Source organism: Solanum verrucosum, unplaced genomic scaffold, assembly GCF_900185275.1.
Source record: "Solanum verrucosum unplaced genomic scaffold, falcon-dt-bn FXZP01000218.1, whole genome shotgun sequence".
NCBI classification, from domain to species: Eukaryota; Viridiplantae; Streptophyta; class Magnoliopsida; order Solanales; family Solanaceae; genus Solanum; species Solanum verrucosum.
In genome coordinates, this window is record NW_026020464.1 from 280,119 (window position 1) to 401,658 (window position 121,540).

The 121,540-nt window shown below is 33.0% G+C and overlaps 7 protein-coding genes and 4 pseudogenes across 8 annotated transcripts; 5 read left to right on the forward strand and 6 right to left on the reverse strand.

Moving 5' to 3' along the window:
• The first annotated feature begins 15,685 nt into the window (after positions 1 to 15,685).
• LOC125808843 (sesquiterpene synthase 14-like) lies at positions 15,686 to 18,250 on the forward strand (annotated as a pseudogene).
• Positions 18,251 to 22,159: 3,909 nt separating this feature from the next.
• On the reverse strand, positions 22,160 to 23,601 carry LOC125808838 (UDP-glycosyltransferase 75C1-like; annotated as a pseudogene).
• A 689-nt stretch (positions 23,602 to 24,290) lies between these two features.
• On the reverse strand, positions 24,291 to 25,723 carry LOC125808678 (UDP-glycosyltransferase 75C1-like; annotated as a pseudogene).
• Positions 25,724 to 35,962: 10,239 nt separating this feature from the next.
• Positions 35,963 to 47,529, forward strand: LOC125808679 (sesquiterpene synthase 14b-like). Its single transcript, XM_049488337.1, is given in 9 exon segments — positions 35,963 to 36,206; positions 36,294 to 36,383; positions 44,850 to 44,962; positions 45,365 to 45,644; positions 45,864 to 46,236; positions 46,326 to 46,544; positions 46,633 to 46,771; positions 46,893 to 47,141; positions 47,230 to 47,529. Coding segments are annotated over 9 exon segments (2,007 nt in total).
• A 2,676-nt stretch (positions 47,530 to 50,205) lies between these two features.
• LOC125808680 (sesquiterpene synthase 14b-like) lies at positions 50,206 to 55,431 on the forward strand (annotated as a pseudogene).
• Positions 55,432 to 58,650: 3,219 nt separating this feature from the next.
• Positions 58,651 to 62,100, forward strand: LOC125808825 (receptor-like kinase TMK4). The gene is made up of 2 exons (XM_049488488.1): positions 58,651 to 60,944; positions 61,291 to 62,100. Exons 1-2 carry the CDS (start codon positions 58,664 to 58,666, stop codon positions 61,806 to 61,808), a joined length of 2,799 nt encoding a protein of 932 aa, XP_049344445.1. The 5' UTR covers positions 58,651 to 58,663; the 3' UTR covers positions 61,809 to 62,100.
• Positions 62,101 to 66,757: 4,657 nt separating this feature from the next.
• LOC125808828 (probable acyl-activating enzyme 16, chloroplastic) lies at positions 66,758 to 82,015 on the forward strand. Of its 2 annotated transcripts, none has more exons than XM_049488491.1 (18): positions 66,758 to 67,122; positions 68,489 to 68,680; positions 68,844 to 68,958; positions 69,287 to 69,374; positions 70,319 to 70,530; positions 71,398 to 71,516; positions 72,690 to 72,839; positions 73,024 to 73,091; positions 73,236 to 73,341; positions 74,196 to 74,354; positions 74,958 to 75,011; positions 75,096 to 75,176; positions 75,464 to 75,601; positions 76,276 to 76,435; positions 76,678 to 76,757; positions 76,832 to 76,977; positions 77,100 to 77,157; positions 77,249 to 77,559. In XM_049488491.1, the coding sequence occupies exons 1-18, from the start codon at positions 66,970 to 66,972 to the stop codon at positions 77,339 to 77,341; spliced, it is 2,172 nt and encodes a 723-aa protein (XP_049344448.1). In that variant the 5' UTR covers positions 66,758 to 66,969; the 3' UTR covers positions 77,342 to 77,559. The 2 variants fall into 2 exon arrangements, with proteins under 2 accessions (XP_049344448.1, XP_049344449.1); XM_049488492.1 differs by lacking the exon at positions 77,249 to 77,559 and adding an exon at positions 81,877 to 82,015 and having other exon boundaries at positions 66,847 to 67,122.
• Positions 78,688 to 81,291, reverse strand: LOC125808827 (toMV resistance protein Tm-2(GCR236)-like). Its single transcript, XM_049488490.1, has one exon. The coding sequence runs from the start codon at positions 81,289 to 81,291 to the stop codon at positions 78,688 to 78,690; it is 2,604 nt and encodes an 867-aa protein (XP_049344447.1).
• A 202-nt stretch (positions 82,016 to 82,217) lies between the features above and the next one.
• On the reverse strand, positions 82,218 to 84,136 carry LOC125808829 (pentatricopeptide repeat-containing protein At4g14050, mitochondrial). Its single transcript, XM_049488493.1, has one exon. It carries the CDS (start codon positions 84,122 to 84,124, stop codon positions 82,292 to 82,294), a length of 1,833 nt encoding a protein of 610 aa, XP_049344450.1. The 5' UTR covers positions 84,125 to 84,136; the 3' UTR covers positions 82,218 to 82,291.
• A 1,362-nt stretch (positions 84,137 to 85,498) lies between these two features.
• On the reverse strand, positions 85,499 to 89,588 carry LOC125808832 (selenium-binding protein 2-like). The gene is made up of 7 exons (XM_049488495.1): positions 89,216 to 89,588; positions 87,963 to 88,158; positions 87,616 to 87,843; positions 86,856 to 87,087; positions 86,658 to 86,765; positions 86,301 to 86,573; positions 85,499 to 85,999 (listed from the first exon to the last, which is right to left on the reverse strand). Exons 1-7 carry the CDS (start codon positions 89,361 to 89,363, stop codon positions 85,718 to 85,720), a joined length of 1,467 nt encoding a protein of 488 aa, XP_049344452.1. The 5' UTR covers positions 89,364 to 89,588; the 3' UTR covers positions 85,499 to 85,717.
• A 7,751-nt stretch (positions 89,589 to 97,339) lies between these two features.
• Positions 97,340 to 120,316, reverse strand: LOC125808681 (disease resistance protein RUN1-like). Its single transcript, XM_049488339.1, has 5 exons — positions 120,306 to 120,316; positions 118,949 to 120,050; positions 118,246 to 118,521; positions 98,170 to 99,021; positions 97,340 to 98,087 (listed from the first exon to the last, which is right to left on the reverse strand). The coding sequence occupies exons 1-5, from the start codon at positions 120,314 to 120,316 to the stop codon at positions 97,518 to 97,520; spliced, it is 2,811 nt and encodes a 936-aa protein (XP_049344296.1). The 3' UTR covers positions 97,340 to 97,517.
• Positions 120,317 to 121,540: the final 1,224 nt, after the last annotated feature.

Here is a 121,540-nt window from a genome sequence, read left to right on the forward strand (position 1 = left end):
TGCCATTCCTAGCTCCTCTTCCTCCATTTCCGACTTCCAAGTAACCTTAGGGGGGAATACTTTTTATGCGTCTCAAGCCCCACCCCTAAACCCAATACCGCACTCGTGGATGGAAATGGGACTGTACAACCATGCTCTCTCATTCACAGCCACAGTGGAGGGGCAACATGGGGTCATTGTAGTACGGAACCCAACATCATAGTCCAGGTAGTCTCAGAGGGAATAAGAATGAGACTAGGAATGGAGGCTTATAACAACTACCTTTGGATGTCCTCGGTTCTCCAGCCACCGATGACATTCTCATTCCCTTAAATCTCATTCTATTACTTCCCGACCTGGGAAATGCCACTGTTCAACCCCTTGAGCCAAGCAACAGCTCAGGAACAACTATTTTCCCCAATGAACTTTTTCCCACAACAGATTATGGAACCACCAATAGCACCATGGCAAGCCTATGCAGCGACTATGGATATGACTCAGCCCACCCCTTCAATGGTCCACACCAGCTTGGAGGAGACCCCCCATGGTTGTCTCGAACCATGTAGCATCATCATCTCAGGTATTACCACAAACTCATCTCCCTATGATAATAGACAGGCTAGTACAGAACCTAAAAGTGGACCAAAATACAGAAAAACTAGGAGTGACCTTAGCACTAATTAGGGAGACAAGAATAGACATAGTGGTACTAAGAGAAATAAAAGTATTGCTTTTCAAAGAGATTTGCAAAAAAAATGTATTCTCATCTGCCCACCGAACCTACGAAAAAGTTCAATAGACATAAGGGTTCCGAGCAACCTAGAAATAGGGAACTTCATAGTCATTATGAACCTAACTCTAATGAATGGAGCCCTGTCGGAGACGGACCAGATATTGGAAGAAACCTCACCACACTTGAATAGCTCCATGAATTTCATCATATGGAACTGTAAAGGGGGTAACAGGGCTGACTTTAGGAGGAACTTTAAGTCCTTGACTGATTGGCATAGGCCTTCACTGGTAACACTCCTTGAAACAAAAATGCAAGACCACCAAGCTTTGCTAGATGATTTCCCCTTTAACAACATGATCCAAGTCCCTGCTATTGGAAATTCTGGAGGCTTAGTCATGCTATGGGATGATACCCAGCTAGAGGTGGATGAAGTCACAACGTCGACTCAAGAAATCCATGTAATGATTAAGGTACATTCCACAAATAATAATTGGCTTTTTAGTTGTATTTATGCTAGTGTATATAGACATAAGCGTAGGAATCTATGGCAAAATTTGAAAAGATTAAAAGATAATTATAATGGTAAATGGTTGATAAGTGGAGATCTTAACGATTTGATGAATAGTATGGAAAAATACGGAGGAAGGCCTATTAATAAACCTCTTACTAGCGATTTTTGGGATGTAGTTAATTATTGTGAAGTTATAGATATGGGATTTAAAGGTGGTAAGTACACGTGGTTAAATAAGCGCTTCAAAAATAGGACAAAACTTATTTTTGAGAGACTTGACCGCTTTCTGGCAAATGACGAATGGATACAATTATTTCCAAATGCGCAAGTACAACACCTTCCACGTACCCATTCGGACCACTGTCCACTATTACTATCACTATTTCAAAAAAGTCACACCAAACACGAAAATATATTTCACTTTGAATCAATGAGAACCACCCACCCGAATTTTTAAAACATCATACTACAAAGCTGGAATGAAGAAAAAGACATCCTAAAAGCAATACCAAACTTCACTAATAAAGCTACAATATGGAATAATATCACTTTTGGTAACATCTTCTGGAAAAAAAAAAGAATCATAAGAAGACTAGAAGGGATCCAGAAGTCGCCCCAATACACTTCCAGCTATTTTCTACAAAAACTCGAAGAAGACCTAATGAAGGACTTTAACCACATTCTTCGTCTAGAATTAGACTTCTGGAAACTTAAATCGAGGGTAACATGGTTGAATGACGGGGACTCCAATACTAGGTTCTTCCACACAACAACTTTAAATAGAAGAAGAAGGAATAAAATTGTCTCATTACAAAATTCAAAGGGAGAATGGGTATACGAACAACAGGACATCGAAAACATCACTACTACTTACTTTACCAACTTATTCTGCACAACCCAAAACTTCTCGACCAGAGGCAATGGGATCCCCAAAAAACTTCATACCAACCCTGACCTAGAAGGCTTAGGTAGCGTCCTACAACAAATTTGATTATTTGAGACGAAATATTTTGTCACTTTAAGTTCATATTTCGTCACAAAAGGAATTTTGTGACAAAAAAATTTTTGTCAAGCATTCGTCTCTAAAGCATGGGTCACTAAATGTATATTGAGACGAATTAGTGTTTTGTCACAAATTAGACATGAGTTGACTACGAAAGTATTTTTCGCCCCCAAATGAATAGTATTCAGGACAAACTTGATTGTCATAGAATTATATTTTTTTTGTAGGTAATAGCTTATTTTCATCACTAAAGAAGTTATAATGGTGACGTGAATGATGGCATCACTAACTATTTATTTGAATTAGTGATGATTTGTTTTGTCTCCAATCATCTATCTATTTCGTCATTGAACAAATATTATTTCGTCACTAAAAACTACCTTTCACATATGCATTATCTTTTTGTCACTAAAGTATAAATTAGTGACAACGCTACTTTCTTGCCATTTTGTAGCTAAAAATTATCACATCGTCACTAAAAAACTACTTTTACCAACGAAAAATGTTTTGTCACTAATAACAAATATTTGATGACACTTTAATTTGTAGCTATAGTATTTACGATTCGATTTAGTTATTTAGGTTTCTGTTAATTTGAAAATTACCAAATCATATATAAATTATATACGTAACTTCAATGGAAAGAGCATTTATACAAACTAAAACTAACTAATAACATACTAAAAGAAGTAAGATACAATAAAAAAACTTTTAAAAACACTGTCATATATTAATTAGGAACAACCAAAATAACATTCATGAGATGATATCTCATTACATACGCCTTAAAGAAAAATTAACATCAACAAAATTTGGTCCAACTTGAAAAATGTAACTCAGATATACTAAACATTAAAAAGAAATGAAGTAATAAAATTGAGGTTGCTTCTCAAAATATCATTGCAAAAGCACTTCTTTAATAGTTGGTCCTGATTTCCATCTTACACAACCTGTGTAAACAAATAATTTATATTTTATTTCATATATAGAGTAATTTAAGCATCAAAGAAACATATACAATTAGATCACTCATACAACCTGTGTTGAATTTTAAATGTGTAATTGAGGGAATATGATCACCCATACACTTTCCGCGTAAATTAGATTCAAGAGTACATACATAATGTTTTTCCTTGAAGGGGAAAGATAACCAATTGAAACACAATTATTCTAGAACAAGAAAGCTAACAGTACTCATGAATTGAACTAACAGTAAACAACAAATTACATGTTCAGGAAGAGGAAAGCTAATATGAAAACAGAGCAAACAAACACAATTGAAGAGGAAAGCTAACATAACACAATTCAACTAACAGATGATTCCACAATTATTCTTGAACAAGAAAGCTAACAGTACATGAATTGAACTAACAGTAAACAACAAATTACATAATTCAAGAAGAGGAAAATTAATATGAAAACAGAGTAAACAAACACAATTGAAATATCTCATGCGTAGAACATAGGTTCGGTTCGACAATTCGTTTTTTGGTGATTTACGTCCAACCTCTACTCTAACAGGCTAAATAAATAGCAGAGGTTCTAAATTAAATTAACGAGAACAAAGTAATGTAGTTATTATTGTACCTGAAGGGATAACTTGATAAGGTTCATTGATCACTGTATCATGAAAATGAAACATAGTTATATATTAGGTGTTAAATGCTACAAACTATTTCTGTTTAATTAAACAAGCTGTAATGAAATTATTATAGTTTAAAGTATACTATGGCTAACCTTGATCTGGATGAGCTCATAAACTGCTGCACTTGTTTCAAAATATCATCTTGACGTGCCAATAGAGTTTTCAAGATTACAATTAGGAGCAGTATGGTTAAAGTTTAACATAAATGAAAGCTTTGATCTTTTAAACTTTCACTTCAATAAAAAATCAAAATTGTGGCAATTTACCATAACCAGAAACACAACATCTGACAAAATTCAGTCAAGGTAAGGAAATAAATTAATACAGGTCAATATATAATAGTATTGTAGAGAATCAGGCGAACCAAATAAATTCAAAGAAAGAAGTAAAATCAGTTCAAATCAAGTAGCAACATAAATGGACAATTTGTGGTTCAAATAAATTAAGGCGAAAGTAACCACAAAGAATGATCAATTAAATTAAGCAAAGCAATCCATTGACATATCAAATCTTACTCAAATACACTCAAAAATCAGTAGCTCTATTTGTGATTGAATCTAAGTGGTGCTACTGCAAAATGCTAGAGCCAATGAACAAATTTAGGCTATCATAAATCACAACAGTTCATGCTTAAGACGATATTCACAAATTACATGACTTTAACAATCTAAACATGCAATAAGACTTCTAATCGGAAAGCAAAAGGCCATTTGAGAAATGAAATAACTATTAAAGAAACTAACCCACGAATCTGTTAAGATCCGTCTCGAAATCTCAAATAGTGTGTTGACCAGACTCTATTGGTGTTCGTATTTGCAGTCCTCACTGTAAAATGTGCGGAACGGCGCTAGGGTTTGCTGGTTAGAGCAGCGCTCCGGTTGCTGATGTTGTTGGTCCAATTTGCCAGCGACTGGTGGCTACTTTTGCCAAAGCAAAGGAGAGGAGAAGGGTCTCGCTGGTGACTCGGGGCTGTTCTTGCCGGAGCAAAGGAGATGAGGAGCTCACTTGGTCCTCGCTTGCTTCCATCTTCGCTGGAGAAGAGAGAAAGGAGGGGAAGAAGAGAGACTTGGGGTTTCGAGGAGAGGCGGCGAGCAGGCGGCGCGGGGTTTCGAGGAGAAGCGGCGAGCAGGCGGCTCGGGGTTTCTCAGGAGCCTGCTGGACGAAGATGGAGGAGGTGGCAATTTTCGACGGAAAATGAAAACGACCCAAGGGGTCTGCGGCGCTGTTCTCATGACAAAGAGGAGAATGAATTAGCGTTGGGTCTTTTAGGGGTCGTTTGGTTTGAAAATGAGTTATGATGGGATAAGTTATGTTGGGATAAGTTATGTTGGGATTAGTTAAGATGGGATAAGTTGTGTTGGAATTATTTTTTATTGAGTGTTTGGTTTGTTGTATTCAAAATAATAAATTTTAAGAACAATTTATTTGTTTACAAAAATGCCCTTCATTAATGTAAAAAGTGATATAACAAAAGGGTTGAAAAAGACATTTTTGTCATTTACCTATTTTATCCCGGGATAAGTTATCCCGGGATTACTATACCACCCAAGGAGAGGGATAACTTATCCCGGTACTAATTATTAATCCCGGGATAAGTTACCCCGAACTTGCCAACCAAACAACAAAATAAGCGGTACTATAATTTAATCCCGGGACTATTTGTTATTATACCTCACACCAAACGAGCCCTTAGGGTTAAAAAAGAAAGGTATGGGTTAATGAATTTGGACTGCTGATATGATATTGTATTTTGTATGATGTATCAAATATATTTGTATTTCATATCAATCGTATTTGTATTATTTATCAATTGTATATGTATTATGTTCTAATTGTGTTATGTCAATTTATATTTTGACAATTGTCTTTGTCGATACTAATTGTGTTTGTTAATACAATTGATAAAATATAATTGTATTAATTGTATTTGTGATAAAACTTGATACAACGAATACACTATACATTCATCTTCTCTGTCAAATGTATTATATATATATCAATTGTATTTGATCAAAATATAAAATATTACTTCTTAATAATAATAAAAAATTAGAAATTGTAGTAGATTAATATTTCCTAATAAAAAAATCACAATTAGAAAAATAATGTGTTTAAAAATAAAAGAAATAATATATTTATTTGAAAAATGATATTTTTGATCCATTAAGTAACAATAAAAGCATTTTTGAATCAAATTATTGACGGTAGGGGCTATTGGACCAAATTATCAACTGAAGACATTTTTGTTCTTAGTAGTCATACGTGCAAAAAATGCAGGGGGGAAACATATCTATACTAAATAAGTGTTGTTATTACAAGCATTACTATATATTAGAAGAGTCTAGGAATTACTACCATTGTTCCAATAAAATCACTACAAATGTCCAATACTTACTATATAAAATATATAAGTGGGCCCCACCACCTTCCACTTAAATACTACATATTATATATTATTAATTACTATACTATAAATCACTACTACTATCCAATATATTTATCAAACTATATAAATGGGCCCCATCACCTTCCACTTAAATACTACATATTATATATTAATTACTATACTATAAATGACTTAAATACTCCATATTATCTATTACAATAATTAACAATTATTTGACACTTTAAATTCTATCAATGCCATATAAATTAGGATAAAAAACCTAACATATAATATTTAAATATATTTAAAAATAATAAGTAATACTATACATTACAATAATTAACAGCTTAATTATTTAAAACTTATATAAAAAATTTAATTGACTTTCTAAATTCTATTCGTACAACATAAAATGGATTATATAATAAACATATATTGTTTGAAATTGACGAAAAAGAAACAATAAATTACAATAATTAATAAAAAAATAGTCCACTCCAAAAAATCTATCAATTAACAACATGCATTGTTTAAAATTGACGAAAAAGAAACTATAAATTACAATAATTAACAAAATAAATCTCTCGACTCCAACAAATCTATCAATTAATGCCACATAAATTGGGACATGGCAAATAACATATATTATTAAAAAATTAGGTTTAAAATGTACTACAAAATACAATAATTAACAACTTAATATATTAAAGAGACATATAAAAAAAGGGTTAATATTTGAAATTCTGCATCTGCCACATATATTAGAACAAAGAGAGTAATAAATATTATTTTCAAAATTATGTTAAAAAAAAGTACTACAAATCACAATAGCTAACAATTTAAAATATTTTTAAAATCATATAAAAATTTCAATAACTTCTCAAATTCCATAATATGACATAAATTTTAAAAAAAAAGTGTTATAAATCATAATAAATAGTACAATATTTAAACTACTTTAAAAGCATTATAAATTGTAATAAATAATACAACAATTTAAATTACTTAAAATTTAATGACTTAAAAATTTATTTTAAAATGTATTAAAATTTTGGTTAATTGTCAAAACTTTACATGTGCCACATAAATTGGGACATGGACAGTCACACATATTTTTTAAAAAAAATTACATTAAAAGTATTCTATCAATTAACAACATATATTGTTTGAAATTGACGAAAAAGAAACTATAAATTACAATAATTAACAAAATAAATCTCTCGACTCCAACAAATCTATCAATTAATGCCACATAAATTGGGACATGGCAAATAACATATATTATTAAAAAATTAGGTTCAAAATGTACTATAAAATACAATAATTAACAACTTAATATATTAAAGAGACATATAAAAAATGGTTAATATTTGAAATTCTGCGTGTGCCACATAAATTAAAACAAATAGAGTAATAAATATTATTTTCAAAATTATGTAAACAAAAAGGTACTGCAAATCACAATAGCTAACAATTTAAAATATTTTTAAAATCATATAAAAATTTCAATAACTTCTCAAATTCCATAATATAACACTTAAATACTACATATTATATATTAATTACTATGCTATAAATGACTTAAATACTCCATATTATCTATTACAATAATTAACAATTATTTGACACTTTAAATTCTATCAATGCCATATAAATTAGGATAAAAAACCTAACATATAATATTGAAATATATTTAAAAATAATATAAGTAATACTATACATTACAATAATTAACAGCTTAATTATTTAAAACTTATATAAAAAATTTAATTGACTCTCTAAATTCTATTGGTACCACATAAAATGGATTAGATGATAAACATATATTGTTTGAAATTGACGAAAAAGAAACAATAAATTACAATAATTAATAAAAAAAATAGTCGACGAAATTGACGAAAAACAAATTATAAATTACAATAATTAACAAAATAAATCTCTCGACTACAACAAATCTATCAATTAATGCCACATAAATTGTGACATGGCAAACAACATATATTATTAAAAAATTAGGTTAAAAATGTACTATAAAATACAATAATTAACAACTTAATATATTAAAGAGACATATAAAAAATGGTTAATATTTGAAATTATGCGTGTGCCACATAAATTAGAACAAACAAAGTAATAAATATTATTTTCAAAATTATGTTAAAAAAAAGTACTACAAATCACAATAGCTAAAAATTTAAAATATTTTTTAAATCATATAAAAATTTCAATAACTTCTCAAATTCCATAATATGACGTAAATTAAAATTAAAAAATAATATATATTGGGCCCCATGCTAGCACGGGGTCCTATATCTAGTCTAACATAAGTTTTCACTTTTAAAAATATAGCAGTAGAATATTATCAAAATCTAAAAAAGAGGTAGAGAATAAAATGTACGGTCATTAATTTTTTTTCTTCAAACACGAAATCAATATTTTATCTTGACATTCATTCCATAAAATTTTCGTAGGTTTTTTTGTTCCTCAATTTGGATTTTATTTTATTTTATAGAAGGAATGATAAGGTTATTCCTTAAAATATATCAATTTATATTTTGCGACAAAGTTTTTCATATAAAAAATCTAACTAATTTTAGGACAAAAAATGGTTTGTCACAAATGTATCGATCTATATTCCGCGACAAAAAAAAATTGTGTCCAAAATTTAACTAATTTTAGGACAAAAATAATTTGTCACTAATGTTTCAATATACTTTTGCGACAAAAAAAATTGTATCCAAAATTTAACTAATTTTAGGACAAAAATAATTTGTCAGTAATGTTTCAATATATTTTTTGTTACAAAAAAATTTCGTGTCCAAAATTTAACTCATTTAGGACAAAAAAAAAATTGTCACGAATGTATCAAAATACTTTTGTGACAAAAAAAAAATTTGTATCCAAAATTTAACTAATTTTAAGACAAAAATAGTTTGTCACTGATGTTCCAATATATTTTTTGTGACAAAAAAATTTCGTATAAAAAATTTAACTAAATTTAGGACAAAAAATAATTTGTCGCTAATTGAGAACATCATTAGTGACAAAATAATTTGTCATTGAGAACTCTAAATTCGTAGCTAGTAGTACTCAATAAATGGCGCCAATTCATTTTTTGGTGGGAAACTATAGTGGACAAAACTTTGCTACGAATTTTTATTTTTCGTCACTAAAAGTATGTGCCTCGTGTATTTAAGCACGAAATCTATTTTTGGTCACTAAAAGTGAGAAATTAGTGACGAATACATCACATTTGTTGTAGGGCCTTCTGATAAAGAGATTCTCCAAGCAGTAAACTCCTTTCAACCTTACAAAGCTCCTGGTCCGGATGGACTCCACCCTTATTTCTATCAAAATGATTAGAGTATAGTAGGGGAATCAGTCATAGAACTATGTGTTAACGCCTTTAAGAATGAACGAATACCTAAGGAAATCACTAGAGCTCATGTTTGCCTTGTACCAAAAAAGAAAGGGGCCAATAATCTCCGAGATTTTAGACCTATAAGCCCGTGTGACACAAATTATAAAATAATCACTAAAATTATTTCTAACAGGTTAAGACCTATTATGAATAAGTTGATAGGTCCATGCCAAGCGAGCTTCCTAAAAAATAGGCAAGCCACGGACAACGCAATAATAGTGCAAGAAATTATCTCTCATTTCCAGAAAATAAAGGGGGAAAAGGGTAAGATGATGCTAAAAATCGATCTTGAAAAAGCTTTCGATAGGATCGAGTGGTATTTTATACGAAATACCCTTATCTACTTTGGGTTCTCACACAACCTCATTAATCTAATTATGTCTTGTATCACCACGAGCAATATAGCCATTCTAGTTAATGGTAAACGCACAGAAATCTTCGAACCATCTCGGGGCATAAGACAAGGGGACCCATATCTCCCTACATATCATATTATGTATGGAAATGTTGTCGCAAATAATAGAAAGTGAAGTGTCAAAGAAATATTGGACACCCATAAAAATTACTAGAAAAGGGCCATATCTATCTCATCTATTCTTCGCTGACGACCTTATCCTAATGGGTAGAGCTGATGATAGGAATTGCAACATAATCAATCAAGTCTTAGACGTTTTTTGCTCTGAATTGGGTCATAAAATTAACCATAACAAATCAAAACTGATCTGCTCAAGAAAGTGCAGCAAATATATTAGGAACCTAACAGCTAGGACTATGAACATTAAATTTGGGACATCTTTTGGAAAATATTTAGGATTCCCTATCTTTTATAAAAAAAAAAAAAACCGGTAGGAAACGACTACCAAGTTGGTAGGCTGGAAAACGAAATTCTTAAACATCGCAGGTAGAGGTACTCTTGCTAAAGCATGTCTAAATAACATACCCACACATAATATGCAATATATACACCTTCCAAAGGAAATTACTAAAAAAAATAGACCAAATCCAAAGGAACTTCATATGGGGCACCACTAGCGCTAAACGGAAATTACACCTAATAAAGTGGGACACCTTAACGAAAGGAAAAAATAACGGAGGACTAGGATTGCAACAATCAGAACCTAAAAACAGAGTTTTACTAACCAAACTAGCTTGGAGGGCTTTTACCAACCCTACCTCCCTATGGGCTTCTATGCTAATCAATAAATATACCAGTGAAAGCGAAATATCTACACTATCACATCTAAAAGCTCCCATGGGAAACCTTGGAAGAACCTAATAATATGATGGAACATTTGCAAAGAAGGTCTCAAATGGTCAATAGGAAATGGCTCCAAAATATCTATATGGTATGATAAATGGTTATTGAACAACCAAACAATGCGAGAACAAATCTTTGGCCCCCTAACAAGTGAAGATGAAAACATGAGAGTTAGTGACATCCTAACGAACTCACGAGAATGGAATTATAGTCGCATCTCCTTTATTCTTCCAATAGGGATCGGAAATCTCATTGAATGTATCTATCTAACCTCTTCACCCCACGCACGGGACAGAGCGACATGGAGTCATAGCCCCAAGGGGATCCTAACAACGAACTTAGTATACCATTACCTTAAAAAAATAAAAAAATAACGACCATCATAACAATGATTCCGACTTCAAATGGATATGAAAGCTTCAATGCCCAAATAAAATCAAACACTTCATTTGGTTATGTCAACACGGCAGACAACCAACACGTTCTTATCTTAATGCTCTAGGAATAGACGTCAGTAAGTTGTGCCATATATGTAGCAAACCAGAGACAATACAACATATTTTTCTGGAATGCCCAATAGTTCTTAAGTTCTGGAAAGAGCTGGGAATTACCAACATCAACAATATAATAAACAACCAAAAAGAAGCACACTGGTCAAAACTTATATACTCTATGAATCCAAAAATAAAAAACATGAAATGGGAAGAAGCTTTTCCCTTCTACTTATAGAGCATTTGGTTAACAAGAAATGACAACCATCATAACAACAAAAAGAGGAGGATTAATCTGCAATCAACATACTTTTACGCTATAGAATTCCTATCCCTTACAAATTCAAAGAGGGGTAGAGCTAAACCAAAAGTAAGCTTCGTGAAATGGAGGCCCCCTACAACTGGTTATAAACTAAACACGGATGGATCATCTTTTGGGAACTTGGGGGGAAATGGAATAGGGGAAGTTATACGGACATACATGGGAATTGGGTCCTAGGATTTATGGGAAACACTTATATAGCCTCAAACATAACATCCGAACTTTACGCTTTCCATAAAGGCTTAACAACAGCCCTGCAACATAACCTCACTCCAATTGAGATAAGCATAGATTGCACAGACATTATCCAAATGTTACTTAATGATCATCCATTTTATTCTATTCTACTGTATGATTACAGGGAACTACTCTGGCAACTTGGGAACCCCCCGGTACAGCACAACTTTAGAGAACAAAACCAGGTGGCAGATTGCTTGGCAAGAGAAGGGGCTAAGTTAACGAAGGCTAACTCTTTTGTGCTATGGTCAGTTCCTCCTTTGTGTATCAAGAAGAAGTTGGATGCAGATAAGGAAGGAACTCTTTTTGTAAGGCTTAAAAAGCCACATATCAAATAGGATTATTATAGTACTTACTATGTAGTTCCACCCCCTTCTCCTAGTAGGAGTAACAGTGGCAGCATGCATATTAATATATAATATATTATCTCCTTTTTCTACCAAAAAAAAAAAAAAACACTCCCAATAATTTTAGTATGAAGTTAAAAAAATAATAGTTTAAATGTATTTTTGACATTTAACTTTTTTTTTAAAAGTCATGTGAATGAAAATTTTGAGCTAGATGCGCCAAAATGTGTATGTATACACATATTTAATCTAGTCAACTTTAAAGTGTGTTTTTCACACTCCTAATTATTTAAGTATGAAACTAAAATAAATAATAATTTAAATCTATTTTTGAGACTTAATTATATATTAAATATAAGATAGTTGCATTCACATAATCATTGACCTCTTGCCCATTAGTTGTGAATAGCTTTATCGAAAATAAATTGTGCAAAGGCTTTTAATTCTGCGAATTTGACATTTAATAATTGAAAAACTTACATAATTGTACACTTCGATCAGTCATCTAACTTATCATTCTGGCTGAAATAATTGACGCTAAACCTTACTCTTTACATTTCTTTTTAGTTGTCTTATATACAAGAAAAAAACAACTTATTGTAAAATAGTTATTAATTAATTAAACAATAAAGAGATAATTAATTAATTTTTTCCAACTTTGCCTTTAGAATTATTCTAGAATTAAGAAGCACATAAATAAATAAAAATCAAAGAATTAATAAAGGATATATTAATCAAACTAGACTCATAATTAATTTTTTTTCTTTAAAATGGAGCAAAACCTTATAACAACTAAATAAGAAACAGGAAATGACCTTTTAACCAATAAAATTTAAGTTTTTGTCATGTACAATGAGAACATAGATCTATGAATAATTGTTAATCCCTTGTCCAACGTCGAGACAATTGGAAAGAGAGTTCATTGTATTTCTATGATCGTAATTATATGATCCTAGAAAATCAATCATTACGCTTGACACAAAACTTTTGCTCCATGGGACACACAAATAATCGATTCATGAATAGGGACAAAGTCAAAAGTTTTACTAAAATTCTAAATATGGAAAAAGTAAACGCACGAAAAAATAATAATTAATATCTTCTCAATATAACATATATAAACAGTATGATTTTTCAACGAATGAATCTTCTTGACCTACCTGACTCCGACCCAATTCACTGGGTGTACACATTATGGAAAGAGATATGAGTGTGAAGACAACACAGCCATCTTCAGTATACAATTCTTGTAATCCAAAATACTGATTGAGGAGCATATAATTTAATTTTGTGATAATTATTTTAGATGATATGTAGTAGGTCATGAAATGACAAAATTAATATTTTAAAATCCAAGACCTATAAAATTAAAATATAATTAGATTATGAAATATTAATCGTTACGGAGATACCCCTCCACTTTTGTTTCCATTTAAAAGATGACAAATTAAATTAGGAACTAATTAGTTATAAATTATCTCTTAATTTTTTAAAATGGACAAGAAAAAATGGATATATTTTTTTAATATAATAGACAAATAAAAGTGGACGGAGGAAGTACAATTTATTACAAGTGATCTTGTAATTTTGAATTCTTATTTACTATCCTCTTCATTCACTTTTACTTATCCATTTTGAACTTTGTACTTCCTTTAAAATAAATGATTTATACGAACAACAAGGATTGTGATGGAGTAGTAAGTACTCTTTCATCCTTAATAAAAAAAACTCTTGAGTTCGAGTTCCAATTTTTTTAGCAAATTCAGAAAGGTTTTGGTAATACTCCTATTATGTTATTTTGTTTTAATCGAGTGGAGCTTGTATATAACTTCTGTTATGTGTTTCTGAAAAGAAATAAGGAGAAAGGTCTAGACTATTGTATTGAATGATTATTTATTTTTAATAGTATTGAATTCTCAAGAAACATCTAATAAATAGAAATAATTTAGTAAATTATATCTTTTATTTATAGTTTTTCTTAATGAATGTAAAATGAGCTAAAGTAACACTAACTTTGGAAGAAAGAAGCTAATTAAGTGTAAAATAAGAGAGAAAATAATTCATGTTTCTTAAACATTTAAAATAATACGCTCTCCGTTTCTTTTTATATGTTATCCCACTACATAAAAAATGATCTTTAGCAGCAATTAATTAATGGCAATAATTCAATTGCCGCTAAATATGTATTTTTAGCGGCAATTAGCACTCTTTGTATATGTTCATAAAGACTTTAGCGGCACTGGGGATCTAATGACACTTAATTAATGCCGGTAAAGACTTCAGCACTCTTTATTAATGTTTCTATTTATTGCCGCTAAGAGTTGTTTTTGTTGTAGTGTCCTTACTATAAATAATTGGTTCATAATACTTGTCATTTCATAAAATCAATGCATAAATTACAATATTCTTCCTATTATAACCTTGATATTTAATTAGTCTTGAAAATAGATATTTGACCAACCTAGGAAAATTAATAAGTAATTAATATTCATTGCAACTACTTCATACATTGATTAATTACTCTCACCATTGCACTACTCTATAAAATCTTATTTGAAAAAGAAATTTCAACAAACAAATAAAAATAAAAGATGGAGAAAAAATAAAAAATAATCCTAAAAGTTGAAGCTTCAATAAATTTTGTCAAGGAAGATTACATTTCAAAAGGATTAAAGGATGTAAAAATAGAAGACTCAACCAAAATATATGAAGGCCAATTTGAGAAAAATCAAGATCCAAATAAAGGAGTTCTTGTCTAATTTCATTATAAATAACATAAAATTCAGAAGGAATATTTAGATCAATTTGAAGTAATGGAATTTGAATATTTTGTGATGTTGTCATGTTTGCTTTAAGAATTTATTAAAACAAAAATCATTTTTACACAAAATATAGAACAAATGAGGTGAGAAAATTTTATTATTTTTCAAATTTTTGATCAATTCATACTGAAAAAATTTGGCTCCAAAAACAAACTCAAAATTTTAAATAGTCATCTAAATGCATTTCAATTTTTGAAATCTAGCATGTTTATAATTTATTGAAAAGTTGACTTCAAGAAAAACATTAAATAAGAGTAAAATTGTACACTTACTTAATATTTTAATACAAGTAAAATTTAAAAATGTGACATATAAAAAAATAATAAAATACTAACTATTTTTAAAATCACGATATATAATTCGAAAACGAAAGAATATTGAATTTGTCAAGTCATCTGGATAACTATTATCACTTCACACTTTGTCCGTTTGTCGTCCTAAGTTCATTATAAAATGCCTCACCAAATATGAAATATAGCTAACAAATCTCACATTGTAGTATTAAAAGCATTTTTGAGAGAGAAGAAAAAAAAAGTATGAATCAATTAGCAATGGTTGATACTACTATTACACGTCCATTGGCAAATTATCACTCAAGTGTTTGGGATGACTATTTCCTCTCCTACACTCCTCAACTCACAGTATGTCTAGTTTTTCTGTGAGATAGACTTGATCGATGTATCGTATTTGTTCTTTATTTATATTAGCAATTATAGTAGTTAGCATTATTTTTGTAGTTTTTGGTCCTACGATTTTTGTTACCTTCCATTTGTTTTCTATTTTTCTCTATATTATTTTAACTTTTGTATAGATATTTTTCAAACTTTTTTTTAGAGGGTTTTTGATAAACAATCTATTTATCTTTATTGGGTAGAGATAAGTGTACTTTATCCTTCTCAGATCTCACCTATAAAATTACATTGACTATATTATTATTATTTTATTTTGCTATTTGATGTTATTTTATATAAAGGTGGTAGAACAATAATAACATTTAACATTTGGTGCAGGAAATTAGTAGCCAAGAAACACTTGAACTTGAAGAGTTGAAAGAAAAAGTAAGGCAAATGTTAGTGGAAGCTCCTGATAAAAGTACACAAAAACTTTTCTTGATTGACACAATCCAAAGATTGGGAGTGGCATATCATTTTGATAACGAGATCAAAACATCTATTCAGAATATTTTTGATGAGTTTGAGCAGAATAAAAATGAAGATGATAACAATCTTTACGGTGTTGCTCTTCGTTTTCGACTAGTGAGAGGACAAAGGCATTACATGTCTTCTGGTATCGTATCTATTCTCTAAGCCCTTTCTAGTCAAAAGTAAAATATTGACCAAGTGAATTTAAAATTTAATCTTTATAAATACAAAATTTTCACTAAAAATTGACATTATTGGGAAACTGCATAAGTATCCCCCAGCCTATGCCCAAAATCCTTGAGACAAATCTAACCTTTACTAAGGTCCTATTACCCCCCCAACTTATTTTATATATAATTTTCTACCCCTTTTCGGCCTACGTGGCACTAATTTATGGGCCCATCGCGTGTTGACAATTTTTTCAAGGATAGTGCCACGTAGACCGAAAAGGGGTAGAAAATTATATATAAAATAAGTTCGGGGGGGGGGGGGGGTAATAGGACCTTAGTAAAGGTTAGGTGTGTCTCAGGGATTTGGGGCATAGGCTGGGGGGTACTTGTGCATTTTCCCCAATATAATATTTGATCATCAATAATTAAACGATAGGATTATTAACACACACACGATGATTGGGTTCTGTACGTCTTCTTAACTAGTTTAATATCTAACTATGATGATAATTAATCAGATGTGTTTAAAAAATTCACAAACGATGACGGAAAGTTCAAGAAATCTTACTATCGATGTGCTGGGATTATTAAGCTTATACGAAGCAGCACATTTAAGAGAACACAAAGAAGAAATTCTTGAACAAGCTTTATGTTTTACTGTCACTCATCTCGAGTCAGTGGACCCTAAATTGGAAAACTCACTCAAGGCCCAAGTTAATGAAGCCTTGATCCAGCCCATTCACACAAATGTACCAAGAGTAGTAGCTCGTAAATACATACGTATTTACGAAAACATTGAATCACACGATGATTTGCTTTTGAAATTTGCAAAATTGGATTTCCACATTTTGCAAAAGATGCCCCAAAGAGAGCTTAGTGAACTTACAAGGTATGTATACATGTATCCACTTTAATTAATCACATGAATATGGTATATATCTACATCGTGTAATATGTTATAGATATTATATGTAAATAAATATATAGGCGGTGGAAAGATCTGGATTATGAAAACAAATATCCATATGCAAGAGACAAATTGGTGGAATGTTATTTTTGGGCAACATGGGTGTATTTTGGGCCACAATACAAGCGTGCAAGAAGAACGTTAACAAAATTAATCGTTATCATTACAATTAGTGATGATCTATATGATGCTTATGCAACTTATGATGAACTTGTGCCTTACACCGACGCAATTGAGAGGTAAAACTTATATAAACTTAATTATTAATTAAATGTGCAACGTTGTTACGTTGAGTAAGAAATATATATGTTATTTATGTAGGTACAGATGAGACATTAGTGCAATGGATTCGTTATCGTCCTATATGAGACCTCTTTATCAAGTCTTTTTAGGTTATTTTGATGAAATGGAAGAAGAAACTACCAAAGATGGTAAAGCAGACTATGTCTACTATGCAAAAATTGAGGTAAGCTAAGTTTGCTATGAATATAACTTGGCTCCATTAATTAGTTAAATAAAAAATCGGTATAATTTATTTTACAAACAACGCTTTTGATATATTTATTTATTTTAGACGAATAAGTGGATCAAAAGCTATCTTAAGGAAGCAGAATGGTTAAAAGATGACATTATTCCAAAATGTGAGGAATATAAGAGAAACACTACCATAACTGTTTCCAATCAAATGATTTTGATTACTTGTTTGATTGTTGCGGAGAATTTATATCCAATGAGACTTTCGAATGGATGATAAATGAGTCTTTGGTCACTCCAGCTTCATCACTAATCAATCGATTAAAGGATGATATTATATAAATGTACGCTAGCATATTATATAGTTTGAACTTATAAAAAACAGATTTTGTGTGTAGACTCCTGTTATTTTTAATACTCTATTTTATTTTTATTTTTAATTAATTTTTATTTGGCCCACGGGCCGGCCCTATCCATATTTCTCTAGCCCCACAAATCAACAAGCTTATTCAGGCCGGGCTAAAAAACCCTTTTCTTAAATGGGCTCCAAAAATCGTAGCCCACCCCTATCAAATCACGGGTTAGGCCAGGGTGGCCCAACGGGCCTAGCCCATATTGACGGCTCTAACTATAGTGTAAATGTAAATGTAAAAAATGTAATAATGTACTATAAATTGAACCCTCTTATGAAAGGAAGTGTACAATTGATGTACTTTCCTTGTCATATTAGAAGTTAAAAAATAAGACACATAACTTATAAAAATTAATGAGAATAGTATTAACTTCATACTATTCGCTTCAATGATATTTATTTCTCATTATCTTTAATGCTAAAGGATAATTAGGTCGAAACAGTTTTCGATCGGTTAATATTATTATTAATTAAAATATATTCTCAAAAAAATTATATTTTTGCTCACCAATTTTTATTTTTATCATATCAAACACATAAAAAGTATTGAACACACCCTGAATGCGACGCAAATTATTAATTTCGTTCCTAAATTATTGATAGCCTTAAAAATACTCCTCTACTTGACTAACTAAACTTAGATACACCTCCGATCACTCCCGATCTGTCACATGACATAACAGGTCTCACACTCTTGTAGGAGCTTGTGACTCTTGATAAAAAGCCGAGAGGAGTATGTCACGCCCCGAGCCTACACCCTGGGCGGGACTGGCACTCGGAGACCATTGCTGGCCCCAAGCAAACCCTTGGCCTGACTTACTTACTCAGCAGAAGACAATACTCGCATCTATATTGATACATGAACTTAACTGAAATGAATAAAAATATCTGAGAATGTTTTAAAATATTAAACATTCAACTAGGACAAAAGTGGCAACCCAAGTCTCAACCATCAAAACAAGAAACAAAAGACTCAAGGACTAACATCTGACTGTCTATCTATGAAGCCTGTAAAACAACTGAGATGGATGTTAGGACAGACCCCACAACATCCTAATGAACTAAACTAGAAAGCAATGAAATGGATCCTTCGGAATGCAATGAGGCTCACCAACTGACTCTAAGTGCTGAACCTGATCAACGAGGCGCTGGATGCTGATCCTGGTTACCTGTGTCTGCTTCATAATACGATGCAGGCCAACTGGCATCAGTACATTGAATGTACGAGTATGCAAGTTGGAATGCTAAAAAAACATAGGCTAGAAAGAATCTGAGAGAAACTGAAGAACTTAGTTGGCTCAACTCAACTCAACCTGATTGAACTCATTTCAATATAAAGCAGTTTAAAAACAACTGCAATATAAAGAAAAGCTATTTGAAAACATAATATCAACTCTATGTGTATGCAAATATACAAATAACTTTGAGATGTATGTAAAAATACAAATAAACTAATGTATATAAAAATACAATACTTCTGTGGAAGTTTTTCTAACCGACAATCATCACTTAAGAGCTATAGTGATGATACAACGATCTTCCTCACACTGCCAGCACATCCTATACCCGGCCAAAGGTATAAGACATGAACTGGCTAATGGATCCACTAGTCTATTTCGAAAAGGGTTCATCTAAAAATTATGACCCTTTTCTACCCATGATGACTACATGGTTTAAGAGGGCTGATAGTTATATGAACTCTTCCCCATCGGTACTCAATAGTACTTCCGAAAATATACTAGCTCTTTATGTTTAAAATCATACTTATTTTGTGATTTGAGATTAGTGCTCAAAAACATAGCTCAAAGGCTATCTTGGAAATCTCAGTTTCCTTGCTTGCTTCATTTAGAAAGCTATTACTCTTTTCTGAAAACTAGCCCGAAAGCTCTTTGGAAATCTCAGTTTCCATTCTTATTTAAATGTGAAAAAACATTTAAAATCTCTTTGGGAAAATACTTAGTCCCCATATGCTTCTTTGAAGAAAAGAACTTCAACTTTACTCTTTACTGAACTCAAAACTCAAGTCTTAAAACAAAGTTAAAACATTTGTGAAAGCCTTTTTGAAAACTTTAAGAACTTATCTTAATTTGACTCTTGACTTCTCTTGACTTTGATCGTAACTGCTCTTGACTTGACTCTTAACTAATCTTTGAATTGAATTATGGGTTCAAGGATTAAGATTTGTGATTGGAAAGATCTCATATTGTTTAGGAATGATTTTAGATAGCTAAACATGAGAAAAGACCAAAAATCAATATTCGGAAGTGGGTCCGCGACGCGGAGGCATAATTTAATTTTGGTTCTGAAAATGTCTTTTTGAGGCAGAACACCTCGTGTCAGCTCCGCGACGCGAAGCTGAAAATTCAAATATGGGCACTAGGCGCGTGACGCACGGCCACCCTCTTATTTCGTCCGATGAAATTTCTTCTTCGATTTCCAGCCCCAATTCACCCAAACTCGGTTCTTTTTCTTAAATTAATTTTAGATACAGATACCCATCAATTGTACCTAAGAACCTAACTCGAAACGACTCTATAATGCGACGTAACGAACTCAGAGACTTCCCAACTCAGGCAAATTCAAGAACAATATATGAATTCAAGAATAGGCATCAAGATCATCAACATTCAAACACTTTTAGGATGAATCCAAACTGAAATTAATATGCTTGGCACGTGGGAGAACAATCCCAACGTTATGAGAGCCTCACATACCTGATTCGAAGCAAATCCTTAGCGAGAACACCAACGTTCTTGATGAATTTGCTCCTTTCTTCTTCCTCTTTTCTCTTCTCCTTTCTTCTTCCTCTTTTCTCTTCTCCTTTCTCCTTAGCCCTAGCGTGAAAATTCTGATTTTCTCCCAACTGACTAAGTTCATTCTTGACCCTTATTAAACTCCTAAAATCGGATTAAAATAATAGGGTAGTGAAAAGACTAAAATACCCTTTAAAATCCCGGTTTTGGACATTTCCTTAATCCAACAGCCTAACTTCCAAAGGGAATAACTTGCTCAAACAAACTTGGAATTGCGCATACTAGGCAGCGTTGGAAAGATCATTCCAAGAGCTTTCCAAGCATATCTGGAATTACACCTAACTCATTCTGAGATAGGAGTTATGGTCATTTGAAGTTGACCAAAAACTCACTTTTCCTAACTTAACAAATTTCCAGATTTTAATCCTTTCCAAAAAAAATGGCTATTTCCAATTATAAGCTTCTTCTTAGTTATTTCAAATTGTGAGATGTTACAGAGTATTGAAAACACTGTTATACTTGGCGAGAATTTAGGAATGTATTTCACTTATGATGCAAGATTGGGAGTATATTTAAGTTCAGTTAGTCGAGTAAAGAGATATTTTTTAGGTTGTCAATAGTTCGAAGATAAAACTAATAATTCACGCCTAGTTTAGGAGTGTTTTCAATACATCTTTCAAGGTAATTGGTATTACTTTGGGCATTGGAAAATCTGCTAAAGTGACAAAGAGTAGGTGTGACCATATGAATAAAGATGAATATATTAAACCAATGTAAAAACCAAAAAATGTTACACCAACAACACACATACAGTAACACATTATTCACGTGAGCGAAGTTAAAATTTTGATTTTTTAAATTCCCACCTCCTTCAATGAATAGATAAATGCTCTTAATTTTGTGTTAATTTAACTAACGAGTAGGATATTTTTTAATTATGTTTCAACTATAAAAATATTTTTGTACAAAAAATAAAACGGACTATAAAGTACGTTATCCCTTACTTCTCAATCTTTACCTTCAAAATCACCATTTTCTTAAAAAAATATAATAACGCCATCGATTGAATGACATTTTCACTCTCTAGATGAAAATAGACCATTCTATTATATAAACGAGAAAAATAAAACACTTGATTTTATTTATTTTATTTGTTTTACCAACTACCATCAAGTAAAAATTCATTAGCATAAGTCTTGAGATTCACAATTGATGAACCATTTTTCTTCATAGCTTCCTTAGCTAAGTCGCTCCATTTCTTGGTATTCTTTCTCAATTTTCCCCCTTCTTCGCCGCTTCCCATCACGATCTCTATACACCTCTCAAACTCATCTCTTTCAACAATACCTCCATCACCAGTATTTACCCTAGCGCCATTCTTCCAAACATCTTGAACAAGCTACGCGTTACAAAGTTGATCGTTCCAAATTGGACATGCCACGATGGGCACTCCAGAAGCTATGCTCTCCAGAGTGGAAATCCACAATGAGTCAGAAAGCAACCAACAAAAGGGTGTTTCAAAACTTCCACTTCCGAGCACCAACTCACTAACTTTCCCTGCTTTTTCAATTTATCTTTGCAAGTCAACTTTTCCTCATTTTGTCCTTCTCTAGTCACCCACAAAAATGGTCTTCCACATTTCAACAACCCTTGACCAATCTCCTCCATCAATTGACTTGATGTCCTCAGTGTAACTACCAATTAAATGCTACATAAATAACTGATCCTTTTGTCATTATATCCAACCAATTCATATAATTCTTTGAACTAATCTCAAGCATATCAGCTCGAAAAGAATTATCATCAAGAAAAATGGATGGAATTGAAAGCCCAATTCCAATCATAGTCACATTCTTCAAAATCCACAAAGCATCAAATTCCAAATCATCAAAAGTATTCACCAGAATTTTTGGATTTTCTTTACTATTGAATATATCAATTTGCTCTGCCCAATTGTTACACTCCACATCATCAAACACAAAAGAAGGAAAATCAATTGGACTAAGTGGGCGCAATCATGGTAACTCTACTATTTTATCCTTAGAATCACAATTCTTGAAATAATCAGAATAATCGGTATATCTATAATAAAAAATATAAAAAATTGTGGCTGGTTGGATCCAAAATAATGTAGATGGAATATTTAATTCTTTTGCTACTAAACCAGCCCATTCCATAATAACAGTGTAGATAATATGTGTAAAAGGAGTACAATTTTTTGCATTTGATTTAATTAAACTGAAAATAAATTCTGACCCATGAGACTTTATAGAATAATAATATGAATGAAACTCATTAAATGAGCCTTTGAAATTACCATCATAGCCATCAGAGAAAGGAGCAAAGCTTAATCCTTCAATATTTGAAAGTATTTTTATTTTATTGAAAGCTGATAGACTTGTAGATAAAATAACTTTAATGCCTAAACTAATTAATCGTTTGGATAGTTGAAGAGATGGATTAATATGACCTTGACCTGGAAATACTACAATAAAAACATGAGATTTTTCATTCTTCAGATTTTCCATTTTTTGGTAGGGAAAAGAGAGAATTTTTCTATTGATGCTAATGAAGTGTTTTGCATTTGGTATGTGTTTGGTTTTGGAGTTTATATATAAGATAAAAATATTTGGAGATAGTAATTGATGAGATTTGTGATGACAACATACATATTGTACTAATTCAATTTATATATTGTTTTTTCATAAATAAATAAAAAAGGTTGCCCCTCAATTTGTATAAGATAAGAATTCAGGTATATGGATTGAAATTGGAAGAATTTTAATATTTTTTTATTACTCCTTAGGAGTTTTCACCTTTTTTGTGTTTTTAGTGATTCGAAATTCACAATTTTAGGATTGAAGGCAAATAATATTTACCATCCGAGTCATTTATCTTGTTTCAGGAGAATTCTAAGCCTTTACTTTTTGTCACTAATTATTTATCAATGTGTATTTTATTTATTTTTTTGATTAAAATTTACTTGAATCTGGCATTATACCTAACACATTTCTACGGACTTTATCACGTGTCCATAATTCTCAACGTACTAACAATTCAAATATAAACAAAAGCTAAAACTTAACTAATGTCATTGACCAAAATATGATGCTTAATTACTCTTTAATTTGCACAATTGTTTAAATAATTATGCGTTTGCACAATTGTTTAAATAATTATGCGTACGTGATACGTGTAACATATATAGGCTAAGGTATTACAAGAAAAGAACGATACATATTTTTATATTTGTATATTTTTTTATAATGATTCGGATTTTGCATGAATGGGGATTTTTGCACTTTTGTGCATCGAAATATATTTTATGACCGAGTAAAATCTCATTAACATAAGCTTTGAGATTTACATTTGATGAACCATTTTCCTTCATAGCTTCCTTAGCCAAATCCTTCCATTTCTTGGCATTCTTCTTAAGCTCCTCCCTTTTCTATCCATCTTCCATCACGATATCTTTACACCCTTGAACTCATCTCTTTCGACGACACCTTTTTCACTGGCATTCACTCTGACGCCAATCTTCCAAACATCTTGAACGAGCTTAGCGTTGCAACCTTGATCGGTCCACAATGGACACGCCACGATTGGCATGCCAGAAGATAGGCTCTCTAAAGTCTAATTCCTATTTACAAGTCAATTTTTCCTCCGGATATCCCCTTTTTTTCTTCCCTAATCACCCACAAAAATGGTCTTCCACATTTTATCAATCCTTGACCTATTTCCTCCATCAATTGACTTGATATCTCAGAGTAACTACCAAATGCTATGTAAATAATAGATTCTTTAGTCATTGTATCCAACCAATCCATGTAATTTTCCGAACTCTGTCTTAAATCAGCTCCAAATGACTTATCTAAAGGATCATTTCCATCAAGAAAAGCTGAAGGAATTGAAGGACCAATTCCAACCATAGTTAAATTCTTCAATGCCCTCAAAGCAACAAATTCTAAATCATCAAAAGCGTTCACGAGTACTCTTGGATTTTCTTCACTATTCAATAACGTACTCAATTTGGTCTATGATAGACTTAACTCCCCAACCATACTTAGAACTCACATCGGTGAACACAAACGAGGGAAAATCACGAGGACTTAGTCGAGGTAATCCTGGAAGATCTACAACTTGATCCTGAGAACAATTCTTAAAACAATCAGCATAGTCAGTGAAGCAATAATAATAAATGTTCAAGACCGTGGCGGGTTGGATCCAAAAAAATGTAGATGGGACATTAATGCCCTTAGCCACTATACCAACCCATGCCATAAGGGTTGTGTAAATGACACATTTGAAAGGGCGGCCCTCAGCCGCCCTAGATTCTATGATTTCAGTCACGAATTCAGAACCATGACTCACTAGGGAAGAATAAAATGACTCGAACTCATCTAGTGATCCTTTAAATTTTCCATCATAGCCATCAGAAAAAGGAGTAAAGCTTAATCCTTCGATATTTGGAAGCTTGGAAATACGATTAAAAGCTGTTAGGCTAGTGGAAAAAGTGACTTTTATTCCTAAATTAACTAATTTTTTGGCAAATTGAAGAGATGGATTAATATGACCTTGACCTGGAAATGTTACAAGAAGAACATGACAATCATTCTTCAAGTTCTCCATAATTCTTTGGTGTAAGATAGAATTTTACTAATTAATTTATGGTAGAACGTAAGGTTTTAACTAATGAGAGCTTATATAAGAGAAAATTATTGAAATGTGACCATTGATGACGTTTGTGGTGACAAAATGCATTATATAATAAAATTAATTCATCGATTATTTCTAAGAAATGTAGCCAATAATTCATATAGGATAAGAATTCTTGTAGAATTAAACAACAAGAAGTTACCAAGAAATATGTTAAAACATTTTATATCCTTTTAGACAGTGATAGCCATGAAAAAGTTGTATAGATTATGCTCAATGTTTCGAATTTAAAATTTTTAAAAAAAATAGCAAAAGAGGGAGAAGGGAAGTACCCACTATCAATTAATATGTAGACACGGATAGTGAAAGATAATAATATATTTTGTATAATTTTACAAATGCGTTTAAAAGGGGTAGATTATTGTATACAATCATTATTCCTATCGATAAAACTATTAAACTAGGAGAACATTTTAAAATAATAACAAACTTCTACCTAAAATTAGCTTAACAAAAATAAGAGGAAAATTGGCAAATTTAATTTTGCACCAAAAACCCATGTTACTTCATCTCATATTTGGGCTTATATATAGTGCTGTGATTTTCAGCCCTTGTTGGTTGAGAATTCAACACACTTTGGACTGAAATTTCGGTCCTCTTCTTGGTCTTCACGTGACCCTAACTTTTGGCTCTTGGATTCAAATTTGGATCTTGAAATATATATATATATATATATGAACCCCATATATTTGGGGCTAATTATATCTTATATCAAAAGTTTTTTCAATTACAAAAATCTCGGATTTTTCATTGCTCTCGGATACATTCCTTGGATATTCGATACCTTGCAAATGATAGGGATGTATCCGTGCTAACTGTTAACGAATGACAAAAGTCCCACATTGATGGTTAATGAGATGGGTGGACTCCTTATAAGACTTGAACAATCTTCCTTTCTTTGAGATAGCTTTTGGGGTGTGAGTTAGTCATAAGACCTAATTTAAGATGGTATCAGAGAAGAGACCTTGTGTACTAATATAAAAATATATATCACTATACTAGATATTTTCCAAGGGTATGAGTAAACAGATTCAATAAAGTTCTTTAAAGACATGAAAGGGTGTTGTGTATCGATAAATTACACGGTATATATAGGATTAAATTTTGTTTTAGATACATATATTAAATGTAAAATAGTTGCATATTAGGAAAATTATGAGGTGTACTGCTATTTGTGGAAATTTGTAAACATTTTGTTGAATTTTTTCACTCGTTTTTGAACACGCCTATGCCTCTGTTATTGGTTGGTATGATTATGTGAGCAGATTTGACATTTAGATACTTGCCGGCCTATGAACTCATTAGAGTCAATAATATACTCATTCATAAGTCATGCCATTCAATAATGGCTATCCCATCGGTGGCCCCATAAAGTTGGCACGATGTTTCACTTAGACACCTTAACTAAGAGATGTTCATTATAGACACCTCATGTAGAATCTCACTGTATCATTTTAACATTTTTTGCTTACATGGCATAATGAGTGTGATACACTCATTGATAGGCGCGTGAAAGGGTAATTTAGTTAATTTTTAATTATTTTTTTCATCTTCTTTTCCATTTTCAGCCACCATTTTGACAAGTTAAACTTCATCAATTTGTGAATGAAGTTTTTTCAACAAAAATGACAGAAAATATTTTTAAAATTTAAGAATAAATCCATTCATAAGATTCTTTCATGGAAGAATTTAATATTCCCGGCAAATTGAATTTAAGAAGATTGATAAAAGTTTATTTCGATAATTTGCGGGGTGTGAATTCAATGAAGCGCATCATGCATACATCGGGGGGGGGGGGGGGGGGGGAGGATTTTCTGCAAAAAAGGATAGAGATTTGGAGAGAGCAAAGCAAGGGGAGCCAGGGGGTATTTTGCAGTCCCCAAAAAAGAAATTCAAATCAGCAGGGGGATTTGTTTGTTTGGGGGTTTTGGGGAAGAAAATCGGGGGTCGGGAGGAAGTTTATTTGGAGAAGGCGATCGGGGTTGTGGGCAGCTTGGAGAAGACGATCGGAAGTGGGGGATGGTGGTGTTTGGAGAAGACGATCGGGGGGCTTTAGAGAAGACGGTCAGGGGTGGGGATTCTTTTAATTTGCTTAAATTTTATTTTATTTGGGGAAAAATATTATGTGTCATTAATTCATTGGTCAGTTTCTATTTTTACTTAATATTAATTATTTAAAAATTATTTTTGACACAAATGACAAATGTCATCATTTAATTTGTCACTTTACACGTCATTCGCGAGTGTAATCCACACATTATATTTTTTTTGCTGATATTAAAAAAGGTGTCAAAATGACACAATGGAATCTTATCTGAGATGTCTAAAATAAACATCGTCCAGTTAAGGTGTCTAAGTGAAACATTATGCCAACTTTAGGGGGCTACCGATGGGTTAGGCCTTCAATAATATACTCATTCATGAATCATGCCATTCAATAATATATTCATTCATTAATTGTTTCATTCAATAATGGGAAAGACGCATGTTATTTTGTTTCGGAAAGTCAGTTACATACTTAAATTCTTATGGTGATTTGTTATACATCTTTAATACAATTGACGTGGCAAGAAAATAAAAATAAGTCCGTCAGATAAAAATTAAAGTTAAAAAAAAATAAAAAACCAAAATCCTCCTTACGCCCCACCCAACCCCGCATTTCTTCTTCTTCACACCTCACCCATTATCCTCTTCTTGTTCATCCTTTATTTTTCATCCAATTCTTTATTTTTCATCACAAACCTCAAAGTGTGAGACAACGAAACAACATCGGAAAACCTCCCTCCGGTAAAATGTAGTTAATAAAAATAGAGTTAATTAATAAAGAAAAGAAAACACTAAAGATATTAAAATATAATTTATCACATAACGATAGTGATGATATGACGACGAGTGTAATACACCACATACTGTGAGAGTGACGTTACACGTCTCAGAATAATATTAAATTAACTTTTAAATAGTAAAGATATGTGATAAATCGTAATGATAATTTAAATATATGACTGAGTTTTCGATACAAGTTCATAGAGAATTTATGCCTTTATCCTTCAATAATATATTCATTCATGAGTCATGTTATTCAATATTAATGTAACACCCCAGAAAATTTTTGAGCTAAGACTTGAACCATCCTTCGTTGTGAGTAGGATTTTACTAAGGGATTTAAAATTTCTTAAGTATTAACGTCAGGTCAATAGATGTAGCACCTTGAGTTTCAAAAAGAACTAAATTGGATATAGTAATATCTGAAATTTTGGGAGTTATTCTTAAGTTATGAGTTTTGGGTCAACTTGAAATGATCATAACTCCTAGAACATGATGAGTTAGATGTGCTAGAAGATACCGTAGGAAATACCTTTGAATTATCTTTCCAACGCCGCCGAGTTTTCTAAGATTCAAGGTCGGATGAGTGAGATATGGCCTTTTGATGTTAGGCTATCCAGTTAAGGAAAGTTAGCCGAAAATAGTAAGGGGTAGTTTGGTCTTTTCCTTACCAAATCAGATTTAACTCATTTTTTAGTAAGGTTTTAAGGTTCTAATCCTATTAGGTTCAATTTTATAATCCTAAAATACGCCTAGGGTTTTAGTTGAGAGTTCAAGAAGAGAAAAGAAGAGAAAAGAGGAGAGGTGCAAGCGTTCGTCGAGATTCTTGCCTGTTGTAGCGGATTTTTGCCATGGGTTTGATCCCTAAGTGGTATGTAAGCTTTCATAGTGTTGGGTTTGGTCACCCACACGCCAAACATATTATTTTCAGCGAAGTTTCATTCTCAACAAGTTGAAGGATTTAAGTTCTTGATAGGTGTTTTTGAAGTTCATTCTAAATTTTGTTTCGTTAGGGTTTTGATGATTTCTTGAGATGAAAGTGATTGTTTTGAGTGGATTAGTGTGTACTTAGGTTGGGTGATTGAATCTAAGGAAAATTTGAGAAAAGAAATCGATTTAAGATCAGAAAATGAGACCAAAAGTTCGTCAGATTTTTGCCTAAGGAACAGGTCGCGCGATGCGCCCCCATAGTGCTAGGAAGGCTGGGGCGGTGAGCCAGATTTGAGCCCCAGTAAGTTGGGGCTGGCGCGGCCCGCCCGGGATGCGCCTTGATCGTCGTTTTTTACCAGTTTTTCGTCATTTTGTCCATTTAAGTCTTTCTAAAGTGTTTTAGCACTTCCTATTGATTCTAACTACTCTAAATGACTTCTAAACATCTAGAAATCATCCAGAAACATGAATCATAACCTTGAATTCATAATTCATAATTCAAATTTAAAGTAGAGTTGAGAGTTAAGTTTTGAGAATTCTTTCGAACATGCTAAGAAAGTCCCTTTGAGTCATTTTGTCGAGTCTTCTACAACTTCTAGTAACTTGTTTCAAGACTCGAGTAAGTGAGCATGAGAGTGGGGAGAATGTATTCATGAGTCTATTTTGTCATTATGAGATCTTTCATATCATGAACCATAACTCTTGAATTCATAATTCACATTCAAGAGAGAGTTAAAAGTAAAGTTCAAGAAAGTCTTTGAGTTCAATTGTGAATCCTTTGAGATCAACTATCAATTTGAACTAAGTTTTGAGGTAGTAAGTATGAGAATGATAAGAGTTGTATCATGAGTTCCATAATGTTATGTAGACCTACAAGTCAAGTCGTTCATGCCTATAAATTCCGCATGAACTTCATAAGTTGAGTAGCTATGAGAGGAGTAATATCTCCATGTCCTAAGTCTTAAGTATTGAGTTTCTAACCCAAGAAGTCTATGAGTTGAGCTGTTCATGGCAATAATTCTGCACGAACATTATAAGTCGAACAATCTTGAGATGAGAAGTATCTTTGAGTCCTTGAGTTGAGTAGTTCATGCTCATAATTCCGCATGAACCCTCTGAGTTGAGCATTCTTGAAATGAGTAGTATCATTGAAGTAATTTGAGTTCTATCTATAGTTATTGAAAAGCTTGCATTGAGTCGTTGATGTCCATAATTCGGCGTGAACCATATTTTAAGAAGTTTTTACAAATGTTTATACATTGTTTTTAAGACTTAAGCTTCAAAGTTGAGTAAAGAGTAAGAGTAAAGTTCATTTTCTTTAAAATGATATATGGGAACTAAGTATTCCCAAGAGTAAATGCTTTCACATTTAAAATGAGAGGAAACTGAGATTTCCAAAAGAGTTTTGAGCAAGAAAGGGAACATTGTTTCCAAGAGAGCTTTTAAGTTAAGTTTTGAGTAATTATCTCAAACCAAAGAAAGAAATTGTTTTAAAACATATGAGCTAAGTATATTTTTGGGAGTAGTATTGAGCACCGATATGGGGATGCGAGTTCATATTAAATCAAGTCTCCATAAACCATGTAGCCATCATGGATATTAATGGGTCATACTTTTTAGATGATCACATAAGTTAAGCTAGTGGATCCACTAAGTTAAGTAGTTTAATATGACGGCAAAGTATAAGACAGTATGACAGCGTGATGGTAAGAACGTTGTATCACCACTTAGGCTCATCGTGGTGGTTGTCGGTTAGAGAATCTCCCACAGAAACTATATTACTTTAATATATAAGTAAAGTTGATTTTGTTATTGCATTCCTAAGAAAGAAAGTTTTAAGTATCTTGGGTCTGTAATACAAGGAAGTGGCGACATCGATGATGATGTCACACATCGTATTAGGGTTGCTTGGATGAAATGGAGGCTTGCCTGTGGAGTCTTGTGTGATAAGAAAATTCCACTTAGACTTAAAGGTAAGTTCTACAGAGTGGTAGTTAGACCGGCCTTGTTGTATGGAGCGGAGTGTTGGCTAGTCAAGAACTCACATGTTCAGAAAATGCAGGTTGCGGAGATGAGGATGTTGAGATGGATGTGTGGGCACACTAGGAGTGATAAGATTAGGAATGAAGTTATTCGGGAGAAGTTGGGAGTGGCCTCTGTGGTGGACAAGCTGAGGGAAGCGAGACTGAGATAGTTTGGTCATGTGAAGAGACGGTGCGCAGACGCCCCAGTGAGGAGGTGTGAGGGGCTGGTTGTAGAGGGTACGCGGAGGGGTAGAGGTAGGCCTAAGAAGTATTGGGGAGAGGTGATTAGACAGGACTTGGCTCAGCTTCACATTACCGAAGACATGACTCTAGATAGGAAGGAGTGGAAGTCGCATATTAAGGTTGAAGGTTAGTAGGGCTAGCGTGTTGTCTCTCCTTGCAAGGGTAGGGGTTGTTAGCGTGTGTAGTAGTCCTAGTCTTGCACTTGCAGTTCTTGTCTGTGATATCGATAGCCTTATGTTGTTTAATGCGTTTCACTTCTCTCATTGTTTATTGATGTTACTGTCTTCCTTTGTTGATTGTATACTATCTTTCGTATTGGATGGTATGTATATACACTGTTTTTCTCGCCTTTTACTTGGATTTGATGTACCTAAGCTGAGGGTCTTTCGGAAACAGTCTCTCTACCTCGCATGAGGTAGTGGCAAGGTCTGCGTACACTCTACCCTCCCCAGACCCCACCTAGTGGGATTTCACTGGGTATGTTGTTGTTGTTGTTGTATAAAGCTTTCCATATTTTGCCTGTGTATTGTTGCTTTATATTGAGTTGAGTATCCAGAGTTGAGTACCCAGAGTCGAATATCATATCTCTGAGTTGAGTATCTTATCCTTGAATACTTCTGTGTTGAGTAAGTTTGAGTAGTTTTGAGTATTTCTTGAGTTGAGTAAGTTTGAAAAGAGGTAAGTATGTCTCATTTTTATCAAGTTTCAAGTTTATGTTTATGTTTTAGAATTCCCCTTACATGCTCGTACATTCCACATACTGAGCCATTTGGCATGCAATTCGATTGATCGATTCAGAGTCCCGAACCGAAGCCCAAGCCCATACTCTGACTAAGAAGAGTGGAAGTTCCTACCCTGGGAACATTGACATACGATCTTTCCGGATTAGGGAGCAGAGTATGAACCTGGATATCTTTTCATGATGCAGACACAAGTATTCAGGATCATCAACATGAGATTTGTTGATACATCCGGGAGTTCGAGTTAGCTATGGTGAGTCTCCTTATTTTCGAAGGATTTCATTTACTTTTTAGTTTAGTCAGGATGTTATGGGCCTTGTCCCGACTTCCATCTTTATCAGTTAGAGGCTTCATAGATAGTCAGTATAGTTGAGAAGTCTGTATTATTCATTTATTTTATTAAATGTTTTAAAGACTTAAGGTGCCTATTTTATGGCGAGTCGAATATATTATTTTTATTCTAAGTTGTTCATTTGAGTTAATGTTTTACAAAGTTGAGTTTATTGAATTTTATTTCAGTTTTAAGCTTTTGCATGCTTAAGTTAGTCTTCCGCATGTAGTCAGTCAGGATGAGGGTTCTTTTGGGGACCAGCAATGGTCTTTGAGTGCCGGCCACATCCAGGGTGTAGACTCGGGTCGTGACAATTAATATACTCATTCATGAGTGTCATTCAATAATATACTCAATATTCATGATTCATGTCCAATGTTTCACATAAGAAAGTCAAAATGTTTGGATAAAAGGTTTGTACCACATTTCTATGATTGTAATTATATGATTGTAACATCTCGCAATTTGAAATAACTAAGAAGAAGATTATAATTGGAAATAGTCATTTTTTTTAAAGAATTAAAATCTGGAAATTTGTTAAGTGAGGAAAAGTGAGTTTTTGGTCAACTTCAAATGATCATAACTCCTAACTCAGGACGAGTTAGGTGTAATTCCAGATCTGGTTGGAAATCCCTTGGAATGATCTTTCCAACGCTGCCAAGTTTACGCGATTCCGAGTTTGTATGAGCAAGTTATGCCCTTTGGAAATTAGGCTGTTGGATTAAGAAAATGTCCGAAACCAAGATTTTAAAGGGTATTTTAGTCTTTTCACTACCCTATTATTTTAATCCGATTTTAGGAGATTAATATGGGTCAATTCAGAACTTAGGCAGTTTTAGAATTTGGGATTTCACCCTAGGGCTAAGGAGAAGGAGAAGAGAAAAGAAGAAGAAGAAAAGAGCAAGATTCGCCAAGATCGCTCTAGTTTGATCGTGGTTTCGCCAAAGATTTACTTTGATCAGGTATGTGAGGCTCTCATAACGTTGGGATCGTTCTCCCATGTGCCAAGCATATAAATTTCAGTTTGGATTCGTCCTAAAAGTGTTTGAATGTTGATGATCTTGAAACCTATTCTTGAATTCATATATTATTCTTGAATTTGATTGAGTTGGGAAGTTTCTGAGTTCGTTACGTCACATTATAGAGTCGTTTTGAGTTAGGTTCTTAGGTACGTTTGTTGGGTATCCGTTTATAAAATTAATTTAAGAAAAAGAATCGAGTTTGGGCGAATTGGGGCTGGAAAATGAAGAAGAGTGCTTGCGCGTCACGCTCCTGGTCCCAAATTTTGAAAATTTTTGCTTCACGTCGCAGAGCTGACACGAGGTGTTCTGCCTCAAAAGATGATTTTCGCGTCGCAAACTCTCCTTCGTATTTTGATGTTCGGTCTTTTCTCATGTTTAGTTATCTAAAACCATTCCTAAACAACATGAGATTTTTCCAATCACAAATCTTAATCCTTGAATCCATAATTCAATTCAAGGATCAGTTAAGAGCCAAGTCAAGATCAGTTAAGAGTCAAAGTCAAGAGAAGTCAAGAGTCAAGTTAAGATAAGTTCTTAAAGTTTTCAAAAAGTCTTTCACAAATGTTTTAACTTTGTTTTAAGACTTAAGTTTTGAGTTCAGTAAAGAGTAAAGTTGAAGTTCTTTTCTTCAAAAAAACATATAGGGACTAAGTATTTCCCAAAAAGATTTAAAATGTTTTACACATTTAATAAGAGCGGAAACTGAGATTTCCAAAGGGCCTTCGGGCTAGTTTTTAGAAAAGAGTAATAGCTTTCTAAATGAAGCAAGCAGGGAAACTGAGAGTTCCAAGATAGCCTTCGAGCTAAGTTTTGAGCACTAATCTCAAATCACAGAAGAAGTATGTTTTTAAACATAAAGAGCTAGTATATTTTTGGGAGTAGTATTGAGCACCGATGGGGAAGAGTTCATACAACTATCATCCCCCTTAAACCATTTAGCCATCATGAGTAGAAAAGGGTCATACTTTTTGGATGAACCCTTTTAGAAGTAGACTAGTGGATCAATTAGGCAGTTCAGGTCTTATACCTTTGGCCGGGTATCGGATGCGCTGGCAGCATGAGGAAGATGGGTGTATCATCACTATAGCTCTTAAGTGATAGTTGTCGGTTAGAGAAACTACCACTGAAGTATTGTATTTTTATATACATCAATTTATTTGTATTTTTACATACATCTCAGAGTTATTTGTATATTTGCATACATACAGAGTTGATAGCATTTTTTCAAACAGCTTTTCTTTATATTGCACTTTCTTTTAAACTACTTTATATTGAAATGAGTTCAGTCAGGTTGAGTTGAGTTGAGCCAGGTAAGTTCTTCAGTTTCTCTTATATTCTTTCTAGCCTATGTTGTTTTAGCATTCCAACTCGCATACTCGTACATTCAATGTACTGATACCAGTTTTCCTGCATCGTATTATGATGCAGATACAGGTAACTAGGATCAGCATCCAACGCCTCGTTGATCAGGTTCAGCACTCAGAGTCAGTTGGCGAGCCTTCTTGCATTCCGGATGATCCATTTCATTGCTTTCTAGTTTAGTTCATTAGGATGTTATGGGGCCTGTCCCGACATCCATCTCAGTTGTTTAGAGGCTTCATAGACAGATAGACAGTCATTTAGTCATTTCAGTTGTCTTTACTTTTCATTTCATATGTTAAAGACTTGAGTTTGCTTGTATTGCCAGTTGAATGTTCTTTTATAACATTCTAGTTACTTCATGAATGTATGTGATGAATTAAGTCTTCTGTTGAGTTAAGTAAGCCAGGCTAAGGGTTCGCTCGGGGTCAGCAATGATCTTCGAGTGCCAGTCCCGCCCAGGGCGTAGGATCGGGGCGTGACAAATTTGGTATCAGTGCCCAGAGTTCAAGAGTCCTAGAGAGTCTATGAAGCCGTGTCTGTAGAGTCCTAGTTATCTGTGTGAAGCGCGCCATATCTATAATTAGAAGGCTGCAACATTTAGGAACTATCTCACTTCTTTCAAACCCATTTTATGCATAGAGCTTGATCTCTAAAAGTTTCCCTCTAATTCGTGCTTGCACGTGTTTCAGATAATCATGCCTCTACAAAGAGCAGTCAGAGGTCGTCCAGCTAGGAGGAATGTTGAGGAGCAAGAACTACCCAATGCACTTGAAGTGCAACCGCAAGGAGAAGTCTCTAATGCTGAGTTCAGAGAGGCTATTAGAATGCTCAGTCAGGTTGTGACCAATCAAGTTGGACAGCAGAGAGGAGCTCGACAAGTAGAGGCTGACACTTCGAGGATTCGTGAGTTCCTGAGAATGAACCCCCCAAGTTTTACCGGTTCGAGCACTGCAGAGGACCTAGAGAACTTCATTGAGGAACTGAAAAATGTGTTTGATGTGATGCATGTTACTGATACTGTGAAAGTTGAGCTAGCTGCATATCAGATAAAGAATATTGCTAGGACTTGGTTTGATCAGTGGAAAGGGGATAAAGCTGAGAATGCACCACCTGCGAGTTAGGCATGTTTTGAAGAGGCTTTCTTGGGGAGTTTCTTTCCCCGGGAACTGAAAGAGGCCAAGGTACGTGTGTTCTTTACACTTAAGCAAGATTATTTAAGTGTGCATGAGTATGGGTGGAATTTCACCCAACTATCTCGCTATGCTCCTGAAATGGTTGCGGACATGAGGGGTACGATGAGATTGTTTGTTTCTGGTTTGGACCTTCTATCAAGCAAAGAGGGCCGGGCAGAAATGCTTATTGGGGACATGAACATTTAGAGGTTGATGGTTTATGTGCAGTAGGTAGAGGAAGATAAGCTGAGAGATAGAGGGGAGTTCAAGAACCAAGAGGTCTAAGAAAGTGAATGAGTCTGGGCAGCAGAAGAGTAATGCCAACCGGTTGACTTTCCAGCAGAAGCAAAAGGGACCTGCTCCATCATCTACTAGTGCACATGCACCTAAGAGTAAGGGTGAGTACTATGGTCAGAATTCTAGAGCTAAGCCTGCTTATTCTCAGGCAGTGTGGCGCAAGGGGGTAGTAAGCCTCCTGCCTGCGCCAAGTGTGGTAGGAACCATTCAGGTGTTTGTTGTGAGGGCTCCAGTGGTTGTTTCAAGTGTGGTCAGAGTAGGTATTTCATACGAAAGTGTCCAAAGAATAAGCAGGGTAATGGGGGCAATAGAGCCAAGTCTTCTTCAATCGCTCCACCAGATAGGACTGTACATAGATGAGCTACTTTTGATACTGGCGGAGGAATAAACCGATTGTATGCTCTCAATAATCGCCAGGAGCAAGAGGAATCGCCAGATGTTGTCACTGGTATGATTTAAGTCTTTGATTTTACTGTTTATGTTTTGCTAGACCCAGGAGCAAGTTTGTCTTTTGTAAATCCTTATGTTGCTATGAATTTTGATGTTATTCCTGAGCTACTTAGTGAACCATTCAGTGTTTCCACACCTGTTGGTGAGTCTATTCTAGCAGAGAGAGTCTATCGTGATTGTTCCGTTTTCGTCAATCACAAGAGTACCATGGCTGATTTAATTGAGTTAGACATGGTAGTCTTTGATGTCATTCTTGGTATGGACTGGCTTCATGTATGTTATGCCTCAGTTGATTGTAGAACGCGAGTTGTCAAGTTTCAGTTTCCAAATGAACCAGTCTTAGAGTGGAAAAACAGTTCAGCAGTGCCTAAGGGTCATTTCAATTCGTACCTTAAGGCAAGGAAGTTAGTTTCTAAGGGGTGTGTCTATCACTTAGTCCAAGTTAATGACTCAAGTGTTAAGGTACCTCTTATTCAGTCAGTTTCAGTAGTGAATGAGTTTCCAGAAGTCTTTCCAGATGATCTTCCCGGAGTCCCTCCTGAGAGAGATCTAGATTGACTTTGGTATAAATCTTGTTCCAGATACTCGTCATATATCTATTTCACCATATAAAATGGCACCAGCATAGTTGAAAGAGCTTAAGAAACAGTTGAAAGACCTTTTAGAGAAAGGCTTTATTCGACCAAGTGTCTCACCTTGGGGCGCTCCGATCTTGTTTGTGAGAAAGAAAGATGGTTCCCTTAGAATGTGTATAGATTACCGTCAGTTGAATAAGGTTACCATCAAGAATAAGTATCCTCTTCCAAGAATTGATAATTTTTTCGATCAGCTTCAGGTGTTTCCTGTTTCTCGAAAATTGACCTCAGATCAGGCTATCTTCAGTTAAGAGTAAGGGATTGTGATATTCCAAAGACAACTTTCAGAACTAGATATGGTCATTATGAGTTTTTGGTCATGTCCTTTGGGTTAACTAATGCACCAGCAGCGTTCATGGATCTTATGAATAGAGTCTTCAAGCCTTATTTAGATATGTTTGTTATCGTCTTCATTGATGACATACTAATCTATTCAAGGAATAAAGAAGATCATGTTAGTCATCTCAGAATAGTTCTTCAGACTTTGAAAGATAAGGAATTATATGTCAAGTTCTCTAAGTGTGAGTTTTGGCTTGAGTTTGTGGCGTTCTTGGGCCACATAGTTTTCGGTGATGGGATTAGAGTTTATACTCAAAAAATCGAGGCAGTGCAGAATTGACCTAGATCCACATCTCCAACTGATATTAGGAGTTCCTTGGATTTGGCTGGCTATTATAAAAGGTTTGTAGAGGGGTTCTCATCCATTTCGTCACCTTTGACGAAGTTGACTCAGAAAACATTGAAATTTCAATGGTCTGAAGATTATGAGAAAAGCTTTCAGGAATTGAAGAAGAGGTTGACAACTGCTTCAGTTTTGACCTTACCGAAAGGTACTCAAGGTTTTGTGGTGTATTGTGATGCATCTAGAGTTGGCTTGGGTTGTGTTTTAATGCAGAATGGCAAAGTTATAGCTTATGCCTCCAGACAGTTAAAAGTTCATGAGAAGAACTACCCAACCCATGACTTAGAGTTGACTGTTGTAGTATTTACTTTGAAGATATGGCATCATTATTTGTATGGTGTTCATGTTGATGTATTCATTGATCACAAGAGCTTACAATAGGTGTTCACGCAGAGAGAGCTCAATCTCAGACAAAGGAGGTAGTTAGAATTACTCAAGGCCTACGACATGAGTATTCTTTACCACCCAGGTAAGGCTAATGTTGTTGATCATGCCTTAAGCAGGTTGTCTATGGGTAGTACCACCCATCTTGAGGAAGAGAAGAAATAACTAGCCAAAGATGTGCACAGACTTGCATGCTTGGGAGTTAGACTTATGGATTCCACAAAAGGAGGAATAGTGGTGACGAATGGGGCTGAGTCATCACTAGTGTCAAAAGTGAAAGAGAAGTAAGAACAAGACCCAATTTTGCTAGACTTAAAAGCAAATGTTCATTAGCAAAGAGTTTTAGCTTTTGAACAAGAGGGAGATGGTGTATTGAGATATCAAGGTAGATTGTGCGTACCTATGATGGATGGACTCCATGAGAGGATTATGGAGGAAGCTCATAGCTCCAGATATTCCATTTATCCGGGTTCCACAAAGATGTATCGTGACAATTAATATACTCATTCATGAGTGTCATTCAATAATATACTCGATATTCATGATTCATGTCCAATGCTTCACATAAGAAAGTCAAGATGCTTGGATAAAAGGTTTGTACCACATTTCTATGATTGTAATTATATGATCCTATAAATTCAATTTTTATGTTTGACACAAAACTCTAATTTTATGGGATCACATCGAGTAATTCACAGGCAGATTCAATGTTAAATTTTCACTAAAGAGATTTAAAGTATGTATCATCTCTCCATAATTTCGATATTTGTAAATTTCAAAAATATTACTAAGGTAAAATGAGAGAGAAAATAATTAATTTTGTTTAAACTTCTAAAATAAACGACTACTTTTAAAATTCACGACATATAACTTGAGACAGAAAGATCACTAAAGTCTGGAAAAAAAGGTAAGGTCTCGCTTTCCTTTGCCACTCAAGTGTACGATATCTGTTGTGCTTAGGCCCCTTCTTCCCTTACCTAATGAAAGAGTCCACCACCTGCAAGAGGTAGGACATGTATTTCTGGAGAGTCATTTGGATAACTATGGGTATTTATGACTTGACCCTTCATAATCCCAAGAGTTTTTTGGATAACTATTAGGGTATTTATGACTTGACCCTTCATAATCCCAAGAAACCAAAAAGGATTTTGCTCCTCTCCATTTTTTTTTCTTCATTTTTTTCAAGTATTTATTTGGATAAGATACACATGTTATAAATTTAAATCAAGAATTGAGATTTAATAAAGAGTTTAACTTGTATTCATCGTCGGTGTATACTTTTTTTACACTGACACATACTTTTAAGGTAAGTTTCTTTTTTATTATTAATATTTTTGTTTTATAAAATATAAATATCAAATATAGTAATATAAGGTAATTAGGATTCTAATTCTATTTTACCCATTAGTTTAGGATTCTCTTTCCTTACTAAACGAAAGTACCATGTTTGTTTTACCCATATACTTTTACAGAATTTCCTTTAACCATACTGTTGCTTCTCTTCTTTAATAGCAGTGAACCAAATTATAAGCATCCACCATTAAAACAGTTTAAAGAGAAACTATTATCAACAGAATTCATAAGAGATAATTTGTGCCGTAGATAAGAGATAATGTAATACAATTTCAGATTTTGTTAACTTGTGAATTATTTTTGGACTTTAAGTCTAAACTAGCAACAAGAACTATGACGCCACAATTTCAATCAAGTTGGGATTAGCTATATGAATCTTTATTGACCATATTGCTCCATTTAAGACATCTCAGGCTGTTCTTTTAAACTCTTGAAAGTTATGTTGTATTGTTGTGCACTCTTTGTAGACATAGAACTGATCTTGGGAATTCAGTTAAGTTTATGGATCTCTTGTGGTTTGTGGCATGGAGGGATAGAATTTGTGAATGTGATTTATTTAGGTTTTTTTTAGCAAAATATGATAGAATAAGTTTTTATAACAAGCAGTTCTCCCTTTTGTTGATAATTATGTTGCCCAAGCCTCAGATCCTATGTGGCTTTATGTATCATTAAAGTTAAACTCTAGAATAATCTCACATTGTTAACGAGCCTAATGTAGAGTAGTGTGGCTTCACTTAGCAGTGAACCAGCAACTGCCTTATCAACAACAACAACTTGGACCCCAATAACTCATCTTTTATAGAAGGTACAAGTTTTGCTACTAATAAATGCCCATACAATTTTATATTCACTACAATTATTGTGTATGTTTCCTGTTACCACTGTGAGACTCATTAAGATATACAAATTTAATTATTGTGAACCTTATCACTAAATATTCTAAAGCATTAAACTTGAATGGGTGGTCTAATATGTTAAAAAATAGAAACTGAAGTTCAAGAGGAGATATTAGATTAATCAAGAGGAGGAGTTCTTTAAGAACAATTTTTAGAAACAATGCTATTAAGTTCAAGTATTTTTCAAATTGTAGTATATTAAATATAATAAACAATGAAAATTATGCATTCATAAGTTGAATAGTGTTCATTGTACATATATTTGTGACATGGAAGAATTCCAAAAGAGAAGGGCAAAAAAAAAAAATCCACCAAACTCCATTAAGAAAGAAAACAGAGGAATCTTGATAATTGGTGAAGTGACGAACAAAATGTTAAATAACGGCAACGAACCTGATTACACGTATTTTGTAAATTTGAAATAGATAAAAATAACGAATAAATAATTACCATGAATTATGTTGATAATAGTTTCTCTTTAAACTGTTTTAATGGTGGATGCTTGAAACTTGCTTCACTGCTATTGAAGAAGAGAAGCAACAATACGGTTAAAGGAAATTCTGTAAAAATACACGGGTAAAACAAACATGGTAATTTCGTTTAGTAAGGAAAGAGAATCCTAAACTAATGGGTAAAATAAAATTAGAATCCTAATTACCTTATATTACTATATTTGATATTTGTATTTTATAAAATAAAATTAATAATAATAAAAAAGAAACTTGCCTTAAAAGTATGTGTTAGTGTAAAAAAAGTATACACCGACGGTGGATACAAGTTAAAAGTTTAACTTGTATCCACCGTCGGTGTATACTTTTTTTACACTGATACATACTTTTAAGGCAAGTTTCTTTTTTATTATTATACACCGACAGTGGATACAAGTTAAACTCTTTATGAAATCTCAATCCTTGATTTAAATCTATAACATGTTTATCTTATCCAAATAAATATTTGAAAAAAATGAAGAAAAAGAAAATGGAGAGGAGCAAAATCCTTTTTTGGATTCTTGGGATTATGAAGGGTCAAGTCATAAATATCCCAATAGTTATCCAAATGACTCTCCGACTTTAGTGGTCTTTCCGTCTCAAGTTATATGTCGTGAATTTTTAAAAGTAGTCGTTTATTTTAGAAGTTTAAATAAAATTAATTACTTTCTCTCTCATTTTACCCTTAGTAATAGTTTTGAAATTTATAAAATAAAAATATTAATAAAAAAAAAAAAAAACTTGCCTGAAAAGTATGTGTTAGTGTAAAAAAAGTATACACCGACAGTGAATACAAGTTAAACTCCTTGATTTAAATCTTTAACATGTGTATCTTATCCAAATAAATACTTGGAAAAAATGAAGAAAAAGAAAATGGAGAGGGGCAAAATCCTTTTTGGATTCTTGGGATTATGAAGGGTCTAGTCATAAATACTGTGGTGGTCTATCGTTTGGTAGAGTGTATAAGAATAATGCAAAACATAATCCATTAGTAATGTTTGCATTAGTAGTGCTTGCATTAGTAATACTTGCATTAGTTATGCAAGCATTATTTCTTATACGATACATTGTTTGGTTTGATGTATTAAAAATAACAAATCTTGCATAATTTCTATTAAAAAATATATGTTTACAAATATACCCTTCACACTTTATTTATTTGTACACTTCCTTTGCAACAAAGTTCTTTGCTAAAACATCAAAAAAAAATCTTTGCTAAAACATCATTAACTCTTCTTCTTCTTCTTCTTCTTCTTCTTCTTCTTTTAAATAATATTAAATAGTTGTACTATTGCGTCAAAATATTTTTGTGGAAAGTTGGCAAATATTTTTTTTTATCAAATTTATCGTCACAATAGTAAAAATTTTGATTAAATTATATTGAAATTGAATATTATTTTTTTTACAAAAAAAAGATACTTAAGAGGTCATAAAGCCTATTAAGACACCAAAAAATTAAAAGACACCGAAAAGCAAATCAAAATAAAAACAAAAACTTATGACAACAAAGAAAATGAAAAAGCTTTAAGGGTAGTTTTGTAAATATTTAATTTAATGCAAGTGTTAAAATGTTATGTACTACTAATACCTAGAATTCCTTGGTATTAGCAATACACAAGTTAATACACAATAGAGTGTATAACTGTCACGCCCCAAGTCTACACCCTGGACGTGGCCGGCACTCGAAGATCATTGATGACCTCAAGCGAACCCTTGGCCTGGCTTACTGACTTAGTGGAAGACTATAAGCAATAAGAAAGGAATTCAAATGCTAAACAACTTAACTGCCTCAAACTGAACTCATAACGTTTTGAAAATAAACATTTAACTTAGCCAAAATGGCAATTAAAATCTTAACATATGAAATGAATGTAAAGACATCTGACTACTAATTGTCTATGAAGCCTCTAAAACAAAGAGGGATGTCGGGACAGGACCCCCGATCATCCCTACATCTGTAAGACTAGAAAGCAAATAAAGGAGTCCTTCGGAATGCAAGAAGGCTCACCAACAGACTCTGAATGCTGAAGCTGGATCAACGAGGCACTAGATGTTAATCCTGGTTACCTGTGTCAGCATCATGATACGATGCAGGCCAACTGGCATCAGCACATTGAATGAACGAGTATGCGAGTTGGAATGCTAAAACAACAAAGGTTTGAAAGAGATTATGAAAGAAACACTTACCTTGGCTCTACTCAACTCCTGAATACTTAACTAAACTCATTTCATTGTAAAGTAGTTTTAAAACAAGTGCAATATAAAGAAAAAGGAAAATTGTTTAAAACATGTTGTCAATTCATAATCATAACATCATAAAAGACAAACCATGCTTCCTCTCAAAGTCTACTTGTGCAATGCATGAATGAAGTCTCATACCCCCACTCACACTAAGAAGAACCCCTTGAGGAACCATGCAACTATATATTATTGTGGGAGTTTCTCTAACCGACAACCATCACTTAAGAACTATAATGATGATACAGCGTTATTAGCCCCACGCTGCCCGAGCCATCCTATACCTTGTCGTGGTATAGGACCTGAACTACCTAATGGATCCACTAGTCTTTTGTGAAAAGGATTCATCTAAAAAGTATGACCCTTTTCTACCCATGATGGCTACATGGTTTATGGAGACTTGAGTTAATATACTTAGCTCATATGTTTTAAAAACAACTTCTTCTATGATTTGAGATTAGTGCTCAAAAACTTAGCTCAAAGGCTATCTTGGAAATCTCAGTTTCCCTGCTTGCTTCATTTAGAAAGCTATTTCTCTTTTCTAAAAACTAGCCCGAAGGCTCTTTGGAAATCTCAGTTTCAGTACAAATTATTCTTTATTAGATTAATATTTATTTTTTCAAATATTCAAGTATTTGATTGTTACATTATTTACCTTACCTGTTCGACTGAAGAGAAAATTACTCTAAATTTTGGAAGGATGATATTTTTTTTCACTAAAGGCAAGTAAGAAAAGTTATTAATATATTTATGGAAAGTATCACGTGCAACTAAAATTGTGGGCTTAAAATATATTTTAAAAATAAGTATATGGAAGTAATTTATTATCTTAGTCGTAGTTGAAACGTACCTTTATTTTATCAAAATAAATCTCAATTACTGATTTAACTTTATAACATGCCTCCGTCCAATTAAAAACATGAAAAAAATAAAGAGAACGATAATGATGTTGAGCCAAATCCCTATAAAATACCTCACCAAATATAGCAACATATCTCAAATTGTAAGCAATGGCTGATCCTACTATCACACGTCCCTTGGCAAATTATCATTCAAGTGTTTGGGGAGATTATTTCCTTTCCTACACTCTTCAACTCACAGTATGTTTCGTTTTTTTTTTTGTGAGATAGGCTTGGTGATAAATTTGATATGTCGTATTTGTTTTTTTGTTCATATCATGATCAGTAGTAGCTAGTAGCTAGCATTATTTTCATAATTTCTCGTCCTACGATTTCTATTACCTCTCATTATTTTATGTGCTTTGGTTATCGTATTGTTTAATTATTGTTGTTGTTCCATGTTCCTATTATATGATATGTCATTTTTACTACTGAAATAGTACATGTATGGTTGTACCTCCACGAGGTAGAGGTAAGATGCACTCTACCTTCTTTTAATCCCACCTATAGAGTTATACTGATTATATTATTATTATTGTATTGCATTTGTTGCTATTTATAGGTAGTAGAACAATATATAATAACATTAAACGTTTGGTGCAGGAAATTAGTAGCCAAGAAAGAGTTGAACTTGAAGAATTGAAAGAAAAAGTCAGGCAAATGTTAGTGGAAACTCCTGATAATAGTACACAAAAACTTGTCTTGATTGACACAATCCAACAATTGGGAGTGGCATATCATTTCGAAAACGAAATCAAAACATTCATTCAGAATATTTTTGATGAATCCGAACAAAATAAAAATGAAGATAACGACGATGGTCTTTCCGTTGTTGCTCTTCGTTTTAGACTAGTGAGACGACAAAGGCATTATATGTCTTCTGGTATCGTATTTATCTAATTATCCTATGAAGCTTATTAATGTTGATTACTAATTCCTTTATGGTCAAAAGTAAAATGTTTAACGAGATGAATTTAGAATTTAATCTTTACGAATTCAAAATATAATATTTATTGTTCTTAGATGAGGCTTATAAGTTAAAACTTTAGTATATATCTCGAAAAAAGTTGTTGAATATCTAACTATGACGATAATTAATCAGATGTGTTCAAAAAATTCACCAACGACAACGGAAAATTCAAGGAAATTCTTACTAAAGATATTCAAGGCTTATTAAGTTTATACGAAGCAACACATCTAAGAGTGCACAGAGAAGAAATTCTTGAAGAAGCTCTATCTTTTACCGTTACTCATCTCAAGTCCATGAGCCCTAAATTGGACAATTCACTCAAGGTCCAAGTTAGTGAAGCCTTGTTCCAGCCCATTCATACAAATGTACCAAGAGTGGTAGCTCGTAAATACATACGTATTTACGAAAATATTGAATCGCATGACGATTTACTTTTGAAATTTGCAAAATTGGATTTCCACATTTTGCAAAAGATGCACCAAAGAGAGCTTAGTGAACTAACAAGGTAAATATATGTATCCTCTTTAATTAATCACATGTATATGTATATATATTCTCCTTATGATATATTATCCGTATAATATACATATATAGGTGGTGGAAAGATCTAGATTATTCAAACAAATATCCATATGCAAGAGACAAACTAGTGGAATGTTATTTTTGGGCAACAGGGGTGTATTTTGGGCCACAATACAAACGTGCAAGAAGAACGTTAACAAAATTAATCGTTATCATTACAATTACTGATGATCTATATGATGCTTATGCAACTTATGATGAACTTGTGCCTTACACTGATGCAGTCGAAAGGTAAAACTTATATAAACTTAATTATTAATTAAATGTGTAATGTTGTTACATTGAGTAAGAAATATATGTGTTATTTATGTATGTACAGATGTGACATTAGTGCTATGGATTTGATATCGTCCTATATGAGACCTCTTTATCAAGTCCTTTTAGATTATTTTGATGAAATGGAAGAAGAATTCACAAAAGATGGTAAAGCACACTATGTCTACTATGCCAAAATTGAGGTAAGCTAAGTTTGCTATGAATATAACTTGGCTCCATTAATCAGTTAAATCATAAATCGATATCATTTATTTTACAAACAATGCTTCTAATATATATATATTTATTTATTATTTATTTTAGATGAATAAGTGGATCAAAAGCTATCTTAAGGAAGCAGAATGGTTGAAAGATGACATTATTCCAAAATGTGAGGAATATAAGAGAAACGCTACTATAACTATTTCCAATCAAATGATTTTGATTAATTGCTTGATTGTTGCGGAGGAATTTATATCCAACACGACTTTCGAATGGATGATAAATGAGTCTTTGGTCGCTCCAGCTTCATCCCTAATCAATCGATTAAAGGACGATATTATTGGACATGAAGTAAGTATATAAATATGCTAACATATTATATAGTTTGAACTTATAAAAATAGATATTTAATTTAAATGTTATATTGTATTTGATGTAGCATGAACAACAAAGAGAACATGGAGCTTCATTCATTGAATGTTACATGAAAGAATATAAAGCTTCGAAACAAGAGGCATATGTTGAGGCTCGAAGGCAAATTGCAAATGCATGGAAAGATATTAACACTGATTATTTACATGCTACTCAAATACCAACATTTGTCCTCGAACCTGCCTTAAATCTTTCACGCCTCATAGATATTCTCCAAGAGGATGATTTTACTGATTCAAAAAACTTCCTTAAAGACACAATCACATTGTTGTTTGTTGACTCTGTCAATAGTACATCACGTGGATAATCCTATCAATCATCAAATACTGATTAATGGTTCCAAAACTTCTAAGTGGTTGTTGAAATAGTGTGTGTGGGGTGGGGTGGGGTGGAGGGGTGCTGCTTTATAATTAGTCTATTAATGTTGGCATGAGATTTTTACTTCTTGTGTGTTGTCTTTTCACTCAAATTGTAGTTGTATTGAAACTAGGATATGTCACTCCTAGTAGTTGGATTGTTGTATCAATCATTTAGAGTTTTTATGTGCTATTATCTATTGTTATTGTTAAGTGTTTGTTTTCAGAAAAAATTATCATATTTGATTTTATTTTTCTTGAAGGAAGGGCGACATATTTACCATAAATTTGGTTTTCCTTTTTTCTCAAAAGGAAATTTAAAATCTCCCAAATATGCTAATCCTTCGAGGAAAATCCTTTGGGCTTCTTGAAGATATACATAGTAACAAATAGAGGCGAAGTCTCTGAAGCTTATGAATTCAGGATTTTGGTCTTTAAAAGTTAATAAATTATAAATTAAAAAAGTGTATATATTTAATATTTTTTAAGTACAAATACAAAATTTAGACGAAAGCTATTGAGTTCGATTCCTATAGCTACAACTAACACTCCATCCCTGAATGGCAAAAATTGAAATCAAAGAAAGAGGGTTTAATACGACTTCGTTTCTATATTTTATTAAAAGAAAAATATGATCGAGTGAAAGACTCAAGCAACTTTTTTTCTTGATACTAGCTGAATCTTGCATGTATCAACACGAGCTCAATACTTTAGACAGTAATATCTATATGAGATATATAACCGAAACTATCAAATGCTAATTATTGCTTAGTATAATTTCAATAATTTTACAAACATATAACTGAAGATAATCCTATCGGAAATCTAACAAATTAGCACAATAAAACATGGATTTTTAATACAAAAATACAAAATGGAACCCCTCCATTTCCCCTTAGTTGGGGGCTTGGGGCTTCATGCAGGATATAGACTATGACATGAATGAAATCATTCCCAGTGAGAAGTTAATTCATGAATATTTCATGACACGAATTTAAATTAATGAAAATACAAAAGCTATGAAAAAGATAAAGTGGTATTAATATATTAGCTATCATTATATTAATATATTAGTTTATATGTAAATGACTAAACAACCCTTAACTTCAATTTTATTGACAAATAACTAACATATTGGTACCTCCTTTAAACCGGCCACTCTTTTAATATAGTAAAAAAATATATATGTTCCGCGAAGTATACATCTAGATTTAGATGAACCCGCTAACTAATCACTCATCACCATTGAGGATACTAACACGTACGCGTGCCATAAATCTCATTTCGATCACAAAATAGGCCATATGCAACCTATGATTATGTGTCACTTTCATGACTTTTTTATTTTGGAGATTAATTTCTTGTTGCAATTCAAAGAAGATAAGTGGTTTAAAGAAAAGGTAGAGGGACCGAAGTTAACATGTAGCATAAAAGTTGATTCGAGTGATATGTGGGGTTGATCTAGAGTACTGTCCACGAAGTAATGTAAACTCATTAATTTTTATTTTTAGACTATGTATATGATATAAATGTAGACCTAAAATAGAGTTGAATTCTTATTTATTATTATTAACTTGTTTTTTTTCTCTTTCCATGCTAATTAGTAATTACATGTTCTCACCTTCAAAATTTAAGAAAAAAATAAATAATTTTCAACTATTCTAATTCCTTTTCCATAACAATTACCTCTCTCTTTTTCTTTAAAGAAAAAACATCTATAAATATAAAACAAAATGGTCCAGGTTATTAACATTTGTTTTTCGGCTATATGTCTATATAAAAAATAAAAGAAAAACATATCCCTGTTTAGAAAGCCGCTCTGATAATTTGATGTAATTGAGTCTATATGTTTGGTTGATCATGTAATTACTTAATCAGTGGGTAATTAGGTAAAGTGGCAGAGGATAATTACATGAATCATTGATAAATTATATGACGTAATTACAAGTTGGCTATTTTTTAATTCTTCATTTTATTTCTATTTTTATTTTTTTTGTTTTAATTTATTTTTTATTTCTATTATGTTGAAATTTTTTTATTTTAGTATTTTCTAAAAATATACTTTTATTTTGTATTATTTATATCTCATTTTCCTCTTATTCTCGACATTTACTTGACGTGATTCCATGCAATTTTTCGTATTATGTATTTATATTTTTATTCTATGTTTATTTTTTTTCATTACCATAATTTTGTTAATATTCTAATTTTTAAATTAAAGTAGAATTCATTGTTGAATAAGGTTATAGACTTACGTTATTTTTCTTTTCTTTTAAATCATATTTATGTACACTATGTTGAAATTGACATAAGAGTATTATGTTAAAGAAAACTTTTATTATGAATATAATTTCGAACTTATGTTATATTTTAAATTTGTCCAGTGAGTTTTAATTAATCTATTTATCTATCATCTCTTCATAATTTAGGATTTGTAAGTTTCAAAAACATTATTAAAGCTAGAATGAGAGAAAATAATTAATTTTATCATAAATTTTTAAGTTAACTACGTACTATACTATTTATGACTTGACACTTAACGTCCCAAGAGCACTATAAAATACCTCACCAAGAATAGCAGCAAATCTCACATTGTAGTAATTAAAGCATTTGAGAGAAAGAAAAGTATGAATCAATTAGCAATGGTTGATACTATCACACGTCCATTGGCAAATTATCACTCAAGTGTTTGGGGAAACTATTTTCTCTCCTTCACTCAACTCACAGTATGCTATGTACACATGAATATTGCACTCATATATATATCTAGTTTGTTTTTTTTTCTGTGAGATAGGTTTGGTGATAGTTTGGTGTATCGTACGTATATGTTTCTTTGTTCATATGATCAGTAGTCGTAGTAGCTAGCATTATTCTCATACTGCAGTGCTGATATAAAAAAATTTCGTTAAAGGTGTTCAAATTGATATATATGTATGAAAAATAATTTTTGACCAATATATTTCATACAGTTTTATATATATATATATATAATTTTTTGATGAAGGGTGTCCGATTGGCCACCCTAGGCTATATGTGGCTACAGCACTGTCTCGTAGTCTATTATTCTAAGATTTGTGTACAATACTTGATCTGATGATTTTTCGAAAACAGTGTCTCTACCTCCATGAGGTAGGGATACGATGCACGTTGCCCACTCCAGATCCCATCTATGAAAGTAGAACAATAACCCTTAACATTTGGTGCATGCAGGAAATTAGTAGCCAAGAAAAAATTGAACTTGAAGATGTCACGCCCCGAGCCTACACCCTAGGCGGGACCGGCACCCGGAGACCATTTCTGGCCCCAAGCGAACCCTTGGCCTGGCTTTCTTAACTCAGCCGAAACCTAACCCAACAGAATAACTCAATGCAAATGCAAGGTTACAAAACAACTTAACTTATAAAATTTGGCCATAAAGGCAACTCGAATCTCAAAATAGAATATTTACATATATGCATAGATGAGAGACTCAAAACTAACTGACTAACTATCTATGAAGCCTCTAAAATACTGAGATAGATGTTGGGACAGACCCCGCAACATCCTAATAAAACAAAACTAAGAACACAAAATAATTGAGTCCTCCGGAATGCAAGGAGGCTCACCACTGACTCTGGAGTGCTCAGCTGGATCAACGGCGTACTGGATGTTGATCCTGGGTACCTGCATCTGCATCATAATAAGATGCAGGCCAACTGGCATCAGTACATGGAATGTACGAGTATGTGAGCTGGAAAGCTAAACCACAACTTAAGCTTGAAAGGAATACAAGAAAACACTTACCTTGGCTCTGTTCGACTCATGAATAACTGAACTCAATATATAAAGCAATAAGACACATGCAATATATATATATATATATATATATATATATATATATATATATAGCTTGTAGAACAATGTAAACAACTTAGCTCGTTAATGATAAAACAATAACAAACTCAACTTTACTTATATAAAAGTAATATAACTTTAGTGGGAGATCCTTTAACCGACAACCACCACTATGAGCCCTAGTGGTGGTACAACGTTTTACCTCACGTTGCCCAAGGACCATCCTATACTTGGCCGTGATATAGGAAGCTATCTTTACTAAGTGGATCCACTAGCTTAACTTACGGGATCATCTAAAAAGTATGACCTGTTAAATCCCATGTTGGCCGCATAGTTCTTATGGAGAGTTGAGTTAATATGAACTTGTGTCCCCAACTCGGTGCTCAAGACTACTCCCAAAAATATACTTTAGCTCATAAGTGTTTTAAACACATCTTTCTTTAGTTTGAGATAATTACTCAAAATCTAGCCCAAAGGCTCTCTTAGAATCGATGTTCCTTTCTTACTTAAATGTAAAAACATTTAGAAACTTCTTTGGGAAATACATAGTTCCCTATTAACTTTTGAGAAATGGACTCGACTTTATGCTCTTGACTTAACTTGAAACTTGAGACTCTTCACTTGGCTTGGAACTCTATACTCTTCACTTGACTTGAAACTTGAACCTTAAAACGAAGTTAAAACGTTCGATAAAGGCTCTTGAACAACTTTGAAAACTTGTTTTGACTTACTTAACTTCAAAGCTTAACTCTTGACTTCACTTGACTTAGAAACTAACTCTCCTTGAATTAGATTTATGGATTCAAGGTGTTTGATCACATGTTATGGATGAGTTTGGGATGTTAAGATGTACCTTAAAGTATTGGAAACAACTATAAAACATAGGTACTTTACCAAGGAACATGTATGAAATAGCGGGAAATGAAAGGTAAAGGGAAGGATTGGCGCTCTAAGAGGCGCGGGGCGCCAGCCCTCAAACTTCAGAGGGACTGCTGGGTGTTCTACCAGGTGCTCTGCCCCAAGGGGAAAGTTCAGCATCCCTTTTTGGGGTGCGCTGGCTGGCACGACACCCCAGCCCTTTTCCCCCAAAAATCTGACTTTTTTCCCCTTGTTTTTCCAACTCTAAACCCCTTAACTTCAAAGGTTCCAGCAGCAAACACTTAGAATCATAAAGACCCTTAACATACAATAGATTCAACTCAAAATCACAACCAGAAACATGTCCCAAATCAACAAGGAACTTCAACAACACAATCAACAACATCAACAACACAACCCAATAATTTCAACAACATAACCAATCTTTTCTCAAAAATAAAACGAGTTTGGCTTGTGGGGGAAAGGATCAACCCAACACTATGAACTCACATACTTAGTAGGGATCACCCCCGACGATATCCACGACGGAATCTTGCTTGATCTCCTCTTTCTTCTCTTCTTCTCCTCTTCTTCTCTTCACTGAAAAGCCCTAACTCTCACTCTCACTCTTTTAAAATGAGACAAAACTGATCTAAAATCAGTCTAACACAACAATATAACCAAAAGAATTGGTTAGGGAAAAGACAAAAATGCCCTTAAAATTTCCGGACGGATTTCCCTGCCACTCCCCAACTTTCAAAAGGGCATAACTCACTCATACGAACTCGGAATGGAGTAAAATTGGTGGCGTTCAAAAGATTATTCCACGAGCTTTGTAAACATAACTGGAACTACTCCTAAATCCTCCTGAGCCAGGAGTTATGACTGCTCAAAGTTGGCCAAAAACTCATCCTTTTTACATACTTAGCCAAATTTCCAGATTCTGAATTCCTTCCAAAAAAAATAGTTAATTCCAATTCTAAGCCTCTTCATAGCTATTTCAAATTGTCGGATGTTACAGAAGAGTTGAAAGAAAAAGTCAGGCAAATGTTAGTGGATACTCCTGATAATAGTATGCAAAAACTTGTCTTGATTGATGCAATCCAACGATTGGGAGTGGCATATCAATTCGACAATGAGATCAAAATATCCATTCAGAATATTTTTGATAAGTCTGAACAGAATAAAAATGAAGATGAAGACGATGGTGTTTGCGTTGTTGCTCTTCGTTTATGACTAGTGAGACGACAAAGGCATAACATGTCTTCTGGTATCGTATCTCTTCTCTAATTATCCTATGCAACTTATTAATGTTAATTACTAATTTCTTTCTGGTCAAAAGTATAAAATGTTGACCCCTTAGCTTATATATACTTCCATTCACTAGATATTGATAATTAATTATCAGATGTGTTTAAAATATTCACCAATGGTGATGGAAAATTCAAGGAAACTCTTGCTAAAGATGTTCAAGGATTATTAAGTTTATACGAAGCAGCACACCTAAGAGTACACGGAGAAGAAATTCTTGAAGAAACTTTAACTTTTACCATTATTCATCTCGAGTCTATGGACCCTAAATTGGACAACTCACTGAAGGCCCAAGTTAGTGAAGCCTTGATCCAACCCATTCATTCAAATGTACCAAGAGTGGTAGCTCGTAAATACATACGTATTTACGAGACCATTGAATCACATGATGATTTGCTTTTGAAATTTGCAAAATTAGATTTCCACATTTTGCAAAAGATGTACCAAAGAGAGCTTAGCGAACTATATATGTATATATATATATATATATATATGTATCGTCTTTAATTAACCACATGAATATGATATATATATATATATATATGTATGGTATCTTATACGTATACTATACATATATAGGTGGTGAAAAGATTTGGATCATTCAAACAAATATCCATATGCAAGAGACAAATTGGTGGAATGTAATTTTTGGGCAATGGGGCTGTATTTTGGGCCTCAATATATATGTGCAAGAAGAATGATAACAAAATTAATTGTTATTATTACAATCACTGATGATCTCTATGATGCTTATGCAACTTATGACGAACTTGTGTCTTAATGCAATAGAGAGGTAAAACTTAATATATAAACTTAATTATTAGCCTTTGTCATTAATTTCATTCGTTCTATGTGCAATGTTGTTACATTGAGTAAAATATATGTATTATTTATGCATATGTGCAGATGTGACATTAGTGCTATGGATTCGATAATGATGTATATGAGACCTCTTTATCAAGTCTTTATAGATTATTTTGATGAAACGGAAGAAGAATTGACCAAAGATGGTAAAGTAGACTATGTCTACTATGCAAAAATTGAGGTAATTAAGCTAAGCTAAGCTTGTTATATCTATAACTTGGCCCGTTAATTAGTACTGATATCATTGATTTTACAAACAACAATTCTAATATATTTATATTTAGACGAATAAGTGGATCAGAAGCTATCTTAAGGAAGCAGAATGGTTGAAAGATGACATTATTCCAAAATGTGAGGAATATAAGAAAAACGCTACTATAATTGTTTCCAATCAAATGATTTGAATTACGTGTTTGATTGTTGCGGGGGAATTTATATCCAATGAGACTTTTAAATGGATGATAAACGAGTCTTAGGTCGCTCCAGCTTCATCACTAATCAATCGATTAAAGGACGATATTATTGGACATGAAGTAAGTAAATATATATACGCCAACATATTATGTAGTTTGAATTATAAAAATAGATATTTAATTTAAACGTCATACTAAAATGTATTTGATGCAGCACGAACAACAAAGAGAACATGGAGCTTCATTCATTGAATGTTACATGAAAGAATATAGAGCTTCAAAACAAGAGGCATATGCTGAGGCTCGCAAAATGCAAATGCATGGAAAGATTTAAACACGAATTATTTACATGCTACTCAAGTACCAACGTTTGTCCTCGAACCTGCCTTAAATCTTTCACGCCTTGTAGATATTCTCCAAGAGGATGATTTCACAGATTCACAAAACTTCCTTAAAGACACAATCACCTTGTTGTTTGTTGACTGTCAAATAGTACATCACGTGGATAATCGAACTATTCATCAAGTTTACGTTTTAAGCGAACAATGTTTCCAAATATTTCTAAGTGGTTAATGAAATAGTGTGTGTGGTGTGTGGTTGGTTGGGTGGGTGGGTGGGGGGTTGCTTTGTATTTCTATTAAAATGTTTGAATTAGTTGTTGACTTCTTGTGTGTTGTTTTTTCACTCATATTATAGTTATATTGAAATTACTAGGATATGTATCAATAAATTCAAGTTTTTATGTACTAATATTGTATTATTGTTAGGTTTTATTCTGATTTTTTAAAACCATATTTTATATTCTTTTCTCTTGAAGGAAGGATAACATACTGACCATAAATATTGATTTTGTTATATAGTTTGTAATATTGGAGTAAGTATTTAAAGAATAGGTATTACGGTTGAAATAACAGTTGGAGGAAAATGTTTTAGGCTTCTTGAAGGTATATACATAGTAGCAATAGAGGTAAAGCCATTCAAAAATTTGATCATTTGGAGTTATTGAACGTATATATATTTAATTACTTTTTTAGTTCAAATATAAATTTTAAACAAAAGTTATTGGATTTCTTAACCGAAACTAGCACTCCACCCTGATCAGTAGCAAAAATTGAAATCAAGGAATCTAAGAAATTTTGCTAAGATTATTTAAAACAAAGTATATATCTCCAAAAATTTGTTTAATATCTCACCATGATGATAGCTAACCAGATGTGTTCAAAATATTCACCAACAATGATGGAAAGTTCAAGGAAATTCTTACTAACAATGTGGTAGGATTATTAAGCATTAAGGTTATACGAAGCAGCATATCTAAGATTACACGGGGAAGAAATTCTTGAAGAAGCTCTAACTTTTATCATTACTCATCAAGTCCATGGGCCATAAATTGGACAACTCACTCGAGGCCCAAGTTAGTGAAACCTTGATCCAGCCCATTCATACAAATTATACATATCTGTATGTATCCTCTTTAATCATTCACAATATATATATATTCTGCGATCATACAACATATTATACGTATAACATACATATATAGGTGGTGGGAAGATTTGGATCATTCAAATAAATATTCATATGAAAGAGACAAATTGGTGGAACGTATTTTTGGGCAATGCAGGTGTAATTTGGGCCTCAATACAAACACTACAAGAAAAAGATGAATTACATGGGGATTTTCCTGGGGATTAGTATGAAAATTTGTAAGAAAATAAGTTTCCTGCGGATTTTCATTCTAATCCCTAGGAAAATCCCCATGTAATTCACAATTTTCCTGTAGTGAAACGTGCAAGAAAAGTGTTAACAAAATTACTCATTATATATCATTACCATTACTGATGATCTCTATGATGTTTATGCAACTTATAACGAACTTATGTCTTACACCAATGTAATCGCGAGGTAAATTAATAATATAAACTTAATTATTAGTCTTTGTCGTTAATTCTACATGCAACGTTGTTGAGTAAGAAATATATATATATATTATGCATCTTGAAGGTAATACATAGTAGCAACAAAGACAAAGTTGAGTTAATACCTCAGATGGTCACTCAATTATGCACTCTTTCCTCAGAAAATCACTCAACTTTCAATTTTCACTCAAATATGCACTTATTTCTCAGAAAGTCACTCAACTTTAAATTTTAACTCAAAAATCACTCAATTATTCACTCTTTCCTCAAAAAGTCATTCAATCTATTTAATTGTTTTTTAATTAAAATTTGTTGATATTAATTGTTTATATAACAAATTAATTATTTTTTTTAAAATACCATTTAAACCATTTAGTGATCCACCCACCTAACCCGATCCATTAAAAAATATATTATGACCCATTTTATTTTGCCTTTAATCCTAAATTATTTCCTTTCTTTCTCCTCTGCTCCTCTACAAATTATTTCCTTAAAGACACACCTTGAGAGCTTCAAATGTGTCAATGTTCCATAAATATTCTATCAGGCATCATGTAATTTTCATTGTTTGCCATATCGAGAGTGAGTTTCTGGATACCATGCTTCGAGACAAAAAATGATGCATTGACACAATTAATATCAACAAAGGCAATTTAGGATTAAAGGCAAAATAAAATGGGTCATAATATATTTTTTAACGGGTTAGGTGAATGGATCACTAAATGGTTTAAATGGTATTTTTTTTTTAAAAAAAATAATTAATTTGTTATATAAACAATTAATATTAACAAATTTTAATTAAAAAATAATTAAATAAATTGAGTGACTTTCTGAAAAAAGAGTGGATAGTTGAGGACTTTTGAGTTAAAATTCAAAGTTGAGTGACTTTATGAGAAATAAGTGCATAGTTGAGTGACTTTTGAGTGAAAATTGAAAGTTGAGGGACTTTTTGAGGAAAAAATGCATAGTTGAGTGACCATCTGAGGTATTAACTCAGACAAAATCTCTAAAGCTTATGGATTCACGATTTTGGTTCTTAAGAGTTTATAGTTTTTTAGTACATTTACAAAATGTGGATGAAAATTACTAAATTCGAACAAGTGCTCTGTACCTGAATAGAAAAAATTGAAATCAAATAAACAAGATTCAATATGATGTCTATGTCTACATGTTATGAACAAATTATGTTAATTTTTTTTAATGAAAATATTAATTAAATAATTTTATAAGAGATATTTTTCTTAATTAAGTTACTTTATTAATATTAAACTAAACTTTATAACTTTATTATATATTTCTTATAGTTTTGAATGACCTTTTAAGCATTTAGTACTTACAATTTTATCGAAACTTAATTATGAAGTTCAATTTTCTTATAAAGTAGGATCAAAGCAACTTTCTAAAAAGTTGAAACTTTTCTGATTATTAAGAAGGAAAAAGGAAATTTTGGGCGTTGTTTGTATTGGGAATTTTAATAACCAAATAAATCCTAAAATAAAAAACAAACTCACAAATCAATTTTAAGGACCGCCGCTTTGAAGTGATAAATATTATTTTATTTTTATTCAAAAGTTTCAAGTTCGAACTTTCTTAAATATGAAACTGTCTTTATTAAAGAGTATTTTGCCTTTACTATGAATATCAAACGTTGAAAAGAAACAAAAAAAAAATTTGAAAAAAAGAAAAACTTGATACCCCTTTTCATGTTCCTTTTCCAACTTAACTCCCACATCTCCATTCTTGTCTAGCAAACCAAAATACATAATTCAAGAACAAACTTGAAACCTCTTCCCCCCACCCCACTCAACACCCCCACCCCACATCTCCATTCTTCCTTATATATGCACGCACCACCCTAATATCTCCACCCCACCCACTCACAATCAATGGCTTTCCACCACCACCACTACCTCCTCCTCCACCTTCTCATTTTCTTCACTTCCCTTTCTTTCACCTTCTCAGATGATGCTGATGTTATGTCCAAGCTTCTTGCAGCTCTTTCTCCAACTCCTTCTGGTTGGTCAACTTCTAAGCCTTTCTGTTCTTGGACTAATGTCATTTGTGACAAATCTTCTGCTACTGTAACTTCAATTAATCTTGATTCTCAATCTGTTTCTGGTTCTTTACCTTCTGAAATTACTCTACTTTCCAATCTTAAAACCCTTTCTCTTCAAAAAAACAAACTTTCTGGCCCCTTACCTTCTTTTGCCAACATGTCAAAATTAGCTGAACTTTTCTTGGACAATAACCAATTCACTTCTGTTCCTCAAGATTTCCTTTTGGGGGTTCCCAGTTTAGTAACTTTAAGCATTAGTGAAAATGGGAGACTCTCTCCTTGGCAAATCCCTATGTATTTGACTGAAAGTACAAATTTGGGATCTTTATATGCTAGTAATGCTAGTATTGTTGGTGTTATTCCTGATTTCTTTGATGTTTTTCCTAATTTACAGAATTTAAGGTTGTCTTATAATAATCTTACTGGTTCTTTGCCTGCTTCTTTTGGTGGTTCTGAAATTATGAATCTTTGGTTGAATAATCAAGTTAAAGGGTTATCAGGTAGTATTGATGTGATTGGAAGTATGACACAATTGTCTCAAGTTTGGTTACATGCTAATTCTTTTACTGGTAGTATTCCTGATTTGTCAAAATGTGAGAATATATTTGATTTGCAGTTGAGGGACAATCAGTTTACTGGTATTGTTCCTGAGTCTGTGATGTCTCTTCCCAAATTGTTGAATGTTACTTTACAGAACAATAGGTTGCAGGGTCCAATACCTCAGTTTAAAGATGGGGTTGAGTTTAAACTTGGAACTACTAATAGTTTCTGTAAGAACACTCCGGGACCGTGTGATCAACAGGTCACTGCACTTCTTGATGTGGCTGGTGGTTTTGGATATCCATTGTCTTTGGCTGAGTCTTGGAAAGGGAATGATGCTTGCAATAGTTGGAGTTTTATAAGTTGTGATACAACAGGGAAGAATGTAGCTGTTGTTACCTTAGGTAAGAGGGGCTTTTCGGGTACTATTTCACCTGCTTTTGCGAATTTGACTTCGTTGAGGAACTTGTTTTTGAATGACAATAATCTTACTGGTACGATCCCGGGGAGTTTGACAACTTTGCCTAATTTACAAGTTCTTGATGTGTCTAATAATAATTTGTCTGGACCTATACCATTGTTTCCACCTAGGGTGAAGTTTACTCATACTGGTAACTTGTTTCTTGGGACAAATATAACTACTGGTGGTGATGATGGGGGAAGTGGTTCGGATGGTTCTGGATCGAATTCCAGTGGTCTAGGTGGAAGTTCATCTGGTGGTTCGAAAGGGCCTTCAGTTGGAATGATTGTTGGTGTTGTTATAGCTGTTGTTCTTTTCGTTTTAGTAGTGTTGTTTGTGTCTTACAAATGTTACATGAAGAGACGCCATAAGAGATTTGGAAGGGTTGAGACTCCGGAGAAAAGCAATGAAATGGTTAAGCCTAGTCTCCCTAGTGTCGTGGGTGGTTCGAATGGATATACTGGTGGCACCAGTGAGTTACAGAGTCAGAGCAGCGGTGATCATAGTGAGATACCAGTTTTTGAAAATGGAAACGTTGCCATTTCCATCCAGGTCCTTCGACAAGTGACGAACAACTTCAGTGAAGAAAATATCTTGGGGAGAGGAGGGTTTGGAGTTGTTTATAAGGGTGAACTACACGATGGGACTCAAATCGCGGTGAAGAGGATGGAATCTGGGGCAATGGGTACCAAAGGAATGAAAGAGTTCCAAGCAGAAATTGCGGTCCTTACCAAAGTCAGACATAGGCATTTGGTTGCTCTACTTGGTTCATGTGTTAATGGAAATGAGAGACTTTTGGTGTACGAGTATATGCCGCAAGGAACTTTGAGTCAGCATTTGTTTGAATGGCAAGAATTAGGCTACAAACCTCTTACTTGGAAGCAAAGGGTAACGATAGCGTTGGATGTGGCTAGAGGGGTTGAATACCTACATAGCTTGGCACAACAAAGTTTCATTCATAGAGATTTAAAACCGTCAAACATCCTTCTCGGAGATGACATGAGAGCCAAGGTTGCAGATTTTGGTTTGGTTAGAAATGCCCCTGATGGAAAATATTCTGTTGAGACACGTTTGGCTGGAACTTTTGGCTATCTTGCACCTGAATACGCGGGTAAGCATTTCTACTCTTTGTATCATTACATCTTTTTTAACTGAGAACTGATTTGCATGCCCTTAGCTGAAAATTTTAGATTTTAGCAAATTTCGAAATTATTCGGTCATCAGCATTCATAGGCATTGTTATCTTCATTACATTAGAGAGACATTTGGGTTATAATGTTATTACTGAGGCAATCTCCAGGCATAAATGCTGCTTTGTCATTTTTATCGAACTCATGAACTGATGTGTTATTCATGTTCTGTTGTTTGTGTCTATATACTACTATTATAAAAGATAAGTTCCAATTTAGTGTGGATCAGCATCTGAATTATCCTATTACATCTCCTCTTTGTTACAGCTACTGGACGAGTCACAACCAAAGTAGACGTTTACGCCTTTGGTGTTGTTTTGATGGAGATCATTACTGGTAGAAAAGCTTTAGATGAAACAATGCCAGATGAGAGGTCTCATTTGGTTACATGGTTCCGCAGAGTCCTTATCAACAAAGAAAACCTCCGAAAGGCTATTGACTCGACACTTGATCCTGATGATGAAACTTATGAGAGCATTTCCAAGGTTGCCGAGTTAGCTGGCCATTGCACTGCTCGGGAACCTTTTCAGCGGCCTGATATGGGACATGCTGTTAATGTCCTTGGTCCCCTTGTAGAGCAGTGGAAGCCTACAACAAGTGAAGATGATGACGGATATGGCATTATTGACCTCGACATGAGCCTTCCTCAAGCCCTTCAAAGGTGGCAAGCTGATGAAGGAACTTCAAGAATGTTCGATGACTTCTCAATCAGTCACTCGCAGTCGAGCATACCCTCAAAACCTTCCGGATTTGCAGATACTTTCAGTTCAACAGATTGCAGATGATATCCAAAAGAATTGACAACAGTTCAAGCCACGCCACACGCGGTTTTAATCCTCTGTGGATCAACAGAGTGCCAATATTCATTTGATTAATTGGTTTCTTCTTGTCAATGTCATTTACTTTTTATGTGATTACATATTTAAGTTAATATAGTCTTGATGTAAGGTGTGATAACAGTTAAAAAGTCAGGTGAATGTCACATTTTTCTTTTGCCTCTTTGGAGACAACAGATAATTGTAACAAATTCTTTCATATTACATTGTTAATGTAAATAAAATTTTGAACTTCCCCTCCAAACATGAAGTTGAATATTCCTCCTCCTTTATGTAGTACTTCTCCAAGATTTTATTTGTTTGACATTCTTAATGTTGTCGCATCCATGTCAGATCTTTTAAAAATATGCTATTTTTGAAGAATTTGACACGCACATTTATGAAAAGTTATGGTGCTTGGGAATGCATATGTACTCTATTGCCAGGCTGTACGAGAAACTGTGGATGATTTTTCATAACCACAAAGATTTGTCATGTTGAAACAAATTTTTGCTGGATCCATGCTGTCAGTAGCCTATCTTTTAGCTGTTTTTCTTGATTGGTTTTTTAATTCCTTTGTCTTTTTTGAAGAAAAAAATATTATAATTGAAGAAGTTTTATAAGTGTGAAGTCATATTTCACATGGGAAATGAGAAAGAATATATGTAAGTAAACTATTTTATTTATTTGCTATAATAATTTATGTCAAGTTGTGGTGCACATGTAGTGGGGACCTTATGCCAAATCATAGTAGGTTGGTTTTGATAGAAATTGATATGTTTAAAGTTTTAATTTTTAAACCAACCAAAGTATCAAAAATTTATATTTCTTGAAATGGCATGGTATTAATTTGTAGTTTTTTTTTTTTTTGTTAATGACAATTAATTTTAAAGATTAACAAGACACAATAGGTTCATCTAACTGAACTATCATCTTCTTGTTGCCCCATCCCCCACCGCCACCCCCACCCCCCTCTTTAACTATTTTGGCTATTGATGTAATCAGGCGCAGCGTTAGCTTAGAGCTAGGGGTTCATTTCAACTCCTTTCGAAGGAAATTATGTATTGGAGAGAATATTCAATTTTGAAAAATATTTGGAGGGGCAGATACAGAATTGGTTCTTGATTGATATCAACTCAATCTAAACGTTAGAAAAGACTAAAAGCAGCTCCTTGCAGTCGAGTTACTTCATACCCTTTAGGTACATGGATGAATATGTTGAATCTCTAATTGAGATTTTTTAATGAGTATCAAACACCAAAAAAAAAGACTTCAACCATGGATCTCAAAATGACTGTCGCACATCAAGTGAAAAATCATTTCTTTAAGAGGTAGTCACATAGCTTTTGAAGAAAAGAAAAATAATAACACTACACATTATAGCGTGTGTGTTCGATACAATGAAAGTAATTATTTACATAAAATGTTTCGCGAAATTCATTCTAAGATATTTGATTGATGAGTAAAAAATATTTTTCAATAAACCTAAAATTAAATTTAATAATAAATCAAAGAGTGTTTTAATGAAAATTATGAGTACTATAAATTAATAAAAATGTCTAAATGATAATTGAAGCAAATAATATAAAATAATAAGGCAAGATAGTTCTATAAAAAAAATGACTTCCGTGATTCATTTAAAGGAAATTATTTTCTCAATTTTTGGTAACCAAACACCAAAAAAAATGTCATATTTTTTTCAAAAAATGACTTCATTTGTACCAGATGGCACCACATAATTTATCTATTTATTTATTTTTGCACAAATGTCATATTAATCATGACATGACAGGTGGAGGATTAGCATGCAGAACATGTACAAAGGTCAAAATAGATGATTAATCTTGAATTTGTTGGCAACCACTAATCCTTATACTAATGCACATGTCGATATCTTTGTCTCTGCTAATTAATAACGGCCATAAATTATAATTATAATGTTTATAATAGCAAGACAAGTGCCACGATTCAAGGGCAAAGGGAAAGTCAATTATGGATGTGTGCTTTTTTTTCTTTCTATCAATATCCGCATTCGATTGATTCAAATATAATTACATTCATTAAAAAAAAAATAGGTTTGTCTTACTCAAATTCAAACATAATTTTTTTAGTTAAAAGTAAAAAAATCTTATTTGTCTCATCATAATGCGATAAGAATAAAGTTGATTCAAATATATTTAAGCCGTACCATCATATATTGTTGTTTTTCTTTTTAATTTAATGATGGGTGATTAAACTATATATTTAAGAATTTATTGGACGGCAAAAACGACACGTAAATATGTTGGGGATAAACTATAAAAATAATTATTTTTTTATTTGGCATGTTAGATTAATCATGTTAGTTCTGTTTCTTGTATGATTAAAAATTAGAAGTTTTATTAATTAAAATTAATTATTTATCTTTTTTTATCAATACAACGCAACCAATTATTAGGAAATATTTTATGTTTTTTACAATTTTTTAAATCAATACAAGGTAATTTCTAATAACCCAAACTTGAGATGTTTATATCAGAAGTTTGCTTGCTTTCAAATATTATGAAGTTAGCCTTTGACAAACTAAACTTTAGATGCATACGTTTGAAGTATATAAAAATTTCGATTCGTGTGTTTGAAATTTTTTAAAGTGGCTAAACTTGTAAGAATTTAAGAACCTAGGTTCTATCTTAAATGATGTCCGTAAATGGCTATATGTGCAATCCTCCGCCCCCAAATTGGTAAAAAAGGAAAGTTATTTAGTCCAGAGCCCATATTGTTTGGATTTACTGGGCCCAAGCCCAATAGACTCTTTAAGCCTTTAGTAAATATTTCCAGCATCTAAATAATGATTTTTTTTCATTCGAAATATATCTATTATACCTTTTGCATCGGAGAGGACACAGGGTTTCCTCCATCCATGTTGTATCACTTTTTCCATGGATTTTACAATCGCAAATGCTTTAAGCAATCATAGTAATATGAGCAAAACACCCTTGTTATTCATAGCAAACAAATCATGTTTGCCTTCTTTGATTCAACTTGTAACTCTACACCAATAAATAAACAAATATCATCTTTGGGTATTCTTGGTTGATTTTCATAATTCTCTTGGAACTTGCAAGTATTATCAAGAATCAAGACATTTATTATATTCAAATAAAGCTTTTGTTGCTATATTTGAAAGAGTCGGTTAATTCACTATTAAAACTCCAAGCATTTCTAAACTTCCAAAGATGCCAAACAATATTTTTTCTCATGTTTGAAGCACTTTTCTAACTTGGAGTTGGAAGATAAAATTGAGTTTTAAAAAATTGAAATTTGTCTTCAAGTTGAATTTGAAATTTTTATAATTAAATAGTATTAATTTTATAATTAAAAAAAAATGCACCCACCACATGTATGCCCCTATTTTTCTAAACAAAAATACAAATATTCACTCTATCCTCTATTTGCAGTAGGAATATGTACAAAATTGGCACGCATTTCTATTAAGATATATTCTTCTACGCATTGGATACTTATAATGTTTGGCCAAAGCTTATGAAAAATTTAATTATTTGTTTTAAAAGAAGTGTTTAAAAAAAATTGAGATGTTTACATAAGTTTTTAGATAAAGAGTAGGTTTTTTATTTATTTTTTAGATAAAGAGTAGATATTACCTTATAGCTTTGATTAAATATAAACTACTGCTCATATATTAATATTTGTTTGTAATTTAAATCATATATAATGTAATGTTTAAATAACTAATTTGTATATAACTTATGCAGGTACACAATAGCAAAATAACAAAATTTGTTGTGCCAAGCTATGTAGGTAGAAACTACAATAATTAACAATTTTAATATTTAAAAGATATTAAAAATATTATACTATCTTTATCTCATTCTATGTGATACTATTTTTTAGTATGTACCAAAAAGAAGAATATCACTTTATTATAATTTAATTTTAAAATTTTTTTTTAACACTTAATAAAATGATTTACAATCATATAATATTTAAAAATTATTTTAGACTAATTTTTAAAAAATATTACTATAATATATTAAATGATGTCAAATAAAATAAGACGGAAGAAATAATAATTAAAACTTAGTTGAGTGCCCATACTTCATTTATGCCAACATAAATCCGACGGGTAGGAACACTTATTTTTTTTAACCAAAAAGGTGGCTATAGGTTGGTTGTGGTTGTCACTTGTCAGCTAACACACCAATAAAGTACTCCCTCCGTCCCTTTTTAGTTGTCCACTTTAGAAATGACACACAGATTAAGGCAACAATGATTAGCACAGTGAAGTTACAATTTTACCCTTATGACAACTTTTCACTTTAAAATTACAACCACTTCTTTGAATTCAAGTGAAATAAATTGGAGGGAAACAACATACACTTTTACAATTTTCAAGAAGTGTAAATAAGGGTATAATAGGAAAAAATTTGTTGTCCTTTCTTGGTTTGTCAAAATGGACAACTAAATAGGGACAACTAAAAAAGGAAATATGGACAACTAAATAGGGACGGAGGGAGTAGTATTAGTATTCAACCCAACACACACTCTTTGTCACCACTCATAAAGTTCGTTTTTTCCGAGTTTCATATCTAAATTATTGAACGTGAATTTTATTATTATTATTATTAATTATCGTAAGTTATAGAAATTATATTAGCTTTGAAGTTAATTATTTAGATTCATATTAGTTTGCAATATTACGAATCTTATCAAATTTTGGACTTCGGATATAAGTAACTCACACATCCAAATATGTTCTAGACACATTATATCTAAATATATTCATGTGTATCTGACTATCACCTTTCTTCGTGTATCTGGTGTATTAGATACATGTATCTAATGTGATTCGCATGTATATGACGATCTTTCAAATATGTTTTTGACCATTAGCTCGTAAATAAAATTCTTAAAATGTCTCAATCCTTCAACTTTTATGGAGTCTTTTTGTCAACACTTGTAAATTAAATTCTTTAAATGTTCTTCAGCTGTTAATTCCGGCCATTTGTTCTTTTTTTCCGTATATTTCAATGCTGGTTTTTTTTTTTACCCAATTTCTACTTCTTGACTTTTGTTCTCACCATTAATACTCTAGAAGATTTATCTTTTTCAAGAAAATTTTAGATTAGCAGTGATGATTACTACTACCATGAGTTTAAAATCCAATTTTTTTGCTACTCCATGTTGGGGAAGACATGGGGTTAGCCATTTTTGGTCTCAGCAGCAATTGGTAACAATTCTTGTTTCGAAAAATCGAAAACTTGGTCGAGTTCACTGTCAGTCTAAGGTGATTCTTGAATACCCTTTTGCTTCTTTTGGTTTAATGCTCTTGCTGTATTTTGTTGGAGTAAAGTATTTTAGTTTTTAATTGTGAATTATACTCGATCAGTGCCTATGTTATGTGGCTGTTTTTGACTAGGCGTGTAGTTTAATAAAGATTGTATCTTTTTTGAAACTTGTGGTTTTGAACACGTCATAGGTACTTGTGTGACTGCAAATTATGTTATTAAGGGTAAAATTTGAAGTTTAAAGTTAATTACTCCCTCCGTCCCAATGAGTGGGCACGCAGTTTAAGAAAGATCGAATCTCTTTTGAAACTTGTGGTCTAAAACATGTCATAGACATTTGTTTGATTACAAATATGCCATTAGGGGTAAAAATTGAAGTTTAGACTTAATTACTCCCTCCATCCCAATGAGTTGGCACACAGTTTAAGAAATGAAGAGAAACTTTTAAATCTTGTGCTTTTAATTTTTTTTATGGTTTAAAATTAAAGATGTGTGAAGTCTTTGATGTACTATGTTAGAATTGAAAACTTACTTATAGGAACTGACACTCTTTTTGGGACAAACTGAAAAGGAAAGTAAGACACGTAAATTGGGATGGAGGGAGTAGTTCTTTGTATAGAAAGGTGTCATTTTTTTGGGACGTAAAAAGGAAAGTGACTCACATCAGAGAGAGCAATTATCACTGTTGTATATTAATGGTGCAATGTTGTTCCTAGTTGTTATAACTGAGTCCAGCTTTGAAAGTACAATTGCTGTAATTGACTTAAGCTTGGGAAGTACAATAAGCAGCATTAAGTGCATTTGGAGTTGAGATTTCTTGAATGGATATTTCGGTACCCTCTTTCCTGTTTTAATGAAATTTTGTTAATGCCAACTAACTTTAGTTAGCCTCCAACTTCCAGTTTTGTGTCTGATGCATTTCATGTATCGTTCTTGCAATAATATTTCGATAAAAGTACAGTAATTTCATTGATAGTTAGAGCAGCACCTAGCAGGTCTGATTATATCTGTCGAAGTGCTGGACTGATTCCTTTTATAGATGTAAGGAGTCAATTATGTCCAGGATGTCATCTTTTTTGTTTACACTATTGATCGTACAAACGATGATTTTGAAGATATTTGAACTTTACAAGAGGTATATATTCTTTTCCATCAAGCATCTATGGTTCCTATCTATTCACAGTTTCACACATACATATTTGTAGTTTTGCTCCATTTGCGCCTTTTTTCATTACAACTCATGCTTTATTTGTGCTTTCCGCTTAAAGCCCCAAAGGACCTTAGAATTATTTTTGCGCTTTCTCTTTTGATAACACTGCTTCTATTATGTATTTATTTATGGGATTCATTAAAACATTGTTCCAGACTGCAGAAGTGGAAATCAGGAAGTGCTCGCCTTTTCTGGAAAGTGAATTGTTGTCCGGTAATGGTGGGTTGCCCTTGACAGAGTGGAGAAGCGTTCCCGACATTTGGCGGACTTCAGCAGAGAAATTTGGTGATCGTGTAGCAGTTGTGGACCCATATCATGATCCTCCTACAACCATGACTTATAAACAGGTCAACCATGACTTCTATTTTTAAGAGCCTTTCTCTAGGATGGTAGTTACTTTCACAAGTTTGTGTAGTGGATCACTGTTGGTGACTTGATGAGACTTGCCATCTTGTCATTGATATGCATGAGCTTCCCTTTTTTCTCTAAATGCATTGCCAAAAATTGCAGCTTGATCAGGAAATTGTGGATTTCTCCGAAGGCTTGAGAGTTATTGGGCTAAAGCCACATGAAAAAATTGCACTCTTTGCTGATAACTCATGTCGATGGCTTGTTGCAGATCAAGGTAAATCAATTGATCCCATCCATAAATCCTAGAAATGGTGAATCTTTCGTTTTACTTCTTATGCATTACCTTTTTCTCTTCCGTTTCCTGCTCCCGTCGTCGAAATTACAAATTTTGGAAATCAAAGGCATGAGAAACAACAAGTAGCAACAGAAAACTAAGAATGAGAAATACAGAAATAGTAAAGTAATTAAAATACCGAGAATAATACTAGTAGTACCAGCAGGAGAGACAAGAACCGAAACTGTTTACTACTAGTCTTCTACCTGAATCCTCGATTATGCTCAATTTATTTGGAAGCTCTGTTGTAAAGTGTCATATTCTTTAGGTATGATGGCAAGCGGGGCTATCAATGTTGTAAGGGGTTCAAGGTCATCAGATCAAGAGCTATTGCAATTATACAGCCACTCTGAAAGGTTAGTGCAGGTGTTCGTTGGTTGTTCTAATTAACCTGTCAGTGAGCATGTTACTTGTTCTACCTACCTTTCTTCTCGTTTCCTTTTCCTGATTAGTTGTTTTCCCTGCATCTCATTTTCAAACATGTTGATACTATTATTGACTGCAATACTAAATGAAAGATCTCTTGACCGATTGGTATATGGGTATTATATCCTCGTTTTGACTGCATGATAGGTCTTTTTGCCTTAACATGTATAAGTAACTTTTTGTTTCTAGAATAACAACTCTACCATCAGAAGCACACGATCTCCCTAAAAGTTCATTGTACCATAGAAATAAAATCGTTTGGACATTTGTCTGCTGTTCATATCCGAGTTTCACTATATTTGCTTATTATTTTAAGAAAATCTTGTTCGGTGTAGTGACATGTAGTTGATACTGGTTACATTTTTTAAGCTGATGAACTAAACAAATAAAATGGACATCTTGATGGCCTTCAAGATGCCTCTATGATCAATTACGTTGGCCAGATTTGTTCTATCTGATTAGAGGATTACCTAGTTTATGTGGTTGACTTCTATTCATAAACTTTTGCAAGCAATTTGTGCACAGAGTGTAGGATTATGTGTTTCTCGTTGTTTAGTTTGCACCAGCAGCTGTGATCAATTTGACGAAGTAGCTATCTCTGCTGCGTGTGCCAGCAACAAGTTTAAAAAACTTCTATTTGTCACTGTATTTTGCTTTCGCTTTTTATTCTTTAATTTCAGGTTTCTTTTTCTCATCTTTCATTTTCCATTGTTTTTAATGATAAAATGTTTTTCTCCAAAGATAAAAAGAAGGTATTGTCGGATGTACTCCACAATATCCATCTTAAACCCAAAAACAAAAACAATTTTCTTCTGCATGCATTTTGACTGTGATAAGATTATTATCATTATCATTTTAATCATTGCCTTGCCAGTGTCGCTCTTGCTATTGACAATCCTGCGATGTACAACCGGATTGCAGACACTTTTGGCTCCCATGCAGCTGTACGATTTGCTATTTTACTTTGGGGAGAGAAGTCTAACCTTGTAACAGAAGCCAGACAGGGATATCCTGTATATACTTATAAGGAGATTATAGAATTGGGTCACAAGAGTCGTGTGGATCTACTTGATTCTGAAGATGCCAGTAAGACATTTACTGTAAGAGACATAATTTAAATTACATAAAATTTTAAAAAAATTATTTCTTGCTTAAAACTAATTATTGTTTTCCTAAGATGATATATTGGTGATTTTTTTTCTTCACACAATAAAATTTCCTTGATTTTTTTATCCTGCATTGGAATAAATCTAGTACTTTTGCTCGTTCTTGTCGTTCTGCTTTATCATCTTATTAGAACAGAATTGTGCTAAAAAGTTTTCTACTTCAAGTTGCAAGTTCATCTTCCTGACTCTTTCCCAGTATATGTTATATGTCTGTGAGCTCTCTGAGATACTAACAATAAAAGATAACTCCTGCCTAGTGTAAACACAATAATTATTACTTAATAGATTCAATTTCGAGACTTCAGCATGGAAATCAATATCCTGAACCCCATTCTAATTCTATCATCACAATTTGGCTTTTATGCTTCTTTTTCGGTTTATGCAAACGTCATCCTGAACTTTACTTCTAGAGTTTTGATTCTGTGCCCAGTAAAATAAAACAACAAATGAAAATTTATAGGCTAGTGTACCTTATCCCAGTTTTTTAATAGGGACTAGCTTTTGGTCAAGTGATCTATCCCGATGTGATTGTTCTACTTCCCTTTTAGCTTGTCATATTTTTTTTATCCTCTCTATTTCTGTGACAACTTCCATAACATTTGAGCACGCTAACTAGTTTGCATTCCTATATATTTTGAGCAGTTACGTGTTTATAAGTCACATGCTCAACGCGATGTTCAGTTTGGTGACCTTTTTATTTTGTCTTCGATTATGAAGTTGCACTTTTCAATAATGTAGTTCCAAATTCCTATTGGGAGAATATCAGTAGCTAACAAATTTGTTTTAGGGAAACAATATTCATATGAAGCAATCAACTTTGATGATGTGGCTACACTTGTTTACACTAGTGGAACCACCGGTAATCCAAAAGGTGTCATGCTTACACATAAAAATTTGCTTCACCAGGTTTGCACTTGTACATTTACTCTAGTGTTTAGAATTCTTTAGTTGATTTCACTTTTCCAGGATCATCTGTGTGTTATTACCTTTATCCTGTTGTTCTAGTCTTGGTTATATGAAAAGAAGCTAAGTATTAACTTGAGGTACAAATTTGGGAAAAAGGACTGATGGACCGATCTCTCTTTAAACTTGCACACTATCTCATCTTAAAATTAGTGCTTTAGTAGATTCTGTACTCTTGTGATTTTTTCTGCAGAAATATGAATAAAATATCCTTGGGGAAAGACGTCAATGAGAAAAAGTTAGGTTGAGAAGTGAGGTTTAGTATTGTGAACGAGAGAAAGAAATGAGAAAAAAAACTCTTGCTGAATTGTAAGTTAACTACTAAGTTGGATCCTTATAGAAGTTTTTTTAAAGAAAGAAACCTAATTTTTTGAATTCTTAGCTATGACATTATCATCGAGGATATTCACCAGATATTTAACAATTTTCTTAACTTTCAGAAGTTCTCAAACTCAAGTTGGTGAAATGTCATGAGTTTACTTATTTCAGACAAGAAACGCTAAACTAATACTTGAGTAGTGAGCTTATTGTCTTAATGTTGCTAGAACAATGAAAAGTCACCAAAAGAAAAATATGAAGTTCTTTTCTCTTTCAAGTTGATGGTAATTATGTAGCGAAAGGAGGTGCTTCTTGTGGCATATAAATGGATCCTTACTTCGTAATCGTGAAGAGGTAACATTGCACAAATATTTAGGGCATCATTAGTGTTGCTTGAATTGACAACTTAGAGTAATCAAAAAAGTTGTCACGAGAATGGTCGAAAAAGAGTCTGGTTCAACCAGAGGGTTCACTGTAAAGAGGTGTGGTACCAGCAGAACGTCACCTAATAGAGTTACAACGTCACTAACATGTCACCAGAAAGAATTGTTGTACAGTCGGAACTAATCATCACAAAAGCAGCGTGAATACTAAAACCAAAAAAACAGTAATATTATCATTCTACATAGAAAATATTGTTTCTGCTGTTGCTGGTATTTTCTTATTTATTTTCTGTTTGGCTGGTTTTCCATCTTTTAGTATCATTGTAACTTCCAAAGGTATCTGTGTCAATAAGTATGTTGTACTGCTAGTTATTGGGTAAGTAAAGTTGTTGACCTCCTGTGTTCTCTTTGTTAGATTTTGAATTTGTGGGAGATTGTGCCTGCTGTACCTGGGGACAGATTTTTAAGCATGCTTCCGCCTTGGCATGCATATGAACGTGCTTGCGAGTATTTCATATTCACGCATGGAACGGAGCAAGTGTACACAACCGTAAAGAATTTGAAGGTGTGTGCATTTTGTATTGGTTTCTTATTTAGTCAATTTGTGCCCCTTTTTTGCCCTCATGTTTTGAAAGAGTCTAAAACATTGATCTGATCTCTTCCCCAGTATTTTCCCCCCTTAAAATATATTTATACTTCGATTATTAATCTTTATTACCACTACCTCAGCAACCTTCTTACTGTTGTAGGAAGATTTGCGGCGTTATCAGCCACATTACCTGATAAGTGTTCCTCTAGTGTATGAGACGTTATACAGGTATAATCCGTAGCTTCTCATACCTTTGATTTTCTTGTGCTTAAACTGTTAGAAAAATTTGTGCTTAATAACATTTCTTGTGATATCCTTTTTTTTTTTTGTTATTCTATAATATTAGATAATAATCGATTATGAACTTTACAGCGGAATTCTAAAGCAGATCAATTCAAACTCTGCTGCTCGTAAACTCATTGCCCAATTATTTTTAAGGATCAGTATGGCTTACATGGAGGCGAAAAGGATTTACGAGGTTAATCCCTTATATTATTGTACTAAGTTTTCAGCTTATATGCACCATTATTATAGTGAATAAGCACAGTTTTGTTCAGGAATACTCAACTTTATAATAGTTGTATTAGTATCTGTTTTCAAGAACACTGCTTCTAAATTCTTATCATCTTTTCACAAAATGAGTTCTTAGATGTATGTGGGCATGGACTCTTAAATTTATCATTTTGTAGTAATAGTTACTCTTCAGATTGTATAATTACGGTGCAATATTTGGAACCAAAATATAGAACTTGAATACTGAAGCATATTGAGTGTATGAGCATTGTCGTAGGGTGATTAGCAATTATAAACAGATTTGTGATCATGACTATCTGAATTTATGTCAATCCCTCAACCTCTCAACAATTGCCCCAGGCTGTACCACTTAGTTAAGGAAGATCACATACAATACCTGTTCTTCTCCAGCTGCATTTCTGCCTCACACGTATAGTGGGACTTTTAAACTGTTACTTGTTAAAATGGATGCCGAAGATTGAACTCTTGAACTTAAGATGCTATGATCTGCACATGTAATGGGTGTAGAAAATGGATTGATAGCTTGCACTGTTTCTTTTCTTGCATATTTCATTTTTCTATCATATTTTATTTTTGTTGCTTGTGTCGTTATTATTTTTATTAGGGATTCTGTTGCACTAGTTGCGCGTTTGTTTATGTTTGCAGTTAACTATTAACTCTTACTACGAAAGTATGTCATTCAATTTGTTTCGAGGAATGATTTTTGATGTACTTCTGGTTATAATTATAATGTATCGCCCAAGTGAGCACATTGATTTAATCATGATTTACTCTTTTCCATCATGGTCTGTGATGCAGGGGAAATGTTTAACGAAGGACACGAAGCAACCTTCATATATTGTATCATTGCTTGACTGGTTGTGGGCTCGAACTATTGCTGCTATACTATTGCCATTACATATGCTGGCCAAGAAAATTGTTTACAGTAAAATACACTCAGGCATTGGTATTTCAAAGGTTTGATATGCAACTGCTAGTGACTTGTGATGTTCCTTACCTGTGCATCTTTGAAGTTTAGGACTTATTGAACTAGCAAAACAAATGCCTGTGTTGTAGGCCTTATAATGGTGTGACACTCGTCAGTTGACTGATTTAGGCAACTCTTTTGAGGTTGGATGCGTCATTAATAAACTTGTGACATTTTGGTACACTACGTATCCCCGAAATAAGAAATTTCTGATGCAGTAAGGGTGTAACCAGAGAAAATTAAAGAGTTTAACACTATCTCAGAACATCAAAAGAAAAACAAAGTAAGTTTTAAAACAAAAAGAAAGTAAAATAAGAAATTTGAAGAGAGAGGTGAATGTTTTCTCACGCCAATGTGAGCGGAAATATTTTGAAAAGGTTGCAGTAGTAGCTTACATGTACTCAAGCTGTTGTTTGTCCAAATGCATGCTTGTAAGCTTAAATCTTTTCACACATTGTTAACAACGGCATTCTATTCTTTTCCATAAACACCATGCTGCTGTTTTGTTATACTTATATTCTGCTTGGCAAACGTGACTTTGGTCCGCTGGATTGTGAAGATACTAATTGACTACCTTCTTTTACATTTTACAGGCTGGCATAAGCGGGGGCGGTAGTCTTTCTTCCCATGTAGACAAATTCTTTGAGGTTAGTAGTTTCTGTAGTCTTAACTATTGTAAGTAGGCAATTGGATTGATGATCTTTCCTTACATACGTTTTGGTAATTCGTAGGCAATTGACATTAAGATTCAGAATGGATATGGCTTGACAGAGTCAGCTCCTGTGATTGCTGCACGGAGTCTTACGTGTAACGTGAGTATTGTATCTCATAGATATGGAACCAAAATAATTCTACTTCTTCATCAATGAAGTTTCTTATAGGGATGCCTTGTATTGAGTTGTAACCTTTGAAGATGTCATAATACCACAACCATCACGTGAAATTGTTTCATAATGGCACATTTGTTGCTTCCCACCACACAAAAATGCGATTTTGTATTTTACATATTCTTAGGCTAGTTACTATCATTACTTGGCTTTAATTGTGCATACTTCAGAATGTGGTATTCTTATAACATAATCCTTGTTGATCTCTGAAGGTTCTTGGCTCAATTGGGCGTCCCATTCGGCATGTAGAGGTAAAAGTTGTAAATTCTGAAACAGATGAGGTCCTTCCCCCCGGCTCAAAAGGCACTGTCAAAGCTAGAGGGCCACTAATAATGAAAGGATACTATAAGGTTAGTGCATCATTTTTTGCTTAATGAGTTCTATAGTTCCTCTTTGTTAGACCTGTTATTCCAATGCAATGCAATAGCTTGATCAGAAATTATATTTTCTTTTTGTCGTCCCTTGGACGCCGAGGGTCTCTCAGAAACAACCTCTCTACTCCACAAAGTTTGCGTACATCCTATCCTCCCAAACCCCACTTGTGGGATTACACTGGATATGTTGTTGTCTTCGCTTGTACATCTATGACGAGGCATCATTAGGTTTCTTTACATTTTATTTTAGCGTGACACTGCTTCATTTTATTTGAATTATTTCTCGGAACTTTATATGATTATGACATTACCTAGGCTGTTTTTCCCCTTTTGAGGAGGCAGTACCTTTCTCTCTGACATAAACAATCTAAATACATTTACGCATGATGTTAGATACATACAGTATAATGTAACATGGATATTTTAATAAATGTTTGGTAAGTGCATGAATCAGTTGAAACAGGGGGAATATTAATTTCCTTCAGCAATACTTGGAAAAGAGCTTCTTTGTTACATGTTGGTCATAATAAAAGACATCAAAAGCATGTTTTGCCTTCATTGAAAGTCATTTTGAGCTGTATGTGTTACTCCGGAACATAATTCTACTTGCAGTGTTAATTAACCATCAGTATCTCGTAAATTTTCTTTAGAATCCGGTGGCAACAAAACAAGCTATTGATGAGAACGGATGGCTGAACACTGGTGATCTTGGGTGGATTGTGCCTGATCACTCTATAGGGAGAAGCCGTAATTGTGGGGGTGTAATAGTCCTTGAAGGCCGTGCAAAGGATACCATAGTCCTTTCAACTGGTAAGCTATAATTACTTCTAGTGTGTCTGCTCTTGGACTACTCTAGTAACATTAAGTTTGTCGTTGTTCTGGTGTTCTGTTAGTAATGTGTTTTGGAATTAGAGCCTTTATTGTGTGGATTGTTATTCGAAGATGACGTTCTATTGGTAAACTGCAAAGAAACGGGTTTCATCTTACGAGTAATTTTGCAATCCACAGCTTTGAACTTTATTATATGTATTTCCCTTGTGTGGAAAAACTAGGTGAGAATGTTGAACCATCAGAGATTGAAGAAGCTGCTATGGGAAGTAGTCTGATCCAGCAGATTGTTGTCATTGGCCAGGTGAGTTGTTATTATTGAGCGCGTAATTAAGATGTTCTCTCACGTTTCATAAGTTTGACATCAATAACATATAGGATCAACGGCGTCTTGGAGCTATAATTGTACCAAACAAGGAAGAGGTTCTGTTAGCAGCTAAAAGATCAGCTGTTGTGGATTCTGAAACCACTGAAGTTAGCAAAGAAATAACTGTTGGCCTATTACACGATGAGTTACGAAAATGGTAAGGACTTACTTACACCTTCTACATTGACCAATTCACTCGTATATCAGGAAATTTCCTGATATTTTGTTTTCAATTTCGTTAGAATAAAAATCATCTCCCCTCTTATTTAACAAATGCAGGACTTCGGGGTGCTCGTTTCAAGTTGGACCTATCCTTGTTGTTGATCAACCTTTCACGGTACCATTTATCGCGATACCTCTTTGGCCATATTTGATTCGAGTTTAATGTCAGTTGATTTCTGTAGCTTAGAACTTTTTATTTACTGCAGATTGATAGTGGCTTGCTAACACCAACTATGAAAATCAAGAGAGACAGAGTTGCAGCTCTTTACAAAGAGCAAATTGACAACTTGTTCATATGATTCCTCATTTTTTAGCTATAAAAGATGCAAGATCTGAATAGCTACCGGCGAGTTGGTTTTTCAGATTATATTTCCATCAAGAAACCTGAGATTGCAATGATAATATAGTGATTGAAATTGATTAGATCTGATAGAACTTGACATATATTTATGAGGACATAAAGTTGTAAATGAAGGCACATAGTTCAATAAGCATGTAGCATTTTGTTTCCTGAGAATATCTTGCACTTCATGTGATAACGAAGAAAAATATATACATTCGCTTTTTTAAAAAAAGTACTTTGATCTATTTCTCATATTAAACATATTAATTGTCACAAATATGAATACTTAAATAATTATATTGGGAAACTAAACTTTGTAGAATAAAATACAAAATTCTTTAACAAACAAAAAGCCATTTTGTGGTAGCGTCCAATCCTATGATATGATACTTGCTATGATAGGTAATTTATATTCTTGAAGAACAGAAGAAAATAAAACTACTGCTAATTCCAAAGGTAAATATACATAACACAACAAAATAGATATGTTTTACAAATCACAAGCGACAAATATATCAACTTGAAAAAGCAATCAAGCATTTAATTTATTTATTACAAATACAAACACGCATCAGAAGATGCTCTCCACCAAAGACTGCATCTGCAATTTATTAGACAAAAACTATTTAGTTCATCAATTAAATACTAAAAAATTAGCTTATTTTGAGATATTAAAAGTAAATAATTAACCTGTTGACACATTGATATTCTCAGCTTTGCAAGACGTTCTGAGACCGAGAGCCTAACGTTGGAATCAATTATAAGTAATAGCTTTTTCAATTTAGGCATACTCACATCATCCCTGCACGTTACTTCAGACAACCCATCTGGTTCACGAATATGCAAAACTTCAAGTTGCGGAAAGCTATCACCATCACCATCACCATCACTAATTGACAAACAAACCATAACCAAAAACCGATAAAATGAAATGACAATACATAAAATTGACCCGAATCGATCGATGCAAAGCCATAACTTATATTGTAAACTTTGATTCTTGAGAAGAAAATAAACTAAAGCTACTAATTCCAAAGTAAATATACATAAGACAATAAATAAATCTTTTATAAATCACAAGCCACAAATACATCAACTTCATGAAGCAATCAAACATTTAATTTATTTATTTCAAATACAAACAGGCATCAGATGATGCTCTCCAGCAAAGACTTAATCATTCACAAATGCATCTGCAATTTATTAGACATAAAATATTAAGTTGATGAATTAATTAATAAAAAATGAGCTTATTCAGAGATATTAAAAGTAAATAATTAACCTGTTTGACACATTGGATTTTCATACTCTCAGCTTTGCAAGACGTTCCGAGAGCCTAACGCCGGAAGTGGTATCTATAAGTAAAAATAGCTTTTTCAATTTAGGCATACTCATATCATCCCTGCAACTTACTTCAGACAACCCACGTGCATACACAATATGCAAAACTTCAAGTTGCAGAAAGCTATCACCATCACCATCACCAGAGAGATCCATTTTTTCTTCCATATGGTTGCACCAATACATTTTAAGTATCCTTAATTTGGGCAATTTCTTAAGCACTGCCACTACATGACTGTCTACGTCAAAGTCGACAAGAGTAAGCTTGACAAGATTTGGAGGGAATGCTTCACAGTTCAAGGGAATTGTTCCGCTCAAATGCAACTTAGCAATATTTGGATACGACGACAAGTTTATTTGCTCACTCACCCTGTCAACTTTGAGCTTCAGAACCTCCAGCGCCGTTGGCACAGGGCTCAATGCTGATAATATCTTAACTGTAGAATCAGATACTCCTTTTATACCCAGTTTTCTTAAATTGATCAATTGGTGCAATAATCTTGGTTCAAAAAAAAAACCATCCATCCACATCAAAGTTTGTAGATTATTACGAGGCAATGAGTACACGTTTGGAAAAAATGGGTTTATACAAAAGTAATTGTAAGGTGCTAGATTATAACCTATAGAACGAAGATGTCTCAATTGTGTAGACTTCCAAACACCAGTAGGAAGTTTAATAAAGAAGCTTTTACGAATATCTAGGGTCTCTAGATGTTTGAGCTTCACCATACAATTTGGCAGTTTCCCATCAAAATTCCCCTCCAATCGCAGATAGCGTAAGCAACTCGTCTTCTCAAACGTGTTTGGGAATCTCATACTCAGTAAATCACCAGCAGAGATGACTACAACCAACACTTGCAATAATTTGAAATTAAGATGAGCCATATGAGAAAATAGGCAACGGTCATTTATGAAACAGAAAAGTGCACGAAGCTTCGTAGGCTTAGGATTTGAACGGAAGAACTCATTCATGGCATTATTATCAGAGTAGAATGTAATCCTTCGCACCCTAGCAACATTGCCGGGATCACCGAATGCATTGTGCTCGGTGTGAAAGAAGTTACTTTCCTTAGCCAAGTCCACACACAAAGTATGTAACAAGTCATGTATGCGGCAACTTGAAATTCTTCCATCATATGTCCTTTTGGCAACTTGAATCAAGTTTCTAGAAACCAAATCATTTAGGACATCCTCCGCCAAACTTTCAGCCTCTCGCCCATTGCCACTATTTACAACTATCAGCTTCTCAGCAATCCACATATTTGTCAAATCAAAAGCACGAATTTCATGATCCTCAGGGTAAAGACCAAAGTACAAGAAACATGGCCTTAATGCAATGGACAAATCATTGTAACTCAGAGCCAATACCTTAGCACATCCATCTTGAACTTTATGGCTCATACTCTCAAGTAACCTGTTCCATGCACGTTCTGTTCTTTCTCTTGCCCTTAACATGCCTGCGGTCACCACAATGGCTAACGGTATACCTCCACATCTCCCAACTATACTTCTACCAATATTTACCAAGTCTGGTGAAGCATTGGCCCAATTATTATTGTTATCAAAAGTAAAGATCTTCTTGGTAAAGAGTTCAAAACTGTTCTCCGAATCTAGAGGTTGCAACATGTGAATTGAGAAATCCCCTCCTATGTATCTGCCTACATTACTATTTCGAGAGGTTATAATTATCCTACTGCCAATTTTTGAATCACATTCAGGAAGGACAAGCTTTAGTTGATCCCAAATTTCAACATCCCAAATATCATCTAAGAGAATAACATACCTTTTTATTTTCAAGAGTGATCGTACTTTGTTCTCCAAGTTTTCTTTCCTTTCCTCTTCCGCCAGTCCAACTTGTTTGGCTATGTCACGTAAGATTTCTCCCGCCCTTGGCTGTTGTGAAACATAGACCAATCCCGAACACTCAAATTGATGACGGACATGCCTATAAAGTTTCTTGGCAAGCGTTGTTTTTCCCAAACCGGGCATGCCAACTATTGAAACAACTCCATAAGGCAAATCATGATCAAGTAATTTGGCTTGTAGCATATTGAAGTCATCATCCAAACCGATGACCTCTGTTTCATCAGCATGAAGAAATAATCTTCTTTGGTCCAATGGAATGCAATCATCATTATTGTTGTTACTTGTATCCATGATGTTGTAAGTTGTCCTTACACGGTCAATGTCAGCAACCCTTTTCTTTATCTTCTCAATCTCGATAGCAAACTCATCGGCAAAAGAAGCATGAGAAGGGATGCAAGCAGTCTTAAGCCGACAAATTGTGCTGTTGGATTGTTGAATTTTCGGAAGGAAGTCATCTAAGAGATCCTCCACATCACCTGCCAGTTCTTGAATATCTTTTATCAAGTTTTTCACCCTTGAATTGCCTCCAATTGCCTTGTCCTTTGCGTCGTCTATGTATGATCGAATGTGTCTCATTTCTCTCTGAAGCCAATTAATGTCCTCTTTCAACCAATTCAAGCGGCTCCCTTCTTGAAAGAGTAGATTTCCAGCTATTTCTATGGATTTATTGATGATTGCTGTAAGAAGAATTTCAGCCATTTTTTTCTCCTTTCTTTTTCAGTAGCTTGAAAAACTTCTAATCTGAAGTTATAAGGGCAGAGACACTTTTAAGGAAAAGAATGATATTCCACTATTTTCTTTTAGTCCACAAACAAGTCTCCTATCTATAATTTGATTAAATGGATACAGTAAAAGGACCTAAGAAGGTGCTTTTCCTTAAATTCAAAAGAAAGACAAAGTATATATGATATCTTGATGCTTTAGGACTGCTTTTCATTTGTTTTTTGTTTTTCCTTTACTGGGTATCAATAATATCTCCACGCTTAAGTTAAGTCTGCTTTACTTTTCTTTTTGTTAACAATCCATTCACGTCGCGGTTGCAAATCACGGTGTTCTCCTACCCACATATTTGTCAAATCAAATGAAAGCATTTCATAATCGAAACCAATGACCTCTGTTTCATCAACATGAAGGAATAATCCTCCACAGTCTAGTGGAACGTAGTCGTATTGATCACTGTTGTTACTAGTATGAGTGTCATACAAGCGATACCTCTTTGGCCATATTTTATTCGAGTTTAATGTCAGACGATTTCTGTAGCTTAGACCTTTTTATTTACTGCAGATTGATAGTGGCTTCCTAACACCAACTATGAAAATCAAGAGAGACAGAGTTGCAGCTCTTTACAAAGAGCAAATTGACAACTTGTACCAATGATTCCTCATTTTTTTAGCTATGAAAGATGCAAGATCTGAACAGCTACCGGCGAACTGGCGATAATATAGTGATTGAAATTTGATTAGATCTGATAGAACTAGACATATATTTATGAGGACATAAAGTTGTAAATGAAGGCACATTAACTACTTTTGTACTACAAACTTATTCAATAAGCATGTAACATTTTGTTTCCTGAAAAAAATCAGATTCAATCTTGATAACTCTATTCTAGAACTCATAAGTTTCAAATTTTGGCTCCGCCTCTGTGTCCAAGGATCGATGTCAATAGAGTGTAGACACCTAACAGCTGACAGTACAATCACCAGAAGTCATTACATGAACATGTCCCCTCATTGAAGTGATGGAATCTATTTGCATCTCTAATGACAATTTTTCGGTTTGTAATGCTTGATATAAACTTTATAACGGTGTGACAATCGCCACAAATTCGGAGGTTTTTCACCACCCTTATTACTGATCCAGGAACAGTCCTCAGAATTCCATAAGCCACAGCTAATCTCTCACTATGCCAAAAGAGCTGTCTTTCCTTCTCTTGCTGTTCCATATCATGCAAAACGAATGTGGTGTCAGGAATATAACCTCTCTTCCTCATCTCAGAATCAAATTCCTTTAGGAGGGAAAATATCGCGTCCTTCATTGGATACAATGCCTCTCCAGCATAGAACGTCGTAGTTTCTTTTCCTGAATCAATAGAACTATAACCAGGTTCTTTCCTAACTTCCAAATTTGCCAGCTGCTTCCTCAACTTAGATACATTGTCCCATAGAGCTGCACCAGCATATGTATTTGAAAGCAGTATACAAGTTGAAGGATCTTTTGGTCCGAGAAGTAGTAAGCGATTAGCGACCCTGACTCCCATTTCAGTATTTCCATGTTGCTTACAAGCACTTAATAAAGCAGCCCAAACAGCTTCATCAGGCTGAAATGGCATCGTGTTAAGAAGGTTCTCAGCATCCTCAAGGTGACCTGAACGACTAAACAGATCTAACAAGCACGTATAATGCTGCAGAGAAGGACTTAACTTATAATCCTCAATCATGGATTTAAAAAGATTCTTGCCTTTGTTTACTAATCCAACATGACTACAAGCATAGATTAATCCAACAAAGGTTACTTCATTTGGCTTAAGGCCAGCCAAGATCATATCATCATATAACAACAACGCTTCAATAGCTTGCCCGTGCTGTGCCATCCCGACAATAATTGAGGTCCAAGATACAACATCTGTTGTCAACATGCTATCAAATATTCTCTTAGCTTCCACAATATCACTACATTTAGCATACATATCCACAAGGGCATTGCTAACAAACAAACTACATTCATAACCGAGGCCTAAAACTAATCGATGAATCTGTTTCCCGAGCTGCAGTGCAGCTAAGCTAGCACAAGCTCCTACTATACTCGAAAGAATAAACGGGTCCCTCATATCAACCCCTTCTCTTCTTACTTCAAGAAATACATCAACGGCATCAATCCAGTTCCCATTTTGCACAAACCCCGATATCAAAGCAGTCCAACATTGCAAATTCTTTTCTGGCAAATTCCCTAGTAGCACAAAAGCTTCATTCTTCCTCCCACAACGAGCATACCCCGATATCATTGCACTCGAACAAATCAAATTCTTAACCAAAATCGAGTCAAAAACCGATTTTGCATTATCAGGCAATCCACATTTCGCATACATATCAACTAACGAAGACTTAACAACATCATCAACCGAAAACACCGATTTCAAGAACTGGCAATGCACTTGTTTACCAACTCTCAACGCACCCGAATTAGCACAAGCCTTAACAACACTAGCAAAAACGAAATGGTCAGGCCAAAGACCATCTAAAAACATATTGGGAAAGAGGAAAAGAGTGTTCTGGGGTTGATTAGCTTCGTTGTGTGCAGTAAAAACAGAGGCCCATGAAGCTAAATCTCTTTGGGGCATTTCGTCGAACAGTTGTAAGGCATCATCAAGAAGGCCACATTTGCCATACATGTCTATGAGATTGTTGCAAAGCTTTAAGGAACACTTGTATAAACCAATCTTGATTATGAGGGCATGTAGTTTTCTGCCTTCTGTAGGGAAATGGAATCTTGCGCATCGTTGGAGTTGGTGAAGAAAATGAAAGTGCTGCATTCATAACCAGTGGTTTAATTAAGAGTGGGAAGCTAATGAGCTGCTATTAACTTCAAATATTTCTGGAAACAAAAATCCTTAAGCTATTGAATTGTCTAGCCAACAATAGTAACTATGCCTAGTTAAACGATCTAAGTTGTGGCGGGATGGTTAGGATTCCTCGACTTTTAACTTTTGGATTCGAGCCTTATTATGTAAAAAAATTTTGTTGGCTGCACTATCATACTTATTAAGGTATCAATGCGGTTACCAGAAAGACTACGTCTCAGTCTTAAATAAGTTTACGAATCTTCAATTTGTTATCACTAAATAATGGGAGCGAGTCTAAAATCTATCCGTCCGTTGTGACTGATCTTTAGCTAAATCTATATTGATATCAAGCAATTACCAGTCTTTTGAGACCACTTCATTCCATATTAAGTTTTAGGACTATTTTGTCCACCTTTTTAACACTCACTTATCATAGTTTCACGTATGTCGATCAATGTATCTATAGGTCAACGTAAAATATGTTCAAACCATTTTAAGCAATCTTCTCATATTTTATCCTTAATATTACTCCCTCCGTCCCTTTTTAGTTGTCCACTTTAGAAATGACACACAGATTAAGGCAACAATGATTAGCACAGTGAAGTTACAATTTTACCCTTATGACAACTTTTCACTTCAAAATTACAACCACTTATTTGAATTAAAGTGAAATAAATTGGAGGGAAACAACATACACTTTTACAATTTTCAAGAAGTGTAAATAAGGGTATAATAGGAAAAAATTTGTTGTCTTTTCTTGATTTGTCAAAATGGACAACTAAATAGGGACAACTAAAAAAGAAAATATGGACAAGTAAATAGGGACGGAGGGAGTACTATTTACACCTTTTGACGAATGTGGTCCCATTTTTAATGTTGAGACGTTAGCTTCACGAGACTTTAGACATCTAGGTTGCTACTTTAGGATAGTCCACATTACGACGCTACATTTTTCATGCGACAAAAATCAACCTTGTAAGGATTTTCTTCACCAACCTTAACCACTACATGCAACTTTTCAACTTTTCAATAGTGTAACAAGTTTTATTAAGGATACGTTAAATTAGAGATAGAGTTAGAATTTTCAATAAACAGATGCAAATGATAAAAAGTTGATTGACTTGCACAAAAGTCCCCTTTTTAGGCGGCAATTTTGTTCCTATTTTAAAACTGTGTAATATAACCTTCGAAAATTTTAATCCTTCTGATAAACAGGAAACACTAGACCATGATCTACGTTTGTAAACTTACAAATTTATGACCATAGTCTAACGTTTTCTCACAAGTTTTTTGGTTTGCTAAAAAATGATAGATAAACCATGGTCTAAAAGGTCCATAAGTTGCACGAGAATTAAAAAAAGGCGTTATTTACCAAAGAGCTCATATAAAGAAGGGATAACCAGAGTAAAAATTCTGAAATCAAGACAAAGCTCCATCAAGATAAAGAAAAACTGAAACGTGAAGTTATAAGGTACATGGAGTTTAAGGAAGATGTTCAATAAACAAATGCAATATCATGGGACCAGAGTCACCAGACTTTATTCTTTATGAGATTTTAGGCACTCATATCCATATATCAGAAGTGCAGTCACCACCAGGATACCTCATTTCATGAGCCAAAGATGGACCATCAGGTTCAGCTCCGAAATCAACGAAAAATCTTGGGTTTATAGCAAGGCCACCTTTCTCACTGTCAACGTCGATTTGTAACATGTGACCTCCTTTCTCTACCATTTCGGGGTAGAATTGACGGTCCCATGTACTGAACAATGAGTTTGTAACATACAAACGTTTTCCATCTAGACTCAATTGTATCATCTGAGGTCCTCCTCTCAACCGATGTCCCTGGAAGTAACACAGAAGGTCATTTATACATCGATTTGTCCACGTTTCTACAGCTTTCGGGAAAAAGGGGTAGGCATAAACTATCTTAAGTTAACAATATCAACAATATTTTGGATTTCAAACCACAGATTTGACTCCAAAAGTAGACAGATTATACATGATTTATATGCTTATTGGCGAATTATAATTCGATCAAATCTTATATAGCTTGTTTTAGTGAAAATGTATTCATATTTTCTTTATACTAGTAATGAACTTGAAAGCAAAACATTATTGAGACATTATTTTCAATTCTAATTACCTGGACTTCTGGGACATCAACTTGGTATGTCGAACCATCTTCAGCCTCAGCGAGTACAGCGTTCCCTTTTTGAAATACTCCTCCAACAAATACTTGGCCAGTTAACTTAGGATTGGCAGGGTCCTCGATATTGTACTGTCGAATGTCACCATGTAGCCAGTTTGCCAGGTATAGAAAACGATCATCGAGAGAGATCAGAAAATCAGTAATAAGACCAGGCATTTCAGGAAGAATCCAGTTCTGCACTTTCACTGGTTTTACTGAGATAGCTACCTGCATTGGTTCCGGAATCCACTTGGTGATCGATAATTCTAACAACTAATTGAAAGGTCCAATAAATAGTAAACGATTACTAACCTCATGTCCCCACGAGCCATCTGGATTCTTGAAAAATCGCACCATGTTACTGGTCAAAGCACAGCCCACATACCCAATTGCTTCAGATGGATTATGCAAGAACCTTACCTATATATCGGAAGGAAAATGAATATATTTATGTATTCAGCAGGATAAACCATGGCGCAAAGTTATAAAGGGGGAAAAGGGGTTCATTACCTCTAGAGGAAGGAGCCCAGTGTTCCCAAGATCCAATGTCTGTTGAAGTTCACCACCAGGCCATGTGTAGACATGCAAATGTCGACCATAATGCCCATCAGCAACATCCTGCAGGTTGAAACCTTTGGTGAAAGCAGATGGAGCTCCCCAGGTGGAACTGATCATGGTGTTATGTCGAGGCTGGTACCAGAAGTCATAGCCAAAGAGGGGACTATGTCCTGGTTTCTCCCATCTAAAATATAAGAAAGGAGTCAAAATCTGCCTTGGTTTAGACACTTTGCATAGTCTAGTTTCACTACAACTACATAACTTCAGTTTTCCTTGATAAACTGTCAAGAGGACCGGAAATTAGGATAGAATAGCAAACAATCCTTGGAGTTGCCCGATCACAACAACAACATCATACCCAGTGTAGTCCCACAAAGTGTGGTCTGGGGAGGCTAGAGTGTAGGCAGACTCACCCCTACCTTAGAGGTAGAGGGGTTGTTTCAGATAGACCCTCGACTCAAGAAAAAACAGTCCAAAGCAGTCCAGAAAAAGAAGTAACGGAAGTAAAAGAAACAACAAATAGTAACAGAACATAAACTACAACAAAACAATGTGATAATCGAGGTACAAGGAATCAAAAGAGGACTTGCCCAATCACATGCAGGGATTCTGTAATTTTCTTGCAACCATCCATGAGAGACCAAGGCAAGTGGAAACTAACAAAACCAGCAGAGGAAAATTCAGGACTCAAGAGAGTACAACAATACAGTACCTTCCTTTCACGTTAAAGTCTGAATCGAGAAGAAGAAATCCATTCCCCTCAGCATTTCCATCTTTATCTCCGAGACATGACAACATTATCTCACCAGAAGCAAGGCAGTGAGCAGTGTGCGGGAATGCTAATCCTGTCTTTTTGATGACATCATCTGGCTGAACAACTTTATACAAACTGGGAGCCTTTGGATCCTTCTGTGTGTCAATTGCATAAATGCGTCCTGATCTGCAAGAGTTAAATTATCGAAAATCTTGAATATCATATAAGTTCTATACTTGCATATAGTCATCAAGATGTATTTTTTTCCCTCATGAACAATATAGGGGAGTAGCTATAATTCTTACATTAGTGAAGGCAGGACGAGATATCGTCGAGCAGCTGATGGATCTCCATAACAAGAACTGCAGGAATTCCATCCAGAATGATGTAGTTCATCACCTTCATAAGGCATAGGCAGCCTATGGATCACTTTTGAATAAGATGGTGACTTAGGATCTATATCTACTGTAGCCAGGTAGTCAGGTTTCCCCCTTCCCATTCCTGTAGAAAACAACCGTATTTAGAGGCGGATCAAAGATTTAAACTTGATCGGATTCATCCAGTTGGAATTTCAGCATTGAACTCATTGTGCTTTTGAAATCATAGGTTTATAATGTAATATTCATTGAAATGATTGTAATTTTTGACATATACACATCTATATTTTGTACTGAAAGTACGAATATCAGTCGAACCCATTGAATATAAGCTCCATCCGCCTCAGACCATATTAACTATACATCCAAGTAAATCCAAAATTAGCAGCTACATTACTTGCTATTTGTATTTTTGTTCAGTAAGTTAACTTTCTAAACCTGAATTAACATTTCAACACATCTTCAGCCAAAGATCATTGTAAAATATTTAAACAAAACATTATGAAACTCACAAGATGCCAAAAAATATTTATTTAAGCTTGAAAACCTCAGATTCCATAAAACAAACACATGCCAGTTGACCAGTTCTACACTTTCCCCCTCGTGTTTTTTCTATCTGATTTTATGTAAACCACAATTTAATGGGGCTTGAAAAACACTTCATTATTTTTATAAAATCCCATAATAACACTCAAGATTTCCTTTTGGCCCACAAAACACAGATCTTTTAGCAATCAAATTTTTACAACAAATTTCCATACCAAAGCTTATCTCTTCCCCACCCCACCCCCCACCCCCCAATCCAAAGGGAATCAGAAAACCACTTGATACACTCAAGATTTCCCTTTGGCCCTCAAAAGACAGAATTTTTACAATGAATTTCCATAGCAAAATTTATTTCTTCCTCTCTTCCCCACTCCCCAAGGCCCCAAAGGACAGAAGAAGCAGAAATTCAAAGAAAAAAACCATACTTGATGAGCAAAACTAGTGATAAAGATTTCATTTTTCTACTAGTTTTACTTCACAAACATAAATCAGACAAAGAAAAAACCATACTCGATGAGCAAAATCAGAGACAAAGATTTCATTTTTCAACTAATTTTACTTCACAAACATAACACAAACAAACAAAAAAGCCTCAATTTCAAGAATCTTACACAAAAAAAAGAAGAAATCTTTACCAGTATATATGCAGGTGACATAAATTAAAGATTCTTTAGGACCATCCATGGCTGCAAGTGGAGAAGCATAACCAGGTCCTTTTTTGCAACACCCATTAACCGCCGCCGCCGCCTTCCCGTTCTGCAGCACCTCCATATCCGTCGCCATTTTCTCGCCGGAAATTGTGAAATTTCAGATCAGAAATAGGCAAAAAGTACTAAAAATACTATAAAAAAAACACCCTTTTTCAGTTTTTGGCTTGTAACAACAAGGATATATATAGATTTATGGTAACCAAACACCTTGGGTGAATTATCAGAATCTTAAAGACTTGTTTACTCTGTTTATGGCGGTATTATCATGCAGTATTTTGTTTATGTCTGTATATAGACTAAATAATATTCTAAATACATACTGTATTTGGCTTAATAAATTACTTGCATTAATTAGAATATTTCATTAATTTTTTTTTAATTAAACACTTCAATTCCTAATATTAACACATTTCAATTATATAATTAGAACCTTTTTCATATATTTTTATTTGTTTATTAGATACTTTAGTTAATACCATAAAATATGTTATTTTCTTAAGCATATGCATTCATCTTAATAAGTAGTAAATTTGAGACATTTTTTATCTGAGTTTGGTATGTATAATTAAAGAAGATAAAAAAGAACACATGCATTTTGTTTCTTTCTAGATTTAAATAGAAAATATCTAATTAAAATATTTTATTAAAAATTGTTGTGGTGTTCAATTGAAAACATGATTTAAATAGAATATCCTAACAAATTTAAGAAATTAATTATATATTTGGCTTTTGTATTTACATTAAAATTTTATTATAATATATATAAATAATTTATCCATAACTCAATAAGATCAATGAACTCAAAATTTTAATGCAATTCAATAAAAATATTGAGTACTTATCTAGGTGAAACGAATATCGTGTCGATAATGTTTATTTTCAAAGGATTGATTAAAAAATTCAGGATATTGATATCTTTAGATATGTTTTGTAGCAAGATAATCATTTTCTTAATAGTTTTTTACATATATATTTTTTTTTATATAAAAAAAAAAGGTGTTGGATGGACCTTAGTGTAAATTCCTTTTTTTCCAGAGTTAGGTCACATATTTTTAAAATTATAATTTGAGAAATTGTCTGTAAATATCATTTGATATTTGATACTATAATTTTCTCTCTTTAACACTTTTTAAAATTTGATACTGTAATTTTCTCTCTTACACTTTTTAAAGATATATTAATAGATCAATTTGTCATAATACAATGTTTGATAATTTATAAAATAATCATTTAATTAATAGTTAATTTTTCGTATTTACTCCCGTCATTCAAAATGTTCTTACATTTGCCATCGCTTTAGTGCATTGCATGATGTAAAAGTTTATTCTCACTCGATATTGTATTAAATTGTACTCATTTATTATAATTACGTTTTAAATTAATGTGAGAATATGTATATATCAATTATAATTAAGTTAAAAGAATATGTAAAAATATGTGTCATATCGAATTGGTATAAATATAAGATGTCAATTTTTTTAATCACACATGTATATCTCATGATATTTGTACAAAAATCCACTTCCAGAGCAATAATAGTTTAAAATAATATCTAGTTAGATAATGAGGGAGAGTGGACTGAGGGAGAGTATATATAGGCGAAGATAGCATAAGAAGTACGAGTTTGATAAAAATTTATAATTTTAATTTAAAATTCATCAACTTTAAATTATATATTCACCTTTTTTAAAAAAACAATTTGATCTACATTTGGAATATTTTTTAATATTTAGTATTGGAGATCTTCAGATGACCTCTCTGTCCATATCTTGACAACTCACGAATGTATTATAAAAATAAAGCTATCTATATGTGTCAAATAATTAATAAATATGATGATAAGGTTAGTGATTAATTGATGTGATTATCTTAATCATTTATAGTTTATCGAGACATTTTTCATTTATAGTAGTACTAGATAATGTTGCCCGTGCTATGCACGGGCCCAATAATATAAATGGTATATTTTGGGGCTAATAACCGAGTTTTTGAAGCGATTGTTTGCGTGGATAAAGGAATAAGTTTTTTTTTATCACAAACCTGTACTTTCTTTGACGCTTTTTAAGGCATAATAAGACTACCCACATACAACATTTTTGAAATATTTTATGTTGTCAATTATCATGATTTATAGTATTTTTACGATAAATTCACTTCAAGAATCAGTGGAATTTTTTGTATTTTTTTTCAAAACATATTTTATGTTGTCAATTATCATGATTTATAGTATTTTTACGCAATTTTTAAATATAAAAAAAAATAAGACAAATAAATTAAAATGGACCCAATATATGTTATTTTTGTTGTCTCAATTTATGTGACACAAATGAAATATGAAGAGTCATCCCAATTTTCATATTTTTAAATGTTTGAAGTTATTAATTATTGTGATTTATAATGTTTTTATGTAACTTTGAAATAATGTACATTACTGGTCACTTTGTCCTAATTTATGTGATATGGATAAAATTACAAAATTAACCCTTTTAAAATGTCTTTAAGATATTTTAAGTTGTTAATTATTATTATTTATAATACTTTTTTGGTAATATTAAAATGATATGTGTTATTTTTTTTGTCCATGTGAGCCTGATAGAATTCTGAGAGTCAACCTATGTTATTATATAGCTTTTAAATTTTAAATTGGTAATTATTGTAATTTTTAATGCTTTTTAAGTTATTTGTAAATGATATATGTTGCTTCCTTGATTGAGACTTTTCCATTTGTGAGATATATATATATATATATATATATATATATATATATATATATATATATATATACGGGCCCAATAATATAAATGTATGTTTTGGGGCTAATAACCGAATTTTTGAAGCGATTGTTTGCGTGGATAAAGGAATAAGTTTTTTTTATCACAAACCTGTACTTTTTTTGACGCTATTTAAGGCATAATAAGACTACCCACATGCAATATTTTTGAAATATTTTATGTTGTCAATTATCATGATTTATAGTATTTTTACGATAAATTCACTTCAAGAATCAGTGGAATTTTTTGTATTTTTTTTCAAAACATATTTTATGTTGTCAATTATCATGATTTATAGTATTTTTACACAATTTTTAAATATAAAAAAAAATAAGACAAATAAATTAAAATGGACCCAATATATGTTATTTTTGTTGTCTCAATTTATGTGATACAAATGAAATTTGGAGAGTCATCCAAATTTTCATATTTTTTTTTAAATGTTTGAAGTTATTAATTATTGTGATTTATAATATTTTTATGTAACTTTGAAATAATGTACATTACATGTCACTTTGTCCTAATTTATGTGATATGAATAGAATTACAAAATTAACCCTTTTAAAATGTCTTTAAGATATTTTAAGTTGTTAATTATTATTATTTATAATACTTTTTTGGTAATATTAAAATGATATGTGTTATTTTTTATGTCCCAATATATGTGAGTTTGATAGAATTCTGAGAGTCAACCTATTTTATTATATAGCTTTTGAATATTTTAAAGCTTTTTAAGTCATTTTTAAATGATATATGTTGCTTCCTTGATTGGGGCTTTTCCATTTGTGAGATATATATAAGGGAGTTTATGCCCAAGTTCTACTATATAATAAATATAATATATAATATTCAAGAAAGTCTCAATCTTAAATATTATATATTATACTTGGAAATAAACTTTCTTTTAAAAGTCCCACAAGTATAATATATAATATTCAAGATTGGGAAAAGTCCCAATCTTGAATATAATATAGTAGAATTGGGCCTAAACTCCCTTTTATAATATAGTAGAATTTGAAGAGTATTAAACAATTGAGTTGACTATTTATTATGATATCTTAGAAATCTTTAAAGTCTCGTCCATGTTTATTTACTTTGTCCATGTTTAACTTAGCTCTTTTTTTAAAAAAAAGAAGAAGAAGAAAGTAACAAATAAAATAATTATTTTACTATTTCACTCTTAATCATCATAAGTTATTTAAATGTTGAAAAATAAAAATGATTAATACTTACTAATAAGGATAATTGATATAAATATAAAAATAAATTATTTCTTGATTTTTTATGCTGGACAAAGTAAAAGTGGACATCTACTTTTAATATAGCAGACAAATAAAAAATAGAGGAAAAAAGTAATATATTTTACGGAAAATTTGCTTTAAAAAAACTCGTTTTATATTAATAACAATTTAATATTATTTACGAAAAAAGTCCATAAATGTCCCTGAATATAGGTTTAGGGTCAAATATACCCTCGTTTCATCTATTTATTAGCTAAAATTGCCCCAATAAACTGAATTAGCAACATCCCATTTATACATGATTAAAAATGTTTTGGCCTTTTCGGTTCGGTTGATTGACACCCTGTAGGCTCATCTTGCAGAATAGGATAAGGAACGCACGAAGGATCAAAGAGAAAGAAGATTCTGACATATAATTTATTTATCATAAAAGAAAAGAAAATAAAGTAGTTATGAATTTACCAACATTCGATATTTATATCACATCAAAATCATATTAATTGACTGTGATTAAGTTGTAAATTAAAATTAAAATATGTATTAATTTAATATGATTCAGTAATAAGATTTTATGATAAGCTTAGTGATTAATGTGATTATTATCTATTAGTCGTAGCTTAGGGCCCGTTTGGATTAACTTAAAAAAAGTAGTTTTTAAGTCAAAAATAAAAAGTCAAACTAAAATGACTTTTAAGTCAAAAAATAAAAAGTAGGGGGAGACCTACTTTTGGTTTTTAACTTATTTTAAGTCATTATTGACCTTGTCAAACACTTCTCAACTTATTTTAAGTTATTTTTTATATTTGTCAAACACTTTCAGAAGTAAATAACGACTTAAAAATAGGTTTGACCAACTTTTAAGTCAATCCAAACACTCTTTTAATGCCAAATTTTAGCTCAACAAAATTAAACGATTTAGGAAGAAAAGGAAGAAGAAGTTTTTATGTTGTGACAACGACACTATGACTAATATTTTGACACATAAGAATTGTGACAAAACATCGTTATCGTAGAAAACGTGATAATTATCGCTAATATATATGGTAATAAAGTTGATATATGTTAAAAAATTATTTTATCTAAGTAATAAGCGTTTGAGAACCCATATAATAGGTATTCAAAATTTAAGTCAGAAATCTCTAATAAAAAATATGTTTTCATGTATCTAAGTAAAATATACTGATAAATTTACGAGGTTATCGATGTATAATGGCAAATTATTAACGTAGTTAACGTACAATATGATGTTGATATATAACAAACTTTATCGATGAAGCTGTTTGCATTATTGGACCTAGAGAGTAGCAAGAATACTGTGTTATGAAATTTAACTGCAATATTTTAAATATTTTATATTTAAATGAAAACGACAGTTTTAACTTTAAAGAATTAGTTTTCCTAGAAAAATGTTGATTAATATATTTATTTGAAATTTGTTGAGTAGTATTTGTCATAGAGTACTCAAAAGGCACCCAAAGCATCAAGCCATCAAATAATGATTTAATTTAATCTTCTTTATTATATAATTGCTAAATATATAGGATGTCGTATATGACATATGTATCTATTTATTCAATTTTATATAAAATTAAGTGCCTATTTATGTACGTCCAAAGTTAGTAGGCCTTAAATATCAACTAATGTCAAATTAAAAAGCACGTTTATGAATTATGTATTTATTTAACCTCTATGTGGATTCACTTTGTGCCATACATCAAAATTGCTTTGAATATATAGTCTTGAGATTTTTAACAAAAGTATCTTGAATGAAAATTGGATATTTGTTTTTAAGTTTGTTGACTAGAGTATTAGTCAAAGAATTCGAAGATATCCTAGAATTAATTTATTGACAAACTTTGCCAAAAAAATGAAGAATTGTTTAACTTAAAAAAATTAAGTGAAAATGAATTTTAATTAAATAACGTCATGTCCTAGAAATTAAAGATAGATACGACTCCTTAATTGTTGACTAATATTTGTTAACTTTTAGTGAAATTTCCACTAATGGACTGAAATACCTGACCAAAGAGAAGGACCTTAATTTTCTACGCACAAAACCTAAATTGGGAAAAATACATTTGCATTTAATCGTTAGAATACTATTCTCCATTATATTCAGCATAATTGCGTCATTATTATATTCGATTTTAATATGCTTTAATGGAAGCAAATATATATTGAAATAGCTTCTTTATTTATATAAAATAGAAGTAAAATTGCATACACAGTTAGACACCAACTTTCTCAAAGTCCGCTTGTAAAATTTAAAAGGGATTAAGATATTACAATTTTGAACTTTGAGGAGTAATAACAATATTCCTTTACTTTTTTTTTTTTTTTGATCTTCCATCCTGTGTTTGGCAGGGGCGGCTGTTAAGGTATAAAAAAAAGTCCTTGACCTTAGTATTGGGGGCCCTATTTTTTAGTTAATTAGGTAAGATTAAACTAAAAAAAATTTAGAACTAAGACAACAAATGCAAACGGCATTAATGAAGTGATAGATATGACAATTACTTTTTCCCTTTCCAATAAAAAGTTGTCTACTTTTTTTTAATGTACAAGTTATATTTATTTTTTTACCTTATTCTTTTTCTAATTTTATTTTTATATATTCTATCCTCCTATGTTCTTCTCTTCTATTTCTTTTCTCTATTTCTTTTCTCTTTCTCTTTTCTAATCTTATAGCTCTCTTATTCAAAGCTTAAGAATTTACTTATTCTATTGATAGTTTATATTTTAAATTTGGAGAAAAATATATATTGCAGTAGCCCAATTCATTTTCGGAAATCAAGTCTTCATAGTTCTTGAATCCGATAATATCATTTTAATTTCTAATATTATTTTTGTTTTGTGTCTTATGTTTATTATATTTTTTATTTGATATTGTAATTGTGTTTAAAATATTTGTTAGATTTTAATATGTCAACTAGAAAATATGAATCCGGTCATTCAAAACTTAAAAGAAAAAGAAAAATTGATGACTTGATAAAATCTAAGAAAGGTGCTCTTGATAAATTTTAGAAGTGGTTTGGCTATATTATCGAATGAAAAAGAATTATTAGAAGAGATTGACTACACAAAAATTATTAACCACTTTACATCTCAAAAAACTAGAAAAATAGATTTAAAATAAAAATATTTTTAATTTTTTAATTTTTTTTTAATGCCTCTAGTTTGATTTTGGCCTTAGGCCACCAACGGGTTTGAGCCGCCCCTGGTGTTTGATATCTACATTAGAGCTCGATTAAATTCAAATTTGTGTCGAAAAGTCTCACATTTAGGAATAAAACGCTCCCCAAAGACGACTCCAGTCTTACCCAAAAAACACAAACCCAAAATCTCTGATTAAAAATAAATAAGTATCTACCACTCTACTATAACTCTTATCGATAATCTTCCTTTACTTTTAAGGAGCAAGAAACGTGACAATCTAGAACAGCAAGACTGAGAAACTCTATCCATATGTTGACTAGTTCCTTACTTGTACGGATGTAATTCTATTATTAAATTATATGAAATATTTGTGAGTATAATTTCAGATTCGATACACAAATCGTTATAATTTTATGTTATATTCAACCTAACATAATTTTGATAACGTAATTTTGACTAGCTTTTTAAGTGAGTTGTTTCCGATCGCAACTTCTACATGTTCACCAAAGTCTAAACACAACTTCAACTTCCAAATATATATTTTTTCAAATATCGCATATAATTAAACGTCTGCTTAAACTACTTGAAATTCCCGAGATATTGCATGGTTCCATCACTGCAAAAAATTGTGCACATTTCACAGAATGAGAACAGGCACTCCCCTTCCCTAGCACCACATATAAGAGAGTAAGTCCCAAATTATTTATTATACAATTTCTTCTGCTAGCTCCAACTTCATTTTCTTATACTAGTATTTTTCCAGGAAAAAAGGGAGTAGAAATTAGATATTATTATCATAATGTTAGGACCAAAAATAATTAGGTGTAATTAATGCGGAAGCTAGCAAAGCGAATCTCGAAAAACCATGAGTAAGAAACTAGCAGTATACAAATGGAAAAAGTTGATTACAAAAATCAAACAAAATTTGATAACTTTATTCACTATACATATTCAATTCTTTTAACTAAGGTTTAGTGCAGTTGAAGAAACTAGCAGTATACAAATGGAAAAAAAGTTGATTCAGTCATCACTCATTCCCAAGCTTTATCCAAAGGAAAACTATCAGAACTTTGCTCTGTTATGCCTTGCTGAAGTTTTTCTGGAAATGGGGCACACCAATAGTCGTCCACGACTGACACCAAACATCATTTTTCTTTTTCTTTTTCTTTTTGTCTTCTTTTCTTCTACTACATTTTTTGCCGGGAAAGAAGTAACATTGCCATGTTGGTCTAAATATAACAGATGTACTCCTATCTTCTTTACTACGGCTCCGCCAGTGCGATCGTCTACTCTTATCTGTTCCCCGCCTTTGATCTCCAGGCCTTCAAACAGTGTAACATTTGAGCAAGGCAAGTAATATACACCTGATACTTCTCTCTGACTGTCAGCTATAACAATATCCCAACTAAACAGAATATCTGAAAGCTTTTTATTGGCAACAGTAACAACAAAGTGTGGAGGATGGGTGGGTACATTGCAACAGAGCCAAACATACCAGAGAACCATTCCTAAGAACTTATACTCCTCATTATGTAGTGTGGGCATAGTCAAACAAATAGATTCAGGAGCTGTTACTTTATTGCTGCACCAATCTGGAATCTCATTGCTTTCGAGAACAATTTTTACTGACGGCTTCATCAGACAAATTAAGACACAATTAGATCACTAATTATTAATGTGATACGATAGAGATCAGAGAGGGAGAGGGACTAACCTCATACAGTTGATGTTTTCTAGACGAAATTGATAGAGCAGGGGCACTAAAGAAGCCTTCATTGAATGGATTCTGCAGATGAGTACAATTAATCATGTTGATCCACTCTATTAAAGGGAGGTTGTCCAACCCTGTAATCTCGACCAGTTTTTGGCAATTCCCAAGTTCAAGAATTTTAAGGTTCTGTAAATTTGATATTGACGGGAGTGTTTGAAGATCCTTACAATCACTCAAATACAAGGACACCAACAATGGTAACTTGGAAAAATCAAAGGGTAGATAGAGGAAATTGTTGCCGCTCAAATCTAAATGATATAAGTTGGATAAACTCCCAATATCCCTAGGAACATCAGCCTCAGTGAAACCACAGTTTTCAAGACATAAAGCACAAATAAAATTAGATAAGGATTCTATGCGGCAGACTCTTCTTCGAGAAAAACTCCTTTTGGCCTCTAAAATTCCACCTCCCACTTGCAATGTTTTAAGATTTCTTAGCATTTCAACAGATCCAGGCAACTGTCTTATACCCGTACGCCATGCACAAAGATGAGTTAGGCTTTGCATATCTCCAATGTCAACTGGCAGTGTTTGTAAAGATGAGCAGTCATTAATGTCCAAGTATTCAAGGGATTTTAGCTTGCATATGCTGCTCGGAAGATCCGTAATCTCTTTGCAATAACCAAATTGAAGATTAATTAGTCTTTCCAAATTCCCTATTGATGGATGGATATTCTTAAGACTTGAGCAACCTTTAAACATCACATACTCGAGACTTCGTGAACCCTTGAAGTTTGGAGTACTTTTGAGGTGCTTGCAATCAGAGAGATCCAGCTTCTTCAAACTTCTACAATTCTAAAAGTAAACAAAATATAATTTTAATTAAGATTTTCCTTCATGTAATTGCAATATAGCAGTACACATGAAATAGCAGTACGAACCTGCAAATTCAAACCAAATTCTTGGATATCGCTCCCTTTCATATTCAGAAATACAAGTTTCCCAAATGGAAAATTTGACGGTATACATTTTAAAGGACATCCTTCCCAAGACAACCATCTGAGCTTCTTGGACAATAGCTCAAAATCTCCACTAATATGTAAGTTGTCGATTTTAAGCACCCTAAGTTTTATCATTTTCTGAAATGCTTTTGTGCTCAGCTTTACACCCTTTAATGCATGTCGTTCTAACACCAATACTTCTACATTTTCGGAACCCTGTAATTTAGTAAAAAGAAAAGTACGAGAAATTAGGAGAGAGTGGTTGGCAAACAACTAGAGATAATTTACTATCCAAAGAAGAATTAAGCACAAATGGATTGAGTTCTTGTGGTGACAACCTAAATTATAAGCAAATGTATATCAAATTAAATGAAAAAAAAAAAGAGAAGAAAGTATAACCAAGATAAAGATAATGAAATTTACTTACTTTATTTCCTTGTAGAATGTCATGGACATCTTGAGGGTTAAACAATCTACTCCGTTTCCCAGGGTCTTGAGGTGATTCCCTGCGAACAATTTCTCTTCCCATATTCCGCACAAGATCATGCATCACCAAACAATGCCAATCCCTTTGGAGCAGGTGTCTTTTGACTAGAGTTGCAATTGCACTTTCACAATAAAAACCACAGGCGTTTAATGTTTTAGTAACTTCATCCTCATCACATCCATGGAAGGCGCATGCGATATCAAGGAAAACACTCTGAGTATTATCATCAAGTCCATCAAAGCTTATCTGGAGAATCTTTTGAACATCAGAATGAGGAATTGCTTTTAGTTTCTTGAACTCATCTCTCCATTCTTTAACGGATCTCCCTTGCAGATGTGACCCCAATGTCACAAGAGCTAATGGTAGCCCATATGAATATTTTATTATGTCTTGTGCCAGCTTAACATATTCTTGTGGTGGAGAAAGACTGTTAAAAGCATGGCAATAAAAAAGTTGTTGAGCTTCATTTTCATTTAAAAGTTTGGCCCGGTATATCTCATTTGTTGTAAGCCCATGTAGCAATTGCTCGTCTCGGGTTGTAATAATTATTACACTACCAGAGCCAAACCAACTTCTTTCTCTTGTTAAGGATTCTAATTGGCTTCTATGATCCACATCATCAAGAACAATTAGAACCTTCTTTGACCCAAGTCTTGCTTTGATTAGATTGACACCTTCAGCAACACTATCAACTTCGAACTCCTTAGTTTTGAGAATTTGACAAAGTACTTTTTCTTGTAGCTTGACAAGACCCAATTCTTCAGCTTTTGATCTAATGTCCGAAAGGAAGCAACAACAACAACCACCAAACTGTCGAAATATTCGATTGTATATAGCTTTCGCCAGAGTTGTTTTTCCAATTCCACCAACGCCACATATACCAACCATACGAACTTCATGCTCACATCCACTTTGCAGTAACAACTCTATATGTTGGATAGAAGAATCTAATCCAATTGGGTAATGAGCAACATCTAGAGGTGTCTGGTTGACCTCTTGCAGAACTTGTTTTATAATACTTCCGATAAATTTTGATTCATGCCTACAGTTTTTTTAGCAATATCAGAAGTTAAAACTAGTTCTCCCTGGATAGAATGGAAATCAATAGCTAACATATAACACAGAATTCGAGGATAGAGAATGGAAATTGTCCATTAATACTGCTCTGCGGATGTAGTTTGATTTGATATGGAATTTAAGAAATATAGAAGACTTTGCAATGTTCCAAAATTAACCAGCTTATATGCTTAGGCAAACGCTTAAATTCAAAATTCTGTAGTTGAATTAAGAAGTCTTACCCATCAGCCATGTTTCGCAAATCCCATCCAGATAAATTCGCAGCCTCAGTTAGTGCAACTTTCCACTTTTCCATTCTTTCAGCTCCAACCAATCGTTCCTTGTGTTTTGTCAAAGCTTCAGCAAAGGATCCAGTTTGCCTTCGCACTTGAGAAGGATCAACATCATAGAAAATAGGCAAAACTACCTGCTTTAACCTCACTCTGCAATCGAGAATTTTGACAAGTTCATCAAGACACCAACTAGACGAAGCATATTTTTTGGAGAAAACAACAATGGCAACCCTTGATTGTTCAATTGCTTTCTCAAGTTCGGTTGAAATGACGTCTCCCTTTCTTAATTCCTCATCATCTATGAAGGTATTAACTCCGACTTGACACAATTGGGTGTAAAGATGACCGGTGAAGGTTTTGCGAGTATCTTTGCCTCTGAAACTGAGAAATACATCATAAGACAAGTTGGAAGAAGAAGATGATTCTCCTACAACAAACTGTGTATGCATATTTGATGACAATAAATTTAAGGGATTTTTAGATAGTTTTTTGTTTTAATATAATGAAAGAAAGATGAGTGAAGCAGCTTCTACATATACCCACAGGTAATTACTTGTTCCTGGAAAATTAATAATGGGTCAAGTCATTTACAAGATATTTCGTAGAAATGTCTCGTTCACTTCTATTTGTTATGTTATTAATAGATATACTATTTACTTTCACTCTCTTCGTAGATTTTTACTTGTTCACACTAGTAAAAACAATGATATTTTTATTTGTACAGTTTAAAAATATTAATTTTTTTTTAATTTTTATCTTTAAATATATTTTTAAGAAAAAAGTTTCATACCTCCAATAATTCACTATGGACTATTAATTGTCGGTATAACTATCTGCTTTAACTTCTTTTTTGGATTTCAAAGTCATTCTTCTTTAAATCTCTTTCACATTATTGATAAGTGGATTGAAATAATTGATCAAGAGTCTTCTCTCATTTGGTTTGGAATAATTGGTCAATATTCACTTTAACGAGTCACTAAGCCATTGATTTGGAGGTAAATTATCCGCATATTAAATTTATATAAATAATACTCTTATCATGTTTGATAACTGGTTAGGTAAATTATGTATTTAATTAAATCTATATAAGTAATATCATATTTTTTTAGCTGGTTTGGAGGAATGCCTGTGATTGCACTTGACTAAAAGTGCTTTACATATATTTCCACTCAGTGTGACATACACAGTAAAACCACATGCTTCTTCTTTTTGCATTCCAATAATTAATAACAGTACATTTCATCCTTCTAGGAAATTACTTGTGGGACTCTTGATAGGCAATCTTATTGTGGAGGAAAGTTGACGGAAATTAAATGAAAACATTCTATTCTTTTTCTTTTTAATACAAGTTGCATCTTGAATTGGACCGTTTCTATATCTTTGTGATTAATTTATTGCAGAACAAATATAGTATTGCAACTTGGACTTTAAAATTTTACTAACTTCTAACTTTTCCTCTTCTTTTTTAAAAATAAAATACAAGAAATATATGTCACCATGTTCCACTAAGTTGTAATATAATACAGACCATTAAGAGAGATTAAAGTCTCCACATATGCTAGTGCAACATATATATTCTTGATCAAAATAAGGGAGTGATGATTTAAGCATATCGACTTTAATGTGTTTGAACACCTCAACTCTAACTTTATCTCAATATTATCGTTTTTTTGAATTATAAACCTCAAACATAAAAAAATAATAATCTTAATATATATAAAATAAATATTATATCAAAGTAATATAATATAATACGATATATTATAAAAGAATATGCATCAGTCATCCGAATAAGGTGTAAATTAAACAAGAGAAACACAATGCCTTACAAAGCATTAATTAATTAATTAGATTAGAAATAATATTTAATTTTATTATTATAACAATCAGATAGTGACTTTATTGTTACTGGCATTCTCTATAATAACATTTCATCATAACGGTCAAGTTTATTTCAAAATTGATTTTTATGTCATGTTATATGTTTTTAATAGTAGCTAAAAATATTTATACAAACAACGCCGTTATACCAAAACTTACCAAATCCATCCACAAGTAAAGAGAATTGGTATATCATATCCATGCAAAGATATGGGAGATCTTTACTATCCACATTAGGAAACACATATTTTACTTCTTCAGCTTTTAGCTTGCAAGCAATCTTGGCTGCATTTAGGTATTGTATTGGTTTAGCTTTGCCTGATGATGCTTTTGGATCAACAATATTAACCTGTAATATAATAACTCATGTTACAATGTACTCAATAATATATATAACGTGTTCTTTATCTTGGCCTCTGCTGATATTTATGTTACGCTCTTCAATATTGGGAATTAAGAATTGATGAATAATTATATACGTATTACCTCAGAAGCCATATCAAAGAAAAATGATGAAATATATATATTCTTGAAAGCATCAAGACCTCCACCATTCCATACACCATTAAAAGAACAAGTATGGTATTTACATGGTGCATTTAACTTAAGTGTCTTCCACACAATTGCCTTGCATTTTCTCAAACTTGAACCATTTGGTGAAGGTGAAGCTTTATATGCTACTCCCCCATATGTGTAGTAACCTTCAAATAAAATAGTAGATATTATGGTTAAATTTGTAATGAGATAATTTGAATTTATATAAATATCTATATTTTCCCCTGAAAATTAAGGTCTACGTACACTTACAAGATTTCACTTGGTATGTTGTTGTATTTATGATTTGTTTTAAACAATAAATTTCAAATAAAATAAATCTTAAAACTTTGTGCCTATTCAAATACTGCTATATTTAAATAGTTATGTACCATAAGTGCCCTTCAAAATGCATGGACTAGTAGAGTTTCTTGAAACTTTAAGAATTTCAGCCCGTGATGCTAGTAGACCATAGTTCAAATAATTGCATAAAAAAAAATTAATTTTACATATAGTAACGGAGTCAGAATCTTAGATTCAATATACAAAGAAGTAAATGTACGAAGAAGTCAAAGGCATTCTACGACATTTAAAAGTAATTTTACCTATGAACATAAAGGTAATAATTAGCTCCCATGAGGGATTTTTGTTACACATATTTCTCTCCATCTAAATTTATTGGGGCTTTTTCTGAATTTTCCTTTGATAAAGCAAAAGCCATTTGTACTGATCCACCTCCAAGATCTATAGTAGCTACTGTATTTTGGTAGCTTTTACCCATAGTTCAAGCCAACCTGCAATAAAATAAATGTTGTAAAAAAAAAAACAAGCAAACATGTTAAGAATTATATGATTAAAAGTAAATAAAAGTGTGTGTTCTTTAAATTAAAAGTTTAAGTTTTTAGATGAGACGATCTTAAAATTCAATATGGTATTAGAATAGATAGTCGTACAGGTATTGGGATCAAATCTCACTATCATCCGTTACCAAAGAAAAAAATTGATATATATGTGATTGGTCCATGAAAGAAAAACAGGCTCGACGGGAATAGACGTGCTAAAAATGTGATTAAGTGAGTAAAAACATGTTCTCTTTAACAAATTGAACTTTTAGATAAAATGATTGCATAGTTCAACACAACAAAATAAGAAAGTGAATTATTATTATTTTTATCGATAAAGTGATCAAAAGGCGGAAAAAGGACTTTTTTTGTGTTTTTCACACGGTGTTTAGTCTTACTTTATAGTTTGACTAATCTAAATTTTCATAATTTTTTTTTACTTTGAGAGTAAAAAACGCTTTGAACTAAAGACAACTTCATATCCCGAGCTCAACGGAGAAAATACTTACCCAAAAATAAGAACCTTCTTGAGTTCCACTAAGGATAGAAACCCATTCATCCTTGTATTCAAATATGCTTTCATTCTTCAGCATATTTCTCAACTTTGAAAAATATTAATTAACATAATAACACAAATAATTACCAAACAATTAATTAAGTTATTAGTGGCATTTATAATTACACTTATAGCCAAAAAAAAAAGTAATTAGAATTGTACCGATTGCATAATTCTTTCTGCAGCATTGCCTTTTAACATTCTTAAGCCCGCAGTTTCCTGTATTATTAACCATTAAGATAACAATTTGGTAAGATAAGAATAAAATAATTAGTATTATTAAGGCCATTTAGTAAATATTTTATCTTTTAAGTTAATTATTTCTATTTTAATTAAAGTTATTCATTCTTATTTTCCTCAATGTGTATTTATTCATTGTGAATATATTGTTGTTCTTTAACAAGATTAACTAAGTATTTTCGGAGTTAATTTCTCAGATGGTCACTCAATTAAATCGCTTGTAACAACAACAACAACATATTCAGTGAAATCCTACAAGTAGGGGTACGGTGTACATAGGTCGGTTTGGTTTGGTTTTTTATTAAAAAAAAACCTAAACCAATTATGTCGGTTTATTAAATCTAAAAATAAAATCAAACCACATAAAGTCGGTTTTTTCGGTTTCGGCCTTAATCGGTTCTTTCTGGTTTTTTTCGATTTTTCGGTTTTTTCAGTTTTTTACAACTATACTGTGTTTGAAAAAGAGATCAACTATATTTTCACTTACATGTGTGATAAGCTAAACTTAAAAAATGTTAAATGAGTAGAAATTTTTGAAAAGACGGTAAAATTCACATGAGTACAATTTTTTTTAAAAAATATCAACGTTCATTGTGTTAAATTAATAAGATTAAAGGCTACATGCAAACTGAATACAAAACAAAATATTTACAAAGTAAATTGTTAACTTTGAATTTGAAAAACTAGAACAATATAATTGTAACTTCGGATCTAAATACAAAACAAAATATTTACAAAGGAAATTGTTAACTTTGAATTTGAAAAACTAGAACAATATAATTGTAACTTCGGATCTAAATACAAAATAAAATATTTACAAATTTTACAAGCCTAAATTTGAAATAAAATATATAAACATTGAAAACTATTAACTAACTAAAAATATATTAACAAAGTAGATTATAAATAAATTTTTTTATCTATATATAAAATAAAATTTTATATATATATTATGTCGCTTTGGTTTGGGTTCGGTTTGACTTTTTTTCTTTTAATATCAAACCAAACCAAGATGGTCGATTTTTTTTCAACCGCCAAACCAAACCACAAATCGTTTTTTTTTTTCCAATTTGATTTGGTTCGTCAGTTCGGTTTGACTTTACGGTTTGGCTTGTACACCCCTACCTACAAGTGAGGTCTAGGGAGGATAGAATGTACACATATGTTATCACTACCTCGGAGGGATAGAGAGACTATTTCCAAAAAATTCTCGGCTCAAGTACAACAAATTAAAATCGCATATAACAATCGATTAAGTTATAATGATAGTGTAAAAATTACAATACTAACCCCAAGTTCCACAGGTGTATCAGGGTGCAAGTTTGTAGGAACAACACTTTCAGCCTTTAATAGAAGGGGCTCTAATGATTTGGCAGCTGCCTTTGGATCATTTTCATATGATCTCAACCCTGGTTTAACCTACATTTTCCCACACAATTTTGAATTAATCAGGCCCAGAAGGAGGAATATCGAACATTGAATGAGAAACAAAAAAAAACTAAACATAATCCATATTTCGTTGTGTATTTAATCCTACACTATTTTTCTAAAACATCGGAATATTTTGAGATACGTTAAATTAATTTGTCAAAACGACTAATATTTGAGATCGGAGTATAACGCACCTTATCAAAAACTTCAAGACCATATTTACCAATAGGAAGTAAATCCAAATTTTGGCTAAAACGAAAAACATGAACTCTACTTCCACTGCTTCCAGCATCAACTATTACTGCATAATAACTACCTGTTTGGTTGCTCAGTAAATTTCTCCCTATATGAGAATGTCCATGACTTGATTTCACAAATTAGCAGAACAACCAAACAGGTCATAAGAACAAGTGAACTATTTTTCTTCAACATTTTTCATCTGAACCAATCAATTAACCAGCCTAGTGAAATTCTGTAGCTTTACAATAACAAGGGAAAAAATTAATATTATGTGTGTAACGAGGATTGCACATCAGGTCATTCGAACATATTCTAATTAACACGATCATACGCTCTGAAGTCGATATGTTAGATATATCGTGTGGATGGCATAGAGTCCAACATTGGGCAAATCAAAAATAGAGAAGGCTACCAACCATGACTAGAGAAAATAAACATTATATTCACTACTAAAAAATCACTATTTTCCCATTGAAATTTTTCACTCAAAATGTTCAGTAGCAATTTCCACACAATTATTTTGATTGAATCAAGAAAAAATAGTACTCCCTCCGTCCACAATTGTTTGTCAGGGTAAGGCCATGCACACCCCTCAAGGAAAATTTAATACAAGGTGTAATTTGACTAATATAACCCTACTATACCAAGAATACCAAAAGTCCACATAACTTTTCAATTGAACTACACTATCATTAAGGGCAGAATTGGAAAAAAGTGACTAATTATTTCTTGATTGTTTAAATTGACAATTAATCTTGGACATCTATTTTTAGTATACCTGCCAAACAATTGTGGACGGAGGGAGTAGTGTTTTCACACAGAATATATTAAGAAGTTTCTTAGTATTTCTGTGAGAATCTATTTTCAATCATGCGTTTTCCTTGTGAGCTAGTTCGATCCACAATTGATTTTTTTTTTATCATACTTTATAACACAAATTTCTCACTGATTTGTGATGGAAAAAACTTGTGTTTGTAATAATAATCAAACCGAATTTAATCGTAACTAAACCAGGATCATGAAGTGAGAATTGTCCGTGACCATACGTCAAGAAAAAAAACAAGTAAGCTTATAAGATCCAAGGAAATGCAAAGATAGAATACAAGGAAGATAATAAATACAAACAAAATGTAAACAAAAAATATGTCTATATATGATTAAAAAATCATATTACCTGAATTAAGGATTTAAGGTTGCTGAAAAGTGTTGGAATTGTGAAATGCCAAAGATCAACATAATTGGTTTATATATATAGTACTACAAAAAAAAAAAAAAAAGTGGAATCCAACAAATTTGTCTAATTAAGAAAAGTATAACGTGAAACGTGTCCTAATTCTACTAGCCCAAAATGCTAATCGTTACTTTTTAATCATTCTAATCAACATGTAACACATGGGATTTTTCTTAAACCTTTTGAGTGAAATAACAATGTATCTATATAAAATGAGGGGATCATTTTATCCTTATTTAGAGGTTTTGAAGTCAAGCAATGTTAATGAAGAACTATCGTTTGATAGGGAATATGCTAGTCGGCATATTTTAACACGAATTTGAGTTGATCGATTTAGAGGGTTTTCAGATATTATAGGCGGACCTAAGAAAGATACTCCCTCCGTCCACAATTAATTGTCATGGTTTCCTTTTTTAGAGTCAAACAGTAAGAACTTTGACCAACATTTTACGATGTATATTTTCATCATATTGATATGCAAAAAATTGCAACTTATAGTACTCTTCGTATAGTTTTTGAATATCTAATTTTTGTTAAAAAAATATCGAATTAACGTAATCTAATTTAACTTTAAAAATTAGTCAAATTGACTTTCAAAAAGCGCAACATGACAAATAAAAGTGGACAGAGGGAGTAAATGATTAAACATTATATTTCTATAGTATGGCTCATTGCAATTTTTATTTTTTGAAAATTGTTGTTTAACACCTAATTAATGTGGTCTCGTTTCATGATTAGTGCTTCTTTTATTATACACTAAGCATGTGATTCATGAAGTGGAATCATGATTGGGAAATTTTTAAGAGAAAAGACATAAAGTCATCACTGAAGTTGTCTCGAATTTTCAAAAAGACACTTTAACTTTGTGGGTGTCCTATTACCCATTAAACAATTTAAGAGTGTTATAAATATAATTAGGTGTAATGTGAAAGCTAGCAAAGCGAATCTCGAAAGACCATGCGTAAGAAAGTAGCAGTATACAAATGGAAAAAAGTTGATTCAGTCATCACTCATTCCCAAGCTTTATCCAAAGGAAAACTATCAGAACTTTGCTCTTTTATGCCTTGCTGAAGTTTTTCTGGAAATGGGGAACACCAATACTCTTATCTGTTCCCCGCCTTTGATCTCCAGGCCTTCAATAGGTGTATCATTTGAGCAAGGGAAGTAATATAGACATGATACTTCTCCCACACTGTCACGTTTATCATTATCCCAACGAAACAGAGAAGCTAAACGCTTTATATGGGCAACAGTAACAACAAAGTGTTGAAGATGCGCGGGTAAATTCCAAAAGTGGCAAACAAACCAGAGAACCATTCCTAAGAACTTATACTCCTCATTATGTAGTGTGGGCATAGTCAAACAAATAGATTCATGAGCTGTTACTTTATTGCTGCACCAATCTGGAATCTCATTGCTTTCGAGATTAATTTGTAACTGCTGCTTCATCAGACAAATTAAGACACAATTAGATCATTAATTATTAATGTGGTACGAGAGAGATCAGAGAGGGAGAGGGACTAACCCCATACAGTTGATGTTTTCTAGACGAAATTGATAGAGCAGGGGCACTAAAGAAGACAAGTACAATTAATCATGTCCAACCCTGTAATCTTGACCAGTTTTTGGCAATTCCTAAGTTTAAGAATTGTAAGGTGCTCTAAATTTGATAGTGACGGGAGTGTTTGAAGATTCTCACAATCATTGGATATTTTATAGATGGAATTGATAGAGAATGGACACTAAAGAAGACTTCATTGAATGGATTCGGCAGAGAAGTACAATTAATCATGTCCACCTTCTCTATTGACGGGAGGTAGCTGGTCCAACCCTGTAATCTTGACCAGTTTTTGGCAATTCCTAAGTTCAACAATTTGAAGTTACTCTAAATTTGATATTGACGGGAGTGTTTGAAGATTCTTACAATCATTCAACACAAGGACGTCAACAATGGTAACTTGGAAAAGTCAAAAGGTAGATCGAGGAAACTAGCCGCTCAAATCTAAATAACATAAGTTTTTTTCCGCTCCCAACTTCTACATGTCCACCAAAGTCCAAACACAATTTTAACTTCCAAATACATATAAACATCTGCTTAAACTACTTGAAATTCCTGAGAGATGATGCATATTGCATGGTTCCATCACCTTTTTCATCTGCAAAAAATTGTGCACATTTCATAGAATGAGAACAGGCACTCCCCTTCCCTAGCACCACATATAAGAGAGTAAGTCCCAAATTATTTATTATACAATTTCTTCTGCTCCAACTTCATTTTCTTATAGTATTTTTTCAGGAAAAAAAGGAGTAGAAATTAAATATTATGATCATAATGCCAACCAAATATTGATTTTGTGCATTCTATTCCACCTATAAAAATTGAATACAAACACTTATAACATTTCTACTTAGTGTTATATATACAAATACTTCTAGAATAGACTTTTTTCTTACCTAATGAAAACAAGTAAGAAACCCACTTATTTTCCGGAAAAACATTTTCCAAAAAAAGAACATTTTCCATCGAACACATTTTCCTTGGTACCGAATACACCCTCAGAACTTTGCTCTTTTATCATGGAGGAGTTGATATCCCCTGCTCTAGACCTCACTTGTGGGATTTCACTGTTGTTGTTGTTTGGGTTGATATGCCATGCTGAAAGTCTTTGTGGGTAGGAGGGAGTATAAGAATGATCCACAACTCCCGGTAAAGATGTAACATTACCATGCTGGTCTAAGTATAACAGATGTATTCCTATCTTCATTACTGTACCTTCATCAGTGCCCTCCTCTACTGTAATATACACATGATATTTCTCCCTGACTGTCAGGCTCAGGTATATCAAAATCCAAACTAAACGGAAAAGCTGAAGGCATTATATGGGCAACAGTAACATCGAAGTATTGATGAAGGGTGAGTACATGGCAATGGCAAACAAACCAGACAACCATCCCTAAGAAGTTATACTCATTATTATCTACTGTAGGCATAGTCAAACGCATAGATGGAGCTGTTACTTTATTGCTGCACCAATCTGGAATCTTATTGCATTCGACATAAACTTGTAACCGCTGCTTCATCAGACAAATTAAGACACAATTAGATCATTAATTATTAATGTGATACGAGAGAGAGATCACAGAGGGAGAGGGACTAACTTCATACCGTTGATGTTCTCTAGACGGAATTGATAGAGCAGGGGCACTAAAGAAGCCTTCATTGAATGGATTCTGCAGACGAGTACAATTAATCATGTCCATCTTGTCTATTGAAGGGAGGTTGTCCAACCCTGTAATCGTGACCAGTTTTTGGCAATTCCTAAGTTCAACAATTGTAAGCTTCTCTAAATTTGATATTGACGGGAGTGTTTGAAGATTCTTACAATCATTCAAATACAAATACATCAACAATGGTAACTTGGAAAAATCAAAGGGTAGATAGAGGAAACTGTTGCCGCTCAAATCTAAATAATGTAAGTTGGATAATCTCCCAATGTCCCTAGGAATATCATCCTCGGATAAACCAAAATAAGGAAGGCTTAAATGAAAAATAAAAATTGACAAGGATTCTATGCGGCAAACTCTTCTTCGAGAAAAACTCCTTTTGGCCTCTAAATTTCGACCACCCACTAGCAATTCTTCAAGATTTCTTAGCATTTCAACAGATTCGGGCAGTTGTTTTATACCCTTATCCCGTGCATAAATATGTCTTAGGCTGTGCATATCTCCAATGTCAACTGGCAGTGTTTGTAAAGATGAGCAGTAACTAATGTCCAAGTATTTAAGGGATTTTAGCTGGCATATGCTGCTCGGAAGATCTGATATCTTTTTGCAACCATTCAATTGAAGATCAGTTAGTCTTTCCAAATTTCCTATTGATGGATGGATCTCCTTTAGACTTGAGCAATTCTCAAGCGACAAAGTTTCAAGACTTCGTGAACCCCTGAAGTTTGGAGTACTTCTGAGGCGTTTGCAATCAGAAAGATTCAGCTCCTTCAAACTTCTACAATACTAAGAAGTAAACAAAATATAATTTCAATTAACATTTTCCTTCACGTAGTTGCAATATAACAGTACACATCAAATTGCAGAATTGAGTAACGAACCTGCAAATTCAAACCAAATTCTTCGATATTGCTCCATTTCATATTCAGGATTACAAGTTTCTCAGCTGGAAAATTTGATGGTATACATTTTAAAGGACATCCTTTCCAAGACAACCATCTGAGCTCCTTGGACAATAGCTCAAAATCTCCACTACTATGCAAGTCGTCGATTTTAAGCACCCTAAGTTTTATCATTTTCTGAAATGCTTTTGTGCTCAGCTTCACACCCTTTAATGCATGTCGTTCTAACACCAATACTTCTACATTTTCGGAACCCTGTAGTTTAGTAAAAAGAAAAGTACGAGAAATTAGGAAAGAGTGGTCAGCAAACAACTAGAGATAATTTGCTAGCCAAAGAAGAATTAAGCACAAATGAATTGAGTTCTTCTGGTGACAATCTAAATTATAAGCAAATGTATAACTAAGATAAAGATAATGAAATTTACTTACTTTATTTCCTTGTAGAACATCATGGACTTCTTGAGGGTTGAACAATCTACTCCGTTTCCCAGAGTCTCGAGGTGATTCCATGCGAACGATTTATCTTCCCATATCCCGCACTAGATCATGCATCCCCAAACAAACCACATACCTTTGGAGCAAGTTCCTTTGGACTAAGGTTGAAATTGCACTTTCAGAATAAAAACCACATGCATTTAATGTTTTGGTAACATCATCCTTAAAACATCCATGGAAGGCACATGCGATATCAAGGAAAACACTCTTAGGATTGTCATCAAGTCCATCAAAGCTTATCTGGAGAATCTTTTGAATATCACCATGAGGAATTGCTCTTAGATTTATGAACTCGTATCTCCATTCTTCTACGGATCTCCCTTGCAAATGTGACCCCAATGTCACAAGAGCTAATGGTATCCCACCTGAATATTTTATTATGTCTTCTGCCAGCTCAACATATTCTTGTGATGGAGAAAGGCTGTTAAAAGCATGACAATAAAAAAGTTGTTGAGCTTCATTTTCATTTAAAAGTTCGGTCTGGTATATTTCACTTGTTGTAAGCCCATACAGCAAATGGTCGTCTCGGGTTGTAATAATTATTACACTGCCAGAGCCAAACCAACTTCTTTCTCTTGTCAAGGACTCTAATTGGCTTCTATGATCCACGTCATCAAGAACAATTAGAACCTTCTTTGACCCAAGTCTTGCTTTGATTAGATTGACACCTTCAGCAACACCATCAACTTCGAATTCCTTAGTTTTGAGAATTTGACAAAGTAGTTTCTCTTGTAGCTTGACTAGACCATGTTCTTTACCTTTTGATCTAACGTCTGAAAGGAAGCAACAACCACCAAATTGTCGAAATATTCGATTGTAGATAGCTTTCACCAGAGTTGTTTTTCCAATTCCACCAACGCCACATATACCAACCATGTGAACTTCATGCTCACATTCACTTTGCAGTAACAACTCTATATGTTGGATAGAAGAATCTAATCCAATTGGGTAATGAGCAACATCTAGAGGTTTCTGGTTGACCTCTTGCAAAACTTGTTTTATAATACTTCCAATAAATTTTGATTCATGCCTACAGTTTTTAGCAACAACAGAAGTTAGAAGTAAAAAAGCAAAACCATACTTTGATAGTTGAAAATATTTGATGAACAAAACAAAATCAATAGCCAACAGATAACAGGGACTCGAGGCTAGAGAACAGAATTTATATATACATATTGATGTTTTTATACTATTAGTAAATTCTAACTACATTTAACAGGTTAATTGCTGTTATTTTACCAGATTATCGATTATTACTACTTCCTTAGCTTGATTGGGCACTGAGTTTTAAGAAATATTGAAAGACTTCGCAATGTTTCAAAACTAACCAACTTATAAGCTTAAGCAAATTCTTAAATTCTAATTAAATTAAGAAGTTTTACCCATCAGCCATGTTTCTCAAATCCCATCCAGATAAATTCGCAGCTTCAGTGAGTGCTGCTTTCCACTTTTCCATTCTTTCAGCTCCAAACAATAATCGTTCCTTGTGTTTTGCCAAAGATTCGCCAAAGGACCCAGTTTGCTTTCGCACTTGAGAAGGATCAACATCATAGAAAATAGGCAAAACTACCTGAATTAACTTCGCTCTGCAATCGAGAATTTTGACAAGTTCATCAAGACACCAACTAGAGGAAGCATAATTTTCTGAGAAAACAACAATGGCAACCCTAGATTGTTCAATTGCTTTGTCAAGTTTTGTTGAAATGACGTCTCCCTTTCTCAATTCCTCATCATCTATGAAGGTATGAACTCCGACTTGACATAATTGGGTGTAAAGATGACCTGTGAAGGTTTTGCGGGTATCTTCACCTCTGAAACTAAGAAATACATCATAATACAAGTGGGAAGAAGAAGATGATGATTCTCCTTGAGTATTCATTGATGAAACCAATAAAGCTCACTGTATAGTATTAGATCAACTCTTTTGCAAGATGCCTCCCAAGTCCTAAGAAATTTAATTTGTTTACTCTCACCCTCAGTTCATTTATAACGATATACATTCATTAACAATAAATAAAATAACAATATTACGATTACACATAAAGTGAATAATTTATTGAATTGGACTGTTTGTATATCTTTGTGATTAATTTATTGCAGAACAAATATAGTATTGCAACAAATTTTACAACGTCTGACTTTTCCTCTTCTTCTTTATTAAAAATAAAAAAAATACAACAAATATGTCATAATGTTCCACTATGCCTTTATTAAGATTATCATATTCTGGTATTTTACAAGCTATTTGCCTCCTCTTTCTTCTCTTTCACTTTTATTCCCTTTTTAATATGTTCTTTTGATATAAGTTACTTGGATTCTTCGAAAATGTTGCTATATTCGTGTCGGATCCTTCAAAATTAAGAAAAATTTATTTTTATTATTTTTTTATTCTTTTATTTGATTTGATTTTCCACTTGTTGTTCGTACCACATTGGAACCTGATTAAATTTAGATTTGCACCGGAAAGTTTCACATTTGAGGTAAAGCGCTTCCTAAAAAAAGAGACTTTATACCAAGGGGAACTCGAACCCGAGAGTCTAATTAAGGATGAATGAGTACTTTCTACTGCATCACAATCCTTGTTGATCCCAAGTAAGAAATTTAATTTGCTATCGGGACGCTCGTTCATTTTAATTTCTCCAGTATGATGACACACATTCATTAGCAATAAATAAAATGATAATATACCAACATGGGTTGTGGTGCACTGGTGGAGTGCTTCACCCTTAACCAAATGTCTCGGGTTCGAGCCCTGGGTACGGAGAAAATCTTGATGGGAGCATCACCCCAGAATGGGTCCTGCAGTGCGCGATCCAAATTTAGTTGGAGCTCCAATGTGGGCTTCGAACACTGGGTGGAAAACAAAAAAAAATGATAATATTACGATAACACAGAGTGAGTAATCTAATACTTCCTATGTCTCATTAATTGATCACTTTTCATTTTGTATGGTGCTTAAAAAATCATAAATACAAAAATAATTTTATTAATTCACCCTTTCAAAAAATATGTAGGTATTTTATAAACAAATATGAACACTTTTAAAAAGAATTAATTACAATGATAATATAGAAAATATTAATATGAGATAATTATTTCTAATATAATGATTAACTAATATGAGAGGAAGAGAGTACTTAATTCTATTTTCAACCAAATTCGTAATTGATTCTTTGCAATTAATTTATTACATAAACAAATATATTGCTTACTTAACGTATCATAAATATACACGCTATTTACCTCCTCTTTCTTCTCCTTCACTTTTTTTTTCTCTTTTTTGAATATTTTCTTATAATATAAGTTCTTCTTTTTGAATAGTCTAACCAGTAGTTGACTTAGAGACATTCTTTGGTTTATCTTTTATAGAGATTTTACGTAATTGAGATCAACAAGAAGGTGTTTGGTCATGAAAATCAAATTAATATTATTTGGAATTATTTAACATCTGAAGAACTAGTCAAAGCAAGGACATAAATCTCAATCCACAAAGTATATACTCTTTTGGTCCCTTTTTACTTGTTAAATTTTGACTTGACACACCTATTAAGAAAACAATAATTGGTATAGTGAGTTTACCATTTTACCTTATTAATTGATAGAATCTTAAACATATTTACTCACTACATTTTTCAAAGACATTAATTCAATGTTAATAAATTAAGGGTATAATAGAAAGAAAATAATTGTTCTTCCTTCATTTGTAAAAAAAAAAAATGACGAAGTAAAAAGGGAAATCAAGTTAGAAAATATTTGACAAGTAAATAGAATAGGAATGGATGGAGTATATGAAATTTGCAAATAATGACCATAAATCACCACAAACATTTATGAGAAGTATATTCACTATACAGATTCATCTCTTTTTACTAAGTTTTAGTGCAGCTCAAAAAACTAGCAGTATACAATGGAAAAAGTTGATTACATAAATAAAACAAAATTTTATACAGAAGCAACTGACTTGAACCAACATTACTGAGTTATGTGAAACCCATAACTTCAGATTGTAGTTGGATGAGTATTTTGAATATTGCATGTTGAATCAAAATTAACTTGCTCTTCAATCTTAGTTTAATTTTGATTCAACTAAGATTTGAAGCGAGTGATGATGTTCTTCAAGGATTGAGCTGATATCCTCTGTTTAACACTCTTTTTGAGTTCTTTTCCACTGAGACTCTCTCTGTTCATTATCTGAGAATGCAAAAGATTTTCTTCAAGGATTGGTGGTGAAGATGTAACATTTCCATGTTTGTCTAAGTATAACAGATGTACCCCTATCTTCTTTACTCTACCTTTGTCAGGGTCCTCCTCGACTGTTATCTTTTCCCCGCCTTTGATCATCAGGCCAGAATAATGACTAGTTAAGCAAGATATGTAATATACACATGATACTTCTCCGTGTGATTCGGGTGTAGGAATAAACCTAGTCCAGTAAAAAACTAAAGGCTTTTTATTGGATACGGTAACAAGGAAGTGTCCAAACTGGGATAAAATCTGAGAGTCGCAAACAAACCAGAGAATCATTCCTAACGACTTTTTCTTATGTACGGAGGGAATAGTGAAACAGATAGATGGAGCTGTTACTTGAATGCTGCACCAATCTGGAATCTCATTGCTTTGGAGATAAATGTGTAACCGCAGCTTCATCAGACAAATTAAGACACAATTAGAACATTAATTAATAATGTGATACGAGACACACAAAAATAAAGGGACTTGCCTGAAACATTGCATATTTTCTAGATGAAATTGATAGAGCATGGGCACTAAAGAAGCCTTCATTGAATGGATTCTGCAGAGAAGTACAATTAAGAGTGTCGATCTCTTGTATTGAAGGGAGGTTGTCCAACCCTGTAATCTTGACCAGTTTTTGGCAATTCCTAAGTTCAAGAATTTCAAGATACTCTAAATTTGATATTGACGGGAGTGTTTGAAGATTCACACAATCATTCAAACGCAAGGACTTCAACCATGGTAACTTGGAGAAATCAAAGGGTAGATAGAGGAAACTGTTGCCCCTCAAATCTAAATCATGTAAGTTGGATAAAGTCCCAATATCCCTAGGAATATCAGCATCGGAGAAACCACAATATCGAAGGCTTAAACGAGAAATAGAAATTGGCAAGGATTCTATATGGTGGGATCTTTTTTGATAAACTCTCCTTTTTGCCTCTAAATTTCGACCTCCCACTTGCAAAGATTTAAGATTTCTTAGCATTTCAACAGATCCGGGCAATTGTTTTATACCCGTATCTTGTGCATCTAGATGTCTTAGGCTTTGCATATCTCCAATGTCAGCAGGCAGTGTTTGTAAAGATAAGCAGTCATTAATGTCCAAGTATTCAAGAGATTTTAGCTGGCATGTGCTGCTTGGAAGATCCGTAATCTTTTTGCAACCAAACAAATGAAGATCAGTTAGTCTGTCCAAATTTCCTATTGATGGATGGATCTCCTTCAGACATGAGCAATTCTGGAGCCACAAAGTCTCAAGACTTCGTGAACCGCTGAAGTTTGGAGTACTTCTGAGGCGCTTGCAATCAGAGAGATCCAGCTTCTTCAAATTTCTACAATACTAAAATAAACAAAATATAGTTTCAATTAAGATTTTCTTTCTCTTAGTTGCAATATAACAGTACACATGAAATTGCAGAATTGAGTAACGAACCTGCAAATTCAAACCAAATTCTTGGATATTGCTCCCTTTCATATTCAGAAATACAAATTTCTCAGATGGAAAATTTGACGGTATACATTTTAAAGGACATCCTTCCCAAGACAACCATCTGAGCTCCTTGGACAATAGCTCAAAATCTCCACTAATATTTAAGTTGTCGATTTTAAGCACCCTAAGTTTTATCATTTTCTGAAATGCTTTGGTGCTCAGCTTCACACCCTTTAATGCATGTCGTTCTACCACCAGTACTTCTACATTTTCAGAACCCTGTAGTTAAGTAAAAAAGAAAAGTACTATAAGACCATGTTAAGTACGAGAAATTAAGAGAGAGAAATGCTTTATACAAATTGAAGGTCAAACAAAGAGAATAAATTATCTACCAATAAAAATAAATCTACACATTATATCCAACTAAAGGATATTTAAAAGTAAGAAATATCTTTCAGCAAACCGATTTTTATTTGATAATTCTGTCTTTGATAGTTTGAGTGTTTAGACTCCAGTAAATATTCATTTCAAGTACAGAGTGGTACAAACAACTAGATATAATTTACTAGCTAGAAAGAATGAAGCACAAATGAATTGAATTCTTACGGTGACACATAAATTATAAGCAAATGTATATCAAATTAAATGAAAAGAAAAAAAGAGAAAAGAAAGTATAACCAAGATAAAGATAATGAAATTTACTTACTTTATTTCCTTGTAGAACGTCACAGACTTCTTGAGGGTTGAACAATCTACTCCGTTTTCCAGAGTCTCGAGGTGATTCCATGCGAACGATTTCTCTTCCCATATCCCGCACTAGATCATGCATCCCCAAACAAACCACATACCTTTGGAGCAAGTTCCTTTGGACTAAGGTTGAAATTGCACTTTCAGAATAAAAACCACATGCATTTAATGTTTTGGTAACATCATCCTTAAAACATCCATGGAAGGCACATGCGATATCAAGGAAAACACTCTGAGTATTGTCATCAAGTCCATCAAAGCTTATCTGGAGAATCTTTTGAATATCACAATGAGGAATTGCTTTTAGTTTCTTGAACTCATCTCTCCATTCTTCAACGGATCTCCCTAGCAGATGTGACCCCAATGTCACAAGAGCTAATGGTAGCCCACCTGAATATTTTATTATGTCTTGTGCCAGCTCAACATATTCTTGTGGTGGTGAAAGACTGTTATTAAAAGCATGACAATAAAAAAGTTGTTGAGCTTCATTTACATTTAAAAGTTCGGTCTGGTATATTTCACTTGTGTTAAGCCCATGTAGTAACTGCTCGTCTCGGGTTGTAATAATTATTACACTACCAGAGCCAAACCAACTTCTTTCTCTTGCCAAGGATTCTAATTGGCTTCTATGATCAACGTCATCAAGAACAATTAGAACTTTCTTTGACCCAAGTCTTGCTTTGATTAGATTGACACCTTCAGCAACACTATCAACTTCGAATTCCTTAGTTTTGAGAATTTGACAAAGTAGTTTCTCTTGTAGCTTGATTAACCCCGATTCTTCAGCTTTTGATCTAATGTCTGAAAGGAAGCAACAACAACCACCAAACTGTCGAAATATTCGATTGTATATGGCTTTTGCCAGAGTTGTTTTTCCAATTCCACCAACGCCACATATACCAACCATATGAACTTCATGCTCACATCCACTTTGCAGTAACAACTCTATATGTTGGATAGAATAATCTAATCCAATTGGGTAATGAGCAACATCTAGAGGTGTCTGGTTGACCTCTTGCAGAACTTGTTTTATAATACTCCCGATAAATTTTGATTCATGCCTACAGTTTTTTTAGCAATAACAGAAGTTAAAAGTAGTTCTCCCCAGATGGCATGGAAATTGATAGCTAACAGATAACAGGGAAATCGAGGATAGAGGATGGAAATTGTCCATTAATACTGCTCCCGGATGTAGTTTGATTTAACGCGGAATTTAAGAAATATAGAAGACTTTGCAATGTTCCAAAATTAACCAACTTATAAGCTTAGGCAAACGCTTAAATTCAAAATTCTATAGTTGAATTAAGAAGTCTTACCCATCAGCCATGTTTCGCAGATCCCATCCAGATAAATTCGCAGCTTCAGTGAGTGCTGCTTTCCACTTTTCCATTCTTTCAGCTCCAAACAATCGTTCCTTGTGTTTTGCCAAAGCTTCGCCAAAGGACCCAGTTTGCTTTCGCACTTGAGAAGGATCAACATCATAGAAAATAGGCAAAACTACCTGAATTAACTTCGCTCTGCAATCGAGAATTTTGACAAGTTCATCAAGACACCAACTAGAGGAAGCATAATTTTCTGAGAAAACAACAATGGCAACCCTAGATTGTTCAATTGCTTTGTCAAGTTTTGTTGAAATGACGTCTCCCTTTCTCAATTCCTCATCATCTATGAAGGTATGAACTCCGACTTGACATAATTGGGTGTAAAGATGACCTGTGAAGGTTTTGCGGGTATCTTCACCTCTGAAACTAAGAAATACATCATAATACAAGTGGGAAGAAGATGATGATTCTCCTTGAGTATTCATTGATGAAACCAAAAAAGCTCACTGTATAGTATTAGATCAACTATTTTGCAAGATGCCTCCCAAGTCCAAGAAATTTAATTTGTTACTCTCACAACTCCGTTTATTTTAATTTGTCCACTACAACAATACACATTAAAATAACAATATTACGATTACACACAAAGTGAATAATTTTATTCCCCACCAAATGTTAATACAAGTTGCATCTTGAATTGGACCGGTTCTATATCTTTGTGATTAATTTATTGCAGAACAAATATAGTATTGCAACTTGGACTTTAAAATTTTACTAACTTCTGACTTTTCCTCTTCTTTTTTAAAAATAAAATACAAGAATTATATGTCACCATGTTTCATTATGCCTTTATTAATCACCGCTCTATAATTGCCGGTAAATTAGGGGTGGCAATTGAGCGAGTTGAGTTAAATTTAGACGGGTCAAAATAAATCAAGATAATAAACGGATCAAGACTCAAGTCAACCAAAATTTGTTTGGACCAAAGTGGGATGAGACAAAACGGGTTGGTAAGGAGTCATAACCCAACCCGACCAATTTTTATTAAGTTTTAATAGTTTTATTGTTATTTTATAAGTTTTTAATACCTAATAAAAAATATTTCTCTTTATTATAATTATATATAACATGGAAAATCAAAAAAAAAAAAAATTAAAAATATCAACCCAATTTTTAATGGATTAAAATGGATGGGTCAATAACCAATTCAAACCTATATGAATTGAATC

What these genes read in the sequence shown, in the direction of transcription:
- LOC125808825 (XM_049488488.1), top strand. Translation starts at nt 58,664, where the DNA reads ATGGCTTTCCACCACCACCACTACCTCCTCCTCCACCTTCTCATTTTC. An exon ending in TCTTGCACCTGAATACGCGG is followed by an intron (nt 60,945 to 61,290) that starts GTAAGCATTTCT and finishes TCTTTGTTACAG; the next exon opens with CTACTGGACGAGTCACAACC.
- LOC125808828 (XM_049488491.1), top strand. Translation starts at nt 66,970, where the DNA reads ATGATTACTACTACCATGAGTTTAAAATCCAATTTTTTTGCTACTCCA. An exon ending in GTGTATGAGACGTTATACAG is followed by an intron (nt 73,092 to 73,235) that starts GTATAATCCGTA and finishes TGAACTTTACAG; the next exon opens with CGGAATTCTAAAGCAGATCA. An exon ending in AGGCGAAAAGGATTTACGAG is followed by an intron (nt 73,342 to 74,195) that starts GTTAATCCCTTA and finishes TCTGTGATGCAG; the next exon opens with GGGAAATGTTTAACGAAGGA.
- LOC125808829 (XM_049488493.1), bottom strand. Translation starts at nt 84,124, where the DNA reads ATGCAGCACTTTCATTTTCTTCACCAACTCCAACGATGCGCAAGATTC.
- LOC125808681 (XM_049488339.1), bottom strand. An exon ending in ACGTTCTACAAGGAAATAAA is followed by an intron (nt 118,522 to 118,948) that starts GTAAGTAAATTT and finishes ACTTAACTACAG; the next exon opens with GGTTCTGAAAATGTAGAAGT. An exon ending in GAAAACATCAACTGTATGAG is followed by an intron (nt 98,088 to 98,169) that starts GTTAGTCCCTCT and finishes TGTCTGATGAAG; the next exon opens with CCGTCAGTAAAAATTGTTCT.
- LOC125808832 (XM_049488495.1), bottom strand. Translation starts at nt 89,363, where the DNA reads ATGGCGACGGATATGGAGGTGCTGCAGAACGGGAAGGCGGCGGCGGCG. An exon ending in GACTTTAACGTGAAAGGAAG is followed by an intron (nt 87,088 to 87,615) that starts GTACTGTATTGT and finishes CTTATATTTTAG; the next exon opens with ATGGGAGAAACCAGGACATA. An exon ending in CTGGGCTCCTTCCTCTAGAG is followed by an intron (nt 86,766 to 86,855) that starts GTAATGAACCCC and finishes TCCGATATATAG; the next exon opens with GTAAGGTTCTTGCATAATCC.
- LOC125808827 (XM_049488490.1), bottom strand. Translation starts at nt 81,291, where the DNA reads ATGGCTGAAATTCTTCTTACAGCAATCATCAATAAATCCATAGAAATA.